This window comes from Ranitomeya variabilis, chromosome 2, assembly GCF_051348905.1.
Source record: "Ranitomeya variabilis isolate aRanVar5 chromosome 2, aRanVar5.hap1, whole genome shotgun sequence".
Lineage (NCBI taxonomy): Eukaryota > Metazoa > Chordata > Amphibia > Anura > Dendrobatidae > Ranitomeya > Ranitomeya variabilis.
This window is the reverse complement of record NC_135233.1, coordinates 709382134-709526312: the sequence shown is the minus strand read 5'-3', so window position 1 is coordinate 709526312 and position 144179 is coordinate 709382134. Positions and strand designations below refer to the sequence as shown.

The 144179-nt window shown below is 46.6% G+C and overlaps 1 protein-coding gene across 3 annotated transcripts; it reads right to left on the bottom strand.

The window, feature by feature from the left end:
• Nucleotides 1–69861: 69861 nt before the first annotated feature.
• On the bottom strand, nucleotides 69862–133741 carry LOC143807668 (dynein light chain 1, cytoplasmic-like). Of its 3 annotated transcripts, XM_077289481.1 has the most exons (6): nucleotides 133589–133741; nucleotides 102522–102659; nucleotides 96636–96775; nucleotides 89753–89822; nucleotides 79110–79233; nucleotides 70282–70402 (listed from the first exon to the last, which is right to left on the bottom strand). In XM_077289481.1, the coding sequence occupies exons 1-4, from the start codon at nucleotides 133639–133641 to the stop codon at nucleotides 89797–89799; spliced, it is 357 nt and encodes a 118-aa protein (XP_077145596.1). In that variant the 5' UTR covers nucleotides 133642–133741; the 3' UTR covers nucleotides 70282–70402; nucleotides 79110–79233; nucleotides 89753–89796. The 3 variants fall into 3 exon arrangements, with proteins under 3 accessions (XP_077145599.1, XP_077145596.1, XP_077145598.1); XM_077289483.1 differs by lacking the exon at nucleotides 89753–89822 and having other exon boundaries at nucleotides 133589–133734; XM_077289484.1 differs by lacking the exons at nucleotides 89753–89822; nucleotides 96636–96775; nucleotides 102522–102659; nucleotides 133589–133741 and having other exon boundaries at nucleotides 69862–70402.
• Nucleotides 133742–144179: the final 10438 nt, after the last annotated feature.

Below are 144179 nucleotides of genomic sequence, written 5' to 3'. Positions count from 1 at the left end.
TGTGTGGCAATCCCTCCTATCTCCTACACCTCCTCCTCCTGCTGTCCCTGGGCTCCAACACCGCTAGTTGTTGCCTGGTAGTGCTGTACGCACAGTCAACAGTCGCTCCTCTGTTATTGGGGTTCAGTAACGTCAGCTGTTCCCCAGCTGTGTGTGTGGCAATCCCTCCTATCTCCTCCACCTCCTCCTCCTGCTGTCCCTGGGCTACAACACCGCTAGTTGTTGCCTGGTAGTGCTGTATGCACAGTCAACAGTCGCTCCTCTGTTATTGGGGTTCAGTAACGTCAGCTGTTCTCCAGCTGTGTGTGTGGCAATCCCTCCTATCTCCTCCACCTCCTCCTCCTGCTGTCCCTGGGCTCCAACACCGTTAGTTGTTGCCTGGTAGTGCTGTACGCACAGTCAACAGTCGCTCCTCTGTTATTGGGGTTCAGAAACGTCAGCTGTTCTCCAGCTGTGTGTGTGGCAATCCCTCCTATCTCCTCCACCTCCTCCTCCTGCTGTCCCTGGGCTCCAACACCGCTAGTTGTTGCCTGGTAGTGCTGTACGCACAGTCAACAGTCGCTCCTCTGTTATTGGGGTTCAGTAACGTCAGCTGTTCCCCAGCTGTGTGTGTGGCAATCCCTCCTATCTCCTCCACCTCCTCCTCCTGCTGTCCCTGGGCTCCAACACTGCTAGTTGTTGCCTGGTAGTGCTGTACGCACAGTCAACAGTCGCTCCTATGTTATTGGGGTTCAGTAACGTCAGCTGTTCCCCAGCTGTGTGTGTGACAATCCCTCCTATCTCCTCCACCTCCTCCTCCTGCTGTCCCTGGGCTCCAACACCGCTAGTTGTTGCCTGGTAGTGCTGTACGCACAGTCAACAGTCGCTCCTCTGTTATTGGGGTTCAGTAACGTCAGCTGTTCCCCAGCTGTGTGTGTGGCAATCCCTCCTATCTCCTACACCTCCTCCTCCTGCTGTCCCTGGGCTCCAACACCGCTAGTTGTTGCCTGGTAGTGCTGTACGCACAGTCAACAGTCGCTCCTCTGTTATTGGGGTTCAGTAACGTCAGCTGTTCCCCAGCTGTGTGTGTGGCAATCCCTCCTATCTCCTCCACCTCCTCCTGCTGTCCCTGGGCTCCAACACCGCTAGTTGTTGCCTGGTAGTGCTGTATGCACAGTCAACAGTCGCTCCTCTGTTATTGGGGTTCAGTAATGTCAGCTGTTCCCCAGCTGTGTGTGTGGCAATCCCTCCTATCTCCTACACCTCCTCCTCCTGCTGTCCCTGGGCTCCAACACCGCTAGTTGTTGTCCAGAAGTGCTGTCCGCACAGAGCCAAACACCTCGCCAATGTGTTAGTGGGGTTCAGTAATGCCTGCTGCTCCCCTGCTGTGTATACGGCAACGTGTCATGCGACCGCCACGCAGGCACAACAACTTAAATTTAAGGGAACCTGTCCCCCCCCAAGGCGTTTGTTACTGAAAGAGCCACCTTGTGCAGCAGTAATAATGATGCAAAAGGAAAAAGTGGCTCTTTTTGTGGTGCTCCTTGCACACGCTGAACTTGAGACTTATGAAATGTGTCCCCTCACACCGTTAAACCGTCCGGTCGGAGGGACTTTTCTTTGTCATGTGACGCAGCACAGCTGTCATTCTTACCCCCTTGGCGCCGTGCGCCGCCTCCTCAGCGTGGTTTGAATCTGTCCCGGAGCCTGCACTGTTATGTTAGCCCTTGTCCATGCACACATTTTGCGCTGCCCATCTTCTGACGTCATTTGGTGTCAGGCTGGCTGCGCCTGTGCGGCCGCGCTGGACGAGATCCCGCCTCGTAGTGTCTTCTGATTTAATCCCACTGCGGGCCTGTGATCCATGGACATGCGCAGTGTATATCTTAACCTCCGCCTCTCTCTCATCTCCCTCAGCCTTCTTCAGACTGTGCGCCGTCAGCTGATCCCTAATAGCATGCCACGGCCATGACGCCGCACAGTCTGAAGAAGCTGGAAGGAGGGGAGTGAGAGGCAAGGATATGCACTGCGCATGCCCATGGATCACAGGTCCGCAGAGTGATTACATTAGATGACACAGCGAGGCGGGATCTTGGCCAGCGCAGCCGCACAGGCGCAGCCAGCCTGACACCAAATGATGTCAGAAGATGGGCAGCGCAAAATGTGTGCATGGACAAGGGCTAACATAACAGCGCAGGCTCCGGGACAGATTCAAACAACGCTGAGGAGGCGGCGCACGTCGCCAAGGGGGTAAGAATGACAGCTGTGCAGCGTCACATGACAAAGGAAAGTCCCTCCGACCGGACGGTTTAACGGTGTGAGGGGACACATTTCATAAGTGTCAAGTTCAGCGTTTGCAAGGACCATAATTAAAAGAGCAAAGTTTACCTTTTCCAGCATTAGTGCTGTACAATATGGCTCTTTCAGCTACAAACCCCTGGGGGGGGGTTAAAGGTTCCCTTTCAACTTGCTCCAGTGCAGGCTTCGGCCTACACTATGCTCCTCCTGCTGACCCTGGGCTCTAACACCGCCAGTTGGCGCCCAGATGTGCTAGCTGCACAGAGAAAAACACCAGCCAATATGTCAGTGGGGTTCAGCAACGCCAGCTGTACCCCTGCTGTGTAGCCGGCATCGTGTCCTGCAACAGCCACGCAGACACAAAGCTGCCACCAGTGCAGGCTTCGGCCGACACTCCGCTCCCTCTCCTCCTCCTGCTGACCCTGGGCTCTAACAACGCCAGTTGGGGCCCAGAAGTGCTGGCTGCACAGAGCCAAACACCTCGCCAATGTGTCAGTGGGGTTCAGCACCGCCAGCTGTTCCCCTGCTGTGTAGCCGGCATCGTGTCCTGCAACAGCCACGCAGACACAAGAACTGAAATTGAAGGGAACTTGTCCCCCCTCCCCCAGGCGTTTGTATGTTTCACAGCCACCTTGTACAGCAGTAATGCTGCATGTGTGCAAGGTGGCTCAGAAACTTATTCCCCTTGCACACGTGGAACTGAACACGTCTAAAATGTGTCCTCTGTGACCATTAAACCGTCCCTGAGGTGTGACTTTCCTTTGTAATTACACGCTGCAACCCCCTTGGTAGCGCTGCCCGTCTTCTGGCATCATTGTTTGGCTGGCTGCACCTCTGCGGCCGCCCTGGCCCACACAACGCCCCTCGGTGTCTTATTTATTTTGACTGCGAGGGTGTGATTGATGGGCATGAGCAGTGCATATGTTCGCCTGTCCCTCATCTCCTTCGGCCTTCTTCAGACTGTGCGGCTTCATGGCCGTGGCATGCAACAAGGGATCAGCTGACGCCGCACAGTCTGAAGCAGGTGTAAGGACCCGAGTGTGAGAGGCGAACATATATACTGCGCCAGGCCATGAATCCCAGCCCCGCAGTGTTTTAACAATGTAAAGACACTGCGGGGCTGGGATTCATGGTCATCGCGCACCGAACCGGCCAACATTAAATGATGTCAGAAGATGGGCAGCGCTAACAGCGCAAGGCCAAGGGATAACATGACAGCGCAGACTCCTGTGCAGCAAATAACGACACTCAGGAGGCCGCGCCCAGCACCAAGGTGGGATTTTTGACAGCTGTGCTGCGTCTCATTACAAAGGGAACTCACGCCTCCAAAACAGTTTGACTGCTTAAGGGCCTAAATGTTATACGTGTTTCTTTCTGCGTGTGCAAGGAGCAAAATTAAAAGAGCAACCTTTGACTTGTGCAGCATTACTGCTGCCCAAGCTGTGGCTCTTGTAGTTTGTAACCCCTGAGGGGGGGTTAAAGGTTACCTTTAAAATCGGTTCAATTAGGCTTCGGCCTACACTCTGCTCCACCTGCAGAGCCCGGGCTCCAACACCGCTAGTTGCTGTCCGGAAGTGCTGGCTGCACAGAGCAAAACACACGCCACTCTGTCAGTGGGGTTCAGCACCGCCAGCTGTTCCCCTGCTGTGTAGCCGGCAACGTGTCCTGCAACAGCCACGCAGACACAAAGCTGCCGCCAGTGCAGGCTTCGGCCTACACTCTGCTCCCTCTCCTCCTGCTGACCCTGGGCTCTAACACCGCCAGTTGGGGCCCGGTACTGCTAGCTGCACAGAGAAAAACACCAGCCAATGTGTCAGTGGGGTTCAGCACCGCCAGCTGTTCCCCTGCTGTGTAGCCGGCATCGTGTCCTGCAACAGCCACGCAGACACAAGAACTGAAATTGAAGGGAACTTGTCCCCCCTCCCCCAGGCGTTTGTATGTTTCACAGCCACCTTGTACAGCAGTAATGCTGCATGTGTGCAAGGTGGCTCAGAAACTTATTCCCCTTGCACACGTGGAACTGAACACGTCTAAAATGTGTCCTCTGTGACCATTAAACCGTCCCTGAGGTGTGACTTTCCTTTGTAATTACACGCTGCAACCCCCTTGGTAGCGCTGCCCGTCTTCTGGCATTATTGTTTGGCTGGCTGCGCCTCTGCGGCCGCCCTGGCCCACACAACGCCCCTCGGTGTCTTATTTATTTTGACTGCGAGGGTGTGATTGATGGGCATGAGCAGTGCATATGTTCGCCTGTCCCTCATCTCCTTCGGCCTTCTTCAGACTGTGCGGCTTCATGGCCGTGGCATGCGACAAGGGATCAGCTGACGCCGCACAGTCTGAAGCAGGTGTAAGGACCCGAGTGTGAGAGGCGAACATATGTACTGCGCCAGGCCATGAATCCCAGCCCCGCAGTGTTTTAACAATGTAAAGACACTGCGGGGCTGGGATTCATGGTCATCGCGAACCGCACCGGCCAACATTAAATGATGTCAGAAGATGGGCAGCGCTAACAGCGCAAGGCCAAGGGATAACACGACAGCGCAGACTCCTGTGCAGCAAATAACGACGCTCAAGAGGCCGCGCCCAGCACCAAGGTGGGATTTTTGACAGCTGTGCTGCGTCTCATTACAAAGGGAACTCACGCCTCTAAAACAGTTTGACTGCTTAAGGGCCTAAATGTTATACGTGTTTCTTTCTGCGTGTGCAAGGAGCAAAATTAAAAGAGCAACCTTTGACTTGTGCAGCATTACTGCTGCCCAAGCTGTGGCTCTTGTAGTTTGTAACCCCTGAGGGGGGGTGAAAGGTTACCTTTAAAATCGGTTCAATTAGGCTTCGGCCTACACTCTGCTCCACCTGCAGAGCCCGGGCTCCAACACCGCTAGTTGCTGTCCGGAAGTGCTGGCTGCACAGAGCAAAACACACGCCACTCTGTCAGTGGGGTTCAGCACCGCCAGCTGTTCCCCTGCTGTGTAGCCAGCAACGTGTCCTTCAACAGCCACGCAGACACAAAGCTGCCGCCAGTGCAGGCTTCGGCCTACACTCTGCTCCCTCTCCTCTTGCTGACCCTGAGCTCTAACACCGCCAGTTGGGGCCCGGTACTGCTAGCTGCACAGAGAAAAACAACAGCCAATGTGTCAGTGGGGTTCAGCACCGCCAGCTGTTCCCCTGCTGTGTAGCCGGCAACGTGTCCTGCAACAGCCACGCAGACACAAGAACTGAAATTGAAGGGAACCTGTCCCCCCTCCCCGAGGTGTTTGTATGTTTTACAGCCACCTTGTACAGCAGTAATGCTGCATGTGTGCAAGGTGGCTCATAAACTTATTCTCCTTGCACACGTGGAACAGAACACGTCTACAATGTGTCCCCTGAGACCATTAAAATGTCCCTGAGGTGTGACTTTACTTTGTAATGACACGCAACAACCCCCTTGGTAGCACAGCCCTTCTTCTGACATCATTGTTTGGCTGGCTGCGCCTCTGCGGCCGCCCTGCCCGACACAACGCCCCTCAGTGTCTTATTTATTTTGACTGCGAGGGTGTGATTGACGGGCATGAGCAGTGCATATCTTCGCCAGGCTGTCACTCAGCTCCTTCCGCCTTCTTCAGACTGTGCGGCTTCATGGCCGTGGCATGCGATAAGGGATCAGCTGACGCCGCACAGTCTGTAGCAGGTGTAAGGACACGAGCGAGAGGCGAACATATGTACTGCGCCAGGCCATGAATCCCAGCCCCGCAGTGTGAAACACTGTAAAGACACTGCGGGGCTGGGATTCATGGGCATCGCGAACCGCACCAGCCGACATGAAATGATGTCAGAAGACGGGCAGCGCATGGCCAAGGGATAACGCAACAACGCAGACTCCTGTACAGCAAAATGCGATGCTCAGGAGGCCACGCCAAGCACCAAGGTGGTATTTTTGCCAGCTGTGCTGCGTCTCATTACAAAGGGAACTCCCGCTTCCAAGACAGACTGACTGTATAAGGGCCAAAATGTTGTACGTGTTTCATTCAGCTTGTGCAAGGAACAAAATTAAAAGAGCAACCTTTGACTTGTGCAGCACTACTGCTGCATAAGGCGTGGCTCTTCTAGTTTGTAACACCTGAGGGGGGGTTAAAGGTTACCTTTAAAATTGGTTCAATTAGGCTTCGGCCTACACTCTACTCCCTCTCCTCCTGCTGACCCTGGGCTCTAACACCGCCAGTTGGGGCCCGGTACTGCTAGCTGCACAGAGAAAAACACCAGCCAATGTGTCAGTGGGGTTCAGCACCGCCAGCTGTTCCCCTGCTGTGTAGCCGGCAACGTGTCCTGCAACAGCCACGCAGACACAACAGACCTACAAATGCCTCCAGTGCAGGCATCGGCCTACACTCTGCTCCCCCTGCTGACCCTTTGCTCCAACACCGCTAGTTGGGGCTCTAGGAAGACAAGCTTGAATAGGTCCCCATCCTGGTTCCAGCAACCTTCAGCTGGTTCCGGGCAGAGCCTTTGGCTTAGGTGCCTCCCTCTGGGTATCTGAGTTCCACCAACGTCAGGTGGTCCTTGGTAGTGCTTTCAGCACGGGTACCTCCTGCTTAGTAACCGGGTTCCAGTAACGTCAGCTGGTCCTCGGTAGTTCCATTGGCTCTTGGACCTTCGGCTACCCATCCGGGTTCCAGTACCGTCAGCTGGTTCTTGGCAGTGTCTTTTGCTCTTGTACCTTCTGCTCCCCATCCTGGTTCCAGTACCGTCAGCTGGTCCCGGGTAGAGCCTTTGGCTTAGGTGCCTCCCTCTGGGTATCCGAGTTCCACCAACGTCAGGTGGTCCTTGGTAGTGCTTTCAGGCACGGGTACCTCCTGCTTAGTAACCGGGTTCCAGTAACGTCAGCTGGTCCTCGGTAGTTCCATTGGCTCTTGGACCTTTGGGTAGCCATCCGAGTTCCAGTTCCATCAGCTGTTTCTCGGCATTTTCTCAGCCTTCTTGTACCTTCTGCTACATTTCCAAGTTTAAGACCCTAAAGACGACGACCCGGAAGACCACCCCTAAGATGACGACGACACCAGAGACGACAACCACTGAGATGACGACGACCCTGGAGACGATGACCCTGAAGACCACCCCGATGACGACGACCCCGGAGACGACGACCCTGGAGACGACGACGACCTGGAAGACCGAGAAGCAGAAGAACAAGAGGCTGCAGAACAAAGAGCAGAAGAACATTAAGCATAAGACTAAATATCAGAGCAAAAGATATTATCTAAATTATAAGCAGAAGAAGACTAAGCAGTGTATGGGGGTGAGTCCGTTCCTCCTCGTGGTGCCCCTGGATAAAGCCTGATGCTGCAGGCCAAACTGAACGCGGACAAATGTAACTGTTTTGTGACAGGCAGAACGGTAGGTGTAATCTTCAAACTTTTATAGATAACAACTACAGGAATGCCTGTCACAAATAAGAATATGATGAAGAAGTTGAATATGAAGAAGATAATAGTAAAATAAAAAGAATATGAACAATGTAACAAAAAAAATAATAGGTAGAAGATGAAGAAGAAGATGAATAAGGTGAAGAAGTTGATGTCAAAGAAGCTGATGATGAGGATAAAGAAGAAGAAAGTGTGGGAGAAGTAAAAAAGAAGGTGAAGGGCGTGGAAGTAGTGAAACATCAATATCTGACAAAATAAAAAAAAAATTAACATAGTCAAAATCTTTCTAACGCCGAACGTCATAAAAAACAAAACAAAATCCTGCTATTCTATTAGATTGGGCTAAACCTCTGTGCCTTTAATGTCTCCGCCACCTCCCCCAATACATCCTACATTATTCTTAGTTGTTTTTCTTCATGTAGAATGAACCTACAAGTTAAGAAAGGGTTTATTTTAATTCCGATATTTTCGTCCCATTGACTTGCATTGGGATCGGGTATCGGTATCGGATTAGATCCGATACTTTGACGGTATCGGCCGATACTTTCCGATACCGATACTTTCCGATATCGGAAGGTATCGCTCAACACTACTGGGGACAGGTGGATACATCTGTATGTGATCACACCACCTGCCGTGTTAAACACACGCTCTCACTGTACACTTGACACAGTGCAGGCCAGCATCTATAATACAGACATGGCAAGCTCAGACCATGTGTCTAATTTGGAGACCCATAAGTTCAGTGGGCCAGACACATCACTCAGTATGCGGAGACATGCGGACACATACACTTCCACCATGTTGTTGAAACTGTCATACTCATGGATTTAATCCCATGAGCTTATCTTTTGTGGTTGGCTTGTCTTTCTGCTGAGCAACAGGAGACACACCTTTTCTATGGGTGTTTGTATTCTGTTTTCTATAAACAAAAGGGTGAATGACCTCGGGGAGATCAAACCATCCAACACCGCGGAGACACCATCACGTGTTTCTCAACGCAGTGATCCAGAACACTGCCCCCATCCCTTATGGGAAATATGCAAATGCATGTAGAAAAGCCGCGGAGACACCATCCATCACGTGTTTCTCAATGCAAGCAATGAATAGCCAGGTCTTTCACCGGGAAGGAACAACCACGGGAAGGGCAGCATCCAATAAAGGAAAACCACCTATGCTAAAACATGGTATCCATCCACAGACAGCTGTTTTGGGGTATTTGCTCCTCATCAGTGTGGAGTAGGAAACTGGCTATTAGGAGCAGTGCCTGGTGAAAAGACTATAAACAAAAGGGTGAATGATCTCGGGGATATCACAACATCCAACACCGCGGAGACACCATCACGTGTTTCTCAACGCAGTGATCCTAATAGCCAGTTTCCTACTCCACACTGATGAGGGGCAAATACCCCGAAACAGCTGTCTGTGGATGGATACCATGTTTTGGCATAGGTGGTTTTCCTTTATTGGATGCTGCCCTTCCCGTGGTTGTTCCTTCCCGGTGAAAGACCTGGCTATTCATTGCTTGCGTTGAGAAACACGTGATGGTGTCTCCGTGGCTTTTCTACATGCATTTGCATATTTCCCATAAGGGATGGGGGCAGTGTTCTGGATCACTGCGTTGAGAAACACGTGCATGAGCATGAGCCATGCATACAGGATGGGAGGGGGGGAGATGAGCCATGCATACAGGATGGGAGGGGGGAGAGATGAGCCATGCATGATGGGAGCTGGGAGCCGATGAGCCATGCATACGGGGGGAGATGAGCCATGCATACAGGATGGGAGGGGGAGTGGGCCATTATAGAGTATGCATGGAGCATCATATGTGGCCATTATACAGTATAGAGCATCATGTGTGGCCATTATACAGTATGGAGCATCATGTAGAGCCATTATACAGTATTGAGCATCATGTGTGGCTATTATACAGTATTGAGCATCATGTGTGGCCATTATACAGTACAGTATGGAGCATCATGTAGAGCCATTATACAGTATGGAGCATCATGTGTTGCCTTTATACAGTATGGAGCACTGTGTGGCCATTATACAGTATGGAGCACTGTGTGGCCATTATACAGTATGGAGCACTGTGTGGCCATTATACAGTAGGGAGCATCATGGATATGGGTGTGATTAGTTGTGAAATGGGTGTGGTCAGAGGCGTGGCCTAAAATTTGCCACGGCGTGCGCAGCGCGCCGCAAACTTTATCCCTCTTACAACTCATATGGTACCGCATTTGCCGGATCACAGCAAGTGCCGCAAATGTCCGCAAATCCCATAGGGAATGAATGAGGCCAAACGCAGTGTTGCCGTAAGTGATCCATTACGCGGCAGATGCGGAAAAACTGCCGGATCTGCTGCTAAAGGCTATTTTCACATCAGCGATTTTTGCCAAAAGTCACTGCTGATAGTGTCATACTCACCAATGGGGGAGGCAGCACTAAAAGTGCCTAGGGCAGCATAAACTCTAAATACGGCCCTGCTTCAAATGTATGTTTTTACTAGCATCATACTCCTGTTCTTGAACACTACATTTTTTAAGTTCTTTATTGTCATAATCCACAATGATTTAGCTAGCTGAGAAGAAAAGCACCATAAATAACATCACATGATATCCTGCAGCTCATGTGACAAAGGCTGTTATGTTCAGTTTCCAACACAATTATATTAATTTCCACCAGAGGGAACAGTCACACCATTGCACATTCATCAGCATCCATGATGAAGAAACATTGTTCTAGTCTGCATCTTATTAGATAAGATCGATATACATATCACTATAAAGTATGGTATTAATTATACATTAAAATATATTTTATATATACAAATCATATTATTATATTTCATTCATTATTGTTAATATATAAACTCTTTAACATTGAAATTGCAACACCAAGAAGGAAAAGTTGAGGAATTATGTAAATCACAGGATTGATAGACATTTTAATGCTATGCACATGGTGAAAAATGTAAACAAAATTTTCAAAATATCTTGATTTATTCAGTATCTAGTATAAGTGCCATGTACAGAAATACATACACTTACACATCTTGACATGCTATCATAATAGTTGTCTTTGGAATGTTCTGCCATGTTCAATGCACTTGGGCACGTAAATCTTCAAGATCCGCTAATGGCAGCTTCCTTTTCAGTTGTCGACCAATGACTTCCCAGATGAGCTAGACGTGAGACAAGTCTGGAGAGTCTGCATGCCATGGTAGTGCATTTAGGCTATGCAGGCCGCACACAGCAGCACAAGCAACATGTGGCCTGTCATGTTGTCCCAAGCGCATTAAGTGTGGCATCACATTCCTCTGACAACCACTGATAGCCTCTTTGATAGAATACCAAGTCATGTAAGTGGGAGTATCTCTCTGTGTGGTGCTCATAATTGATACTGGATAAATTGAGATGTTTTGAAAATGTTGTTTCCATTTTTCCATCATTTGCATATCAGTACTGTTACGAAACTGCAGCACAGAACTAGGAGAGATAGGGGAAAGCTGACCCTGCACTAAGACTAGGCTGAAACCCTACGATGGAGTGGGCGACCCATTCCTTGCGAATAGACCCACCGACGATCCTAATCTAAACTCAGCGAAAACCTATAGATAAGGGGAAGGAGGTCCCTAAAAGATCTAAGGACTGGGTACAAAAAACAGGTCACCTCCTAATAGGAAACACAGAGAAGGCTGCAGAAACCAACTGAAAACAGAAACAAAAGATAGCAGAACCAGAGATCCCAGAACTGCAAAATATCAAACACAGAAAGCTGTCTAAGCACCTAGCCAGAACTCTAGCAGATTTACGCTGTTTTCCAGCAAGGAATGGGAGGCAGGTGCTGGGTAATAAAGGGTGATACAATCACCTGACCAAGACAACCCAGCACCAGGGGAAAAAGACCAGCAGCCAGAAAACCACAACAAGATGGCAGATGGTCAAAACAAAACAGATTCTAACAGTACCTCCCCTTTTATGAGGATCCTCTTGGCCGAGCCTTATTCAGAAATCTCCTGTGAAAAGCCTTAATCAGCCTTGAGGCTGAGACATCTTCAGCTTTCACCCAGGAATTATCCTCGGGACCGAAACCCTTCCAGGACACGAGGTACTGCAAACTTCCTCTGTGCCACCTGGAATCTAAAATGCGTGAAATCTCATACTCGCCGTCCTCCTCAACTGGAGGAACAGTCGGCATAAGCTCCTTATCTGGTGGGTCAACTTTCTTTAGTAAAGATACATGAAAAACAGAATTAATTCTCCAGAACGAGGGGATGTCTAACCTCACCGCTGCCGAGTTGAACACCTGAACCACTTTGAAGGGTCCTACAAACTTAGGCCCCAGTTTTTTAAGAAGGGATCTTCAAACTCAGATTCCTGGAGGACAACCAGACCATGTCCCCAACTGTAAACAATGCCTCCCTTCTTTTTTTTGTCAAAATATTTCTTTGACCTATTAGCCTCTTTCAGATTATGGTGTACATTGGTCCAAACCCTGTCCAAATTTCCAGAAAAACTCTCCTCATCAGGCACCGCTGCCCCAATCTTAGAAAATGGACCGAACGATGGATGCCTCTCTGTACAGCAAAAAAAAAGAGAACACCCAGCCGAGGAAGACATATGATTATTAAGAGCAAACCCAGCTAGTGGTAGATATTCTGACCACATCTCCTGATTGTCTGCTACAAAACTTCTCAAAAACTGCTCGACGTCCTGGTTCTTCCTTTCGGTCTGTCCATTGGACTCCGGATGATAACCTGACAAAAATGATAAATGAACCTTTAATCTGTCACAAAAAGCACGCCAAAAAGCGAGCCACAAGCTGTGGTCCTCTATCGGAAACAATGTCCGTGGGAACCTCATGGAGCCTGACAATGTCTTTCACAAATGCCTTAGCTAGAGTCTTGGTGCAGGGCAATTTATTGAACGTGACCAGATGACATATCTTACTAAACCGGTCCACAACAACCCAGATGACAGAAAAACCCTCAGAGACCGGCAGATTGGTGATAAAATCCATAGCAAGATGTCACCATGGCGAACTACGAACCTCCAAAGGGCACAGCAACCCTGCAGCCTGGGCATGTGAGGCCTTCGACTTAGCGCACACAGTACACTGACGCACCCACTAGATGATTTCTCTTTGCCACCCTGGTCACCAGAAACTTTGACCAATCGACTTTCTAGTTTCCGAAATCCCTGTATGGCCCACCAACCGAGACTCATGACATTCAGCAAACAAAGCTCTCCGCAAGGCTCTAGGCACAAATAATTTACCATACGGAGTCTCAGTTGGTGCAGCATCCTGGCCCTCTAGAATGCTACTCTCCAACTCAGAACCCAATGCTGCCACCACCACCTCTCTCTGCAAAATACATTCCTCCTACTCAGTATTAACTGCTGGAGAGAAACTATGAGACAAAGCATCTGCTTTAACATTCTTTGTCCCAGGGATATATGTGACAGAGAAATGAAACCGGGCAAAAAACAGTGCCCACCTAGCTTGACGGGCATTCAAACGTTTAGCAGCATCCAGATATATCATATTCTTATGATCAGTAAAAACCTGTATCGGATGTCTGGCCCCCTCCAAAAAATGTCGCCAATGCTCAAACGTGAGTTTAATAGCCAGCAACTCTCTGTTTCCAACATCATAGTTGAGCTCAGTGTCCGAAAAAATTTTTAGAAAAGAAAGCACAGGGATGCACCCCATCCTCTCCCTCCTGGGACAGAACTGCCCCCACCCCTACTGAAGAGGCATCAACCTCTACCAGAAATAGCTTGGTCTCATTCTTCTGGATCAAACAGGAGCAGAGCTAAACCTCTCCTTGAGATGCTCAAAAGCCTTAACAGCCTCAGAGGACCATTGGACAGTATTAGAACCCTTCTTGGTGAGATCAGTTATAGGTTTAACAATCACAGAAAAATTCTTTATGAATTTTCTGTAATAAATGGCAAACCCCAAAAATCTCTGAACCGACTTCAAACATTCTGGCCTAGGCCACTCCAGCACTGCCTGAACCTTCACCGGGTCCATCTCAAACCCATCACTGGAGACAAGGTACCCCAAAAAACTCATTTTCTGTACCGCAAACTCACACTTCTCCAATTTAGCAAAGAGTGAGTTTTCACTCAAAATCTGTAGAACTTCGCATGCTCTCTGCCAATGCGACTCCAGATCAGGTGAATAGATCAAAATGTCATCCAAATAAACAATAACACTCCTACCGATCAATGATCTCAGAATGTCATTAATGAAATTTTGAAAAAATGCAGGCGCATTAGTAAGGCCAAAAGGCATCACCAGACACTCAAAATTACCTTCCGGGGTATTAAAGGCTGTCTTCCATTTATCGCCTCCTTCACCTGCAGCAAATTATATGCCCCACGAATGTCAATCTTAGACAACCACTTCACTCCAGTTAGTTGGTTAAACAAATCCGGAATCAGCTGCAACGGGTAAGGATTGCGCACAGTGATTAATCTCCTGAAAATCCAGACACGGCCTAAGGCCCCCATCCTTCTTTTTTGCAAAAAAGAATCCTATAGCCACAAGGGATTTTGAGGGTCTTATATGACCTGTAGCTAAACTAGTCTGTAGGTATTCCTTTAAGGCCTCCCTCTCGGGAATCGTCAGATTAAATAAACGACACTTAGGAAGTGTGGCAGCTGGAACGAACTCAATAGCGCAGTCGTAATCTCTATGGGGTGGTAGAGCTAGCAACTCGACCTCCGAAAATACCCTCCAGAAATCCTGAATGGCTTTAGGTATCTCCTTCTTAACAACGGCAGCAATGTGAACATTACAACAATTACCATAACACCCCTGACCCCTGGACCTTATAGTACTAGACAACCAGTCCAGCAAAGGACTGTGCATTTTTAACCAGGGTTAATTTAGCAAGAACAAACAAGTCTATACACTCCTGATGTTCCATATTCATAATAAGTGGGAACCCGGAAACCTGTCGAGAAATACACCCATGATCCAGAGGAGTGTTATCAATAGCCACAACAGGAATAGGAGATGACAATGGTTCAGAATCAAACTTATATTTGACTAGAAATTGTTGATCAATCAAATTAAGTGCAGAACCACAATCCACGATCACCTGAAAAATCAATGGAATGATCATGATATGTGGTATTACCAGAAAAAAAAACTCCTGCTGACCGTAAAAATGCAATACGAACTAGAGTGTTACTCCTACTGACCTTTTTTTTTCCTTTCCTTATGCGAACCTCACATTGCTTAATAAAATGGTCAGCCTTACCACAATACAAGCATAGCCCTTCAGGGAACCTCTTCTCCCTCTCCTGGGAACGAGAGGACATCGCCTCTAATTGCATCGGTTTCCCGCTGTCGACGGGGCTATCCTGAGAGACTGGGTCCAACATTATAAGAGTCTTCTCTTCACTCCGCCTTTCTCTTAATCTTCTATCCACATGGATAGCTAACTGCATAGCAGTTTCCAAAGTATCAGGTGCAGGATATGCAATGAGCAAATCTTTAACTCTTTCACTCAAACCTGCTAAAAGCTGACTCGAGCGCTGGGTCATTTCACCTGACCTCTGTGGACCATCGTCTGAACAGGGTGCAATACCTCTCAGCATCCACAGAGCCCTGTTTAAGCCGTCTGAGCTTTGCCTCAGCTGATGTGACCCGATCAGGATCATCATATAACAACCCCATAGCAGAAAAAAATGCTTCTACTGATGTCAAACAAGGATCTTCAGGATGTAATGAAAACGCCCTGATTTGGGGTTCACCTCGCAATAAAGACATAATAATCCCCACACGCTGTAATTCACTCCCTGAGGATCTGGGTCTAAGCCGAAAATATAGTAAACATGCATGTTTAAATGTAAAACATTCCTGCTGTTTACCAGAAAAAAATCAGGTAATCCTACTTTAGGTTCTTCAGGATGTGCTCCAGAGCAATTACTCACGTGCTGTTGAAGGTTGGTTACTTCCAAAGTTAACTCTTGCAAGCGTTGAGCAAGTTCCTGGACGCTGCACATATTGAAAGAATCCGGGATTTTTATTTATTTTTTTTTTATATGTGTGACTGGACAAACTGTTACGAAACTGCAGCACAGAACTAGGAGAGATAGGGGAAAGCTGACCCTGCACTAAGACTAGGCTGAAACCCTACGATGGAGTGGGCGACCCATTCCTTGCGAATAGACCCACCGACGATCCTAGTCTAAACTCAGCAAAGACCTATAGATAAGGGAAAGGAGGTCCCTAAAAGATCTAAGGACTGGGTACAAAAAACAGGTCACCTCCTAATAGGAAACACAGAGACGGCTGCAGAAACCAACTGAAAACAGAAACAAAAGATAGCAGAACCAGAGATCCCAGAACTGCAAAATATCAAACACAGAAAGCTGTCTAAGCACCTAGCCAGAACTCTAGCAGATTAACGCTGTTGTCCAGCAAGGACTGGGAGGCAGGTGCTGGGTAATAAAAGGTGATACAATCACCTGACCAAGACAACCCAGCACCAGGGGAAAAACACCAGCAGCCAGAAAACCACAAAAAGATGGTGGATGGTCAAAACAAAACAGATTCTAACAAGTTGTTGTGAATTTGCTTTTTGCTCCCTCTAGTGGTTACTAGTTTTTTGACTCTGGTTTTTCTGTCATTCCTTTTATCCGCACCTGGGTCGTTAGTTAGGGGTGTTGCTATATAAGCTCCCTGGACCTTCAGTTCTATGCCTGGCAACGTAGTTATCAGAGCTAGTCTGCTGTGCTCTTGTCTACTGATCCTGGTTCCAGTTATATCAGCTAAGTCTGCCTTTTGCTTTTTGCTATTTGTTTTGGTTTTGTATTTTTGTCCAGCTTGTTCCAAATCTATATCCTGACCTTTGCTGGAAGCTCTAGGGGGCTGGTGTTCTCCCCCCGGACCGTTAGACGGTTCGGGGGTTCTTGAATTTCCAGTGTGGATTTTGATAGGGTTTTTGTTGACCATATAAGTTACCTTTCTTTATTCTGCTATCAGTAAGCGGGCCTCTCTGTGCTGAACCTGGTTCATTTCTGTGTTTGTCATTTCCTCTTACCTCACCGTCATTATTTGTGGGGGGCTTCTATCCAGCTTTGGGGTCCCCTTCTCTGGAGGCAAGAAAGGTCTTTGTTTTCCTCTACTAGGGGTAGCTAGATTCTCCGGCTGGCGCGTGTCATCTAGAATCAACGTAGGAATGATCCCCGGCTACTTCTAGTGTTGGCGTTAGGAGTAGATATATGGTCAACCCAGTTACCACTGCCCTATGAGCTGGATTTTTGTATTCTGCAGACTTCCACGTTCCTCTGAGACCCTCGCCATTGGGGTCATAACAGTTTGCCAGGCCAGTATTAAATGTTTAATGCATTGCAGAAGAGGGATTATAAGAAAGAAGATTCTGAGTTTTTTTTTTTTTCTTTTTCCCCTTTACCTCAGAGTGGCTATGCTTGCTGCAGACATGAATGTCCAGACCTTGATTACAAGTGTGGACCAGCTGGCTACTCGTGTGCAGGGCATACAAGATTATGTTATCAGAAATCCTAGGTCAGAACCTAAAATACCGATTCCTGAACTGTTTTCCGGAGACAGGTTTAAGTTTAGGAATTTCGTGAATAATTGTAAATTGTTTTTGTCCCTGAGACCCTGTTCATCTGGAGATTCTGCTCAGCAAGTAAAAATTGTTATTTCGTTCTTACGGGGCGACCCTCAGGATTGGGCTTTTTCGCTGGCGCCAGGAGATCCGGCATTGGCTGATCTTGATGCGTTTTTTCTGGCGCTCGGTTTACTTTATGAGGAACCCAATCTTGAGATTCAGGCAGAAAAGGCCTTGCTGGCTATGTCTCAGGGGCAGGACGAGGCTGAAGTGTATTGCCAAAAATTTCGGAAATGGTCCGTGCTGACACATTGGAACGAGTGTGCACTGGCCGCTAATTTTAGTAATGGCCTTTCTGAAGCCATTAAGAATGTTATGGTGGGTTTTCCCATTCCCACAGGTCTGAATGATACTATGGCACTGGCTATTCAAATTGACCGGCGGTTGCGGGAGCGCAAAACCGCAAATTCCCTCATGGTGTTGTCTGAACAGACACCTAATTCGGTGCAATGTGATAGAAAAACCGCAAATTCCCTCATGGTGTTGTCTGAACAGACACCTGATTTAATGCAATGTGATAGAATCCTGACTAGAAATGAGCGGAAAATTCATAGACGCAGGAATGGCTTGTGCTACTACTGTGGTGATTCTACACATGTTATCTCAGCATGCTCTAAACGTATAGCTAAGGTTGTTAGTCCTGTCACCGTTGGTAATTTGCAACCTAAATTTATTCTGTCTGTAACTTTGATTTGCTCACTGTCATCTTATCCTGTCATGGCGTTTGTAGATTCAGGTGCTGCCCTGAGTCTCATGGATCTCTCATTTGCTAAGCGCTGTGGTTTTACTCTTGAACCATTAGAAAATCCTATTCCTCTTAGGGGTATTGATGCTACACCATTGGCAGCAAATAAACCGCAGTATTGGACACAGGTTACCATGTGCATGACTCCTGAACACCGCGAGGTGATACGTTTCCTGGTTTTACATAAAATGCATGATTTGGTTGTTTTAGGGCTGCCATGGTTACAGACCCATAATCCAGTCCTGGACTGGAAGGTTATGTCAGTCTCAAGTTGGGGCTGTCGTGGTATTCATGGGGATTCCCTGCCTGTGTCTATTGCTTCTTCTACGCCTTCGGAAGTTCCGGAGTATTTGTCTGATTATCAGGATGTCTTCAGTGAGTCTGAGTCCAGTGCACTGCCTCCTCATAGGGACTGTGACTGTGCTATAGATTTGATCCCGGGCAGTAAATTTCCTAAGGGAAGACTGTTTAATCTGTCGGTACCTGAACATACCGCGATGCGTTCATATATCAAGGAGTCTCTGGAGAAAGGACATATTCGTCCGTCTTCTTCCCCTCTTGGTGCGGGATTCTTTTTTGTGGCAAAAAAGGACGGATCTTTGAGACCTTGTATTGATTATCGGCTTTTAAATAAGATCACTGTCAAGTTTCAGTATCCTTTACCGCTGTTGTCTGACTTGTTTGCCCGGATTAAGGGTGCCAAGTGGTTCACCAAGATAGACCTTCGTGGTGCGTACAACCTTGTGCGCATTAAGCAAGGTGATGAATGGAAAACCGCATTCAATACGCCCGAAGGTCATTTTGAGTACTTGGTGATGCCTTTTGGGCTCTCCAATGCGCCTTCAGTTTTTCAGTCCTTTATGCATGACATTTTCCGGAAGTATCTGGATAAATTTTTGATTGTTTATCTGGATGATATTTTGGTTTTTTCTGATAATTGGGATTCGCATGTGGAGCAGGTCAGGTTGGTCTTTAAAATTTTGCGTGAAAATTCTTTGTTTGTCAAGGGCTCAAAGTGTCTCTTTGGTGTACAGAAGGTTCCCTTTTTGGGGTTCATTTTTTCCCCTTCTGCTGTGGAGATGGACCCAGTCAAGGTCCGAGCTATTCTTGATTGGACTCAGCCCTCGTCAGTTAAGAGTCTTCAGAAGTTCTTGGGCTTCGCTAACTTCTACCGTCGTTTTATCGCTAATTTTTCTAGCATTGTGAAACCTTTGACGGATATGACCAAGAAGGGCTCCGATGTAGCTAACTGGGCTCCTGCTGCCGTGGAGGCTTTCCAGGAGTTGAAACGCCGGTTTACTTCGGCGCCTGTTTTGTGCCAGCCTGACGTCTCACTTCCCTTTCAGGTTGAGGTGGATGCTTCGGAGATTGGGGCAGGGGCCGTTTTGTCGCAGAGAGGCCCTGGTTGCTCTGTTATGAAACCTTGTGCCTTTTTCTCTAGGAAGTTTTCGCCTGCCGAGCGAAATTATGATGTGGGCAATCGGGAGTTGTTGGCCATGAAATGGGCATTTGAGGAGTGGCGTCATTGGCTCGAGGGTGCTAAGCATCGTGTGGTGGTCTTGACTGATCACAAAAATCTGATGTATCTCGAGTCTGCTAAACGCCTTAATCCGAGACAGGCCCGCTGGTCATTGTTTTTCTCCCGCTTTGATTTTGTTGTCTCGTATTTACCAGGTTCAAAGAATGTGAAGGCCGATGCTCTTTCTAGGAGCTTTGTGCCTGATGCTCCTGGTGTCGCTGATCCTGTTGGTATTCTTAAAGATGGAGTTATCTTGTCAGCTATTTCTCCGGATCTGCGACGTGTGTTGCAGAGATTTCAGGCTGATAGGCCTGAGTCTTGTCCACCTGACAGACTGTTTGTCCCGGATAAGTGGACCAGCAGAGTCATTTCCGAGGTTCATTCCTCGGTGTTGGTAGGTCACCCGGGAATTTTTGGCACCAGAGATCTGGTGGCCAGGTCCTTTTGGTGGCCTTCCTTGTCAAGGGATGTGCGGTCATTTGTGCAGTCCTGTGGGACTTGTGCTCGAGCTAAGCCTTGCTGTTCTCGTGCCAGCGGTTTGCTCTTGCCCTTGCCTGTCCCGAAGAGACCTTGGACACATATCTCCATGGATTTCATTTCTGATCTTCCGCTATCTCAGGGTATGTCCGTTATCTGGGTGATATGTGATCGCTTTTCCAAGATGGTCCATTTGGTTCCTTTGCCTAAGCTGCCTTCCTCTTCCGATCTGGTTCCTGTGTTTTTCCAGAACGTGGTTCGTTTGCACGGCATCCCTGAGAATATTGTGTCAGACAGAGGATCCCAGTTCGTTTCCAGGTTCTGGCGATCCTTTTGTAGTAGGATGGGCATTGATTTGTCATTTTCGTCTGCTTTCCATCCTCAGACTAATGGACAGACGGAGCGAACTAATCAGACTTTGGAGGCTTATTTGAGGTGTTTTGTCTCTGCTGATCAGGACGATTGGGTGACATTCTTGCCGTTGGCTGAGTTTGCCCTTAATAATCGGGCTAGTTCCGCCACCTTGGTTTCGCCTTTTTTCTGCAACTCTGGTTTCCATCCTCGTTTTTCTTCGGGTCATGTGGAGCCTTCTGACTGTCCTGGGGTGGATTCTGTGGTGGATAGGTTGCAGCAGATCTGGAATCATGTGGTGGACAACTTGAAGTTGTCACAGGAGAAGGCTCAGCGCTTTGCCAACCGCCGCCGCGGTGTGGGTCCCCGACTACGCGTTGGGGATTTGGTATGGCTTTCTTCCCGCTTTGTTCCTATGAAGGTCTCCTCTCCCAAATTTAAACCTCGTTTTATTGGGCCTTACAAGATATTGGAAATCCTTAATCCTGTATCTTTTCGTCTGGATCTTCCTGTGTCGTTTGCTATTCACAATGTATTTCATAGGTCCTTGTTGCGGCGGTACATTGTGCCTGTAGTTCCTTCTGCTGAGCCTCCTGCTCCGGTGTTGGTTGAGGGCGAGTTGGAGTATGTGGTGGAGAAGATCTTGGATTCTCGCCTCTCCAGGCGGAGGCTTCAGTACCTGGTCAAGTGGAAGGGCTATGGTCAGGAGGATAATTCCTGGGTGGTCGCCTCTGATGTTCATGCGGCCGATTTAGTTCGTGCCTTTCATGCCGCTCATCCTGATCGCCCTGGTGGTCGTGGTGAGGGTTCGGTGACCCCTCACTAAGGGGGGGGTACTGTTGTGAATTTGCTTTTTGCTCCCTCTAGTGGTTACTAGTTTTTTGACTCTGGTTTTTCTGTCATTCCTTTTATCCGCACCTGGGTCGTTAGTTAGGGGTGTTGCTATATAAGCTCCCTGGACCTTCAGTTCTATGCTTGGCAACGTAGTTATCAGAGCTAGTCTGCTGTGCTCTTGTCTACTGATCCTGGTTCCAGTTATATCAGCTAAGTCTGCCTTTTGCTTTTTGCTATTTGTTTTGGTTTTGTATTTTTGTCCAGCTTGTTCCAAATCTATATCCTGACCTTTGCTGGAAGCTCTAGGGGGCTGGTGTTCTCCCCCCGGACCGTTAGACGGTTCGGGGGTTCTTGAATTTCCAGTGTGGATTTTGATAGGGTTTTTGTTGACCATATAAGTTACCTTTCTTTATTCTGCTATCAGTAAGCGGGCCTCTCTGTGCTGAACCTGGTTCATTTCTGTGTTTGTCATTTCCTCTTACCTCACCGTCATTATTTGTGGGGGGCTTCTATCCAGCTTTGGGGTCCCCTTCTCTGGAGGCAAGAAAGGTCTTTGTTTTCCTCTACTAGGGGTAGCTAGATTCTCCGGCTGGCGCGTGTCATCTAGAATCAACGTAGGAATGATCCCCGGCTACTTCTAGTGTTGGCGTTAGGAGTAGATATATGGTCAACCCAGTTACCACTGCCCTATGAGCTGGATTTTTGTATTCTGCAGACTTCCACGTTCCTCTGAGACCCTCGCCATTGGGGTCATAACACAAGTACAATGTCTATCCATCCTGTGATTTCCATGTTTCCATGACCTTTCCTTCTTACTGTTGCAGTTTCAATGTTGAGGAGTTTAGTTAATAAATAACATTTACCAAAGGTCTACTTTACGTCAGTGTCATTTTCACTTTTTAATAACAAAAATGTATAGCATGGGGCATGGAAATGAAAGATATTTTTTCTATGAAAATGTTGCTTTATCCCCAAACTTTCATTTTCACAATGGTAACAGAAGAAAATGAACCCCATTATCTGTTGTGCCATTTACTCTGGATATGCCAATACAGAATATGTGATTGGTAACTACAGTTTCATCACACAGCAGGGCTCAGAAGGGAAGGAGTGCTTTTTAAGTTTTGCAGCACAATCCAGCCCAAAAAAGATTGTGGATGTCCATTTCACATTTGCAGACCACTTGTCCTGATAATAAATGAAATACAATTATATGTATATATATATATATATATATATATATATATATATATATATATATATATATATACATACTGTATATATATATATATATATATATATATATATAACATTTAAGCAAATATTGTATAATTCCCAATAATTCCCATGTTTTTAAGGAATGAGGGAGATTGAACTACGAAAGGTGGGAATTATTTAAATTCCGATGAACATTTTTTTCATGCCCCGAATCTGCACTTGAATAAGATCGCATTATGCACTAGTTCTACTGTACAGTGGGTATGGAAAGTATTCATTTTTAAACAAGAAACGAAAAAAGTAATCATACCCCTTTAAATTTTTCACTCTTTGTTTCATTGCAGCCATTTGGTAAATTCAAAAAAGTTCTTTTTTTTCACAATAATGTACACTCTGCACCCCATCTTGACTGAAAAAAAAAACAAATGTAGACTTTTTTGCTAATTTATTAAAAAAGAAAAAGAAAAAATCACATGGTCATAAGTATTCAGACCCTTTGCTCAGTATTGAGTATAAGCACTCTTTTGAGCTACTACAGCCATGAGTCTTCTTGGGAATGATGCAACAAGTTTTTCACACCTGGATTTGGGGATCCTCTGCCATTCTTCCTTGCAGAACCTCTCCAGTTCCATCAGGTTGGATGGTGACAGTTGATGGACAGCCATTTTCAGGTCTCTCCAGAGATGCTCAATTGGTTTAGGTCAGGGCTCTGGCTGGGCCAGTCAAGAATTGTCACATAGTTGTTCTGAAGCCACTCCTTTGTTATTTTAGCTGTGTGCTTAGGGTCATTGTCTTGTTGGAAGGTGAACCTTCGGCCAAGTCTGAGATCCAGAGCACTCTGGAAAAGGTTTTCATCCAGGATATCTCTGTACTTGGCAGCATTCATGCTACCTTTAATGACAACCAGTCATCCTGTCCCTGCAGCTGAAAAACACCCCCATAGCATGATGCTATGCACCTCTCCAGTCCACCCTTAACTCTGCTGCCCAACTAATTCATCTCTCTCCTCACTACTCCTCTGCTTCCCCTCTCTGCAAATCTCTTCACTGGCTCCCATTCCCTCATCGTATCCAGTTCAAATTACTAATACTGACCCACATAGCCATCCATAACCTGTCTCCTCCATATATCTCTGAACTAATTTCCCGATATCTTCCCTCACGTAATCTCCTGTCCTCCCAAGACCTCCTTCTCTCCTCCACACTTATTCGCTCCTCACCCAACCGCCTCCAAGACTTCTCCAGAATATCCCCGATCCTCTGGAATTCTTTGCCCCAACACATCCGAATATCAACCACATTCGGATCCTTCAGACGGAACCTGAAAACCCACCTCTTCAGGAAAGCCTACAGCCTGCACAGACCCTGCTGCCTCCTCACCACTACCGAAGCTACCGCCTCACCAACACCGGAGCTCCTGCAACCCTCAACCTATTGTATCCTTCCCCATAATCCTGTAGAATGTAAGCCCACCCCTCTGTATCAGTCTGTAATTGTTAGTTTGTTTACTGTAAGTGATATCTGTAACTTGCATGTAACCCATTCTCATGTACAGCACCATGGAATCAATGGTGCTATATAAATAATAATAATAATAATAATAATAATAATACTGCCACCACCATGTTTCACTGTTGGGATTGTATTGCGCAAGTGATGAGCAGTGCCTGGTTTTCTCCACACATACCACTTACAATTATCACCAAAATGTCTATCTTCATCTCATCAGACCAGAGAATCTTATTCCTCATAGTCTGGGAGTCCTTCATGTGTCTTTTAGCAAACTCTATGCGGGCTTTCATATGTCTTGCACTGACTAGAGGCTTCAGTCGGGCCACTCTGCCATAAAGGCCCAACTGGTGGAAGGCTGCAGTGATAGTTGACTTTGTGGACCTTTCTCCCATCTCCCTACTGCATCTCTGGAGCTCCTCCACAGTGATCTTGGGGTTCTTCTTGACCACTCTCACTAAGGCTCTTCTCCAAGGATTACTCAGTTTGGCTGGATGGCCAGGTCTAGGAAGACTTCTGGTGATCCCAAACTTCTTCCATTTAAGGAAGTGTGCACTTAGGAACCTTGAGTACTGCATAAATTCTGTTTAAACCTTGGCCAGATCTGTGCCTTGCCACAATTCTGTCTTTGAGCTCCTTGGCCAGTTCCTTTGACCTCATGATTCTCATTTAACCTGACATGCACTGTGAGCTGTGAGGTCTTATATAGACAGGTGTGTGCCTTTCCAAATCAAGTCCTATCAGTTTAATTAAACACAGCTGGACTCCAATGAAAGAGTAGAACCATCTCAAGGAGGATCACAAGGAAATGGACAGTGTTGTGAACTCTGTTTTCAGGCTCCCTCTTGTGGTCACTGGTGGTATGGTGTGACTTTTGCTTTGGGCTCCCCCTGGTGGCTTTGTTTGTTATCCTGCTGGTCTCTGGCTATCAGCTGGTTCGTTATCCTCTGGGAGGTTCCTATATAGCTCTGTTTTGCTTTCACTTGTTGCCGGCTGTCGATGTAATCAGTGCTACTCAGATTCCTTCTGACTACCTTGCTCCCAGTCCATCCAGGACAAGCTAAGTTTTGTTTGCTCATTTTTTGATCAGCAGTGTTTATCATGTTTTCTTGTCCAACTTGCTAAAATGTGATTCCCTCGCTTGCTGGATTGTTGTGAATCTGCTTTTGGGCTCCTTCTGGTGGTGGCTAGTGGTACTGATGACTTTCTTTCTCAGTTCACCTGTTTTCATCAGTAGTGGGGAGTTCCTATTTATTCCTGCTCTTAAGTCATTGCCTTGCCGGCCAACAATGTAACCAGAGCCTTTCTGTTGCATGTTCCTGCTCCTAGACTACTGATCAGCTAAGTTGGACTCTTAGTCCTAAGTTTGTTTGCATTTTTTGTTCCAGTTTACAGTTATATCATTCTCTGTAGCTGGAAGCTCTTGTGGGCTGAAATTACCACTCCGGTGTCATGAGTTGACACATGAGTCTTAAAGTAATTTCAGGATGGTATTTTAAAAGGGTTTTCAGCTGACCGTGCAGTTCCCTTTTGTATCTTTCTACTATCTAGTAAGTGGACCTCGCTTTGCTGAACCTACCTTCATACTGCGTATGTCTTTTCCTCTGAACTCACCGTCAATATATGTGGGGGGCTTCTGTCTCCTTTTCGGGGGAATTTGCCTAGAGGTAAGCCAGGTCTGTTTTTTCCTCTACTAGGGTTAGTTAGTCCTCCGGCTGGCGAGAGACGTCTAGGGATAAAACTTAGGCACGCCCCCCGGCCACTATTAATTGTGTGGTAGGTTTAGCTCACGGTCAGCTCGAGATTCCATCACCCAAGAGCTCGTCCGTTATTTATGTGTCCTGACGTTCCCCTGCCATTGGGAACCATGACACTGGATGCTCTAGTGGACTGAGTTTCTCCCCACACACCATTAGTTGGTGCGTGGGTTCTTGAAATCTCAGGATGGATATTTTGTAAGGGTTTTTTATTGATCGCATAGACCCCTGCTCTATTTTCTGCTTTCTAGTACTAGTGGGCCTCTTTTGCTGAATCTGATTTCATCCCTACGTATGTGCCTTCTTCTTACTTCACCGTTAATATTTGTTGGGGGCTTCTATATCTTTGGGGATTATTTCTCTGGAGGCAAGCGAGGTCTTTCTTTCTCTTTAGGGGTAGCTAGTTCCTCAGGCTGGCTCGAGACGTCTAGGAATTTTTTAGGCACGTTCACCGGCTACCTCTATTTGTGTTGGATAGGTTCAGATTTGCGATCAGTCCAGTTACCATCTCCCTAGAGCTTGTCCTTAGTTTATTCACTTGCTGGTCTATTCGTGATCCTCAGCCACTAAGGATCATAACAGGACAGCATGTGACTTAAATATGAGTGTCTGACCAAAGGGTCTGAATACTTATGACCATATGATATTTCAGTTTTTCTTTTTTATTAAATTTGCAAAAAATTTCTACATTTCTGTTTTTTTCAGTCAAGATGGGGTGCAAAGTGTACCTTATTGTGAAAAAAATTTACTTTTTTGAATTTACCAAATGGCTGCAATGATACAAAGAGTGAAAAAGGGGTCTGAATACTTTCCGTACCCAACTGAAACACAAAAAAAGGCACAGTAAAACCAAAAAATACTCTGTTGCAAAAAATATCAGTAAACAGCAAGTGCTAATAAAAGGATGGAAAAGCACAGGGTATTTAGTTAATACATTTTTTGCAGAAAATATATATTAAAGGGACTCTGTCACCTGAATTTGGAGGGAACAATTTTCAGCCATAGGGGCGGGGTTTTCGAGTGTTTGAAAATTGTTCCCTCCAAATTCAGGTGACAGAGTCCCTTTAAGCCGCTCTACCAAACGTCAAGGTATACCCGTATTAGAGCAGTCCTAACTAATGTACTGTATGTAATCCCTATCTGATGTATTTTTACAGGTACTTTGACATCCTCAACAGAGGAAACTGTACTTGGTCTTGTAAATGTTAATAACTGTTGAGATAAAAAAAAGCTAATGACATACAGATTGCGTACTGATTGCATTCTCACCATCATTCAGATGAAAATCTTCCTTTTTATTCTAAATGAAAATTGTACAATTTTTTCTATGCTTGTATGGGTACGACCTAAGGTGGAGCCTTGAGGTGATAAAACATAAAGGGTTACAGTATTATTTTCAGACATACTACAACATAATTGTAACCAGGGCTGGACTGGCCATCAGGCAATTCTGGCAAATGCCAGAAGGGCCAGTCCCTGTAGTGGGCCCTCTTCAGCAGCTTGCAGGTCAGGCAGCATTAGCTTGACTTGCGCACTCAATCAAGCTGCACAGCTGAAATCAGCATGACCAGGGGCAGTGCGCTCTGCTGTTCTATGCAGCCCCTTGGCCCTGCTGATTTCTGTTGTGCAGCGCGATTGTGTTGCCGAGCAGCAGTTTAGGCCTCCCGGCCGGCACTGTACTTTGGAGTTGTACAAGTGCCGGCCAGGCCATCCCAGTATTGCAGATACGGTCACACTGCCTGATGTGAGGGTGGAAGTGTCTGCTGATCTCACATCACCTGCGAGCCGGCTGGGCTGATTCAATGGAGAGGAGCTTCTGCGATGAGGTCAGCAGAGCAGGGGCCGGGGCAGGAGTTCTCTGGCAGGGTCGGATCTTGCCTTGTCATGGTGTCTGCAGTCGCTCTGAGGCACGGTGAGCTGATTATTTCCGCAGCTTGAAGCTTAACACAGATCGAGTCACACAGTCAGTGGGGTCATGGGCTCCAGTGTCCCCTGATCTGTTTGTAAGTTTAAGCTGCAGCCATAACTCACAGTTTCAGAGTGACTGCAGACAGGTGTATACAGGATCATATGCTGACTGCTCCTGAGCCAGGCTGCAGGACATCATACACTGCATGTATATGTGGCGCCCCAGGGTCCTGGTCATCAAAGTAATGTCGCTTTCCTCACGGGGAGAGTGATGCTACGTTTGGAGGCAAGAAAGGATAACTGTAACCAGGTACTACAAACATGCAACACATTCACACTCCAGGCCACCAGTGGGAGCTTTTGATCCTATTTACTAGGTGACTCCCCATATATATATAACTGGCAGTCTGTAGGGAAAGTTAGAAAGTTCCAGACATCTGTCTGAGGAGGTCAGAGGGTTTACGGAGCTGTGCATGCCCTCAGAGCTGCAGCTCCCGGAAAGAGACATTTAGAAAGCAGAATTGATTGCAGCGAGCATGCAGGAAAGCAGAGCACAGGAGAGGATACCAGAAGGGGACCAGCCCTGAGTAGGCTGCCTCCTTCTGAGGCGCAGAACACCGGTAGCCGGAATACTGAGGTTGTAAGGACCTCCACGGCTTACATCAGAGACCAGCAGGACAGCTAATTGCACGTTACCTGTCCGCACCCATACCCAGGAGGCACAGTGACACCCCACAGAGCCGGGTCATCTAAGAGACCCTATAAACAGGCTCAAGTCACCAGTCATACGGGTTTTGTCCTATCCTAACCGAGGACAGAGAGAGAGAGATAACATCTGTGAGGACCTTATGTGAAGCTTCTAGCAGTAAGGGACGACACCACTACAGCTCAGAGGAAGGCTTCTACTTTCCACCTGGATAAGAGGACTCTGGACTTGCCTCCAAACTGGCTGGACCCTACCTGCCCTGTGATCCAGTGCCCTGGACTGTGGCTGCTGAAGTCTTCAGTAAACAAGGTAAAGAGACTGCAAACCTGTGTCTTCATTCCTTACTGCACCTCTCACCATTCTACCATCTACACACTGGGAAGCCCTGGGGATATACTTCACCTGTAGGAAGGTATACCATGTAGCTGCCATAACATCACCCCAGCGGACCCCTTAAAGCAGCGTCGGTCACCCTGACCGAATACCACAGGTGGCATCACAAACATAAACTTTATCCCTTTAAAGATCTTTCCCTTTTACATGGGTGCCCAGGGCCATGGACCGGGTCGCAGCAACCGTGACATCCCCCTGTGAACACCACCAGACCAGGTACCGAGTAACCCCGCGGGGCGACTCATATATAAATACATATATAGTGCCATACATTATATTATGTATGTCCTGTAGCCTGGTTCAAGAGTGAGCAGTCAGTGCATATACAGTGGGGCAAAAAAGTATTTAGTCAGTCAGCAATAGTGCAAGTTCCACCACTTAAAAAGATGAGAGGCGTCTGCAATTTACATCATAGGTAGACCTCAACTATGGGAGGCAAACTGAGAAAAAAAAATCCAGAAAATCACATTGTCTGTTTTTTTAGCATTTTATTTGCATATTATGGTGGAAAATAAGTATTTGGTCAGAAACAAAATTTCATCTCAATACTTTGTAATATATCCTTTGTTGGCAATGACAGAGGTCAAACGTTTTCTGTAAGTCTTCACAAGGTTGCCACACACTGTTGTTGGTATGTTGGCCCATTCCTCCATGCAGATCTCCTCTAGAGCAGTGATGTTTTTGGCTTTTCGCTTAGCAACACGGACTTTCAACTCCCTCCAAAGGTTTTCTATAGGGTTGAGATCTGGAGACTGGCTAGGCCACTCCAGGACCTTGAAATGCTTCTTACGAAGCCACTCCTTCGTTGCCCTGGCGGTGTGCTTTGGATCATTGTCATGTTGAAAGACCCAGCCACGTTTCATCTTCAATGCCCTTGCTGATGGAAGGAGGTTTGCACTCAAAATCTCACGATACATGGCCCCATTCATTCTTTCATGTACCCGGATCAGTCGTTCTGGCCCCTTTGCAGAGAAACAGCCCCAAAGCATGATGTTTCCACCACCATGCTTTACAGTAGGTATGCTGTTTGATGGATGCAACTCAGTATTCTTTTTCCTCCAAACACGACAAGTTGTGTTTCTACCAAACAGTTCCAGTTTGGTTTCATCAAACCATAGGACATTCTCCCAAAACTCCTCTGGATCATCCAAATGCTCTCTAGCAAACTTCAGACGGGCCCGGACATGTACTGGTTTAAGCAGTGGGACACGTCTGGCACTGCAGGATCTGAGTCCATGGTGGCGTAGTGTGTTACTTATGGTAGGCCTTGTTACATTGGTCCCAGCTCTCTGCAGTTCATTCACTAGGTCCCCCCGCGTGGTTCTGGGATTTTTGCTCACCGTTCTTGTGATCATTCTGACCCCACGGGGTGGGATTTTGCGTGGAGCCCCAGATCGAGGGAGATTATCAGTCGTCTTGAATGTCTTCCATTTTCTAATTATTGCTCCCACTGTTGATTTCTTCACTCCAAGCTGGTTGGCTATTGCAGATTCAGTCTTCCCAGCCTGGTGCAGGGCTACAATTTTGTTTCTGGTGTCCTTTGACAGCTCTTTGGTCTTCACCATAGTGGAGTTTGGAGTCAGACTGTTTGAGGGTGTGCACAAGTGTCTTTTTATACTGATAACAAGTTTAAACAGGTGCCATTACTACAGGTAATGAGTGGAGGAAAGAGGAGACTCTTAAAGAAGAAGTTACAGGTCTGTGAGAGCCAGAAATCTTGATTGTTTGTTTCTGACCAAATACTTACTGTATTTTCCACCATAATGTGCAAATAAAATGATAAAAAAACAGACAATGTGATTTTCTGGATTTTTTTTTCTCAGTTTGTCTCCCATAGTTGAGGTCTACCTATGATGTAAATTACAGACGCCTCTCAACTTTTTAAGTGGTGGAACTTGCACTATTGCTGACTGACTAAATACTTTTTTGCCCCACTGTATCATAGTATACACAGTGCACATAGTACACACAGTGTACAGGAGAATATGTCACTGACATATCCTATACTATGTGCACAGCCATCGGATGTTATAAACAGGGTAATATGTGATGCTATAAAATCTGATGTCTGTAGTCATAGTGTAATATATAGCATAACACATTAACCTGTATATAACATCCGATGCCTGAACACATAGTATAGGATATAGCAGGGATATGATATGCTGTTTGAGCAGACATCTGATATTATATACAGGGTAATATGTGACTGCTGTAATATCTGATTTCTGTAGTCACAGTATACAGTAGCGTAGCTACTGAAAGACAGAGTGGACGGTCGCCCCAAACCCCGCACTCAGAGTGGCCCACCCAGAGCTACACTGCCCTAATTAATTAGCATGTATCATGCGCATATACAGTTAAGCCCTGCGGTAGAGCATGGAGACACGCTCTTCCTGTACTATCGCTCTCTGTTCTGTTGTCCGCAGATCGCTTTATGCCTGCGGTCTACAGAACAACTGAGGTGTCTATGCACGCACAGGATGTCAGAGTCCTGGCACGGTGACGTCATTGCACTGCTCCGGGACTCTTGACGTTTGGTGAGTGTCGGCGCTATGCAGCACGTTGCGTGGCCACATGACTTGTCAGGATCCTGGGTTAGGTAAGTACCGGTATATGATTTTTTTTAAATTAAACCTTGTGGTATGATGTCGGGGCATCATGAACAATCAGAGACCCTTATACATATTGTGAGGGACCCTGAAAGAGTGTGAAGGGCCCGCAGACATTTTAGGGACCAATTCATCAGCCATTATACAGCTGGTGGACTAATACAGGGGCCATTATACAGCTGGTGGACTAATGCAGGGGCCATTATACAGCTGGTGGACTAATACAGGGGCCATTATACAGTTTGGGGACTAGTATGGGGGCCATTATACAGCTTGTGGATTAATTCAGAGGAATTGTAGAGCTTGTGGACTAATGCTGGGGCCATTATACAGTTTGGGTACTAATGTCGATGACATTTTGCAGTCTGAGGGCTAATGTGTATATAATGAATCCATTATACTGTAATTTGGCATAGCAGTAAAGAAATCATGATATGTGCAGTGAAGCTGTGGGCCCACCATATTGTGTATAGCGGAGCTGTGAGACCACCATGCTGTGTATGACGGAGCTGTAGGACAACCATACTGAGTATAGCAGAGCTATGGGACCATCATATTGTGTATAGCAGGGTTGTGGGACCACCATACTGTGTATAGAGGAGCTGTGGTTTCATCATAATGCTTATAGTGGAGCTGTGGGCCCATTATGCAGTTGTAGGAGCATCATAATATGTATAGAGGAACTGTGGGTGCATTATACTGTATATAGGGGAGCTATTTGCCCATTATAATGTATAGAGGAGTTGTACATTGGGGGATTCTGGGGACATTATTAGATGTTAAGTGGGCACTTAAAAAGCATAATTGTTATAGGGGCACTCAGAGTAATGTGGCCTTCAAATGTGCACACTGTGGGTGTTATTACTTTGCTGGGGCAAAATGTGGACACTGTTTTCTAGGACAACATCTGCAAGGAGTTTGTATCTTCGCCCTGTATTTGCGTGGGTTTCATCAGGGTTCTCCAGTTTTCTTCAAAGACATACTGGTAGGGATTGTAGATTGTGAGCCCCAATGGGGACAGTGATGATAATGTTTGTAAATTGCTGAGGAATAAATGGCGCTATATAAGTGAAATTAATAAATATTAGCTCAGTGGGTATCTGACTTTTTGCATCCCTGCCCATCAGCTATTTGAAAAGGCTGCAGTGGCAAAATGCAAAGCCCGCATGTGACCCAGCTCTGTATGTAAAATAGCATCTTTGCCCGGTCCTGAAACTATGAGCAATAAATAGGACTGAGCTGTAATACTGGGCACAGCTCTGACTTTATGTTATATAGTCGTGTTACGCTGCCCTCACTTCTTGTAACCTACAGCTGCACAAATAAATTACACATTCACAACGCGAAACGTGGGCCTGTATACCTTCACATGCCAGAGCTGACTTTTAGTCCCAGTCCGGCCCCGATTGTAACAAATCAGTAAACTTGGTCCAGCTTCTTAGGGTGGAGATTACTGAACAACAGATATGTTACACTGTAAGACGTTTGTAAGTCGACTCCACCCTGTGTTCATTGTTTTCCACCAGTTCAGCCAATTGTTAATATTCTGAAACATTACTGACTTCTCGTCTGAAGGAGGACGGTACAAATAATAAGCAAATTAATAATGTTCCATTGGGTTTATTAGTGCCTAATTTCACAAATTATCACTGAATTCACAGTCTGGATTAATGCTATTATATTATATGACCCATTAATTTTGTAATTATCTATATAACCCTTGTACTATTGTAAGTGAGAGCATATTGGGCTGTTATGAAGGACATATATATGCTGTATATATATATATATATATATATATATATATATATATATATATATATATATATATATGTATATATATGTGTGTATACATTTAAAAAAATCAGTCTACTATATTTGTGTATTGATGAATAGTCAACACTTTTTGCCATATACACACAAAGTGGGGAAAATATTTATCTAATACTCTGCCGATTTTGCAGGTTTCCCTACCTACAACCAATGGTGAGGTCTGTAAATTTTATCATAGGTACACTTCAACAGTGAGAGACATAATCTAAAAATAAGAAATAGGGAATCAGATTGTATAATTTTCTAATAATAAATTGCATTTTTTGCATGAAATGAGTATTTGATCACCTACCAACCAGCAAGGATTCTGGCTCTCACAGACCTGTTAGTTTTTCTTTAACCACTTTCTGACATTTGCAGTAATAATATGTCCTTGTGCTCTGGGCCTTATTGACCAGGGACGTACTGTATTATTGATCGCAGCATTTAGGGAGCCGACAGAGGGATGACAGCCCCCAGCCCTTAGATCGGAGACCCTGTGGCGTGACATGGGGTCTCAATCATTGTCATGGTGACCCGATGTCATCATGATGACATCTGAGTCGACAGAGCTATGAAAGTTGCTTGATCATGCTCAGAGCATGATCAGAAACTCTCTCTGTCACTGCAGAGCTGACAGTTTGTACAGCATGGGGATGCTGCTGCATCCCCATGCTCTAAAAACGATCAGACTGCAAAAAATTATAGTCCCATAGTGGGACAAAGTAAAAAAAGTAAAAAAAAAATAAAAAAAAAATTAAATGCCATAAAAACGATCAGTGTTGTGAATTCTGTTCTCGAACTCCCTCCGGTGGTTATGAATGGTACTTCGGCGAGTTCTGTCCATGGACTCCCTCTGGTGGCTGTGAGTGGAGCTGCTGATTCTGAGATTCCTTCCTCAGCTGACCTTGTTTAGTCCTAGTCTGGCTGCTCTATTTAACTCCACTTAGATCGTTACTTGATGCCAGCTGTCAATGTCCTAGTACTGGTTCAGTTCTCTCTTGGATCTTTCAGATGACCTGTCTACTCCAGCAAAAGCTAAGTCCCTGCTAGCTTATTTGTTTACCACTGTTTTCTTGTCCAGCTTGCTATCATGATTCTGCCTTGCTAGCTGGAAGCTCTGGGATGCAGAGTGGCAGCTCCACGCCGTGAGTCGGTGCGGGGTCTCTTTTGCACACTCTGCGTGGTTTTTTGGTAGTTTTTTATGCTGACCGCAAAGATACCTTTTCTATCCTCAAGTCTGTTTAGTTAAGTCTGGCCTCCTTTGCTGAAACCTATTTCATTCCTGTGTTTGTGACTTCCATCTTAACTCACAGTCAATATGTGTGGGGGGCTGCCTATTTCTTTGGGGGATTTCTCTGAGGCAAGTTAGGCTTTATTTTCTATCTTTAGGGGTAGTTAGCTCTTAGGCTGTGAAGAGGCATCTAGGCAGAGTCAGGTACGCTCCACGGCTATTTCTAGTTGTTGTGATAGGATTAGGGGTTGCGGTCAACAGAGCTCCCACTTCCCAGAGCTTGTCCTGTATTACTAGTTTGCTCATCTGGTCATTCCTAGTGCTCCTAACCACCAGGTCATCATAACAGTACAGCTGGTCCGTAAAGTGTTAATGCATCTCAATAGAGGGATAAAGGAAGTTCTGAGACCATTTTTTTTTTCCCTCTGCAGCGTGTTTTGTTTTTCTTTTCCCCTAAATCTCTGGGTGGTTCAGGACACAGGTGTAGATATGGACATTCAAGGTCTGTCCTCTTGTGTGGATCAACTCACTGCAAGGGTACAAGGCATTCAAGATTATATAGTTCAGAACCCGATGTTTGAACACAGAATTCCAATTCCTGATTAATTTTCTGGGGATAGATCTAAGTTCCTGAATTTCAAAAATAATTGTAGACTGTTTTTTGCTTTGAAACCCCGCTCCTCTGGTGACCCCATTCAGCAAGTAAAAATCATTATTTCTTTGCTACGTGGCGACCCTCAAGACTGGGCATTTTCCCTTGCGCCAGGAGATCCTGCATTGCGTAATGTAGATGCGTTTTTTCTGGCGCTTGGGTTGCTTTATGATGAACCAGATTCAGTGGATCAGGCAGAGAAAATCTTGCTGGCTTTGTGTCAGGGTCAGGATGAAGCGGAGGTATATTGTCAGAAGTTTAGAAAGTGGTCTGTGCTTACTCAGTGGAATGAGTGTGCCCTGGCGGCAATTTTCAGAAAGGGTCTTTCTGAAGCCCTTAAGGATGTTATGGTGGGATTCCCCACACCTGCTGGTCTGAATGAGTCTATGTCCTTGGCCATTCAGATCGATCGACGTTTACGTGAGCGCAAAACTGTGCACCATTTGGCGGTATCTTCTGAGCAGAGGCCTGAGCCTATGCAATGTGATAGGACCTTGACCAGAGCTGAACGGCAAGAATACAGACGTCAGAATGGGCTGTGTTTTTACTGTGGTGACTCCACTCATGCTATCTCTGATTGTCCTAAACGCACTAAGCGGTTCGCTAGGTCTGCCACCATTGGTACGGTACAGCCAAAATTTATTTTGTCCGTTACTCTGATTTGCTCTTTGTCGTCCTATTCTGTTATGGCATTTGTGGATTCAGGCGCTGCCCTGAATTTGATGGACTTGGAGTTTGCCAGGCGCTGTGGTTTTTTCTTGGAGCCCTTACAGTATCCTATTCCATTGGGAGGAATTGATGCTACGCCTTTGGCCAAGAATAAGCCTCAGTACTGGACTCAATTGACCATATGCATGGCTCCGGCACATCAGGAGGATATTCGCTTTTTGGTGTTGCATAATCTGCATGATGTGGTCGTTTTGGGTTTGCCATGGCTACAGGTCCATAATCCAGTATTGGATTGGAAATCAATGTCTGTATCTAGTTGGGGTTGTCAAGGGGTACATGGGGATGTCCCATTGTTGTCAATTTCGTCTTCCCATCCTTCTGAAGTCCCTGAGTTCTTGTCAGATTACCGGGATGTATTTGATGAGCCCAAATCCAGTGCCCTACCTCCTCATAGGGATTGTGATTGTGCTATTAATTTGATTCCTAGTAGTAAGTTTCCGAAGGGCCGACTGTTCAATTTCTCTGTGCCAGAACACGCCGCTATGCGGAGTTATATAAAGGAGTCCTTGGAGAAAGGGCATATTCGCCCGTCGTGATCACCGTTGGGAGCAGGGTTCTTTTTTGTGGCCAAGAAGGATGGTTCTCTGAGACCTTGTATAGATTACCGCCTTCTCAATAAAATCACCGTCAAATTTCAGTACCCTTTGCCGCTACTGTCTGATTTGTTTGCTCGGATTAAGGGGGCTAGCTGGTTCACCAAGATAGATCTTCGAGGGGCGTATAATCTTGTGCGTATTAAACAGGGCGACGAATGGAAAACAGCAATTAATACGCCCGAGGGCCATTTTGAGTACCTGGTGTTGCCATTCGGGCTTTCTAATGCTCCATCTCTGTTTCAGTCCTTTATGCATGACATCTTCCGAAAGTACCTGGATAGATTCATGATTGTATATTTGGATGATATTTTGGTCTTTTCGGACGATTGGGAGTCTCATGTGAAGCAGGTCAGAATGGTGTTCCAGGTCCTTCGTGCTAATTCCTTGTTTGTGAAGGGGTCTAAATGTCTCTTTGGAGTTCAGAAGGTTTCATTTTTGGGCTTCATTTTTTCCCCTTCTACTATCGAGATGGACCCTGTTAAAGTTCAGGCCATTTATGATTGGACTCAGCCTACTTCTGTGAAGAGCCCTCAGAAATTCCTGGGCTTTGCTAATTTTTACCGTCGCTTCATCGCTAATTTTTCTAGTGTTGTTAAACCATTGACTGATTTGACCAAGAGAGGTGCGGATGTGGTCAATTGGTCCTCTGCGGCCGTTGAGGCTTTTCAGAAGTTGAAGCGTCGTTTTTCTTCTGCCCCTGTGTTGTGTCAGCCAGATGTTTCGCTCCCATTTCAGGTCGAGGTGGATGCTTCTGAGATTGGAGCAGGGGCTGTTCTATCTCAAAGAAGTTCTGATGGCTCGGTGATGAAACCATGTGCTTTCTTTTCTAGAAAGTTTTCGCCTGCTGAGCGCAATTATGATGTGGGCAATCGAGAGTTGTTGGCTATGAAGTGGGCGTTTGAGGAGTGGCGACATTGGCTTGAAGGAGCCAAGCATCGCATGGTGGTCTTGACGGATCACAAGAATCTGACTTATCTCGAGTCTGCCAAGCGGTTGAATCCTAGACAGGCTCGATGGTCGCTGTTTTTCTCCCGCTTCAATTTTGTGGTTTCGTACCTTCCGGGTTCTAAGAATGTGAAGGCTGATGCCCTTTCAAGGAGTTTTGTGCCTGATTCTCCGGAAGTTTCTGAGCCAGCTGGTATTCTCAAAGAGGGGGTAATTTTGTCTGCCATCTCCCCTGATTTGCGGCGGGTGCTGCAGGAGTTTCAGGCTGATAGACCTGACCGTTGTCCAGTGGAGAAGCTGTTTGTCCCTGATAGATGGACTAGTAGAGTTATCTCTGAGGTTCATTTTTCGGTGTTGGCTGGTCATCCTGGAATCTTTGGTACCAGAGATTTGGTGGCTAGATCCTTTTGGTGGCCTTCCTTGTCACGAGATGTGCGTTCTTTTGTGCAGTCCTGTGGGACTTGTGCTCGGGCTAAGCCCTGCTGTTCTCGTGCCAGTGGGTTGCTTTTGCCCTTGCCGGTCCCGAAAAGGCCCTGGACGCATATTTCCATGGATTTTATTTTGGATCTCCCTGTCTCTCAGAGGATGTCAGTTATCTGGGTGGTTTGTGATCGCTTCTCTAAGATGGTCCATTTGGTACCTTTGCCTAAATTGCCTTCCTCCTCTGATTTGGTTCCATTGTTTTTCCAGCATGTGGTTCGTTTACATGGCATTCCGGAGAACATCGTGTCGGACAGAGGTTCCCAGTTTGTTTCAAGATTTTGGCGGTCCTTTGTGCTAAGATGGGCACTGATTTGTCTTTTTCTTCAGCTTTCCATCCTCAGACAAATGGCCAAACCGAACGAACCAATCAGACTTTGGAAACATATCTGAGATGCTTTGTTTCTGCTGATCAGGATGATTGGGTGTCCTTCTTGCCTTTGGCTGAGTTCGCCCTTAATAATCGGGCCAGCTCGGCCACTTTGGTTTCGCATTTTTTCTGTAATTCTGGTTTCCACCCTCGTTTTTCTTTGGGGCAGGTTGAGCCTTCGGACTGTCCTGGTGTGGATTCTGTGGTGGACAGGTTGCAGCGAATTTGGACTCACGTAGTGGACAATTTGACATTGTCCCAGGAGAAGGCTCAACGTTTCGCTAACCGCCGTCGCTGTGTTGGTCCCCGACTTCGTGTTGGGGATTTGGTTTGGTTGTCGTCTCGTTTTGTTCCTATGAAGGTTTCGTCTCCTAAGTTTAAGCCTCGTTTCATTGGTCCTTATAAGATTTCTGAAATTCTTAATCCTGTGTCATTTCGTTTGGACCTTCCAGCTTCTTTCACCATCCATAATGTGTTCCATAGGTCGTTATTGCGGAGATATGTGGCTCCTATGGTTCCCTCCGTTGATCCTCCTGCCCCGGTGTTGGTTGAGGGGGAGTTGGAGTATGTGGTGGAGAAGATTTTGGATTCACGTATTTCGAGACGGAAACTTCAGTACCTAGTCAAGTGGAAAGGTTATGGTCAGGAGGATAATTCCTGGCTGGTTGCCTCTGATGTTCATGCTGCTGATCTTGTTCGTGCCTTTCATTTGGCTCGTCCTGATCGGCCTGGGGGCTCTGGTGAGGGTTCGGTGACCCCTCCTCAAGGGGGGGTACTGTTGTGAATTGTGTTCTCGAACTCCCTCCGGTGGTTATGAATGGTACTTCGGCGAGTTCTGTCCATGGACTCCCTCTGGTGGCTGTGAGTGGAGCTGCTGGTTCTGAGATTCCTTCCTCAGCTGACCTCGTTTAGTCCTAGGCTGGCTGCTCTATTTAACTCCACTTAGATCGTTACTTGATGCCAGCTGTCAATGTCCTAGTACTGGTTCAGTTCTCTCTTGGATCTTTCAGATGACCTGTCTACTCCAGCAAAAGCTAAGTCCCTGCTAGCATATTTGTTTACCACTGTTTTCTTGTCCAGCTTGCTATCATGATTCTGCCTTGCTAGCTGGAAGCTCTGGGATGCAGAGTGGCACCTCCACGCCGTGAGTCGGTGCGGGGTCTCTTTTGCACACTCTGCGTGGTTTTTTGGTAGTTTTTTATGCTGACCGCAAAGATACCTTTTCTATCCTCAAGTCTGTTTAGTTAAGTCTGGCCTCCTTTGCTGAAACCTATTTCATTCCTGTGTTTGTGACTTCCATCTTAACTCACAGTCAATATGTGTGGGGGGTGTTGTGATTCGGTTCGTGGGCTCCCCCGGTGGTCTCTTGTGGTACTGGTGTCCTGCAAGCTTTGCCTTCTCAGTTCACCTGTTCCTATCAGGATGTGGGAGTATCCTATTTAACCTTGCTCCTCAGTCATTCTAATGCTGGCCATCAATGTATCCAGAGTGATTCTGTTGCATGTTCCTGCTCCCAGTTTTCTGCTCAGCTAAGTTGGACACTTTAGTCCTTAAGTCTATTTTTGTATGTTTTGTCCAGTTTGCACTTATGTGAATCTCTGCAGCTGGAAGCTCTTGTTGGGCTGAAATTACCACTCCAGTGGCATGAGTTGTCACATGAGTTAAGGTAATTTCAGGATGGTGTTTTGAAGGGTTTTGCAGCTGACCGCAAAGTCCTCTGTTGTATCTTTCTGCTATTTAGTTAGCGGGCCTCTCTGTGCTAAATCTGCTTTCATACTACGTGTGTCTTTTCATCTGCTCTCACCGTTATTATATGTGGGGGGCTGCTATCTCCTGTGGGGACATTCTCTGGAGGCAAGCCAGGACTGTGTTTTCTTCTACCAGGGGTAGTTAGTTCTCCGGCTGGCGCGCGGCATCTAGAGACAACGCAGGAATGCCCCCTGGCTACTTCTAGTGTGGTGTGTAGGTTTAGCATCGCGGTCAGCTCTAGTTTCCATCACCCGAGAGCTTGTCCGTTTATTCTATGCTTCTGATGTTTCCTTGCCATTGGAAACCATAACAGTATGGCCAGCCGAAATGTTTAATCTATAGGCTGAAGCAGGAGAGAAAAGGAACTGTGTGGCCATGTGCACACGTTCAGTATTTTTCGCGTTTTTTTCGCGTTTTTTCGCTATAAAAACGTGATAAAAACGCGAAAAAATGCTAACATATGCCTCCCATTATTTTCAGTGTGTTCCGCATTTTTTGTGCAAATGTAGCCTTTTTTTCCGCGAAAAAATCGCATCGCGGAAAAAAAAGCAACATGTTCATTAAAATGCGGAATTGCAGGGGATTCCGCACACCTAGGGGTCCATTGATCTGCTTACTTCCCGCACGGGGCTGTGCCCACGATGCGGGAAGTAAGCAGATTATGTGCGGTTGGTACCCAGGGTGGAGGAGAGGAGACTCTCCTCCACGCACTGGGCACCATATAATTGGTAAAAAAATAAGAATTAAAATAAAAAATAGTCCTATACTCACCCTCTGATGGCCCCCGAAGTGTTCCCGCCTCTGTGCTGCACGCTGGCTTCGGTTCCTGTAGCTGGTGTGCGGTGAAGGACCTTGCCGAATGACGTCACTGTCCTGTGATTGGCCGAGACCGCTCACGTGACCGTGACGTCATGGAAGGCCCTGCGCGCACACACCATCTATACGGAACGGACGCCGGTGAGGAGATCTGATGTCTGCGGGTGAGTATAAGCATTTTTTTTATTTTTTTTATTATTTTTAAACGTTCTATCTTTTACTATAGATGCTGCAAAAGCAGCATCTATAGTAACAAGTTGGTCACACTTGTCAAACGCTATGTTTGACAAGTGTGACCAACTTGTCAGTCAGTTTTCCAAGCGATGCTACAGATCGCTTGGAAAACTTTAGCATTCTGCAAGCTAATTATGCTTGCAGAATGCTAAAAAAACGCAAAAAAAACGGAAAAAAACGCAAAAAAAAAAATGCGGATTTCTTGCAGAAAATTTCCGGTTTTCTTCAGGAAATTTCTGCAAGAAATCTGCAACGTGTGCACATACCCTCAGAAACCTTTTTTTTTTTTTTTTTTTTTCCTTCCTCTGAAGTTGCACTCCAGCTCTAATTGCAGTCTCCTGTTTTCCTCTCCTCTTAACCCCTGAATGGCTCAGACTTTATCTGTTGAAATATGGATCCCCAGAGTCTGGCTACCAATTTGAATAATCTTGCCTCTAAAGTTCAGAATATACAAGATTTTTTGTTACATGCTCCTCGGTCTGAACCTAAAATTCCTATACCGGAGTTTTTTTCTGGAGATCGATCTTGTTTTCTAAATTTTAAATACAATTGTAAATTGTTTCTTTCGCTGAGATCTCATTCTGCTGGAGATCCTGCCCAGCAAGTAAAAATTGTTATTTCTTTACTGCGGGGTGACCCCCAAAATTGGGCATTTTCATTGGCACCAGGGGATCCTGCGTTGCTCAATGTGGATGCGTTTTTTCTGGCTTTGGGGTTGCTTTATGAGGAACCAAATTTGGAGATTCAGGCTGAGAAAGCCCTAATAGCCCTCTCTCAGGGGCAAGATGAAGCCGAAATATATTGCCAAAAATTTCGAAAATGGTCTGTGCTTACTCAGTGGAATGAGTGCGCTCTGGCGGCAATTTTCAGAGAAGGTCTCTCTGATGCTGTAAAAGACGTCATGGTGGGGTTTCCTGCGCCTACTGGTCTGAATGAGTCCATGACAATGGCTATTCAGATTGATCGGCGTTTACGGGAACGCAAACCTGTGCACCAGTTGGCGGTGTCTTCTGAAGAGGCACCACAGAGTATGCAATGTGATAGCTTTCTGTCCAGAAGCGAACGACAGATTTATAGGCGCAAAAATCATTTGTGCTTCTATTGTGGAAATTCTACTCATGTTATATAAGCATGCTCTAAACGAACAAAGAAAGTTGATAAATCCTCTGCTATTGGCACTTTGCAGTCCAAGTTTATTTTGTCTGTAACTCTAATTTGTTCGTTATCTTCTATTGTTGCGGATGCGTATGTGGATTCTGGCGCCGCTTTGAGTCTTATGGATTGGTCCTTTGCCAGGCGCTGTGGGTTTGATCTAGAGCCTCTGGAAGTTCCTATACCTTTAAAGGGTATTGATTCTACACCATTGGCTAGTAATAAACCACAATACTGGACACAAGTGACTATGCGTATGACTCCAGACCATCAAGAGGTGATTCGCTTCCTTGTACTGTATAATCTACATGATGTGTTGGTGCTGGGATTGCCATGGTTGCAAACTCATAACCCAGTCCTTGACTGGAAAACAATGTCTGTACTAAGCTGGGGATGTCAGGGAAATCATGGGGACACATCTTTGGTCTCCATTGCTTCATCTATTCCCTCTGAAATTCCTGAGTTTTTGTCTGATTATCGTGAGGTTTTTGAGGAATCTACTCTTAATTCTCTTCCTCCTCACAGAGATTGCGATTGCGCCATAGATTTGATCCCTGGCAGTAAATTTCCTAAGGGTCGTCTATTCAATCTGTCTGTACCTGAACATGCTGCCATGCGAGAGTATATTAGGGAGTCCTTGGAAAAGGGACATATTCGTCCTTCTTCGTCTCCTCTTGGAGCGGGGTTCTTTTTCGTAGCTAAAAGCGATGGTTCTTTGAGACCTTGTATTGATTATAGACTCTTGAATAAGATCACAGTCAAGTATCAGTATCCTTTGCCATTGCTGACAGATTTATTTGCTCGCATTGAGGGGGCGAAGTGGTTCTCTAAGATTGATCTTCGCGGTGCGTATAATTTGGTGCGAATTAAGCAGGGGGATGAGTGGAAAACCGCATTTAATACGCCCGAGGGCCATTTTGAGTATTTGGTGATGCCTTTTGGTCTGTCAAATGCCCCTTCAGTCTTTCAGTCTTTTATGCACAATATTTTCCGTGAATATCTGGATAAATTTATGATTGTGTATTTGGACGATATCTTGATTTTTTCGGATGACTGGGAATCTCATGTTCAACAGGTTAGGAGGGTTTTTCAGGTTTTGCGGACCAATTCTCTGTTTGTTAAAGGTTCAAAGTGTGTTTTTGGGGTTCAGAAGATTTCTTTTTTGGGGTACATTTTTTCCCCCTCTTCTATTGAGATGGATCCTGTGAAGGTTCAGGCTATTTGTGACTGGACGCAACCGACTTCTCTTAAGGGCCTTCAGAAATTTTTGGGCTTTGCTAACTTTTATCGTCGATTCATAACTGGTTTTTCTAGCGTTGTCAGGCCTTTGACTGATTTGACTAAAAAGGGTGCTGATGTTGCAGATTGGTCTCCTGCTGCTGTGGAGGCCTTTCGGGAGCTTAAGCGCCGTTTTTCTTCTGCTCCGGTGTTGTGCCAGCCTGATGTTTCTCTTCCTTTTCAGGTGGAAGTTGATGCTTCCGAGATCGGAGCGGGGGCGGTTTTGTCGCAGAAAAGTTCAGATTGTTCAGTGATGAGACCTTGTGCGTTCTTTTCTCGAAAATTTTCGCCCGCCGAGCGAAATTATGACGTCGGTAATCGGGAGCTTTTGGCGATGAAGTGGGCATTCGAGGAGTGGCGTCATTGGCTTGAGGGTGCTAAACATCAGGTGGTGGTCTTGACTGATCACAAAAATTTGATTTATCTTGAGTCGGCCAGACGTCTGAATCCTAGACAGGCGCGCTGGTCGTTGTTTTTCTCCCGGTTTAATTTTGTGGTTTCGTATCTGCCAGGTACTAAGAATGTGAAGGCGGATGCCCTTTCTAGGAGTTTTGAACCTGATTCCCCTGGTGATTCTAAACCTACGGGTATACTTAAGGATGGGGTGATATTGTCTGCTGTCTTCCCAGACCTGCGACGTGCTTTACAAGAGTTTCAGGCGGATCGGCCTGATCGTTGTCCGCCTGGTAGATTGTTTGTGCCGGATGAGTGGACCAATAGAGTCATCTCGGAGGTTCATTCTTCTGCGTTGGCAGGTCATCCGGGAATTTTTGGTACCAGAGATTTGGTGGCTAGGTCCTTCTGGTGGCCTTCCCTGTCTCGGGACGTGCGTACTTTTGTGCAGTCTTGCGATGTTTGTGCTCGGGCCAAGCCTTGTTGTTCTCGGGCTAGTGGGTTGTTGTTGCCCTTGCCTGTTCCTAAGAGGCCTTGGACACACATCTCTATGGATTTTATTTCTGATCTCCCTGTTTCTCAGAAGATGTCCGTCATTTGGGTGGTGTGTGACCGCTTTTCTAAGATGGTTCATTTGGTGCCCTTGCCCAAGCTGCCTTCCTCATCTGAGTTGGTGCCCCTGTTTTTTCAGAATGTGGTTCGGCTGCATGGTATTCCGGAGAATATCGTTTCCGACAGGGGATCCCAGTTTGTGTCCAGATTTTGGCGGGCGTTTTGTGCCAGGATGGGCATTGATTTGTCTTTTTCGTCTGCATTTCATCCCCAGACAAATGGCCAGACGGAACGTACTAATCAGACCTTGGAGACTTATTTGAGGTGTTTCGTGTCTGCTGATCAGGATGACTGGGTCTCCTTTTTGCCGTTGGCTGAGTTTGCCCTTAATAATCGGGCCAGTTCTGCCACTTTGGTCTCCCCTTTCTTTTGCAATTCAGGGTTCCATCCTCGTTTTTCATCTGGTCAGGTGGAGTCTTCGGATTGTCCTGGAGTGGATACCATGGTGGATAGGTTGCATCGTATTTGGGGGCAGGTGGTGGACAATTTGGAGTTGTCCCAGGAGAGGACTCAACGTTTTGCTAATCGCCATCGTCGTGTTGGTCCTCGTCTTCGTGTTGGGGACTTGGTGTGGTTGTCCTCCCGTTTTGTCCCTATGAGGGTCTCTTCTCCTAAGTTTAAGCCTCGGTTCATCGGTCCTTATAAGATTTTGGAAATTCTTAACCCTGTGTCTTTTCGTTTGGACCTCCCAGCATCCTTTGCTATCCATAATGTCTTCCATCGGTCATTATTGCGGAGGTATGAGGTACCACTTGTGCCTTCTGTTGAGCCTCCTGCTCCTGTGCTGGTTGAGGGTGAATTGGAGTACGTGGTGGAGAAAATCTTGGACTCCCGTGTTTCCAGACGGAGACTTCAATATCTGGTGAAATGGAAGGGCTACGGTCAAGAGGATAATTCTTGGGTTACAGCTTCTGATGTTCATGCTTCTGATTTGGTCCGTGCCTTTCATAGGGCTCATCCAGATCGCCCTGGTGGTTCTTGTGAGGGTTCGGTGCCCCCTCCTTAAGGGGGGTACTGTTGTGATTCGGTTCGTGGGCTCCCCCAGTGGTCTCTTGTGGTACTGGTGTCCTGCAAGCTTTGCCTTCTCAGTTCACCTGTTCCTATCAGGATGTGGGAGTATCCTATTTAACCTTGCTCCTCAGTCATTCTAATGCTGGCCATCAATGTATCCAGAGTGATTCTGTTGCATGTTCCTGCTCCCAGTTTTCTGCTCAGCTAAGTTGGACACTTTAGTCCTTAAGTCTATTTTTGTATGTTTTGTCCAGTTTGCACTTATGTGAATCTCTGCAGCTGGAAGCTCTTGTTGGGCTGAAATTACCACTCCAGTGGCATGAGTTGTCACATGAGTTAAGGTAATTTCAGGATGGTGTTTTGAAGGGTTTTGCAGCTGACCGCGAAGTCCTCTGTTGTATCTTTCTGCTATTTAGTTAGCGGGCCTCTCTGTGCTAAATCTGCTTTCATACTACGTGTGTCTTTTCATCTGCTCTCACCGTTATTATATGTGGGGGGCTGCTATCTCCTGTGGGGACATTCTCTGGAGGGAAGCCAGGACTGTGTTTTCTTCTACCAGGGGTAGTTAGTTCTCCGGCTGGCGCGCGGCATCTAGAGACAACGCAGGAATGCCCCCTGGCTACTTCTAGTGTGGTGTGTAGGTTTAGCATCGCGGTCAGCTCTAGTTTCCATCACCCGAGAGCTTGTCCGTTTATTCTATGCTTCTGATGTTTCCTTGCCATTGGAAACCATAACAGGGGGGCTGCCTATTTCTTTGGGGGATTTCTCTGAGGCAAGTTAGGCTTTATTTTCTATCTTTAGGGGTAGTTAGCTCTTAGGCTGTGAAGAGGCGTCTAGGCAGAGTCAGGTACGCTCCACGGCTATTTCTAGTTGTTGTGATAGGATTAGGGATTGCGGTCAGCAGAGCTCCCACTTCCCAGAGCTTGTCCTGTATTACTAGTTTGCTCATCTGGTCATTCCTAGTGCTCCTAACCACCAGGTCATCATAACAGATCAGACTGCAAAAATGATAGTCCCATAGTGGGACAAGGTAAAAAAAGTTAAAAAAATAATAATTTTTTAAATGTAAAAATATCTTATGATCCCCACAGTGTATCTAAACCACATATAGCATCCACATGTTTGGCATTTCTGAAGCGATGAGAGCCCGCCTACCTTACGGGTGCATGTCTCTAGAAGCACAGGCTGGGCATAATGTACTGGTCAATACAATATCCTGGTCACTACAGCGCACTGGTCACTACAACAGCAGTTTGCAATTTTTACTCGGCAACATTCATTGCTGCTGGTTTCTGTAAAAATACCCATGCAGTCAAAATCATCACTACACCTGTAGATAAATTCCCAAAGGGGTATAATTTCCAAAATAGGGTCACTTGAGGGGGGATTCTGCTCTTCTAGCAATTAGAGGCTCTGTATATGAAGTCTGCAAACTCTTCTAGGAAAATCTGCTCTCCAGGAGGGTAATAGTGCTCCGTTCCTCCCGAGTCTCTGTATGGCTATGTAGTACTGTACAGCCACATATGGGTTATTGCCACATTCAGTAGAAATTGTGGGACAAATTATGGCACCATTTTTACCCTCTTCTTGCTTATAAATGTAAAATCTCAGACTAAAACAAAATTTTGGTGGTAAAAATGCAGTTATTTTTTCTTCACTACACAATGGTATAAAATTCTGTGACACACCTGTGGTGTCAATATGATCACTGCACCCGTAGATGGATTAACTGAGAGCTGAAGTTTGTAAAATGGGGTCACTTATCGGGGGTTCTGCTGTTCTGACACCACATGGGCCAAAATCTCTGCTGCAGTGTGTGCAAACTTAGTCAAGAACTACAAGAAACGTCTGACCTCTGTGAGTGCAAACAAAGATTTCTGTACCAATAGTAAGTTCTGTTTTTCTATTGTATCAAATTCTTATGCAATAAAATGCAAATAATTATGTAAAAACCATACAATATGATTTTTGGAATTTTTTTTAGATTCTGTCTTTCATAGTTGATGTCTAGCTACTATAAAAATTACAGATCTCTCCATTCTTTGTAGGTGGGAAAACTTGCAAAATCGTCCGTGTATCTGACGTCACTGTTAAGTCGGAGGGATCACATGGTAAGGTCTCCTCACGTGCACCAGCGTGACATTCCACAGCCCCTTTGGACACGTAAGCTCAGCTTGACACAGTTTTACACAGACACCCCTGTCCACACAGGCCCAAGGAGGCACAGGGAGAGAGAGAAGGTGGCCCACGCATACGCTGACATGGCACCACACTCGCACACAACCCTGAAAGGCTGAGAGGCTCCTTTCACTAGCACTAGTGAAACAGAGCCCTGGCAGCCCGGTAGGACTGACACCAGTTCCTCATTAGATACAAGCCCGGTCTGTTACCGGAATTATATTGAGCCAGAAACAAGCCTCAGTGGCATGTGAAGTCAAACCGAGAACACAGACGTGTGGATTCGTGGATCGAGATAAAAAAAGCAGCCCAATGTTATATTATATATTTAATCGTCTTAAGGGAACACTAGACAAAACACTATATACACAATAGTTATACATAAACAGTTGTCAGATATTCAAAATAGGTGAAGTACAGAAGATACGATATAAGCAAATGAATCATGTTAGTTACCGGTTTGATGTTTGACCATGTGTACTGGGCTGCATGCTAGGCTGCCAGCTAGTTCCAGTTCCTTCCAGCATGCTATGCAACGTAGCCCCCCCTTAAGAAGTGAACAGCAAGCATGACAAAGAGAGGGAACATGGCCTTACAAAAGCCTTTATCCCTTTGATTGGTCACACCTTTTTCTGCCCTGGGATGATCCTTATCCCCCTCCCCTGGGGGTTTGTACCTAAATCTACCAAAACCTATGAAAGATCATAACTTCTCAACAGAAGGTCATAGAGTGGCGGTTCTGGTGCCATCGGATCCGGCCAGGCCCCTGTTACATATTAACATAGTTATTAAGGATGAAGGAAGATTTAAGTCCATCTAGTTCAACCCATAGCCTAGCCACACATGCCCTAACATGCTGATCCAGAGGAAGGCAAAAAAAAACATGTGGCAAAGAGTAAGTTCCACATTGGGGAAAAAAATTATTTCCTGACTCCATATACGGCGATCAGACTAGTTCCCTGGACAAACGCCCTATCTAGGAATCTAGTATATATAACCTGTAACATTATACTTTTCAACAAAGGTATCCAGTCCCCTCTTAAATTTTATTAATGAATCACTCATTACAACATCATACGGCAGAGAGTTCCATAGTCTCACTGCTCTTACAGTAAAGAATCCGCATCTGTTATTATGCTTAAACCTTCTTTCCTCCAGATGTAGAGGATGCCCCCTTGTCCCTGTCTCAGGTCTATGATTAAAAAGATCATCAGAAAGGTATTTGTACTGTCCCCTCATATATTTATACATTAACATAAGATCACCCCTTAGCCTTCATTTTTCCAAACTAAATAGCCCCAAGTGTAATAACCTATCTTGGTATTGCAGACCCCCCAGTCCTCTAATAACCTTGGTCGCTCTTCTCTGCACCCGCTCTAGTTCAGCTATGTCTTTCTTATACACCGGAGACCAGAACTGTACACAGTATTGTAAGTGTGGTCGAACTAGTGACTTGTATAGAGGTAAAATTATGTTTTCCTCATGAGCATCTATGCCTCTTTTAATGCATCCCATTATTTTATTTGCCTTTGTAGCAGCTGCCTGACACTGGCCACTGAATATGAGTTTGTCATCCACCCATACACCCAGGTCTTTTTCATTGATGGTTTTGCCCAGAGTTTTAGAATTAAGCACATAGTTATACATCTTAATACTTCTACCCAAGTGCATGACCTTACATTTATCCCCATTAAAGCTCATTTGCCATTTATCAGCCCAAGCTTCTAGTTTACATAAATCATCCTGTAATATAAAATTGTCCTCCTCTAAACCCTGCAGAGTTTAGTGTCATCTGCCAATATTGAAATTCTGCTCTGTATGCCCCCTACAAGGTCATTAATAAATATGTTAAAAAAAGAGGGCCCAGTACTGACCCTTGTGGTACCCCACTGCTAAACACGACCCAGTCCGAGTGGGCTCTATTGATAACCACCCTTTGTTTCCTATCCCTGAGCCAGCTCTTAACCCACTTACACATATTTTCCTCTGTCCCCATTATTCTCATTTTATGTATCAACATTTTTTTGTGTGGCACCATATCAAAAGCTTTTGAGACCATACACAACTTTGCTACCTGGCTTCTGACATCCATTTTTCATATCTCTCCACCTTGGGGAGCTAGAACAGATCAAGACCCTGGAAGGCGCTCAGTCCATTCTAGAGATCTCAAATACGTAACCGTTGTGTGGCTAGGACGTATGATAGCTCCATATTCTCCTTTAATCCCCTTATGAAATCTAATATGACTGAAGGAAGTTTGAACAAAGCAGTCACACAGCGTCGGCTCCACAGCTGGCCATCCTGTATGAGCCTGGATACTAGCTGGTGGGGCTGAAACACCTGGTGAACTAGGTGTCTTATTACAGCTACACATGCTAAAGGAGGACTGTAAGCTGCCATTAAATCCTCTCATATTCTTCACACCTCTCCCTTTAAAGGGCTCTAGGGGGCAGCACTTTCTGGTGTTCCCCTGCACGCCCGTCTGCATCCTCCTCTCGTCGGGATAACCAGTCAGTGTTATTGTGGTAAAGGCACTTGTCGTGGCGAATGGTAAAGTGATATTGCTTGATCGCAAGGCTCCAGCGTGGAAACCTCTCATTTGTTCCAGATACGGTGTGTAACCGGCTGAGGGTGCTGTGGTCCATTTCCATGGTGAATTGACACCCGTACAAATAGGGCTGCAGACGTCACAGGCCCCACACAATTACAGGCACTCCTTTACCATCATAGAGTTGGACATCCCTCCCTCATCAGGAGCTTCCGGCTGAGGTACAAGATGGAGTGTTCCTGGCCCGTAGAGTCAACCTGGCTGAGCACAGCACCAAGGTCAATGTCACTGGCATCGGTCTGTACTACAAATGGCTATGTGAAGTTGGCTGCTTGTAGTACCAGGAAGCTGGAAAGGGCAGTCTCACAGTCTTTTGTCCAATTGACAGCGGTGGGCAGCTTCTATTTGGTGAGACCATCAGGAGCTTTGTCAGGCTACTATAGTGGGGGACAAACCTCCAATAGTACCCTTCAGTGCCCAGGAAGGACATCACCTGTTTCTTGGTCCAGGGGGTGGGATAGAATGCGATGGCATCCTCTTTCTCATGCTCTGGCTTCAGAGCCCCCCACCTACCCGGTGTCCCAGGTAGGTGAAATCACTCATGCCCAGTTGTCACTTTTTTAGGCTTAATGGTCAAGCCTGCCCAGCAGATCCACCTGAATACCTGCGCCAGATGCTCTAGGTGAAACTTAAAATGGCAATGTTGTCGAGGCACACGGCCATGTACCCTTCAAGTCCATTGAGCAGTGTGTGTTGACCATCCACTGAAAAGTGGCGAGGTCATTCTTCGTGCCAAATGGCATCACTGTGGACTCATACAGTCTGAATGGGGTGATGAGGGCAGATCATTCCTGCGCTTTGCAGGTTAGTGGACCAATATCCCTGGTGTTGTGAATTTGGATTCTGGGCTCCCCCGGTGGCTACTGGTGGAATTGAACTTGTGACATCATCTTCCCTGTTCACCTGTTCTGATTAGATCTGGGTGTCGCTATATAACCTGGCTTCTCTGTTAGATGCTTGCCGGTCAACAATGTTATCAGAAGCCTCTCTGTGCTTGTTCCTGCTCCCAGACATCTACTAGATAAGTTGGACATTCGTCCATGTTTTGTTTTTGTATTTTGGTTCCAGTTCACAGCTGCAGTTTCGTTACTGTGTCTGGAAAGCTCTTGTTGATCAGGAATTGCCACTCTGGTATTATGAGTTAATGCCAGAGTCCTAAAGTAATTTCTGGATGTGTTTTGTTAGGGTTTTCTACTGACCATGAAAGTATGCTTTCTGTCTTCTGCTATCTAGAAAGCGGACCTCAAATTTGCTAAAACTATTTTCCTGCTGCGTTTGTTATTTCTTCTAAAATCACCGCCAATATATGTGGGGGGCCTCTGTCTCCTTTTTTTGGGCATTTCTCTAGAGGTGAGTCAGGTCTTATATTTCCCTCTGCTAGCATTATTTAGTTCTCCGGCCGGCGCTGGGCATATAGGGATAAAAAGTAGGACATGCTACCTGGCTACTTCTAGATGATGCGGTAGGTTTAGTTCATGGTCAGTATAGTTACATCTTCCAAGAGCTTGTTCCTATAGAGGCTTATGCTAGTTCTCTGGCCATGGAGATCATGACAGTTTGACCGGCCCACTAAAGGGTTAAAATCCTTGGCTGAGAAAGGAGAGAAATAAGAAGTCTGCTGAGAGTTTTTTTTTTTTTTTTTTTCTCTGTGCTCTTAATTGGATCACTTGCCAGTCTGTCTATGCTGCAGTCTTTCTTTTTTTTCTCTCTCCTTATAATCTTTGAATGGCTTTGTGTTCACCTGTTAATAATGGATCTTCAGAGTGTAACTGCAGGTTTGAATAATCTCACCACGAAAGTACAAAATTTGCAAGATTTTATTATTCATGCTCCGGTATCTGAGCCGAGAATTCCTTTGCCGGAATTCTTCTCAGGGAATAGATCTAGCTTTCAGAATTTTAGAAATAATTGTAAGCTATTTTTGTCCCTGAAATCTCGTTCTGCTGGAGACCCTGCACAGCAGGTTGGGATTGTGATTTCCTTGCTCCGGGGCGACCCTCAAGACTGGGCTTTTGCATTGGCACCAGGGGATCCTGCGTTGCGCAATGTGGATGCGTTTTTTTTGGCCTTGGGCTTGCTGTATGAGGAACCTCATTTGGAACTTCAGGCAGAAAAAACTTTGATGTCCCTATCGCAGGGGCAAGATGAAGCTGAAATTTACTGCCAAAGATTCCGTAAATGGTCTGTGCTTACTCAGTGGAATGAGTGTGCCTTGGCGGCTACTTTCAGAGAGGGTCTCTCTGATGCCATTAAGGATGTTATGGTGGGGTTCCCTGTGCCTGCGGGTCTGAATGAGTCCATGACAATGGCCATTCAGATCGATAGGCGTCTGCGGGAGCGCAAACCAGTGCACCATCTGGCGGTGTCCACTGAGAAGACGCCAGAAAGCATGCAGTGTGATAGAATTCTGTCCAGAAGCGAGCGGCAGAATTTTAGACGGAAAAATGGGTTGTGTTTCTATTGTGGGGATTCTACTCATGTTATATCAGCATGCTCTAAGCGTACTAAAAAGCTTGATAAATCCGTTTCCATTGGCACTTTACAGTCTAAATTTATTTTGTCTGTGACCCTGATTTGCTCTTTGTCATCTATTACTACTGACGCCTATATCGACTCTGGCGCCGCTTTGAGTCTTATGGATTGGTCCTTTGCCAATCGTTGTGGGTATGATTTAGAGCCTTTGGAAACTCTTATTCCTCTGAAGGGGATTGACTCCACCCCATTGGCTAATAATAAACCACAATACTGGACACAAGTGACTATGTGTATTAATCCGGATCACCAGGAGACTATTCGTTTTCTGGTGCTGTATAATCTACATGATGATTTGGTGCTGGGATTGCCATGGCTGCAGTCTCACAACCCAGTCCTTGACTGGAGAGCTATGTCTGTGTTGAGCTGGGGATGTAAGGGGACTCATGGGGACGTACCTTTGGTGTCCATTTCATCATCTATTCCCTCTGAAATCCCTGAGTTCCTGTCTGATTATCGTGACGTCTTTGAAGAACCCAAGCTGGGTTCACTACCTCCGCACCGTGAGTGCGATTGTGCTATAGATTTAATTCCGGGTAGTAAATACCCAAAGGGTCGTTTATTTAATCTGTCTGTGCCTGAACATACTGCTATGCGAGAATATATAAAGGAGTCCTTGGAAAAGGGACATATTCGTCCATCGTCATCTCCCTTAGGAGCCGGTTTTTTCTTTGTGTCAAAAAAAGACGGCTCTTTGAGACCATGTATTGATTATCGGCTTTTGAATAAAATCACGGTTAAATATCAATACCCATTGCCGTTGCTGACTGATTTGTTTGCTCGCATAAAGGGGGCCAAGTGGTTCTCTAAGATTGATCTCCGTGGGGCGTATAATTTGGTGCGGATCAGGCAGGGGGATGAGTGGAAAACCGCATTTAATACGCCCGAGGGCCACTTTGAGTATTTGGTGATGCCTTTTGGTCTTTCTAATGCCCCTTCAGTCTTCCAGTCCTTTATGCATGATATTTTCCGCGATTTTTTGGATAAATTTATGATAGTGTATCTGGATGATATTCTGATTTTTTCGGATGACTGGGACTCTCATGTCCGGCAAGTTAAGAGGGTTTTTCAGGTTTTGCGGTCTAATTCTCTGTGTGTCAAGGGTTCTAAGTGCGTTTTTGGGGTTCAGAGAATTTCCTTTTTGGGATATATTTTTTCTCCCTCTTCCATTGAGATGGATCCTGTCAAGGTTCAAGCTATTTGTGATTGGACGCAGCCCTCTTCTCTTAAAAGTCTTCAGAAATTTTTGGGCTTTGCCAACTTTTATCGTCGATTTATTTCTGGTTTTTCGGATGTCGTTAAGCCATTGACCGATTTGACTAGACAGGGTGCTGATGTTGCTAATTGGTCCCCTGATGCTGTGGAGGCCTTTCAGGAGCTTAAGCGCTGTTTTTCTTCTGCCCCTGTGTTGCGTCAGCCTGATGTGACTCTTCCTTTTCAGGTTGAGGTCGACGCTTCTGAGATCGGAGCTGGGGCAGTGTTGTCGCAGAAAAGTTCTGACTGCGCCGTGATGAGGCCTTGTGCCTTCTTTTCCCGTAAATTTTCGCCCGCTGAGCGGAATTATGATGTTGGGAATCGGGAGCTTTTGGCCATGAAGTGGGCGTTTGAGGAGTGGCGCCATTGGCTCGAGGGGGCCAGACATCAGGTGGTGGTATTGACTGACCACAAAAATTTGATTTATCTTGAGACCGCCAGGCGCCTGAATCCTAGACAGGCGCGCTGGTCATTATTTTTTTCTCGGTTTAATTTTGTGGTATCGTACCTACCAGGTTCTAAGAATGTTAAGGCGGATGCCCTTTCTAGGAGTTTTGAGCCTGATTCACCTGGCAACTCTGACCCCACAGGTATTCTTAAGGAGGGAGTTATCTTGTCAGCCGTTTCTCCAGACCTGCGGCGGGCCTTGCAGGAGTTTCAGGCGGATAGACCGGATCGTTGTCCGCCTGATAGGCTGTTTGTTCCTGATGATTGGACCAGTAAAGTCATCTCTGAGGTGCATTCTTCTGCGTTGGCAGGTCATCCTGGAATTTTTGGTACCAGGGATTTGGTGGCAAGATCCTTCTGGTGGCCTTCCCTGTCACGAGATGTGCGAGGCTTTGTGCAGTCTTGTGACGTTTGTGCTCGGGCCAAGCCTTGTTGTTCTCGGGCTAGTGGATTATTGTTGCCCTTGCCTATTCCTAAGAGGCCTTGGACACACATCTCGATGGATTTTATTTCAGATCTGCCTGTTTCTCAGAAGATGTCTGTCATCTGGGTGGTGTGTGACCGTTTTTCTAAGATGGTTCATTTGGTTCCCCTGCCCAAATTGCCTTCTTCTTCCGAGTTGGTGCCCCTGTTTTTTCAAAATGTTGTTCGTTTGCATGGTATTCCTGAGAATATCGTTTCTGACAGAGGAACCCAATTTGTGTCTAGATTTTGGCGGGCATTTTGTGCTAGGATGGGCATAGATTTGTCTTTTTCGTCTGCTTTTCACCCTCAGACTAATGGCCAGACCGAGCGGACTAATCAGACCCTGGAGACATATCTGAGGTGTTTTGTGTCTGCTGACCAGGATGATTGGGTTGCTTTTTTGCCATTGGCGGAGTTCGCCCTCAATAATCGGGCCAGCTCTGCCACCTTGGTTTCCCCGTTTTTCTGTAATTCGGGGTTCCATCCTCGATTTTCCTCCGGTCAGATGGAATCCTCGGATTGTCCTGGAGTGGATGCGGTGGTGGAGAGATTGCATCATATCTGGGGGCAGGTGATGGACAATTTAAAGTTGTCCCAGGAGAAGACTCAGCTTTTTGCCAACCGTCACCGTCGTGTTGGTCCTCGGCTTTGTGTTGGAGATTTGGTGTGGTTGTCTTCTCGTTTTGTCCCTATGAGGGTCTCATCTCCTAAGTTTAAGCCTCGGTTCATCGGTCCGTATAAAATATTGGAGATTCTTAACCCTGTTTCCTTCCGTTTGGACCTCCCTGCATCCTTTTCTATTCATAACGTTTTTCATCGGTCGTTATTGCGCAGGTATGAGGCACCGGTTGTGCCTTCCGTTGAGCCTCCTGCTCCGGTGTTGGTTGAGGGTGAGTTGGAGTACGTTGTGGAAAAAATCCTAGACTCCCGTGTTTCCAGACGGAGACTCCAGTATCTGGTCAAGTGGAAGGGATATGGCCAGGAGGATAATTCTTGGGTCACTGCATCTGATGTTCATGCCTCTGATCTGGTTCGTGCCTTTCATAGGGCTCATCCTGATCGCCCTGGTGGTTCTGGTGAGGGTTCGGTGCCCCCTCCTTGAGGGGGGGGTACTGTTGTGAATTTGGATTCTGGGCTCCCCCGGTGGCTACTGGTGGAATTGAACTTGTGACATCATCTTCCCTGTTCACCTGTTCTGATTAGATCTGGGTGTCGCTATATAACCTGGCTTCTCTGTTAGATGCTTGCCGGTCAACAATGTTATCAGAAGCCTCTCTGTGCTTGTTCCTGCTCCCAGACATCTACTAGATAAGTTGGACATTCGTCCATGTTTTGTTTTTGTATTTTGGTTCCAGTTCACAGCTGCAGTTTCGTTACTGTGTCTGGAAAGCTCTTGTTGATCAGGAATTGCCACTCTGGTATTATGAGTTAATGCCAGAGTCCTAAAGTAATTTCTGGATGTGTTTTGTTAGGGTTTTCTACTGACCATGAAAGTATGCTTTCTGTCTTCTGCTATCTAGAAAGCGGACCTCAAATTTGCTAAAACTATTTTCCTGCTGCGTTTGTTATTTCTTCTAAAATCACCGCCAATATATGTGGGGGGCCTCTGTCTCCTTTTTTTGGGCATTTCTCTAGAGGTGAGTCAGGTCTTATATTTCCCTCTGCTAGCATTATTTAGTTCTCCGGCCGGCGCTGGGCATATAGGGATAAAAAGTAGGACATGCTACCTGGCTACTTCTAGATGATGCGGTAGGTTTAGTTCATGGTCAGTATAGTTACATCTTCCAAGAGCTTGTTCCTATAGAGGCTTATGCTAGTTCTCTGGCCATGGAGATCATGACACCCTGGCTCAGATACTTGATGGTCAGGTACTTGGCCAACGGCCAACTGAACAAGTATGTCATCGATGCGCAGCATGGGTTATGCATCAGTGACCGTAACAACGTTGAGCCCTCAGTAGTCCACGCAGACCTGGGTTGTCTGGTTCTTATTTGAGACGAGGACTATGGGCGAGGCCCATGCGCTGCTGGATATTTGGATTAGTCCCAGCTTCAGCATCTCATCAATCTCCTGGTAAATGTGCTGCTGCACCTCCATGGAGACCTGATATGCTGAATGCTGGACTGGGGGGTGATTCCCGATGTCCACATGGTGGACGGCCGGCTCTGTCCTTCTGAGCTTGTTACTAAACAAATCACGGATGAGGTTTAGAGTTGCCTTCTGCTGGGACCATTGATCCGACAAGAGCTGGTTGCACACCTCCACATCCTTGATGGCCCCCCTGCCCTAGCTTTGGCAAACATATCGAGGAGGGTCTATGCCTCTCCCACTTTTAGCAGGTTGCATACAAAGAGGATGCATGCTCCCACCCATGATGTGCCTTCATCATGTTCACTTTGAAGGCTTTCCGCCTTCCTCGGGAGTAGTCCAGCATGACCAGATATGTTACGGCTTTGAGCTGCCGGTGTACGAGGTACGGGTCTTCCCAAGCCACTTGAAAATTGTCCTGGGGTATGGTGACCAGTACCCACATCTTTTGACCCACCTGGTAGGTCCTCTCGCAAGTATTCTGGTCGCAGCAACGCTTCTGGTTAACCTGGGCTCACATCATATTATTGTGTACCAGCTGCACCAAGGCATGCATCTCAATGACATACTCAATGACCGACACTAGAAAGGTGGTTAAGTCTTCTTTCCAGACCTCTTTCACCAGAGCCAGGGGCCCCCACACATGTCGCCCGCACAAGTAGGCAGATAGCAGGTTTGGAAGGTGCCACTCCCAATCGACCAACATGTTAAGCATCTACTTCAGGATGCGTTTGATCTGTTTGCACAGACCATTAATCTGTAGATGGTACTAGCTATCCACCAGATGTTGCACCTGTATTTACTTACAGAGGGACTCCATCAGTTGCGACATAAACTGGGTCCCCTGGTTGGTGAGCATTTCCAGGGGAAAACCTACTCAGGAGAAAATCTCCAGTAAGATGGTGGCCACCATCCTGAATGGACGACAAGGCTCCCATTTCCGGGTACTGGGTGGCATCAGTCCAATCAGATCCACAGCCACCCTACTGAAAGGATCTTCCATAATGACAGAGTTACCAGTGGGGCCTTCTCCACCCCCTGACAGGTGTCGCACGAACAGCAGTAGGCAACCACATCGGCCCCCATCCTTGGCCAGTAAAAATACTGGGGTAGCCTGTTTTTTGTCTTAGCAATCCCTAGATCTAATTTATCATATTAATGTATTAATTTTTTTTTATATATTTCAGCTGCTGTCATGACTTTCCATGACTTTTTGCGCGTCTCTTTCTTCACGTATTCAACACTTTTTCACTGTGTCATTTCATTATGGAACAAAACTTCATTTATGGACATCTATGGTTTGATTTTTTTTGCCTGTGTAGATTGGAAGGGTTGTCACCAACACCTGGTGAGAATGTCAAGTCAATAGCACATTTAGAAATATATTTATGGGTGATGTGTTTCACCTGCTGAATATCCTCCCTGAGCCACTGGCTTCCAGTAATATGGACATGCAGGGAGGTGTAACATTCACTGCTTAATATACTATGAGCATGACTTTAATCGCTCCCTGGCACATTGATTGACAGCCAGCTCTGCACAGATTCTGCACACATTTGCTGCAGAACAGGCTGTGTAGAGTTTGTAACTCCCTTTATCTGTCTTTTTCTGATCCGTTCTCCTCTGATTTATGACCATTAACAAAGCTGTCCAAATTTTGCTTAAGAAACCCGATTGCAAATATTTTTTAGCCCCAAATATATTTTTAAGGGAAAAAATGTCCTCTTAGGTGGAGAGCCCCTTTAAGTCCAGCCTTTATTTTTTTTAATTCTGCCTCAAATCTTCTCCTGGCTTTATCTGAATAGTGTAGTATTGGACTAATGCGACCTTTCATGCATGTTTTCTGTTTTACATGAACTAGTTTGTGATGGTATTGCGTATATTTAATAGTAATAGTTCAGTTTGCAAGATTCAGGGGACCCCCTGGGAGGAATATATGAGAAGCTTTGACAAAGGCTGTATGTAGTCTGCATAAATGCTGTTTACGCTGCTGGATTTGGTCACTCATGAGAAAACAAGTTTTAGTAATGACATCAGCTTTTCAGTCCGTAAAGTTGTGTAGCCATGGAGAGTTCTGAACTCATGTGCCGGGCAATGGTTCAAGAACATTATGCAATGTAAATAAAGAGAGATATGTCCCTTATTATAAAGAGCCTGAGCGGAGTCTGTGCTGCAGATGAAGAGTGATGTCATCGGGGGCAGCTCTGAATTATTCCCCTTTGTTCCAAGGAGCATTTAACCATGAGGGGTTATGTGTTCTGCTCGAAAGAATTCCTCTTATTAATAAAGGAAAAGTCAAAGCACTCATTCAAAAGAAATTTCATCCACTTCTAAAAATGTCTCAGTACAGTCAGAGCTGCAGATTACATTATTTCCTCCATGACGCAAATATTTGTGGACATTAATAATTCATTTTATGTTGATGAATAATCATGTCCAGTTTACAATTTTTAATGAAAGGATTCCAAATAACTGATTACTAATCACATGCTAGGCTTGTTTGCTATTCAATTTTCATAACAGGAACTCATCCTAAACACAAATTGTCAGGCAGACAAACATGTAAAGGAGGCATCTGGCTTTTAATGAAAATCTACCAAATAGTAGAGCACTGTTCTTACAAAACTTGCAGTAGGACTCTTCTGTCTGATTCACCAACACAACCATAGCTATTAATTCACAGGACTTCTGTTAGCTTCTCTTTTTATATCAAGGTTTTTTTTTTTCACAGAAGTAAAGGCGACCATAGACATTAAAATCAGCCCTGTCCGCCAGCGAGACCATCAAACACTCTAATGTGTATGGGGTCTGTGGCACCCCAGGAGTTCAGGTACCACAGTAGTGCTGCCTTCCTCTCGGGGAGGGTAGTGCTATGCCTGGAGACAAGAGGGATCCTTCTGGCAGGTAATCTCAACAACACCTTCTGAATCCAGGCCAGGAGGGGGAGCTCAAAACCCGGTTTTAGGACAGCTTCCCTGAATAAGGATCCTGGTCTGGAGGAGGAGCTAAGTCAGTCGAGTTCAGTTCATTTTGGAGCAGAGGAGAGATTGAGGGCTCAAGGAGGCGACGATTAGGCCCCTAAGAGCCAGAGCGCAAAAACCGGGCACCGGGAGCCCAAGGTTGTGGATAGCTGTAATGTCCACAGCAGAGCCGGAGGGCATAGGATTATAAGTATACTGCCCATACCATACCTGAGCCAAAGCAGCAGATAGATGGAGTCACCGTGTCCGAGATCCCCAAGAGTACAGCTCAAGCTGCTTGCCGTGCAGGTTCTGTCCCAGAGAGAAAGGAGTACTTTGCCAGCAAACCACAGATAGCAAGGTACCAGAAACCCAGCGCATAGAGGAAGGCTCCCAACCTGACCTGCCAAGGGGACTTCTTCTTGTTTCTGGGCTGCCTGGACTCCTTCTGTATCTGTTGCCGGTGCCCTGGACTGTGGCCTGCTACCAACAGTAAACCAGGTAAAGACTGCAACCCTGAGTCCTCTGTTATTTACCGGCAACACATCATCCCTGTCATATACCATGGGAGCCCTGGGGACCCCGCTTCACCTGTGGGAAGCGTCACCATCCAGCCGCCATACCATCACCCCAGAGGACCCCTTTAAGAGGCCTCGGTCCCTACTGACTGAGAACCGCAGGTGGCATCATGAAAATAGACTTTCACAATGTCTTAAAAGACCGTTTCCCTTTAATTGAGTCCCAGGGCCATGGACCGGGTCACAGCCACCGTAACATCCCCTTTAAGAGTGACTGGACCCGTTACCAAGTATCCCCATTGCCCTGGTGGGCAATTGAAGTCTTACCCACTCTTTCTCTACAGATGATGCAGATGGACATAAGGAACTTAAAGAGAACTGCAGCCAGGTATGTTTTACTCTAAAACGCTGCAGCATTTCAACAGCCCCCAGAGGGAGTCGATGCGAAACACGGCTTCAGGCACACACTGTGGACATGAATAATATGGGTAAGCACTAATGCCAGTTTGTGTACTAACACGCTTCAGGGTAAATGTCTGTAGAAACCAAGGGCTGTAGATTACTTTATGGCACTATATCACTACTTTGGCTCACTCTTGGAATTGATCATTATTCACATCTCATGTGTATGCACTATTTTGCTACTATTGATTCCTGCATCCATTATCTGTATCTTAAATATTAGGTCTCACTCACATCAGGGTATACATCAAACAAGTGCCATATTTTATTGGATAGAACTCAAACTAATGTTACAGAGTGGGATAGGGCTGATCTGCGTTTTTTTTTCATCGTGCCAATTCGACATGAGTAAAAAAATCGCTACGCAAATCTGATCGCACTCAGCCATCAAGTCTCTGGGTGTATGGAGAACATCGGACTGCACTCCGATGACAGAATGGAGAAGTTGGAGAAATCTTGTTCTCCATCTTCTCCTCATCCGAGAGAATGGGATCACACTATGCTCACACTTGGATCAATCACTGATCAGAGTTTGATCCAAGTGTCATTCACATAATCGATGCGATTTTCTCGCATGAGAAAATCTAGGCTTGTTAGACCCCAGCCTTAATTTCAGTTTACCTCTCTGTGCAACCGTTATATATAAGCCTTTTTTTATGTGATTTTTTTATATTTTTTGTATCTTCACCACTGACCCATTTTAATGTTTTATTTACTTATGTTAGAACTGTTTTCGATGTTTAATAAAATTTGCTATATTACTTTATACCATTTTGGAGTAAGCATACTCAGGAACCGGGACTATTTAATCTCGGCTGACTAGTCCTAGCCAGCTCCTTATTGGCTTCTCCCTACACTGCTACAGTTAACTGAGGCTGCGTGTCCACGATCAGGATGGCCGGCGATATCGCCGGAGCGGCGAAGCCGCTCGGCGCTAAGCCCCGCCCCCTTCTGGGACGCGATGATGCCGGATGTGTTAACTATACACATCCGGGATCATCACCCCCCTCCCATAGGGCCCTGTGTTATGCCTTGCGGGGACGCTGCGTCCCCGCAAGGTGTACGGACATGCTGCGATCTGAAAAGACGCGCAGCATGTCCGGAGTCGCAGGCCCGCTGCGTGCGGGTTTCCACGCATAGTGGACATGGGATTTCAAAAAATCCCCTCCACTATGCTGGAACATCTGGACGCTGCGTGTTTGACGCTGCAGCTCTGCGCAGCGTCAAACAAGCAGCGTTTACTGACCGTGGACACACACCCTAACACGTCTCTCCCTATGTACTCATAGACCTGTCAGTGATGGGAAGCGGGGCGGGGAGAAGCCAACCAAGAACCTGACTTGTCAACCGAGATAGGGATAGCGTCATAAAGACTGGCGTTATATACTTATTTTGGGGTAAAAGTCATCAAATTCATTGAATTCAGTGCATGTTCTCGAAGGTGTGCGCCTCCGTACTCCAGTCAGGGAATGGAGTAAGGATTCTGCGGTCAGTGCCGCAACACCCCTTCCCAACCACTTTGGAGGAGCTGGCTAAGACTGGTTTGAAAATGCCAAAATTTGCAAACATTTGTGTGCAACTTTACATTGCACAAAAATGTTGCTACTTTACATTGCACAAAAATGTTGCTGCTTTTCAAAGTGTTTTGCGCCAGAAAACTAAAATACACACTTTGATGAATCGGCCCTATAGTTCCAGCTTTTCAAAATATGCTTTCTTTGAAACGTCACAACATGGACAGCAGTAACATTAATGCAGCTGGACTCAGATCTGTGCTGCCCATGGTTCAGGCAGCGTGAGTCAGCAGACAGGTTTTCTTCAAGTACCCAGTGCCTTGTTCTCCCTGGAGATAAGCCACCACCAGAGGTGACGGTCAGCAGCTAAAGACTCATTTACACAAGGTGATGATTGAACGAACAACCATGAGAACATGTATTCCTCTATGTATACAAGTCCAGATGTGAAAAGACAAATGAGCAAATCATCGTTGTTCGCAGCACATCCCCTCATGTAAACAAGAGAAACGCTGCAGACAATAATTGAACTGAGTTGGGACATAGTCTGTTCCATGTGCAAATTAGCAAATAAGCAGACTATTACTTTCTGCTATGATCACTTACAATACTGATGATTGCTTCTTGCAAATAGGACTAGCGCAGTGCAGATGGTGGCTACTTGTAAATGGAGATAAATAAAGACTGATCAGCGTGCTGCAGTATACCGTTGTTTGGTGCTCATTTGGGCAAAAAATGTAAAAAGACCTTAACTCTCATGACCACATACAGAACACATATACGGCCGAGTCAAGTCTATTAGACCTCATTCAGATGTTCGTTAGTCACTTTGATTTTCAAGGATCAAACAAGCACACATTATAATCTATGGGGAATCTATGATTCAAGTCTATTTATTCCTGAAAATCATGTACTCCGGGGAGATGGCATAAGTACAGTATACAATCTGTGAACTGTCCGTGTTTACCATTGTAATGTGCAGGAGAAGCTCTGCAGTGTATTGTTCTTTCATAAGTGAAAATCATTGATGAAACATGAATGGTAAAAACCATACCTCCCAAATGTCCTAATTTTAGGAAGCTGTCCCGGGAGGTCGGGAGTATGTTCGAACAACAGCAGTGTCTGTGTGCCAAGGTCACAGCTGAATGTAATGGTGGAGGAAAGTGCCAAAACACACTTCCTACACTCAGTGCCGACATCACTACTCGGTGCACTCAGCCACGTGCCATTGCCCTGAGGGGGACCCTGACATGCCATGGGGCCCATGAATTGGGGGTGCCTGGTGCCAGCTCGGGTGCTGGCACCAGGGCCTCCCCTTTTGTACTTTAAAGTGTTTAAAATACTTAACTCTCCCTGCACCTCCGCTGCTCCGGTCGCTTCTGCATCGTATGACTCTCTGACGTCTCAGGGCAGAGGACGCGATGACATCACTACAGCTCACCCTCCGTTGAGCTATAGAGAGAGCCATAAGATGCTGAGGAGATCGGAGCAGCGGCGCTCGAGGAGAGGTTAATATTTTATTTTTAATTTTTTTATTATTATTTTTATGTATGGAGCAATATATGGGGCCCATTCTGTATGGAGCATTATATGGGGCCCATTCTGTATGGAGCATTATATGGTGCCCATTCTGTATGGAGAATTATATGGGGCCCATTCTGTATGGACTAGTATAAGGGCCTATTCTGTATGGAGCATTATATGGGGCCCATTCTGTATGGAGCATTATATGGAGAACTGACATGAATGAGTTAGAGGCTGCAGACTGTTGCACTTAATCTGCCTGCAGAGGGTCTCAGCAGTTTGCTTTGCAGACTTCTGCCTGGTCCTTCTGATGCTAAGACCTAGTGTCAACCTCCCCGGCTCTAATGGTCACACCTGGATCTGGGTTTTTATAACTCTCAACTTCCTGTTTGGAGTTGTGGGTGATACTTCCTATTTGCGCTTCCCTGTTGAGACTTGGAGCTGCACAGTCTGCTAACGTCCTCTTTGGAGTTTGAAGAACAACGGTGTTTTTCTACAACGCAATTGAAACACAATTGTGAAGTTGAATGAAATTTATTGGTTATTTTAAATTTTTGTGGAAATTCAAAAACTGAAAAGTGGGCGTGCAATATTATTAGGCCCCTTTACTTTCAGTGCAGCAAACTCACTCCAGAAATTCATTGTGGATCTCTGAATGATCCAATGTTGTCCTAAGTGCCTAACGATGATAAATATAATCCACCTGTGTGTAATCAAGTCTCCGTATAAATGCACCTGCTCTGTGATAGTCCCAGGGTTCTGTTTGAAGCACAGAGAGCATCATGAAGACCAAGGAATACAATAGGCAGGTCTGTGATACTGTTGTGGAGAAGTTTAAAGCTGGATTTGGATACAATGATTTCCAAAACTTTAAACATCCCAAGGAGCACTGTGCAAGCGATCATATTGAAATGGAAGGAGTATAATACCACTGCAAATCTACCAAGACCCGACCGTCCCTCTAAACTTTCATCTCAAACAAGGAGAAGACTGATCAGATATGCAGCCAAGAGGCCCATGATCACTCTGGATGAACTGCAGAGATCTACAGCTGAGGTGGGACAGTCTGTCCATGGGACAACAATCAGTTGTACACTACACAAATCTGGCCATTATGGAAGAGTGGCAAGAAGAAAGCCATTTCTCAAAGATATCCATAAAAAGTGCCGTTTAAAGTTTGCAACAAGCCACCTGGGAGACACGCCAAATATGTGGAAGAAGGTGCTCTGGTCAGATGAACCCAAAATCAAACTTTTCAACAACAATGCCAAACGATATGTTTGGCGTAAAGGCAACACAGCTCATCACCCTGAACACACCATCCCACTGTCAAACATGGTGGTGGCAGCATCATGGTTTGGGCCTGATTTTCTTCAGCAGGGACAGGGAGGATGGTTAAAATTGATGGGAAGATGGATGGAGCCAAATACAGGACCATTCTTGAAGAAAACCTGTTGGAGTCTGCAAAAGACCTGAGACTGGGACGGAGATTTGTCTTCCAACAAGACAATGATCCCAAACATAAAGTAAAATCTACAATGGGATGGTTTACAAATAAACGTATCCAGGTGTTAGAATGGCCAAGTCAAAGTCCAGACCTCAATCCAATCGAGATTCTGCAAAAAGCTGAAAACTGCTGTTCACAAACGATCTCCATCAAGCCTCACTGAGCTCAAGCTGTTTGCCAAGGAAGAATGGGCAAGAATTCAGTCTCTCGATGTACAAAACTGATAGAGACATACCACAAGCGACTTGCAGCTGTAATCGCAGCAAAAGGTAGCACAACAAAGTATTAAGTTAAAGGGGCCGAATAATATTGCACGCCCCACTTTTCAGTTTTTTAATTTCCACAAAAATTTAAAATAACCAATAAATTTCTTTCTACTGCACAACTGTGTTCCACTTGTTGTTGATTCTTCACCCAAAATTTACATTTGGTATCTTTGAAGCATGATATGTGGGAAAAGGTTTAAAATTTCCATGGGGCCGAATACTTTCGCAAGGCACTGTATATGTGTATTGATGTAGATAAGCTTTGTACGTGTTTGTATTGATGTTGCAAAGCTGTGTGTGTCTGAGTTTGTATAAATACAGCAATGCTGTATGTGTTTTTAAGTAGCAGAGCTGTATGTCTTTATTGATATAGCAGAGCTATGTGTCTATGTGTACATTGATATTTCAAAGTGGTTCAAAGTTGTATGTATTTATGTAGTAGAGCTGCGTGTGGGTGAAGCAGAACTGTGTATTGATGTAAAAGTTATGTGTTTGTATTGATGTTGCAGAGTTGTGTGTGTACATGTGCAATGATGTAGCAGAGTTGTGTGTATATTAATGTAGCAGACCTGTATGTGTATGGTTGTTTATTGATGTAGCAGAGCTGTTAATGTATGTGTCTATTTATGTAGTAGAGCTATGCTGACCTGTTCATGTGTATGTATTGATTTGGTAGAGGTGTGTCTGTATATACAGAGTGTAAGATAAGTATTGAACAGGAGTGCCCGCTAGGACTGTGGGGTACTCGGTACCGGGCCGGTTCTGTTCTTATGGTCCATGGCCCTGGGCGTCCAGTAAAAAGGTATTTAATGGAAATGGGATTAAAGTCTAATGTAGTACTGTTCGTGACGCCACCTGTGGTATTCGGCCAGGGGTGGCCAACGCTACTCAAATGGGTCCACTGGAGATGATGGTATTGCAGCTTAGATGGTACAGCTCATCACAGGTAGAGCTTAGTCCCCAGGGCTCCCGGTGTAGTTAGAAAGGATGATAGTTGGTGAAGTGCAGGAAAGAATTGGAGGACACAAGGTTGCAGTCTCTTTACCTTTTGCTGATGCTGTTCAGGTATAGGTTACAGGTGGTCTTTGGAATCCAGGCAGCTTGGAAGCGATTCGGAATCCCCCTAGCCAGGTGGGGTTGAAAGCCTCCCTTACTGCTCTGTGTTCTCAGTCCCTTGCTGCCTCAGGTCCTCTCTTTCTCTCTCTGTCCTTTAAGGTGGACACTACCCGCATGGCAGGCAACTCGAGCATTTTTACAGGTGCCTCTCACGTGGTGACTCTGGGCTCCAATCTGCTGCTGTGCCTTCAGTTGTAATGGTGGCCAGGAGACTTGGAATCTCCTGCCCGCCGGTTTTGGCTGTGGAGCATACAGTTACCCCCACAACCTCTGAATTCCGGCCTCCGGTTTCTGCGCTTGATCCTAGAGTGAGCCCAATCGCAGCTCCACTCCAGTTTCTATCTCTCCTCTTTTACTTCTTCTCCCCTCACTGTCTCCTACAGACTGTCTGACTCTCCTGTCAGGAGCTGCAGAATTGCATGTCTGCACGGCTCCAGTTCTCCTTACAGACTGACCACTAATGCCTCCTCCAGCCAGAATAAATAGGGAAGCTATCCTCAAATCGGTTCCTTCTGGCCTGGAGTCAGAACAGTGTTGTATGTACATGTTACCTGTTAAAGGGATCCTCGTCGCTTCCAGGCATGGATCACTGTAACAACTGAATTACTGGGGTGTTACAGAACAAGTCACCAATTTCTATGCAAACATATTTCTACAGGTGCAATTGACATGATATTCTCACCACCAGATGTCGGTAACAACCCATCCAATCCACACAGGCAAAGAAATCAAACTATGGATGCCCATAAATTAAGTTATGTGTAATAAAGAGAAATGACAAAGGGAAAAAGTGTTGACCACATGAAGAAATAGAGGTGCAAAAAAACATGAAAAGTCATGACACCAGCTGAATTCTATCAGTAATGAGAAAACAATAGTGATGAGCAAGCACTAAAATGCTCGGGTGCCCGTTGCTCGGGTCGAGCAGATTGGAATACTCGGGTACTCGACCAGAATAACAAGCCCAATGTAAGTCTATGGGAGACCTGAGTATTTTTACAGTGATTCCCCACCCCCCTGCCCGGGGGTCCATTTAAGGTCTACAAACGTTTGAAAATGATGGAAACGCTGCTCAAATCACACAGGAACATCATGGGGATCGCCCCTGGAAGGATTCCTGAATCCTAGTCCACAGCTTTTATCAATTTTATCCAAGATTCATGCCCTTTTTCCTGGTGCTACAAAAAACACATTAAAACAAATCCAAAACGAGTTTTGCTGGGAAATATGTCAAGGTACATCCTTTACAGGTCAATGACTTGCCTGTAAGGCCAAATATTTAACCCCAGACCGAAATTGTCCTCCCCCATTTAGGCTTAGTTCAGACGCAGTGTTTTTGAAGCGCTTTTCAACTGTAACATTGCTTTCAACCACTACAAATGCATTCACTGGGAAATATCATTGTAACATTTAACAACCCTAGCTGGCCATGTGGTATGTGACACATACGCAGACCCATCTTGCTTCATTTATGAATGAGGTACTCTTAAAGCCCCAGAGCCTATTTTTCTGGTGCATCAGGCGGCATTAATCTTCTTAAAGCGCATTCTGAAACAGTGAGTCCCCCAAGGCTACTTTCACACATCAGGTTTTCAGTGTCAGGCTAAATCCGGCGAATGTTGGAAAAACTGGATCTGGCGCAGATTTTGAAAAACTGATGCGACGGATTCGGCTAGCCTATCTAGAGTATTGGATAAAAAAAAGTTTGGAGCTTGCTCAGTTTAAAAAACCGGATCAGGCCCCGGATCCACCTGTTTCCGGATCAGGCACCTTTCGGCTCCCATAGGCTTTCATTGTAGCAAACAGCCGGAAGCGCCGAATCTGGCGCTTCAGGCTTTTTCGCCGGAGACAAAAAACGTTGCAATGGATGTTTTTTCAAGAAACTGGAAGCGGCAGATTTGCCGGATCCGGCGAAAACCGGACGAAACGCAATGTCATCCGGTGCAATTCGGCACTAATACAAGTCTATGGGAAAAAAAACCTGATCAAGCGGCAACATTCGCCTGATCCGGTTTTTTGAAAATTAGCCGGATTTAGCCTGACACTGAAAACCTGATGTGTTAAAGTAGCCTAAGCTGTTGTAGCCTAGTGTATGGGCTGCCAAGAATTACGACGCAGCACAATACCCCTTCATTAGATGTTCAGGGGGGACTCCTGAAAAAGTGTTGCATTGAATTCAAGGCCTGCCCTGCACCCCAATAAGCCTTTGAACCCACATACTGGAAGGGCCCATGAAAATGCACATCACAGTATGCATTTTGTAGTCCCGTACTCCTTTGTTTTACACATTGGCAGCAAGGCTAGCCCTGCTGCATAGTCAGTCATATGCACCCCATTAGGCCTTGGAACCCACACACATGATGGATGGGCCCCTGAAAATCCCCTTCATAATATGCATTTTGTACTCCCGTACTCCTTTGTTTTACACATTGGCAGCAAGGCCAGCCCTGCTGCATAGTCAGTCATATTCACCCCATTAGGCCTTGGAACCCACACACATGATGGATGGGCCCCTGAAAATCCCCTTCATAATATGCATTTTGTACTCCCGTACTCCTTTGTTTTACACATTGGCAGCAAGGCCAGCCCTGCTGCATAGTCAGTCATATTCACCCCATTAGGCCTTGGAACCCACACACATGATGGATGGGCCCCTGAAAATCCCCTTCATAATATGCATTTTGTACTCCCGTACTCCTTGGTTTTACACATTGGCGGCAAGGCCAGCCCTGATGCATAGTCAGTCATATGCACCCCATTAGGCCTTGGAACCCACATACTGGATGGGTCCATGAAAATTCACTCATATTTTTTAATGGTATGATGGTTCCCTCTTTGTACAATTATTTACAGGAGAATTTGGCAATTTTATTTGACATGTTTTAACACTAAGGTTCAGACACAGCTTTAAAAAGGCAAATACTTGCAATACAAAGCAATTTTATTGCAAACTACAAAATTCAAGGAATAGTATGATTGAATAGTGTGAGTGCGTACACTTTTGTATATGTTAACATACACAGGTTAATAACTACATATAAAGATTAAATAAATATAGTGATTACGTATATATTAACTACATACAGTATACATAGCTCATCACCAAGAGGCTTTTAAACATCATCCATTGTTTGATCCAGGTTCATCTATCCCGATTTAAATAGAAGAATTGCAACTTGGCCCAAATAGAAGTAAATGAAGTGTTTGGTCTCATGCGTGACGTAGCTGCCGAAACTCCTGCCCACGATGCAGTGCCATCTAGGGTTGTACTTCTTGTCAAACTCCTTCTTGATACAGGCGGCTATATCCTTCTCGATGTTGAATTTCTCCAGGGCTTGGGTGGCAATTTCCACTTCGTCCTGCTGCATCTCCTCGGACATGTCGGCATTCTTGATGACGGCTTTTCTCTCAGACATGATTGCTGTGTGCGGTGGTTTCCTCAGCGTCTAATAACTCGGCGAGACCTTGGCACTTTCCTGGATTATTCTCCCACGGCGTGCCTTCCGAGTGGAAGTGCCCAAAATTCACCAGCCTATAACAGTACAAAGCACGTTCACCCTAGTGATCTAGTGGCAGTTAAACAAGAGACATTGCAGGAGACAGAGTTAAGAAGTAAGCCCAATGTAGTGGTGCGTGTCTCTGAGACTTGTAATGCAGTGCATGAACTGCCAAACAATTCCCCAATGGGGGTACCTGTTTTAAAAATAGACTAGTGCCATCACAGCCCCCTTGCCCAAAATGCACCATACAGAGCACGTTCACCCTGTTGATCTAGTGGCAGGTGAAGAACACACTGCAGGAAACAGAGTTAAGAAGTAGGCCCAATGTAATGTCATGCCCAATTCCCCAATATGGGGTTCTTTTTTAAAAAAATGAAAGAGTGCCATCACAGCGCCCTTGCCCAAAATGCACCGTACAGAGCATGTTCACCCTGGTGATCTAGTGGCAGTTAAAGGACACATTGCTGGAGACAGAATGAAGAAGTAGGCCCAATGTATTGTCATGCCCAATTCCCCAATGTGGGGTCCTTTTTTTAAAAAATGAATGAGTGCTATCACAGTCACCTTGCCCAAAATGCACCGCACAGAGCACGTTCACCTTGGTGATCTAGTGGCAGTTAAAGGATACATTGCAGGAGACAGAATGAAGAAGTAGGTCCAATGTAATGTCATGCCCAATTCCCCAATGTGGGGTCCTTTTTTTTAAAATTGAAAGAGTGCCATCACAGCTCCTGTGCCCAAAAATTCACCGGCCTATAGCAGTACAGAGCACGTTCACCCCGGTCATCTAGTGGTTGTGGATGATGAGGATGAGGATATGGAGGAGGATAACAACAAACAGACCAAATGTGGAAGCGTATACCCATGTGTGGTTGTGAAGAGGTGCATGAGAATACACCTCCCCAAAATAATGTATTTGAGGTTATGTTTCGCTGGTTACACTTGGTGGTGTACAGAAGTCTTTCCCAATCCAGCCATTGTTCATTTTTATAAGAGTCAGCATGTCAGCATTTTCAGTTGACCACCGGATGCGCTTATCTGTGATAATTCCACCAGCGGCACTAAAAATCCGCTCTGACAGAATGCTAGCAGCAGGGCAGGACAGGATCTCCAAGGCATAGAGAGCCAGTTCATGCCGCATGTCCAGCTTGGATACCCAATAATTAAAAGGCACAGAGGAATCACGGAGGATGTTTGTACGATCTGCAAGGTACTCCCTCACCATCTTCACAACCATTGCACTTCTTGTGACAGCACCCCTTGCCTCTGTGCCGGCATGATGGGAGGGTCTGAAAAAACTGTCCCAGAACTTTGCCATTGTTCACCTGCCTGAGCTGGATTGTACTTCTGTCTCTCTTGCTTGGACTCCTTGGTTGTACAACAAACTCTGACATCTGCTTCCAGCGTTCTCACATGAGAATTTTCTAAGTAATTCCGCTACAAGGGCCCTCTGGTACTGCAACATTTCAGTACACCTGTCTGCCTCTGGTAGAAGAGATTGAAAGTTCTCCTTGCAGTGTGGGTCTAGAAGTGTCATCAACCAGTAATGAGTGTCACCCAAAATTTTCTTAATGCGAGGGTCACGTGAAATGCAGCGCAACATAAAGTCAGCCATGCATGCCAGACTGCTAACAGGCAAGACTCCGTGTTCTCACCAACAGAACGACTGACCATGCAGTCCTCCTCATCTTTCTCCTCCCTGTCCTCAGGCCATCCCCGCTGAACAGACGGTATGACAGCTGTGTTTGTTGTACCGTCTATAGCACATGAAAGTAGCTCCTGTTCTTCCTCCTCCTCCTCCTCATTGACTACCACCCATGATGAAAAGACATGAGGCTGGGCTGAGTGTAATCCCCCTGTATGGTTCCTTGCTCAATGTCCTCATGCTCTGCCTGCAATGCATTCATTGTGAGCAGAGAGGTTTTCACAATGCTGAGAAGTGGGATGGTGATGCTAATTACGGTGTCATTGCCGCTCACCATCTTGGTGCAGTCCTCAAAGCTTTGGAGGATGGTACATATGTCGGACATCCATGTCTACTCCTGAGGTCTTATGTGTGGAGTCTGAACTGAATATCAACGGCCTTGTTGATGTTGGTAGTCAGCAACTGCCCTCTTCTGCTCATAAAGCTTTTCCAACATAAGCAGCGAAGAGTTCCAGCACGTGGGGACATCACACACCAGCCGGTGAGCTGGAAGCTGCAAACGCTGCTGAAGCACGGCAAGGGCGGCTGAAGCTGTAGCTGACTTTTGAAAATGGGCAGACAGCTGGCATACTTTCACTAGCAGATCCAGCAGCTCCGGGTAGCTTTTCTGAAAAAGTGGAACCGCGAGGTTAAGCACATGGGCCAAGCAAGGTGCGTGTGTTAGCTACCTTGCCTCAGAGCCGCCACCAGGTTACGGCCATTGTCATACACAACCATGCCTGGCTATAGGTTCAGCTGTCCACAACTCTTCTGCATTGTGCGGTTTCTCACCTATGCAGATTAGCTTCAGCACAGCCTGTTGCTGCTTGACTGAGGCAGTGCTGCAGTGCTTCCAGCTTCTGACTGATGTGTTGATTTCAGAGATGGAGGATGAAGAGGAGGAGGTGCAGGAGCTGTAGACTGTGGGGGCAACCCTGATTGACGTAGGACCAGCAATCCTCGACATGGGGAGGATGTGTTCCATCCCAAGGTCCGACTGGGTCCCAACTTCCACTATGTTACCCAGTGTGCCACCAGTGAGATGTACCGTCCCTGCCCACAAGCATTTGTTCACATGTCCGTGGTTAGGTGGACTTTCCCTCTAACAGCAGACAGGCTCGGACTGGCCCTCCGCAGAACCGGAGGATTCTCCGGTGGGCCCAGGCAACGACACCTGCTGGCATACTGGCCAGCAGCTGCCTAGGGCCCCCACTGCTCCAGGGGCCCCTTGCCAGTGGCTATAGGGCCCCTGAGTCAAGGGGGCCTGCCCTGTGCCAGTAGCCGCAGCTGGAGACAGGATCCTGTCCCCGCTGCTAAAGCCAAATGAATATTCACACTTCCCCACACCCCTATGGGCATGGAGAGGCGTGAATACCATTTCTCTTTAATAGCGGGCAGCGTTAGCCGCAGGGTGCAGCTAACACTGCCCGCATGTAAAGCTGCACCACACACACACACACTCTCACAAAGTACCGCACACCCACACACACACACAACACAGCACCACACCACACACATACACATGCAGGCACACAGGCTCACAGAACAGCTCACCTCCCGGCGTCCTGCTTCCTGTCTGAGACAGCCCAGCTGGATGACGTCATCATCCAGCATGCTGCTGTCTCAGTAAGAAAGCTTTCAGGAATCCAGCGAGGAAGAGGCTGCTGGAATTAGCTGCTGCTGCGGGGAGGTGAGCTGTGCTGCGTGCCTGTGTGTGTGTGTGTGAGAGTGTGTGAGTGTGTGTGTGAGTGTGTGTGTGAGAGAGAGTGTGTGTGTGATGAGCTGCTGCGGGGAGGTGAGCTGTGCTGTGTGCCTGCGTGTGTGTGTGAGAAGTGTGTCTGTGTGTGTGTGAGTGTGTGTGAGAGTGTGTGTGTGATGAGCTGCTGCTGTGGGGAGGTAAGCTGTGCTGTGTGCCTGTGTGTGTGTGAGAGAGTGTGTGTGTGTGAGAGAGTGTGTGTGTGATGAGCTGCTGCTGCAGTGAGCTGTGTGTGTGTGGTGAAGGACAATGATATTGGTGGGGGGAGACAATGATGGAGGTGATGGGCAATGATGGTGGGAGGGAAGACAATGATGGAGGTGATGGCAGTGATGGTGGTGGTGGGGAGGCAATGATGGAGGTGAGGGAAGGCAATGATGGAAGTGATGGGCAATGATGGTGGGGGAGACAATGATGGAGGCGATGGGCAATCATGATGAGGGAGGGAATGATGGAGGTGATGGGCAATGAGGGTGAGGAGAGGCAATGATGGAGGTAATAGGTAATGATGGTATAGGAGGCAATGATTGTGGGGAGGCAATGATGGAGGTGATGGGCAATGATGGTGGTGGGGGAGACAATGATGGAGGTGATGGGCAATGAGGGTGAGGGGAGGCAATGATGGTGGGGAGACAATGATGGAGGTGATAGGTAATGATGGTATGGGAGGCAATGATGGAGGTGATAGGCAATGATGGTGGGGAGGCAATGATGGAGGTGATGGGCAATGATGGTGGTGGGGGAGACAATGATGGAGGTGATGGGCAATGAGGGTGAGGGGAGGCAATGATGGTGGGGGAGACAATGATGGAGGCGATGGGAAATCATGATGAGGGAGGGAATGATGGAGGTGATGGGCAATGAGGGTGAGGGGAGGCAATGATGGTGGGGGAGGCAATGATGGAGGTGATAGGTAATGATGGTATGGGAGGCAATGATGGAAGTGATAGGCAATGATGGAGGTGATGGGCAATGATGGTGGTGGGGGAGGCAATGATGGAGGCGATGGGCAATGGTGGTGGTGGGAGGCAATGATGGAGGTGATGAAATGGGCAATGGTGGTGAGGGGAGGCAATGATGGAGGTGATGGGCAATGATGGTGGTGGAGGAGAGGCAATGATGGAGGTGATGGGCAATGGTGGTGGTGGGAGGCAGTGATGGAGGTGATGGGCAATGATGGTGGTGGGGGAGGCAATGATGGAGGTGATGGGCAATGATGGTGGTGGGGGGAGGCAATGATGGAGGTGATGATGGAGGTGATGAATTGCACAATGATGGTGGGGGAGGAGGCAATGATGCAGGTGGTGGAATGGGCAGTGATGGAGGTGGTGGAGAATGATAGGGGTGATGGGGAGAAGGCAATGATGGAGGTGGTGATGAGGACAATGATGGGGGTGGAGAGGGGCTGCATTATACTTTATGAGGGGGCTACAGTATACTCTATGGGGGGCTGCATTCTCTCAGTTGACTACATTATATTCTGTGGTGGATGCATTATACTATATGAGGGGGCTGCATTATACCCTATGAGGGTGCTACATTATATTCTATGGTGGGGACTGCGTTATACCTGAGGGGGTTGCATTATATTTTGTGGGGTGCTGCATTATATTCTATGAGAGGGGACTGCGTTATATTTTATGAGGGGGTTAAATTATATTCTGTGAGGGGGCTAAATTATATTCTGTGAGGAGGCTACCCCAACCCTGGATACATAATTAAGACGTGAATTACCTTATATTATACCCTGATATTAGCACTTTTTACCGCACAATTGGTGGTCTTGTATCTATTTCTATGTAGCTACATAGTGGGCCCCAAGAATGATTTTCTCTGGTGGGCCCAAGGTGCTCCAGTCCGACGCTGGACGCAGATATATGAGGGCTGTCACAGAAATACCACACACTTGCAAATATGTGGCCTTTTTTTATATGCTAAATAGCGCTGTATAGTATTACAGTATCAGACTGCAAGATTTACAGTATCAGACAGCAAAAAAAGAGGTACACCGGCCTACAATGCCCAACTTTGGAGCACACAGATATATGAGGGCTGTCACAGAAATACCACACTGGCAAATATGTGGCCTTTTTTTAATATGCTAAATACTGCTGTATATAATTTCAGTAACAGACAGCAAAAAAAGTGGTCCTCTGGCATACAATGACCAAACTTGGAGCACAGAGCTATATGAGGGCTCTCACGGAAATACCACACTGGCAAATATGTGCCCTTTTAATATTTTTTTTATGCTAAATAGTGCTGTATAGAATTTCAGTACCAGACAGCAAAAAAAAGGGGTCCACCGGCCTACAATACCCAAAGTTGGAGCACGCAGATATATGAGGCCTTTTTCGGTGAATTTAAAACTCAAAAAAATAATGTGGCACAAGGCTAGCACACACAACTATGCTATGTATGCCTGACAAACTATGATTTTTCAACGGGACTCAGTCTGACAGAACAGACTGTATATCTTTTTTTTTGGGGGGGGGGGTGAATTTTTGGAAAGAAAAAAAAATCCAACTAGGTACTGTATATAGTAAAGAAGCTGCAGCAGCAGCAGACAGTTATGCAGCTTTGGGAGGGATGCAGTAGGAGAAATGTACGCACATACAGTGCCTGCAGGCCTTGCACTGATGTGGATATGCTGTGCCATGCCTACCTAGCGCTGCAATATCGGGACCCACGAATTAGCCCTAAAAAGGACTGTTGGTTTCTCAGGAGTTGTGGATGTAAAAGTTGCAGACCTACACTACCTCTAAAAACCACGATTCTGACCTTATTTCGGCACCAGCTCTCCCTACTCTTGCTGAAACAGGAACAGGATGTGGCAAGAAGGGCGGTGCCAGGACTCTTATACTCGGGATGATGCTGTACAGCCAAGCCAATCACTGCACGACCACAACAAAGATGGCTGCGGCGTTTTATAGCCTGGCAGACAATCCCTGCACCGTGATTGGGTCTCTAAAGTCCACCAAAAACACTGGGTGGAGACACCAGCTACTGCTGAATAATCCCGGAAATCGCCGGGTACACCGAGCATAGTGATACTCGGGCGAGTAACGAGCAGCGGTGCGCATGTTCGCTCATCACTAGAAAGCAATTCTGTCACTTAGTGAAAAATAATACTTGCTGGTTGAACTGATGGCCTACAAAAAGGTGTCTCATTACCAAGGTGTCACACAAAAAACATCTCATGATGGGTAAAACCCATGAGCTGTCTCAAGACCATTGCAACCTTATTGTTGCAAAACATACTGATGGCATTGGTTGCAGAAGAATTTCTAAACTACTGAATATGATATACTTACCTTCTGATGAGCCCCGGAGTCCTCTCGCCTCTCAGCGGTGCACGCAGTGGCTTCCGTTCCCAGGGATGCATTGCGCGAATCACCTGAGATGATGTCGCTGTCACGCGACCGTGACGTCACAAAGGTCCTTCGCGCAAAGCATCCCAGGGAACGGAACGTACCGGGAGCACCACTGAGGAGATCGGGCCCCGTCGGAAGGTGAGAATAACCATTTTTTTTATTTTTATTTTTTTTAACATTTGATCTTTTACTATTGATGCTGCATAGGCAGCACTATGCTTGACAAGTATGACCAACCTGTCAATCACTTTTCCAAGCAATGCTTCAAATTGCTTGGAAAACGCAAGAATTCTGCAAGCTAAAAACGCTTACAAAATGCTTGTGTTTTGCGGGAAAATGCATGCGAATTCCATAAGCATTTTACCCGCAGCACGGAGTTGCGGAAATGCTGCGGACATTTCCCCAGCATTTCTGCAACGTGGGCACATAGCCTAAGAGTGGTTTTCCCCAAGACAGCAATGAGGAACACAGTATGCATCAAAGTTCTAGAAGTCCAACCCCAGGAACTTCAAGGTGTCATCACAAAAACTTTAGCAGCAGCAGTGTAAGTGGCATAAGCAATGTCTGTGAGTCGTTTCACATATTTTTTTAGACCAGCCCGTGCACCAGCAGAACATAGTACAAGTCTGACATGTTGTGAATAGCTGGAGAGCTTGGTGCAGGAGTATCTATAGCTCAATATCAATGCCATCAGAGGGGGGCTTGGACCCTTTTGCATTTTGGCCTTCAAAAATAGAAGAGTGGCCTGAGCTCGTCAGTCACGCCTTGGAAGTTTTGTCATGCCCGGCAGGCAGCGTTCTTTCAGAACGTATCTTCAGGGCTGCTGGTGGTGTCCTGATGGATAAGCACTCCTGGCTGTCCCCTGAAAGTGTAGATTGCCTAACTTTCATCAAAATGAACAAGTTATGGATCTTCAATGATCTCCAATCACAGATTTGACAGATTAGGCAATGGTGCAGTTATTTGTGTCATGCATTGATCTCGTGCTATTGCAGTCTGGGCCACCTTTGTCGTGGCTTCTGTGACTGCTGTTGCTACTGCTGCTGATGTTACAAACAATTTTTTGAAATGTGGAGACTCCAAGTCAGGTCTTCATGGTGAGTTGCCTGTCGTGGAATGTGTGAGAGGGCCATTATACACTTTCTACTCTGTGGAAATTGATGCCACTTCAGGGGTGTGTGACAATATTTTGTTTAAATGTGAAGACCTGGGGGGACCCAGTTCGTGGCCCCGGGCACTCAATAAAAGGGGAAAAGTCTTTAAAAGGAATTTGGTAATAAAGTTTATTTGTGATGCAACCTGTGGCTCTCGGTCAGAGGGACCAATGCTTCTTAAAAGGGTCCTCTGGGGCCCCCAAGGTGTATGGCAAGGATGGTGGGTTGCCAGTAAAATAACGGATGATACAGAGTTGCAGTCTTTACCTGGTATACTGATGGTAACAGGCCTCAGTCCAGGGTACCGGCAACAGGTGCAGAAGGAGTCCAGGCAGCCTGAAAACAAGTAGTAATCTCCCTTGGCAGGTCAGGTTAGGTTCCTCTGTGTGCTGGTGTTCTGGACCCTTGCTACCTGTTGTTTGCTGGCAAGGTACCCCTTTTTCTCTCCTGTCCTGGGACAGTACCTGCACGGCAGGCAGCTTGAGCTGTTCTCTTGGGGGTCTCTGACAGGGTGACTCCAGGCTCTATCTGCTGCTGTACCTCAGGTATGGTATGGGCAATTAACATACAGTCCTATGCCCTCTGGTTCTACTGTGGACCTTGCAGTTATCCACAATCCTGAGCTCCTAATCACGACTCTCCCTTCACTGTCTGCTCCAGACTGAACTCACTCCTCCTCCAGACCAGGATGGATATCAGGGAAGTTACTCTAAAGCAGGGTTTTAAGCTCCCTCTTCTGGCCTGGAGTAGAATATGTTGTGTAACATTTACCTGGCAAAGGGATCTCACTTGTCTCCAGACATGGCACTACCCTCCCCGAGAGGAACGCAGCATCACTGTGGTACCCGAACTCCTGGGGTGCCACATTCCCCCCGTTAAATCCACTACACCTGGCCTGGGGAAAAGAAACATAAAAAACAGGTCAAAAAAGGTGCAAACATTTTCACATTCAATCAGGTAAATAAACTTTATCTTCCTTTACGGGATTCACTTTTGGCTTTAAAAGTTGCAAACATATTTACAATTGCACAACTGGTTCTATACCGGGGTGTCCATGTCCATAATTAACAGTACTGAGCGAGGGACCCATCATAAACCCTCAATGTAGGATTGGGCGGGCTACAAAGCATATCCAGACCCGGTGTTCGCCATTCCAGACGGTTTTAGCTTCAGGTCTGTGAAGAAACAAGCAAGGCCCTACCCACACTGGCAATGTGGGCAGAACCAGGTTGCACCTTGAGGGTGCCAACTATGTACAATTACAGTTTTTGGGTAATTCACTGTCCATTACCCTATTGTCCATTTTTAAACCTGCAATAAACATAGTCAAACATTTTTACACAGGTATCAGCAATTATTTACATTTTTCCTAGTCACTAAAATGGGCTGGGATTTGACCTATGGTGCTACGAGTAGACCTACTTCCTAGTAGTCCTGCTTCCTTGTTTTTTGGTTATTTGCATTACTCTTATTTTCTGTCCAGCTTGTACTAAATGTGATTCCTGATTTAGCTGGAAGCTCTAGGGGGCTGATATTCTCCCCCCGGGCCGTTAGACGGTTCGGGGGCTCTTGAATATCCAGCGTGGAAATTTTGATAGGGTTTTTGCTGACCGTATAAGTCATCTTACTATATTCTGCTATTAGTCAGTGGGCCTCTCTTTGCTAAATACCTAGCTCATTCTTACGTTTGTCTTTTCTTCTTACCTCACCGTTATTATTTGTTGGGGGCTTGTATCCAACTTTTGGGGTCTTTTCTCAGGAGGCAAGAAAGGTCTATCTTTTCCCTTCTAGGGTTAGTTAGTTCTCCGGCTGGCGCGAGACGTCTAGAACCAACGTAGGCACGTTCCCCGGCTGCTGCTATTTGTGGTGCTAGGATTAGATAATACGGTTAGCCCAGTTACCACTGCCCTATGAGCTGTTTTTTTGTGTTTGCAGACTTGGTAATTATTTCTGAGACCCTCTGCCATTGGGGTCATAACAGTATGCCAGGCCTATATTGAATGTTTAATGCATTGCAGAAGTGGGATAATAAGAAAGGAAATTCTGAGTTTTTTTTTTTTTTTTCCTCTCTTTGTTCCTCCCCTTTACCTCTGAGTGGCGTGTGCTTGCTGCAGACATGAATGTCCAGACCTTGATTACAAGTGTGGACCAGCTTGCTGCTCGTGTGCAGGGCATACAAGATTTTGTTACCAGTAGTCCTATGTCTGAACCTAAAATACCTATTCCTGAACTGTTCTCTGGAGATCGATTTAAGTTTAGGAATTTCAGGAATAATTGTAAATTGTTTCTATCTCTGAGACCCCGTTCATCTGGAGACTCAGCTCAGCAAGTTAAAATTGTGATCTCTTTTTTACGGGGCGACCCTCAGGATTGGGCTTTCTCGCTAGCGCCAGGAGATCCGGCATTGGCAAATATTGATGCGTTTTTTCTGGCGCTCGGATTGCTTTACGAGGAACCCAATCTTGAAGTTCAGGCAGAAAAAGCCTTGCTGGCTATTTCTCAGGGCCAGGATGAAGCTGAAGTGTATTGCCAAAAATTTCGGAAATGGTCCGTGCTTACTCGGTGGAATGAGTGTGCTCTGGCCGCAAATTTCAGAAATGGCCTTTCTGAAGCCATTAAGAATGTGATGGTGGGTTTCTCCATTCCTTCAAGTCTGAATGATTCCATGGCGCTGGCTATTCAAATTGACCGGCGTTTGCGGGAGCGCAAAGCCGCTAATCCTCTGGTGGTATTGTCTGAACAAACACCTGATTTAATGCAATGTGATAGAATTCAGACTAGAAATGAACGGAAAAATCATAGACGTCAGAATGGGTTGTGTTTTTACTGTGGTGATTCTACACATGTTATATCAGCATGCTCTAAACGCCTAACAAGGGTTGTTAGTCCTGTCGCCATTGGTAATTTGCAACCTAAATTTATTTTGTCTGTGACTTTAATTTGCTCATTGTCTTCCTACCCTGTTATGGCGTTTGTGGATTCAGGTGCTGCCCTGAGTCTTATGGATCTGTCATTTGCCAGGCGCTGTGGTTTTGTTCTTGAACCGTTGGTAAATCCTATTCCTCTTAGAGGTATTGATGCTACGCCATTGGCGGAAAATAAACCGCAGTTTTGGACGCAGGTAACCATGTGCATGACTCCTAAACATCGGGAGGTGATTCGTTTTCTTGTTCTGCATAAAATGCATGATTTGGTCATTTTGGGTCTGCCATGGTTACAGACCCATAATCCAGTCTTGGATTGGAAGGCAATGTCTGTGTCAAGTTGGGGCTGTCAGGGAATTCATGGTGATTCCCCGCCGGTGTCTATTGCTTCCTCTACTCCTTTGGAAGTTCCTGAGTATTTGTCTGATTATCAGGACGTATTCAGCGAGTCCAGGTCCAGTGCTCTGCCTCCTCATAGGGACTGTGACTGCGCCATAGATTTGATTCCAGGTAGTAAATTTCCTAAGGGAAGACTATTTAATCTGTCTGTACCTGAGCATGCCGCAATGCGTTCGTATATCAAGGAGTCTCTGGAGAAGGGGCATATCCGTCCATCCTCTTCCCCTCTTGGTGCGGGATTCTTTTTTGTGGCCAAGAAGGATGGATCTTTGAGACCTTGTATTGACTATCGGCTTCTGAATAAAATCACTGTTAAATTTCAGTATCCTTTGCCTCTGTTGTCAGACTTGTTTGCCCGGATTAAAGGTGCCAAGTGTTTCACCAAGATAGATCTTCGTGGTGCGTACAACCTTGTGCGCCTTAAGCTAGGAGATGAATGGAAGACTGCATTTAATACGCCCGAAGGTCATTTTGAGTGCTTGGTGATGCCTTTTGGGCTCTCTAATGCTCCCTCAGTGTTTCAGTCCTTTATGCACGATATTTTCCGGAAGCATCTGGATAAATTTATGATTGTTTATCTGGATGATATTCTGGTTTTCTCTGAAGATTGGGACTCACATGTGGAGCAGGTCAGGATGGTGTTTCAGGTTTTGCGTGAGAATGCTTTGTTTATTAAGGGCTCAAAGTGTCTCTTTGGAGTACAGAAGGTTCCCTTTTTGGGTTTTATTTTTTCCCCTTCTGCTGTGGAGATGGACCCAGTCAAGGTCCGAGCTATTCATGATTGGACTCAACCCACGTCAGTTAAGAGTCTTCAGAAGTTCTTGGGTTTTGCTAACTTCTACCGTCGTTTTATCGCTAATTTCTCCAGCGTTGTTAAACCTTTGACGGATATGACCAAGAAAGGTTCTGATGTTGCTAACTGGGCTCCTGCAGCCGTGGAAGCTTTCCAAGAGTTGAAGCGCCGGTTTACTTCGGCGCCTGTTTTGTGCCAGCCTGATGTCTCTCTTCCCTTTCAGGTGGAAGTGGATGCTTCTGAGATTGGGGCAGGGGCCGTTTTGTCGCAGAGAGGACCTGGTTGCTCGGTAATGAGACCATGTGCTTTCTTCTCTAGGAAGTTTTCGCCTGCTGAGCGGAATTATGATGTTGGCAATCGGGAGTTGCTGGCCATGAAGTGGGCATTTGAGGAGTGGCGTCATTGGCTCGAGGGTGCTAAGCATCGTGTGGTGGTCTTGACTGATCACAAGAATCTGATGTATCTCGAGTCTGCTAAACGCCTTAATCCTAGACAGGCCCGTTGGTCATTGTTTTTCTCCCATTTTGACTTTGTGGTCTCGTATTTACCAGGTTCAAAGAATGTGAAGGCTGATGCTCTTTCAAGGAGCTTTGTGCCTGACTCTCCTGGAGTCGCAGAACCAGTTGGTATTCTTAAAGAGGGAGTAATCTTGTCAGCCATTTCTCCGGATTTGCGACGTGTGTTGCAGAGATTTCAGGCTGGTAGACCTGACTCTTGTCCACCTGACAGACTGTTTGTTCCTGATAAGTGGACCAGCAGAGTCATTTCCGAGGTTCATTCCTCGGTGTTGGCAGGGCATCCGGGAATTTTTGGCACCAGGGATCTGGTGGCTAGGTCCTTTTGGTGGCCTTCCTTGTCACGGGATGTGCGGTCATTTGTGCAGTCCTGTGGGACTTGTGCTCGGGCTAAGCCTTGCTGTTCTCATGCCAGCGGCTTGCTCTTGCCCTTGCCTGTCCCGAAGAGGCCTTGGACACACATTTCCATGGATTTCATTTCAGATCTTCCGGTGTCTCAAGGAATGTCTGTCATCTGGGTGGTATGTGATCGCTTTTCCAAGATGGTCCATTTGGTATCTTTGCCTAAACTGCCTTCCTCTTCCGATCTGGTTCCCTTGTTCTTTCAGAATGTGGTTCGTTTGCACGGCATTCCTGAGAATATCGTGTCTGACAGAGGATCCCAGTTTGTTTCCAGGTTCTGGCGATCCTTTTGTGCTAAGATGGGCATTGATTTGTCGTTTTCGTCTGCCTTTCATCCTCAAACTAATGGACAAACGGAGCGAACTAATCAGACTCTGGAGGCTTATTTGAGGTGTTTTGTTTCTGCAGATCAGGATGATTGGGTGACCTTCTTGCCGTTGGCTGAGTTTGCCCTTAATAATCGGGCTAGTTCCGCCACCTTGGTTTCGCCATTTTTTTTGCAACTCTGGTTTCCATCCTCGTTTTTCCTCGGGACATGTGGAGTCTTCTGACTGTCCTGGGGTAGATTCCGTGGTGGATAGGTTGCAGCAGATCTGGAATCATGTGGTGGACAACTTAAAGTTGTCACAGGAGAAGGCTCAGCGTTTTGCCAACCGCCGCCGCGGTGTGGGTCCCCGACTTCGTGTTGGTGATTTGGTATGGCTGTCTTCTCGATTTGTTCCTATGAAGGTCTCCTCTCCTAAATTTAAGCCTCGCTTCATCGGTCCTTACAAGATATTGGAGATCCTTAATCCTGTGTCCTTTCGCTTGGATCTTCCTGTGTCGTTTGCCATTCACAACGTGTTCCATAGGTCTTTGTTGCGGCGGTACGTTGTACCTGTGGTTCCTTCTGTTGAGCCTCCTGCTCCGGTGTTGGTTGAGGGCGAGTTGGAGTACGTGGTGGAGAAGATCTTGGATTCTCGTCTCTCCAGGCGGAGGCTTCAGTATCTGGTCAAGTGGAAGGGCTATGGTCAGGAGGATAATTCCTGGGTGGTTGCCTCTGATGTGCATGCGGCCGATTTAGTTCATGCCTTTCACGCTGCTCATCCTGATCGCCCTGGTGGTCTTGGTGAGGGTTCGGTGACCCCTCCTTAAAGGGGGGGTACTGTTGTGAATTAGACTTTTTTGGCTCCCTCTTGTGGTCACTAGGGATATGACTCATGGTTTGTCTTTTCTCAGTTTGGCACCCACCTGGGTCGTTAGTCCAGGGGTGTTGCTATATAAACTTCCTGGATTCTCAGTCCAGTGCCTGGCATCGTTGTAATCAGTCCTTTCTGTTTGCTCCTGTCTGCTGGTCCTGGTTCTTGCAAAATTAAGCTAAGTCCTGCTTCCTTGTTTTTTGGTTATTTGCATTACTCTTATTTTCTGTCCAGCTTGTACTAAATGTGATTCCTGATTTAGCTGGAAGCTCTAGGGGGCTGGTATTCTCCCCCCGGGCCGTTAGACGGTTCGGGGGTTCTTGAATATCCAGCGTGGAAATTTTGATAGGGTTTTTGCTGACTGTATAAGTCATCTTACTATATTCTGCTATTAGTCAGTGGGCCTCTCTTTGCTAAATACCTAGCTCATTCTTACGTTTGTCTTTTCTTCTTACCTCACCGTTATTATTTGTTGGGGGCTTGTATCCAACTTTTGGGGTCTTTTCTCTGGAGGCAAGAAAGGTCTATCTTTTCCCTTCTAGGGTTAGTTAGTTCTCCGGCTGGCGCGAGACGTCTAGAACCAACGTAGGCACGTTCCCCGGCTGCTGCTATTTGTGGTGCTAGGATTAGATATACGGTTAGCCCAGTTACCACTGCCCTATGAGCTGTTTTTTTGTGTTTGCAGACTTGGTAATTATTTCTGAGACCCTCTGCCATTGGGGTCATAACAGCAAGCGTCTGCGACTTCTTAGATTCAGTATGGATCTGACAGATTCACCGATAGCAGAGAGTGGATTCTCTAGTTGCACTGCTGGTGTGACGTCTGTTGCTTGAGCCTGCTGGTTTAGAGTCTCATTTTGTATTGGTATTTCCAACTGGGGGAAAGTCAAGACAGGCACCACTATGGCTTGATGTACTTGAGTCCAAGACTGGGGAAAATCTTCAAGAACAGTATGGATTTTCTTTTCTTCTTCTGTAGGTTGAGAAGCACTGAGGTCTTTTTCCTTGTCTCTCAGTTTATCAAGGCATATTTTAAGATGATCCCTTGATACCGCAGTCAAGGTTTCTCCTCCATCTTTGCTTATAAGACACACATTAGTATTGTCAAAGCTTGATGGTAATATGGTATATGGTTCTGCTTCCCACTGGTCATCAAATTTGTGCATTCTCCTTTTACGCTCTAGCACTTGTTCACCTGGTGACAAGGAAATTGCAGGGGCACGTTGATTGTAGTTTCTCTCTTGTTTTTGTCTCGCCTGGGACAAGCTTCTTTCTAAATACTCTTGTACTTCGCAGTATTTCTGTTGTCACTCAGTATCCCATTCTGCATCTGGCAATGCTGCTTCTCATGTGAGGATTCCCATATCAAGATCAACAGGTAATTTGCTAATTCTTCCTCTCATCAGGTATGCTGGAGTGCAGTTGGTGGAATTCACTGGGATGTGATTGTACAAATCTACCAAGTCTGGTAACTTCTCTGGCCATAAGTTTCTTACTTCCAATGGCAAGGTTTTCAGTAAGTCGATTACCACTTGATTTATCGTTTCACACATGCCATTTGTTTATGGGTGGTATGGTGTTGTTCTTATCTTCTTGCATCCGTACAGGTTGCAGAACTCCTGGAACACTTCCGCTTCAAAGGCTGGGCCTTGGTTGGTAAATACCTTATCATGGTATCCGTGTGGTCGACAAAAATGTTGTTGGAAGGCTTTGGCTGCCATCTTCGCTGTCTAGTCCTTGACAGGCACGACTACCAGGAATCTGGAGTAATGGTCCACAATGGTTAGAGCATAGACATAGCCTGACCGACTTGGAGTTAGCTTCACGTGGTCTAAGGCAACCAGTTCAAGTGGCTGTTTGGTAATTATGGGCTGTAGGGGAACCCTCTGGCTGTTAACAGTCCTTTCTGCGCAGGTTGCATGGGCCACACTCTCGGCACCACTTTTCAATGGCTTTTCTCATGCCAATCCAGTAGAACCTTCCACGGAGTAGGATCTCTAACTTATTCCATCCAAAGTGTCCTGCTCCATCGTGGTACTCTTCCAGAACCATTAGCGCAACTAGTCTCGGGACTACTATCTGCCAGACCAACTCGTGAGTGCGTGGGTCGACATTCCTCTGGCACATCTTACCATCGTAGATAAACAAATTGCCCTTCTCCTCCCACAGCTGTTGAGTCTCTTGTGGAGCATCTGGACCAGGGTGTGAATCTGCTTGTGTTAGCAGCTCTTTTACCAGATGGACTGCTGGGTCACTATCCTGCATCTCTGCCCATCCATGGTGGGGCAATGGGTTCAGCGTGGCTTCTTGCCTGTTATTGCACTTGTTCCTCACATAATGGGAATACTGAGTCACCCCGGGGCGATGGAAAGCTGGTAACTCAATCTCTTCAAGTGCTTCCGAATCTTCTCCCACTTCTGGTGTGAGACAGCACTCACTAATGGGTTGGGGAATACTCGCTTGGCAGAGAAACAACACACAGCAAGACCGTATTTCTTCAAAAGTTCAGCCGGGTTTTATTACTCCATAAACCCCAGTGGCACAAAACACAAAGTAACAGCCTTCATAGCATGGCAAAACAAAGTAACAGTGTTCATAGCATGACTCTGCTCCATAAGGACTGTAACCATACACTCTTGGTAGAGTCCAATATTCAGGCTCACTCTGGAGTCTGGTCTGGTTTTTCTGCTTGTCAGCATTGCAGGTTTTCACGGGCTGGCATCACAAGGGTTCTGTCCTCCAGAGAAGCTGCCTACAGGGATCACCAACTTGCCTGGCAGGCACACATTAGTCAGTTCCAGACCCACCTAAGGATGGTAGCTTCCCCTACACAGACCGTCCAGGTCCACGGTCTCTCAGATGCTTCCAGGAAGACTCAACTCACAGGAGCTTCCAACACAGACTGTCCAGGTCCACGGTCTCTCAGGTGCTTCCAGGAAGTTTCCACTCACAGGAGCTTCCAACACAGAATTCCAGGACCACGGTCTCTCCAGTACAGACCATTCAGGTTCAAACACTCTCAACCATGTGACCCACACCCTGGTCACATTATGAAGCTCTAACCACCCCCACAGGTGGGAGGTGTGTGTGTGTGGCTATTTCGACCCGCCGAGCTCTCAGAACTAGCCCTGCCAGCCTCCCTCTTTAAACAACACAGTTTACTTGTAGGACTACAGGTCCCAGAACATCCTTACTTCAGGCTGACAGTGCAGAGTCTCTTCCTCTGCGACACACATACTGGCCATTAACAATAATGCCGGACTTTGACTCATCAACACAGTTATGCCTGTGATTGCCATACATTCCTGTGGCCTCAGTATGCCTCCATGCGTATTCTGGGAAGATCATGCAGTGCCTCCTACCTGTAACAGGGGTCACTGCATCACACTGGTAAATGGGGCATCCTGGACAGCGCATTGGCATTTGCATTCTTGTGCCCTGCATGGTACTTGATAATGAATTCATAGTTGGACAACCGAGCCATCAATCACTGCTCCAAGGCACCTAGTTTTGCCATCTCCAAGAGTGTCAGCGGATTGTTGTCCGTGAAAACTGTGAATCTTGCTGAGGCCAGGTAGTGTTTGAAGTGCTCTGTTACTGCCCAGACTATGGTGAGGAACTCCAGCTTGAAGGAACTGTAGTTTCCGTGGTTCATTTCAGTGGGATGAAGCTTCCTTTTGGCGTAGGCAATTACTCTTTCTTTGCCTTTCTGCACCTGGGACAGCACTGCTCCCAATCCCACGTTGCTGGCGTCAGTGTACAGCACAAACAGTCAGGGTAGGCCTGTACCTCATCTCCCGTGAGAGCCAACTTCAACCGAGTGAAGGATCCTTCCAGCCTGTCATTCCACTCAAATGGAGGACCCTTGCTCCTGGTCTTCTTGGATTGGCCCACTAACAGGTCTTGCAGGGGTGCGGCTATCTTAGTGAAGTCCTTAATGAACTTTCGGTAGTAGCCTACCAACCCGAGGAACTGCCGGACTTCGTGGATGTTGCTGGGTTTTGGCCAGTCCCTGATCACGGTCACCTTGTCAGGGTCTGGTGCCACTCCTTCAGAGCTTACCACATCGCCCAGGTACGGCACTTTGGGCTTTAACAGGTGACACTTAGATGGCTTTACCTTCAGGCCAAAGTTAGACAGAGCTTCAAACACCTCAGCCAGGTGTTTCAGGTGGTCTTCATATGTCTTGGAGAAGACGATGACAACATCCAGGTACAACAGGATGGTTTCAAATTCTTGTGCCCGAGACAGCACTCCATTATCCTCTGGAATGTTCCTGGTGCGTAGCACAGTCCAAACGACATGTAGTTGAATTCAGAGAGACCCATCGGTGTCGTGAAGGCAGTCTTTTCCTTATCCGCCTCTGCTATGGGAACCTGCCAATACCCACTAGTGAGATCTAAGGTGGAGAAATAGTTAGCAGATTTTAAAGCAGCTAATGACTCTTTGATTCTGGGCAACGGGTATGCATCCTTGTGTGTAATGCGGTTTATCTGCCTGTAATCAACACACATCCTCATTGTACCATCCTTTTTCCTGACGAGAACTAATGGAGCTGCCCAGGGGCTACAACTATCTCTGATTACCCCAGCCTCCATCTCTCGTAGCATACTCTTGGCACATTGGTAGTGAGCAGGAGGTACAGGCTGGTACCTCTCTTTAATGGGTGGATGACTTCCAGTGGGGATATGATGTTCAACCCCTTTTACCTGCCCAAAATCTAGTGGGTGTTTGCTGAATACCCGCTCATACTCATGGACCACCCGGTAAGCCCTTTGTTTTTGGTGTGATGGGGAAGAATCAGTGCCCACGTGTAATTTCTGACACCAGTCCTCCATTTGTCCTGCAGAGCCATTGTCCTCTGCCCGGTTGGATGGGACCAAGGGTTCTGTTGCCTGTATTGCACTATTATTAACAGTAAACAGTTTAGCAAGTGTGGCATATCTGGGTAAGTGTACCTCTTTCTCTCCACAGTTAAGGACAGGTACTGGTACTCTCCCCTTGCAGACATCAACCACCCCTCTGGCTGTCAGGACTGTGGGCCTACTGTCTGAATGCACAGGTTCTACCAGTGTATGGTAATCTTTACGTCTGAGGCCTATTGCTACCCAACACCATATTAACATTTCACTCCTGGGGGTATTGCAATGGGGATTGGATCGCTCGCTGTAACACGTCCAACTTCTCCACCAGACAATTCTACCTGTTGTCTCTGCACCAGGGCTCTGATTTCTTTTTGCATGCTGCTCACTGGAACCAGCAGTTTCGGCCACCTGTTGTAACAAGACAATAACCTCGGCAAGACAACTTTCAATGACATTAATACCTAAGGTCATCATGGGGTTACATTCATGTCCGTCAATATCAACAATTACCAGTCCTTGGGCCTTCAATTCTACCCGCCCCACCTTAATGGTTATCTCCTTGTACCCCACCTGTGGCAAAGGCTGACCATTACTGGCTACTATTGTCAAATCACTATCTGGGCCACGGGTAATGTCTGAGTCAGCCCAATAACATTTATTGAGAATGTAAGGCATAGTCGTCACCTGAGTGCCGGTGTCCAATAAAGCGTTCATTGGGATGCCGTCGATCACAATGGGGAGAACCGGTCGTCCTCCAACGTATTTGGCTCACCAGTTTTGTAGGACTGGTCGTCCTATTCCTGGGGGTTGGTCCTCTGCCCCAGGGGTCACTCATTTAAATGGCAGAACCTTGCTATGTGTCCTGCCTGGTTGCAGCGGAGGCAGATGGGTCATCCGTCCTGATGATAGCAGTTGTCGTTTCTTCCTCTGGTTGGCGGAATCCTCTTCTGTCATCGCCAGGGGACATCCTCCGGTCTGGAAGCCAGCTTGATCTTCTCCTTAGGGGGTTCTTGTAGGGACTGCATGGTCCTGGCTAGTGCAGCTATGCGTTTAGTCAGTTCCTGCACCTGGAGGCGTAGTCCTGTGAAGGGGTCATGATCCAGGATCTGTGCGTCGGCCTCAACAGGGACCTGATGGCGTGGTTCCAACTCCTGGTGGTACCTGAGTGCTGGATGCCTAGAGGGCACTGTGCAGCTGGGCTGAGGTTCATGCAGCACCCAGATGGCACTGTCTTTAAATTGTGCAAAGTCCAGGTCAGGGTTTTGAAAGGCCAGGATGCGTAGCTGAGTCCTGTGGGTGTTGGACAGGAGCCCTTCAATGAACTGTTCCTTTAAGAGCCTGTCCCTATCCTGCACGCTGTTAGGGTCAACCTGTTTGATGGCCCATAGTGCCTCTTGCAGATTAAGGGCATAGTCCCGTATGTTATCCTGTGTCCGTTGTTTGCACCTGAAAAACCCCATTTTAATTTCTGCAGCAGTGTGGGTGTCAAAAATGGTTTTAAGTTTGGTAAATATCTGTTGCACAGTTCCTTTTTCCATATCTGGCCAGGATTTTACTTCTCTTAAGACTACGCCAATCAGTTGGCCAGTTAGAATGCTGACCTTTTGATGTTCTGTCAGGGGATAGACCTCAAATAGGCTGCTGAGCCTTTCCTTAAAGTCGCTGAGTGTATGGAACTCCCCAGAATATTGTGGAAGTCAGGCCGCTCCTGGTATATAGGGTATGGATAGCGGCATTATGGGAGCAGTTACCGCGAGGGGGTCCGGCTGACTTGTAGGAGCTGCGGGCACTGCGGGGCCTGTTGGCATTACTGGACCTGCGGCTGCGACTACCGCAGGATCTGGGGGCATCATGGGGCCTGTGGCTGCGACCACCGCCAATTCTCCTCGAGGGTCAGACATGTCCTCTTGCTAACCTTGTAGAGGCCCGGCATCTCTCCTGCTCGTGGTCTGCAGCGGTTTCTCCTCTGCGCGATCTGTAGAGGTCCCTCCATCCAGGGCTTTGTGGCGTCCTCACTTGCGCTGTTGCTGCATGGCCTCTTCACTTCTGGCTTTTCCTCGCAAACGGCACCAGCTTCCACTTCGCCCTCTTTTGGATTGCTCCGCCCATGAAGGTACGCCTCCTTCTACCCCTCGCGCTCCACGCGGGGCGGCAATGGCGGTTTTGCAAGCAAACTGTTACAGTTTCTGGCACACAGTACCTGGCGATGCCAGGGCACGAAATCCTGTTCATGACGCCAAAAGTATGAGTCGCCCACCAGGGCAATGGGGATACTCAGTACTGTTTCCAATCGCTCTTAAAGGGGATGTCACGGTGGCTGCGACCCGGCCCGTGGCCCTGGGCACTTAATAAAAGGAGAAAAGTCTTTCAAGGGAATTTGGTAATAAAGTTTATTTGTGATGCCACCTATGGCTCTCGTCAGAGGGACCGATGCTGCTTAAAGGGGTCCTCTGGGGTGACGTTGTTGCAGCAAGATGGTGACGCTTCCCACAGGGGAGACGGGGTCCCCAGGGCTCCCAAGGTGTATGGCAAGGATGGTGGGTTGCCGGTAAAATAACGGATGATACAGAGTTGCAGTCTTTACCTGGTTTACTGATGGTAACAGGCCTCAGTCCAGGGTACCGGCAACAGGTACAGAAGGAGTCCAGGCAGCCTGAAAACAAGTAGTGATCTCCCTTGGCAGGTCAGGTTGGGAGCCTTCCACTGTGCGCTGGTTTTCTAGCCCCTTGCTACCTGTAGTTCGCTGGCAAGGTACCCCTTTCTCTCTTCTGTCCTGGGACAGTACATGCACGGCAGGCAGCTTGAGCTGTTCTCTTGGGGCTCTCTGACAGGGTGCTCCAGGCTCTATCTGCTGCTGTACCTCAGTTATGGTATGGGCAATTTAAATTACATCCTATGCCCTCGGGTTCTACTGTGGACCTTGCAGTTATCCACCATCTCGGGCTCCCGGTGCCTGGTTTCTGTGCCCTGGCTCACAGGAGGCCCAATCACTGCCTCCCTGAGCTCCTAATCACTCCTCTCCCTTCACTGTCTGCTCCAGACTGAATTCACTCCTCCTCCAGACCAGGATGGATATCAGGGAAGTTACTCTAAAACAGGGTTTTGAGCACCCTCTTCTGGCCTGGAGTAGCATATGTTGTGTAAGATTTACCTGCCAAAGGGATCCCACTTGTCTCCAGGCATGGCACTACCCTCCCCGAGAGGAAGGAAGCATCACTGTGGTACCGGAACTCCTGGTGTGCCACACTGCCTGTAGTGGAAGGTGGGGCAGATGTCTATTATACTGTTTCTATTCTGTGAAAATTGATGCCACTTTTGTGGTGTATGACAACATTTTTTTTAAATGTTGATAATCCAAGTTGTGTTTCCATCTGGTGGGTTGCCTGTAGTGGAAGGGGTGTCAGAGGGCCATTATAATATTGCTACTCTGTAGAAATTGATACTACTTTAATGGTGTGGGACAATAATTTTTACATTTGTGGAGAATTCAAGTTGGCTCCCAGACAGGTACAGTAGGCCTGCACTTACTTTCACTCAACTACCTGTGTTACTTTCCTTACATTTTTCTACTAATAGTACTGTATAAAACTGATGCTTGTGCCATCTGAGTGTGGCTGGAGAAAAAAAAATATAGGAGTTGCATGAGGTATCAGAGCTCCCAGCTAAGAAGGCTTACACTGCTCCCTTGCTGTAATTGCTGGCCCAGACCATGATACCTCATGCATAGACCATGACTGACTGCTGCTGTGCCATTATAAAAGGTTCTACTGTGGGTCAAATGATCAGTCAACTACCTGTGTTACATATTTGGAAAAAAGACCTAGGTCCATTAAAATCAACTTTCCTCCACCAATTGTGCATTTTGTCACTAAATTAGCTATAACCAGCAATGTTAAAAGGAATCTGTCACCCCAAAAATGGCCTATAAACTAAGACCACCGGCATCTGGGGCTTATCTACAGCATTCTGTAATGCTGTAGATAAGCCCCTGATGTTTCCTGAAAGATAAGAAAAACAGGTTATATTATACTCACCCAGGGGAGGTCACGCTGCGGTCCGGTCCGATGGGCGTCGCTGTCTGGGTCCGGTGTCTCCCATCTTCATACGATCACATCCTCTTCTTGTCTTCTTGCCGTGGCTCCTGTGCAGGCGTACTTTGTCTGTCCTGTTGAGCAGCGGGACCGCTCCTGGATGAGTATAATATAACCTGTTTTTTTTATCTTTCAGGATACATCGGGGGCTTATCTACAGCATTACATAATGCTGTAGATAAGCCCCTGATGCCGGTGGCCTTAGTTTATAGGCCATTTTTAGGGTGACAGATTCCCTTTAAGTGTATTGGGGAAATCATCCAGCCCTTTTTTAAAAGCTGTTATTGTGTCTGCCATTACTACTCCTTGTGGTGGAGCATTCCACTGTCTGACTGTTCTAAATGTAAAGAACCTTTTTACTATTTAGCGTCGGAATGTCCTTTCTTCCACCCGTATTGAGTGCCCCCCTGGTCCTAAGTATGGTCCTTAGAAGGAATAAGTCATGCTCCAGTCCTTTGTACTAGTCACACATATATTTATACATGTAAATGAGATCTCTTCTGAGACGTCTTTTTCGTAAGCTAAACAAGCCCAACTTTTTCAACTCATCATATGAGAGTCCTTCCATCCCTTGTAATAATCTAGTTGCCACCCTTTGAACTGATTCTAGTTTCTGAATATCCTTTTTTAAATGTGGAGCACAAACTGGATCCCATATTCTAGATGTGACCTCACGAGTAGTGTTGAGCATTCCGATACCGCAAGTATCGGGTATCGGCCGATATTTGCTGTATCGGAATTCCGATACCGAGATCCGATACTTTTGTGGTATCGGGTATCGGTATCGAAACAACATTAATGTAAAAATGTGTAAAAGAGAGAATTAAAATAAAAAATATTGCTATACTCACCTCTCCGACGCAGCCTGCACCTTACCGAGGGAAGCGGCAGCGTTCTTTGTTTAAAATTCGTGCTTTTCTTTCCTTACGTGAAGTCCCGGCTTTGTGATTGGTTGCGTCGCAGTCACATGGGCGACGCAACCAATCACAGCAAGCCGTGACGTAATTTCAGGTCCTTAAGGATTTTAAAATTACGTCCCGGCTTTGTGATTGGTTGCGTCGCAGTCACATGGGCGACGCAACCAATCACAAGCCGTGACGTCACGGGAGGCTGGACACGCGCGCATTTTAAAATGCGCGCTTGTCCAGCCTCCCGTGACGTCCCGGCTTGTGATTGGTTGCGTCGCGATCAACCAATCACAAGCCGGGAGGCTGGACACACGCGCATTTTAAAATGCGCGCTTGTCCAACCTCCCGTGACGTCCCGGGCTTGTGATTGGTTGCGTCGCGATCAACCAATCACAAGCCGGGAGGCTGGACAAGCGCGCATTTTAAAATGCGTGCGTGTCCAGCCTCCCGGCTTGTGATTGGTTGACCGCGAAGCAACCAATCACAAGCCGGGACGTCACGGGAGGTTGGACAAGCGCGCATTTTAAAATGCGCGCGTGTCCAGCCTCCCGGCTTGTGATTGGTTGATCGCGACACAACCAATCACAAGCCAGGACGTAATTTTAAAATCCTGAAGGACCTGAAATTACGTCGCGGCTTGCTGTGATTGGTTGCGTCGCCCATGTGACTGCGACGCAACCAATCACAACGCCGGAACGTAATTTTAAAATCCTGAAGGACCTGAAATTACGTCACAGCTTGCTGTGATTGGTTGCGTCCCGGCCACATGGGCGGCACGCGACCAATCACAAGCCGGGACTTCACGTAAAGGAAAGAAAAGCGCGAATTTTAAACAAAGAACGCTGCCGCTTCCCTCGGTAAGGTGCAGGCTGCGTCGGAGAGGTGAGTATAGCAATATTTTTTATTTTAATTCTTTCTTTTACACATTAATATGGTTCCCAGGGCCTGAAGGAGAGTTTCCTCTCCTTCAGACCCTGGGAACCATCAGGGATACCGTCCGATACATGAGTCCCATTGACTTGTATTGGTATCGGGTATCGGTATCGGATTGGATCCGATACTTTGCCGGTATCGGCCGATACTTTCCGATACCGATACTTTCAAGTATCGGACGGTATCGCTCAACACTACTCACGAGTGATTTATAAAGGGGTAAGAATACGTTGGGATCACTTTTTATACACCCTAAAATCTTGTTTGCTTTGGTGGCTGCTGCTTGACATTGACTTCTGCTGCTCAGCTTCAGGGCCGCCATCAGGGCATTACTGCCCTTACTGCTGTATGGGGCCCGGTGAACAGCAGTACACAGAGGGGCCCATAGGTCCAGGGTCCTGCTTATGTGCTACTGTTCATCGGGCCCCATCCTGCAGCAATGTGGTGCACGCTGCGGCACATACGTCTGCGCTGGGGCCTGGGAGCTTTCCTGGAGCTGTGCACCTTGATGGCAACACAGCTCCTGCTCCTTTCGTCTTCTATGTACTTCCTGTCAGGTGACGGCGCGTATGCGATGACGTCATTGCGCACGCACCGCCCGACTTGTACTGGATGCTGGAGGCAGAGCAGCGCTGCAGGAGAGCGACTGTGAGATAAGTATACAAAACTTTTTTGTTTTCTGTACAAAATGAATTAAATGGGTGAGGGGAGGAGGAGGAATTGCATATGATGACGGGGTAAGGAGTAAGGGGGACTGCACATGATGATGTGGTGAGGGGGGTTAAAGAGGGACTGCACATGATGGGGGAGGGGAGTTAAAGGGGGACTGCACATGATGTGGGGAGGGGGTTAAATAGGGACTGCACATGATGTGAGAAGGGGGGTTAAAGGCGGACTGCACATGATGTGGAAAGGGGGTTAAAGGGGGAATACACATGATGTGGGGAGGGGGTTAAAGGGGGACCTCACATGATGATGTTGGAAGGAGGTTAAATGGGGACTGCACATAATGTGGGGAGGAGGTTAAATGGGAACTGCACATAATGTGGGGTTTAGTTTAAAGGGGACTGCACATGAAGTGGGGGATTAAAAGAAACTGCAAAGGATGATATGGGGTAAAGGGGACTGCACATGATGATGGGGGTTAAAGAAGGACAGTATAATGGGCTGAACTAGAAACTAGAGTGGACCCTCTGGACCGGTGGGAGACCTACCCCTGGGCAAGCAGACCTAGTGAGGAACCGACCCCTATACAGGGACTGTACGGAGCAGGCCCAGAAGTCACTTACCCACGGTGACAGTACCAAGAGGGACGGCTCCAAGAAGGAAGAGAAGAGAGCTGGTGCTGGGGCTGGAGAATAGATACTGGCGGGAGACCCGGGTAGTCAGAGGACTGTCAGGAAAACAGGAAAGCCGGAACTGAGGAATGCTGGGGGGAAAAACAAAAGATAAAAGTTAGAAACTGGAACAGGGAATAACCAGGAACAGAAAAGGAAACTGAAGAGACAAACACAGACGGAGAACACGTAAGCAAAGACACTATCAGAGAGAGTACAAGGTACTAGGACGGGAAGGGCCAGATGCAATAGCAAGGCTATAACAATCAGGCTCCAGGAAGCAGGAGAGCCTGCCTCTTATAGTAGAGGCAGGAACGGGATTGGTTACCGGGAAAGCAGACCATGGTGATCCCCGGAATAGGAAACAGGAAAGATGCGCCTGCGCCCTCTGGAGAACCCAGAGTGCCTGCACAGACTCAGCATACCTCCAGAAGGGCAAGACACCGGAAGTGCCGGAGAAGCATTGACATGCCCGGACCCGGAAGTAGATCGCTGGGAACGCGCTGCAGCAGAAGGACCGGCGCTCTCAGGCCCAGAGACAGAGGGGCTAGAGCGCGCAATGCCGGAAGCAGACTCCAGGACAGAGGGGAGAGAGCGGAGATGCCTGGGTACAGCAGCGGTGGAGCGGTGATGCGGAGCAGTGGTGGCGATAACAGTACCCCCCTCCTTACAACTCCCCCTACGTAAAGCGGCAAAAATTTATTAAGAATACGAGAAGCATCAATGTTCTCCAAAGGTTCCCAAGATCTCTCCTCAGGACCAAAACCCTTCCAATCGACCAAGAAAAAATCTTTTCCATGAACTTTCTTAACAGCCAGAATATCCCTCACCTCAAAGACGTTGTCAGCGCTGACTGGTTGAGAAGGGGTACAAGATGAGGGATGAAAGTGGTTAAAGACAGCAAGTTTGAGAAGAGAGACATGAAAGGTATTGGGTATATGGAGCGAGGCAGGCAATCTCAGCTTGTAAGCGACATCGTTAACTCGATGCAGAATCTCGAAAGGACCTATGAAACGTGGACCAAGTTTGTAGGATGGAATCTTGAGTCTGATGAATCTCGAAGAAAGCCAGACCTTATCACCAGGTGAGAAAGGAGGAGGATCTAAACGCTTTTTGTCAGCTTGCCTTTTCATTCTTAAAGACGCTTTGTCAAGCGTCTCTTTGACTTCGCCCCAGATTGTGGAAAACTTAGAAGCTAAAGAGTCGGCTGCTGGAACTCCAGAGGCAGGAGAGACTGGTAGGGGCAAACCAGGATGCTGTCCAAATACAATGAAGAAAGGAGTTCTCACAGAGGCTTAACTGGAGTGGTTATTGTAGGCAAACTCCACCCAAGGGAGCAAATTGACCCAGTCATTATGATGAGCATTAGTGAAGTGTCGCAGATAGGCAGCTAAAGTCTGGTTAGTTCGTTCCACTTGACCATTGGTTTGAGGGTGATATGCGGAAGAAAAGTCCAGAGACACCCTTAGGAGTTTGCACAGAGGTCTCCAAAATTGGGAAGTAAATTGTACTCCTCTGTCTGACACGATGTGCAGAGGAAAGCCATGGAGTCTGAAGATGTTCTGGATGAAAATGTTGGCCAACTCAGGAGCTGAGGGTAAACTGGGCAGCGAAATAAAGTGAGCCATCTTTGAGAACCTGTCCACCACAACTAGGATGACTGTACATCCGGAAGAGCTGGGTAAGTCGGTAATGAAATCCATGGCGATATGTTGCCAAGGCGCACACGGAATTGGAAGAGGGAGCAGATTTCCAAATGGTAGTTGTCTAGGTACTTTGTATCGGGCACAAGAGGGGCAAGATGCGACAAATTCTTTAACATCTTGACGTAATGTAGGCCACCAGTAGTACCGAGAGATGAGAAGGAAAGTCTTCTTGGACCCTGCATGACCAGCCAATTTGGAAGAATGACCCCAAGACAACACCCTCCTATTGTCTCAGTCCAAGACAAGGGTCTTACCCGGTGGAGGACGGATCATTTGTAAGGGAGCGACGGTTATGATTTTAGAAGGATCAATCATGTATGCAGGCTCCTCCACAGTATCCAACGACTGAAAAGACCTAGACAGAGCGTCAGCTTTAATGTTCTTATTGCCTGGCCGAAAGCGTAGCTCAAATTCAAAACGGGCAAAAAATAGAGACCATCTGGCTTGTCGTGGGTTTAATCTTTGCGCAGTTTGCAGGTACGCAAGATTCTTATGATCAGAGAAGATTACAAAAGGATGAACAGATCCCTCTAGCAGATACCTCCACTCCTCCAAAGCCAATTTGATGGCCAACAACTCTCGATCACCAATGGTATAGTTCCGTTCTGAAGTCGAAAAGGCTTTAGAGAAGAAGCCGCAGGGAGCCATTCGACCTTCAGGAGTCTTTTGCGAGAGCACAGCTCCAGCACCCGTAGAAGAGGCGTCTACCTCCAGAATGAAGGGCTTGTTCACCTCAGGGTGATGCAGGACAGGAGCGGTGGAAAAAGACTTTTTAAGCAAGACAAAGGACTCCTCAGCCTCCGGAGTCCATACCTTGAAGCAGGAACTTTTACGGGTGAGAGGAGAAAGAGGATGGATTACGGAAGAGAAATGCGGAATGAATTGCCTGTAGTAGTTGGCAAATCCGATAAACCATTGGATGGCTTTCACTCCGCTGGGTCGCGGCCAGTTAACAATGGCATTCACCTTCTCGGGATCCATCTTAAGACCAGAATCCAAGATGATGTATCCAAGGAATGGCAAGGAGGTTTGTTCGAACACACACTTCTCATACTTGGCATACAGGTGGTTATCCCTCAGGCGTTGCAAGACTTTGCGAACACTCCTTCGATGCGATGGGAGATCTGGAGAAAAAACAAGGATGTCATCCAAATAAACCAAAACACACGAGTAGAGAAGATATCGGAAAACGTCGTTGACGAGCTCTTGGAAAACCGCGGGAGCATTGCAGAGGCCGAAGGGCATAACTAGATACTCGTAATGTCCATCCCGGGTGTTATAGGCGGTCTTCCACTCGTCGCCGGAGCGAATCCGGACTAAATTGTAAGCGCCTCGCAAGTCAAGCTTAGTGAAAATGCGAGCACCATGAAGACGATCTAAGAGCTCCAGAATAAGAGGCAGAGGATACCTATTCTTGACTGTGATGTTGTTCAATCCACGATAATCAATACAGGGTCTTAAAGATCCGTCCTTCTTTTTCACAAAGAAAAACCCTGCTCCAGCAGGAGAGGAAGACTTTCGGATGAATCCTTTAGCCAGATTCTCTTGTATATACTCGGACATAGCCTTGGTCTCTACTGCCGAGAGCGGATAGTGTCATGATTCCCCAATGGCATGGGAACATCAGAAACACAAAATAACAGACTAGCCCTCGGGTGATGGAAACTCAAGCTGACCGTGACCTAAATCTACCACACAACTAACAGTAGCCAGGAAGCATGCCTACGGCTGCCTAGATGCCATGCGCCAGCCGGAGAACTAACTACGCCTGGAAGAGGAAGGAACAGACCTGGCTTACCTCTAGTGAAATTCCCCAAAGATGATAGTAGCCCCCACATATATTAACGGTGAGTTCAGAGGAAAAGACATACACAGTATGAAGGTAGATTTAGCAAAGCGAGGTCCACTTACTAGATAGAGGAAGGATACAAAAGAGGACTTCACGGTCAGCTGAAAAACCCTTTCAAAAACCCATCCTGAAATTACTTTAAGACTCCTGTGTCAACTCATGACACAGGAGTGGCAATTTCAGTCCACAAGAGCTTCCAGTAACAGGAAATGACAAACTGTAAACTGGACAAAAAATACAAAACAAAAAGGACAAGAGTCCACTTAGCTGATCAGCAGACTGGTAGCAGGAACATGCAACTGAAAGACTCAGGTTACAATGATGACCGGCAAGGAAGTGACTGGAGAGCAAGGCTAAATAGGGAACTCCCAAAACTGATGGAAGCAGGTGAGCTGAGGCACAAAAGAACACACAAGTCTCCAGTACCACCAGCCACCACTAGGGGAGCCCAAAAAGCGGATCACAACAGTATAGATTCTTCCTCTAGGTGGAGAACAACAGGGGAGGAGATCAACCGGACAATCGTAGGAACGATGTGGAGGAAGATTTTCAGCCTCTTTCTTGTCGAAGACGTCTGCATACGACCAGTAAGGAGAAGGCAAACCAACAGGAACATAAGTGGACTGAGGAGAAAACACTGGACATACAGACCGTAGACAACGATCATGACAAGAAGGGCCCCACCGAAGCACATCTCCTGAACGCCAATTTAGAGTAGGCTCATGAACTCGAAGCCAAGGAAGACCGAGCAAAAAGGCGTGAGAGAGATTAGGCAAAACATAAAAAGCGATTTTCTCATGATGAAGAGCCCCGATTTGTAATTCCACCTCTTCAGTAACAAAAGAAATTGCTTCTTGTAAAGGTCTTCCATCCATCGATGCAATAAGGCGAGGAGAGTCCAAAGAGAAAACTGGAATGCGAAGCCTCCGAGCCGCCTCAATACTGATAAAATTACCTGCTGCGCCCGAATCCACATACGCGACTTCGGAAGAACGACCCTGGTTGGAAACAAGAAGGACAGAAAGAGTCAAAGATTGAAAGGAAACACAGTCACATAGGGAGGCCTCTCTTACCTGTCCTAGGTGGAGAAGTTTTCCGGTCTGTCTGGGCAACTGCGAAGCAAGTGGGCGGCACTACCACAATAAAAGCAGAGACCCTGAGTACGCCTCTCTTTACGGCGCTGCTCTGCCATTTTTACTCGATCCACTTGCATGGGTTCAGGTGTAGGAGAGGTAGAAGAAGCGGTAACGGCGACATGAGGACCGCTGGACTGATGGAAAGTAGATGTAGAAGGATTAGGTCTCCTCTCCCGAGCGGACTCATGGGAGCGCTTTTGAAAGCGGAGATCTATCCGAGTAGCGAGGGAAATAAGATCCTCCAGAGTAGTTGGAGTGTCACGTCCAGCAAGCTCGTCCTTAATCCGGCTAGACAAACCCCACCAGAAAGCGCCCACAAGGGCCTCATTGTTCCACCCAAGCTCTGAAGCCAAAGTACAGAAACGGATGGCATATTGTCCGACAGAAGAGGATCCCTGACGTAAATTAAAGGGAGACTCAGTTGTAGAAGCTAAACGACCAGGCTCATCAAAAACCTTACGAAAGGTTTCAAGAAAATCCTCTAAGTAGCAGACTATGGGATCATCATGCTCCCACAAGGGATTAACCCAAGCTAAAGCCTCCCCCTCCAAATGAGACACAATAAACGCCACTCTAGCATGATCCGAGGGGTACTGCTGGGGCAGAAGCTTGAAATGGAGACAGCATTGGTTTAGAACCCCTCTGCAGAGCTTGGGATCGCCGGCGTACCTGGGAGGTTTACCCAAATGAGGAGGAGGATGAGAGGTGGGCAAAGGACTGGAGTCAAGAGAGGATGCTTGCGCAGAAGCAGCAGGAGCGGACTGTAAATTAAATAGGCAATCATCAATAGATGCCATATAACTCAGCATGCGAGTCTGAGTATCTCGCTGCTGGGTAAGCTCCTGTTGGAGACTAGCCAGTTGGGCGGCATTCACAGGGTCAGCAGTTTGTAGAGAGGTTAAGCGTGACTCCATAGTCTTTATATAGGCCATTATGCGCTGCTGGTTATCACGCAAATGGGCCAACTCCTTCTGGGACGAAAAAGGGGTACCTGCGGGGTCTATGGCCTGATTGTACTATAACGGGCTGAACTAGAAACTAGAGTGGACCCTCTGGACCATGGGGAGACCTACCCCTGGGCGAGCAGACCTAGTGAGGAACCGATCCCTATACAGGACCGTAAGGAGCAGGCCCAGAGGTCACTTACCCATGGTGACAGTACCAAGAGGGACGGCTCCAAGAAGGAAGAGAAGAGAGAGTGCTGGTGCTGGAGAATAGATACTGGCGGGAGACCCGGGTAGTCAGAGGACTGTCAGGAAAACAGGAAATCCGAAACGGAGGAATGCTGGGGAAAAAAACAAAAGGTAAAAGTTAGAAACTGGAACAGGGAATAACCAGGAACAGAAAAGGAAACTGAAGAGACAAACACGGACGGAGAAAACGTAAGCGAAGACACTATCAGAGAGAGTACAAGGTACTAGGATGGGAAGGGCCAGACGCAATAGCAAGGCTATAACAATCAGGCACCAGGAAGCAGGAGAGCCTGCCTCTTATAGTAGAGGCAGGAACGGGATTGCTTACCGGGAAAGCAGACCTTGGTAATCCCCGGAATAGGAAACAGGGAAGATGCGCCTGCGCCCTCTGGAGAACCCAGAGCGCCTGCACAGACTCAGCATACCTCCAGAAGGGCAAGACACCGGAAGTGCCGGAGAAGCATTGACGTGCCCGGACCTGGAAGTAGATCACCGGGAACGCGCTGCAGCAGAAGGACCGGCGCTCTTAGGCCCAGAGACAGAGCGGCTAGAGCGCGCAACGCCGGAAGCAGACTCCAGGACAGAGGGGAGAGAGCGGAGATGCCCGGGTACAGCAGCAGTGAAGCGGTGATGCAGAGCAGTGGTGGCGGAAACAGACAGCACATGATTATGTGGGGAGGGGGGTTAAAGGGGGACTGCACATGATGTGGGGGGTTAAAGGGGGACTGCACATGATAATGTGGGGAGGGGGTTAAAGGGGACTGCATATAAAGTGGGGGGTTAAAAGGAGCTGAAAAAGATGACATGGGGTAAAGGGGACTGCACATGATGAAGTGGGGGTAACGGGGACTGTGGCTATGTATAGTGGGGGCTCAGTGGTGGACTATAATTTATATTTGGAATGGTGGGTTGCATAATAACCAATTATGTATTAATGGTGGGTGCATATCTTTTTTCAGATGTGTAGTGTAGAAGAAAGAGAAAAAGAGGGGAATGTGCTGGAAGCCGTGTTCTAGGTAACTGTGTTATTTTATGCAGACATGAGTCCTGGCTGGAAGAAGTGATGGCGGTCTGCGCAGCATGAAAAAGAAAAGCAAAGATGAAGGACTTCAGCTAGAGACGTCACTGGTGAGTCAGTGTGTTACCTGTATACTGACACTATACACTGTATACTCTGTACAGTGCTCCTGTGTATAATGTCACCAGTGATCACTATATTACTGGACACTGACACTGTATACAGAGGTCCTGTGTCTAATGTTACTGGTGATCACTGTATTACCTGTACACTGACAGTAAATACAGAGTTCCTGTGTCCTGTGCATAATGTTACTTAGTTTTGTGTTTTGAGGGAGGGGTTTCATTAATGATCAGTATTGTAGTATTCAGTCACTATGTGGTGGTAATATGTGGTCTGGTCATGGTGTGGTGGTATTTGTTCCTTGTATGTGGTATTATAGGTTACTATGTGGTGGTAATATGTAGTCTTTTACTAAAAGATAACAGAAGTAATATAAGAACCTACGCGCGTTTTGGATACCGCCTTTGCTTTACATTCACATGAGTTATATATAAGATATTAAATGTGCCAATTTCTATGGGCTTCATGTAGTTTTTTAACTTGATTCCTACTATGCTACCCCCTCTGTACATTTGGTAATATCTTTCTGGGTGTGCGCCCCTTGTTTTTACTTTTCTTTTATCCTTTATGGTTTTATGACATTGGTTTGTTATCCTATTTGATGTCACTTGATCGTAATAAAATATAATTTTGTTTCAACAATCTTGATGTATTGGGACTTTTAGGCTTTGTGCACACGTTCCGGATTTTTCGCTATAAAAACGCAATAAAACCGCAAAACAAACTCATCCATTATGCACCCTAAAGTTAGAATGCAATCTGCAATTTTTGTGCACATGTTGCATTTTTTTCCGCAAAAAAAGTATATTGCGGAAAAAAACGCAGCATGTTCATTAATTTTGCAGATTTTTCGCGTTTTTCCCTCTATATTATTCAATTGGGGAAGCTCCAGAAAAAAACACGAAAAATCCTCAAAAAAAGCGCAAAAAAACATGAGAAAAACGCGTGCGGATTTCCTGCGGAAAAAGTCCGTTTTTTGTCAGGAAATTTCTGCAAAGATTCCTAACGTGTGCACATACCTTTATGGTCAGATTCATTCTCTTCTTTTCTCTTGATTTTTTTCTAAGGGTATGTGTCCACGTTCAGGATTGCATCAGGATTTGGTCAGGATTTTCCATCAGTATTTGTAAGCCAAAACCAGGAGTGGGTGATAAATACAGAAGTGGAGCATATGTTTCTTTTATACTTTTCCTCTAATTGTTCCACTCCTGGTTTTGGCTTACAAATACTGATGGAAAATCCTGACCAAATCCTGAACGTGGACACATACCCTTACTGTCCTATTTCTGATACATGCATTTTTTACTTGTTTTTTTTTATTACACTGATGTTTTTGTCACTTTTTGGTGTCATGTTTTAACCCCTTTCTGCCAGCTGATGGAATAGTACGTCAGCTGGCAGATCCCCTGCTTTGAGGTGGGCTCTGGCGGTGAGCCCACTTTAAAGCCGCGACATGTCAGCTGTTTTGTACAGCTGACATGTGCACGCAATGAGCGCGAGCGGAATGGCGATCCGCTCGCGCCCATTAACTAGTTAAATGCCGCCGTCAAACGCTGACAGAGGCATTTAACTAGCGCTCCTGGCCGCGCGGCTGGAAGTGCTCGCACCGCTGACAACCCGTCACATGATCGGGGGTCATCGGTGCATTGCCATAACAACCAGAGGTCTCCTTGAGACCTCTATGGTTGTTGATGGCCAATTGCTTTGAGCGCCACCCTGTGGTCGGCGTTCAAAGCAACCCTGCATTTCTGCTACATAGAGGTGATCTGTGCTTCACCTCTATGTAGCAGAGGCGATCGTGTAGTGCATGCTTCTAGCCTTCTATGGAGGCTATTGAAGCATGCCAAAATTAAAAAAAAAAAGTGTTTAAAAATATTTTAAAAAAATATATATAAAAGTTCAAATCACCCCCCCTTTCGCCCCAATCAAAATAAAACAATAAAAAAAAATCAAACCTACACATATTTGGTATCGCTGCGTTCAGAATCGCCCGATCTATCAATAAAAACAAAGGATTAACCTGTTCACTAAATGGCGTAGCGAGAAAAAAAATCAAAACGCCAAAATTATGTTTTTTTTGCGATTAAAATGCAATAACGGGCGATCAAAAGAACGTATCTGCACCAAAATTATATTATTAAAAACGCCAGCTCGGCACGCAAAAAATAAGCTCTCATCTGACTCCAGATCACGAAAATTGGAGACGTTACGGGTATCGGAAAATGGCGCAATTTTTATTTTTTTTTAGCAAACTTTGGAATTTTTTTAACCACTTAGATAAAAGAGAACCTAGACATTTTTGGTGTCTACGAACTCGTAATGACCTGGAGAATCATAGTGGCAGGTCAGTTTTAGCTTTTAGTGAACCTAGCAAAAAAGCCAAACAAAAAACAAGCGTGAGATTGCACTTATTTTGCAATTTCATCGCTCTTGGAATTTTTTTCCTGTTTTCTGTTACACGGCATGGTAAAACCAATGGTATCATTCAAAAGTACATCTCGTCCCACAAAAAATAAGCCCTCACATGGCCATATTGACGGAAAAATAAAAAACTTTATGGCTCTGGGAAGGAGGGGAGCGAAAAAACGAACACGAAAAAACGGAAAAGCTCCGGGGGTGAAGGGGTTAAACAAAGCTGCTTTGTTTTGAAACTTCATGGTATTTTGTTTTGACAAAATCTTATTAACATAGTCATGTGCGAATTACATGCTTTTTTAATGCATTTTTGCAGAGGAAACGCACTAAAAATGCAAGTTAATTTTTTACCTGTGGATTTTCTGCATCAAATGCAAGTCTAGGAAAATCTGCACTTGAAACTCAGCGAACTGACAAAAGAAGTTGCAGATTTGAAACACGCACTGCAGGTTAGTTTACACTTAATTAAAAAAGCACAGTGAGCATGAGATGTCAATAGATCCCATCCACTTTGCTTGAACTGTAAGATGGTGCGTTTTAGATCCAGCAAAACTGTGCAACATCAAAGATTCATCAAAATATCATTGTGGACTCAGAGGCTTACGGTATTGTTTCCACAGTCCGGAAGCTCTGCGTTTGGGATGCAGCGAATGCCCCACTCCGCGCAAAGCGCAGCCCCCTTTTGTTCATTGAACACATGCGGAAGAACCGCATCCTATCCGTAGACTGGGTTATTTATCTTGCGGAGATGGAGCATCACTGCGAGATAAATAGACATCCTGAGGTCTAGAAAGACGCGCCACATTTCCAGATACGCAGGACTGCCGGATACGGCCGTGCGCACATAGTGGAGATGGGATTTCATAAAATCCCCTCCACTATGCTTTAACATCTGGACGCTGCGGATGTACGTAGAGTAAAATCCGCAGCAAATCCAGATGTAATACGCCCAGTGGAAACATACACTTATAATTCCAGCAAAGTGGATGGAATTCATAGAAATCTCATTCCCACTGTGCTTTTCTGTTTACTAAGTGTACACTAACCTGCGGTAAGTGTTTTCGACATGTCAGTGTACACTTAGTAAACAGAAAAGCACAGTGGGAATGAGAGTTCTATGAATTCCAACCACTTTACAATAGATGCGGAAAATCAACAGGTAAAAAACGCACATGCATTTTTAGTGCTTTTATGCCACGGAAAAACATAAAAATTCATGTAATCAGCACTTGACTGTATCACTTAAATTTTTTCAAAGCCAAATGACAGAAAGTATGTATGTAAAAACCTGCACTCAAAAACACAATGAAAAAACACAAGTAACCTAATTTACTTAATAAGTACAGAAAATCTGTAACATCAAAAACTCACCTAATACTCTTCAGGTTCCACTATGAGATTTTGTTGAGTCTTTGATTTTGCTGAATTTCTGAACCTGTTATTTAAATTAGGTTACTTGCATTTTTTCTTGAATTTTTGTGTGCTTTTTTTTAACATGCTTTTTTTTCGCTGTGGTTTTTGTCTCTTGTTAAACAGGTTTTCAGGTCCAAATCGATGACTGCAGACTTAAGGCCCCGTCTCACATAGCGATTTACCAACGATCACGACCAGCGATACGACCTGGCCGTGATCGTTGGTAAGTCGTTGTGTGGTCGCTGGGGAGCTGTCACACAGACAGCTCTCTCCAGCGACCAACGATCAGGGGAACTACTTCGGCATCGTTAAAACTGTCTTCAACGATGCCGAAGTCCCCCTGCAGCACCCGGGTAACCAGGGTAAACATCGGGTTACTAAGCGCAGGGCCGCGCTTAGTAACCCGATGTTTACCCTGGTTACCAGCGTAAATGTAAAAAAAAAAAAACAGTACATACTCACCATCTGATGTCCGTCAGGTCCCTTGCCGTCTGCTTCCCACACTGACTGAGCGCCACAAAGTGAAAGTACAGCACAGCGGTGACGTCACTGCTGTGCTGTGCTCTCACTGTACGGCGGCACTCAGTCAGAGCAGGAAGCAGACGGCAAGGGACCTGACGGACATCAGATGGTGAGTATGTACTGTTTGTTTTTTTTTACATTTATGCTGGTAACCAGGGTAAACATCGGGTTACTAAGCGCGGCCCTGCGCTTAGTAACCCGATGTTTACCCTGGTTACCAGTGAAGACATCGCTGGATCGGTGTCACACACACCGATTCAGCGATGTCAGCGGGACCTCAACGACCAAAAAACGGCCCAGGCCATTCCGACACGACCAGCGATCTCGCAGCAGGGGCCGGGTCGCTGGTACGTGTCACACATAGCGAGATCGCTACTGAGGTCGCTGTTGCGTCACAAAACTTGTGACTCAGCAGCGATCTCGCTAGCGATCTCGCTATGTGTGACGGGGGCTTTATGAATCCCTTTGGCGCAGGCACTGGGCGCTGCGGGGATTTGCCAGTTTCTGAGCCAGGACCGGAGGGTATGTATGCATTGTACATACTCCCGGCCAGAGCCCGTCTAGTGGGTGCAGCCTCGCTCTATACACTTGTAGGCCGGTTTCACAAGTCAGTGGCTCCGGTACGTGAGGTGTCAGTTTTCTCACGTACCGGAGACACTGACACACGTAGACACATTAAAATCAATGTGTCTCTGCACGTCATTGATTTTTTACGGACCGTGTGTCGTGTGCAAAACACGGAGACATGTCAGTGTTCGTGGGAGCGCACGGATCACACGGACCCATTAAAGTCAATGGGTCCGTGTAAAACACGTACCGCACACTGATGCTGTCCGTGTGCAGTCCGTGTGCCGTGCAGGAGACAGCGCTACAGTAAGCGCTGTCCCCCCAGCTTGTGGTGCTGAAGCCGCCATTCATTTCTTCTCTCCAGCAGCGTTCGCTGGAGAGAAGATATGAAAAATCTTTTTTTTTTTTTTTGTGTTTAAAATAAAGATCCCTGTCACCACCCCCTCCCACCCCCTAGCAAATATAGAAAAACTGACTGAACAGCCATCTAGTCTGAACTGGTGCATAACCAAAAAGTCTTACATAGCAAATAGATAATGGCTGCACTCAAGTTTATTGTGCTAAAGCAAGGAAATGTGCAATACATGAAATGTGAACAGCATAATGGCTTGTGAAATTTATGAAAAAACACATGAGATTTTTAGCACAAAATTTGGCCAAATGTTGTGAGCCCATTCACCAAACGTCAAGGTAATCTCAGATCGAATGGGTAACTAACCTGTCTGCCTAGTGTGAACACTTACCTATGGCTAATAAAATGGTAAAGCCTGTATTTATAGAGGAGGTTAGAACCAACTGTGTTTGGATGTAATTAAAATCACAGCATGGTGAAGGGCGGGGCGTTCAAGTCAGAAAAAGCAATACATAGCAAATATAGAAAAACTGACTGAACAGCCATCTAGTCTGAACTGGTGCATAACCAAAAAGTCTTACATAGCAAATAGATAATGGCTGCACTCAAGTTTATTGTGCTAAAGCAAGGAAATGTGCAATACATGAAATGTGAACAGCATAATGGCTTGTGAAATTTATGAAAAAACACATGAGATTTTTAGCACAAAATTTGGCCAAATGTTGTGAGCCCATTCACCAAACGTCACCAAACCTCCCACCCCCTGTGCGCCCGCCCGCTGGAAATAAAATACTCACCCAGCTCCCTCGCTGCTTGCTCTCAGCGCCGCAGCTTCTTCCTGTATGAGCGGTCACGTGGTGCCGCTTATTACAGTGATGAATATGCGGCTCCACCTCCCATAAGCGACACACGGTCCGCAAAAAATCAATGACGTGCAGAGACCCATTGATTTTAATGTGTCTACGTGTGTCAATGTCTCCGGTATGTGAGAAAACTGACACCTCATGTACCGGAGCCACTGACGTGTGAAACCGGCCTACGAGTGTATGAAGCAAGGCTGTGCCGACTGAACAGACTCTGCCTGGGAATATGTATAAGGGCTCATACTCATCTACATTTAAAACAGACGAGTACAATCTGATAAAAAGTCGGATGGTACTCTGACTAATGTTAGTCAATGATTATGTGTTCATCTGTGATTTTTTTTTCTCAGCTCGGATCGGACTGAGAAAAAATTTTGAACATGCTGCAAGTGGCCACTTATATTAGAAGAGCCAAAACTTGCCAATGCAAGTCAATGGGTAGGAGAAAAAACTTTGCATGGCACACAGACCATGCTTGTGCTGTCCGATTTTTACGTACCTGTCACATAGGAAACCTGACATTTCATAGTTACATAGTTACATAGTTATTAAGGTTGAAGGAAGACTGTAAGTCCATCTAGTTCAACCCATAGCCTAACCTAACATGCCCTAACATGTTGATCCAGAGGAAGGCAAAAAAAAAACATGTGGCAAAGAGTAACTCCACCATGGGGAAAAAAATTCCTTCCCGACTCCACATACGGCAATCAGACTAGTTCCCTGGATCAACGCCTTATCAAGGAATCTAGTGTATATACCCTGTAACATTATACTTTTCCAGAAAGGTATCCAGTCCCCTCTTAAATTTAATTAATGAATCACTCATTACAACATCATACGGCAGAGAGTTCCATAGTCTCACTGCTCTTACAGTAAAGAATCCGCGTCTGTTATTATGCTTAAACCTTCTTTCCTCCAGACGTAGAGGATGCCCCCTTGTCCCTGTCTCAGGTCTATGATTAAAAAGATCATCAGAAAGGTCTTTGTACTGTCCCCTCATATATTTATACAAACCTATCTTGGTATTGCAGACCCCCCAGTCCTCTAATAACCTTGGTCGCTCTTCTCTGCACCCGCTCCAGTTCAGCTATGTCTTTCTTATACACCGGAGACCAGAACTGTGCACAGTATTCTAAGTGTGGTCGAACTAGTGACTTGTATAGAGGTAAAATTATGTTCTCCTCATGAGCATCTATGCCTCTTTTAATACATCCCATTATTTTATTTGCCTTTGTAGCAGCTGCCTGACACTGGCCACTGAATATGAGTTTGTCATCCACCCATATACCCAGGTCTTTTTCATTGACGGTTTTGCCCAGAGTTTTAGAATTAAGCACATAGTTATACATCTTATTACTTCTACCCAAGTGCATGACCTTACATTTATCCCCATTAAAGCTCATTTGCCATTTATCAGCCCAAGCTTCTAGTTTACATAAATCATCCTGTAATATAAAATTGTCCTCCCCTGTATTGATTACCCTGCAGAGTTTAGTGTCATCTGCAAATATTGAAATTCTACTCTGAATGCCCCCTACAAGGTCATTAATAAATATGTTAAAAAGAAGAGGGCCCAATACTGACCCCTGTGGTACCCCACTGCTAACCGCAACCCAGTCCGAGTGTGCTCCATTAATAACCACCCTTTGTTTCCTATCCCTGAGCCAGCTCTCAACCCACTTACACATATTTTCCCCTATCCCCATTACTCTCATTTTATGTAACAACCTTTTGTGTGGCACCGTATCAAAAGCTTTGGAAAAGTCCATATACACTACGTCCACTGGGTTCCCTTGGTCCAGTCCGGAACTTACCTCTTCATAGAAGCTGATCAAATTAGTCTGACATGAACGGTCCCTAGTAAACCCGTGCTGATACTGGGTCATAAGGTTATTCCTCTTCAGATACTCCAGTATAGTATCCCTTAGAATGCCCTCCAGGATTTTACACACAGTAGAGGTTAAGCTTACTGGCCTATAATTACCGAGTTCAGTTTTTGCCCCTTTTTTGAATATTGGCACCACATTTGCTATACGCCAGTCCTGTGGTACAGACCCTGTTATTATGGAGTCTTTAAAGATTAGAAATAATGGTCTATCAATGACTGTACTTAGTTCCTGCAGTAGTCGGGGGTGTATCCCATCCGGGCCCGGAGATTTGTCAATTTTAGTTATTTTTAGACGCCGATGTACTTTTCATCAGTGGAGTACAGTAAAATCACAGCGTGAACCGTCACAATAGAATAGAAGAGATATATACTGTATAGGAGGGGTGGGCAGTTAATTTTCCCGAGGGGCCACATGAGAGACCGTGATTGTTGTGGAGAGCTGAGCCAATAGCTTGAAATTAATTCTACCCAATATTAATTTATTAATATTAATTGTATCACTTAATATTGAGCATAATTAAGTATGCTGACACCCCCAGATATATATTTGAACCCCCCACAGCCCCTTATATACAGCATGAGCCTCACACAGCCTACTACATATGCGGCATGAGCCCCACACAACCTCCCTATATACGGCATGAGCCTGACACAGCCTCCCTATATATGGCATGAGCCCCACACAGCCTCCATATATACGGCATGAGCCCCACACAGCCTCCTTATATACAGCATGAGCCCCACACAGCCTCCTTATATATGGCATGAGCCCAACACAACCTCCCTATATACCACATGAGCCCCACACAGCCACCCTATATATACTGCATGAGCCCCACACAGCCTCCCTATGTACAGCATGAGCCCCACACAGCCTCCCCATGTACAGCATGAGCCCCACACAGCCTCCTTATGTACAGCATGAGCCCCACACAGCCTCCCCATGTACAGCATGAGTCCCACACAGCCTCCCCATGTTCAGCATGAGCCCCACACAGCCTCCCTATGTACAGCATGAGCCCCACACAGCCTCCCCATGTACAGCATGAGCCCCACACAGCCTCCCCATGTACAGCATGAGCCCCACACAGCCTCCCCATGTACAGCATGAGTCCCACACAGCCTCCCCATGTTCAGCATGAGCCTCACAACGCCTCCCCATGTACAGCATGAGCCCCATACAGCCTTTCCATGTAATGCATGAGCCCCAATTTCCCCATATACTGCATGAGGCCCCACACAGCCTCCCCATAAACTGCATGAGCCCCACACAGCCTTTTTTATATACAGCATGAGCCCCATAGTCTCTCCACATACTGAATAAGGCTCCACACAGCCTCCCATATACTGCATGAGGCCCCCACAGCCTCCCCATATACCGATTGAGCCCCACACAGCCTCCCCATATATTGCATGACAGTATACAGCCTTCCCATAGCTCCCCATGTACAGCATGATACCCCCATAGCCTCCCCACGTTCAGCATGACACCTCATAGCCTCCCCGTTTGCAACATGACACCCCATAGCCTCCCCGTGTGCAGCATGACACGCCCATAGCCTCCCCGTGTGCAGCATGATGCCCCCATAGCCTCCCCATGTGCAGCATGTCACCCCCTTAGCCTCCCCATGTGCTGCATGTCACCCCCATAGAATCCCCATTTTCACCCCATAGAATCCCTAAGTTCACCCCATAGAATCCCCATGTTCACCCCATAGAATCTCCATGTTCACCTCCGTAGAATCCCCATGTTCACCACATAGAATCCCCATGTTCGCCCCATAGAATCCCCATGTTGACCCCCATAGAATCCCCATGTTGACCCCCATAGAATCCCATGTTCACCCCATAGAATCCCCATGTTCACATCATAGAATCCCCATGTTCACCCCATAGAATCCTCATGATCACCCCCATAGGATCCCCATGTTCAGTTCACCCCATAGAATCCCCATGTTCATACACATGAAAAAAAACCCACCACATGCTCACCTCGGTCCCGTTCCCAGGTGCCCTGCTTCTGCTTCTGTTGCTGTCTCCGATGCGCTGACTCTCTGGCGGTACACAGCTGACGCGATGACATGACGTCATCGCGTCAGCTGTTTCACACGCTGATTGGTGGAGGAAGTGGCTGGGGGCCCCTCCTCCACCAATGCTGACTTCGGGAGACAGAGAGTGAGCAGGTGGGCACAGTGCAGCCCACGGACCTCAGGTTTTCCGCCCCATGGGCGCACTATGCCCAGGTCTGCTGTATAGAATAAACCAAAATGGCGTGGGGATCCACATATTATTCTTCACCAGCTGAGGGATATTCGGCAGCTGTGGGCTGATGTTCATAGTCTGGGGAGGAGTAATAAACATGGAGCTTACCAGACTATTAATGTGTCCCCTATAATTAATAACCATCAAAGGCTTTACAGACAGCTACAGGCTGGTATTAATAGCCTAGGAAGGGTCCATGGATATTGGTCCTGTTGTGAATTCTGCTCTTGGGCTCCCTCCAGCGGTTATAAGTGGTAGCGCTGCTGTCTCTGGATCGCAGCATTCATCAGGTGTGTTCACTTTGTGCAATTCTGACTGGGCTATTTAGTCTTGCTTGACCCTTTAGTCAGTGCCAGTTGTCCATTGTTCCTGGAGGATTCACATCCCTGCCTGGTCTCTCCTGCTTTGCTGTTCATTTCAACAAAGATAAGTTCTGGCCTTGATTTTTGCTGTCCACATGCTGTGGGCCTTATTGTTCAGTTCTTTTCCATGTTTTTGTCTTGTCCAGCTTGGTCTTTATAAGGATTTGTTTAGCCAAGCTGATATCTCTGGAGATGCAGATATACCCTCCATATCTTTAGTTAGATGTGGAGATTTTGTATTTTCTGTGGTGGATATTTTCTAGTGTTTTAATACTGACCGCATAGTACTCTGTCCTATCCTTTCTATTTAGCTAGAAGTGGCCTCCTTTGCTAAATTCTGATTTCAGTCTGTGTATGTTTTTTCCCTCTCCTCTCACAGTCAATATTTGTGGGGGGCTGTCTATCCTTTGGGAATTTTCTCTGAGGCAAGATAGTTTTCCCTTTTCTATTTCTAGGGGTAATTAGTCCTTCGGCTGTGTCGAGATGTCTAGGGAGTGAAAGGTACATTCCACGGCTACTTCTAGTTGCGGTGTTAAGTTCAGGGTCTGCGGTCAGTACAGGTACCACCTTCTCCAGAGTACATCTCATGCTGCTCTTAGGCCAGCAGATGATAACATGGTCCCCTCTGTAGTGCAGCGGTGTCCACGAAATGCAGTGATGAGGCAGTGACCCTGTAAAGTTCAAAGTAATTGTTGATTTAATGTCCAAAAAACTTACAAACAAAAGAAACAGTATCCTCTGGATCGCAGCCGGGAAACAAAACAGTCAATAAATGCGTCCGGTTGCCAAGGGAGACCGCACCACCGTATTATGCTGCAGGGTGCCAGGAGTTCGCTCCACTGGGCTCTGTGTTCCCTCACACAGGTAGTGCTCTTGCAGAGCTGTCTGCCCTACACCATGCAACTCCTCACTGACATACCCAACACTCTGCTGCAAAGGTTTTTTTCCTTTAAACTGGAATCTGCGGCTGTGGGCCACTTGCAAGATCCAGGCTAGAGGAAAACGGACCATCCCCACTACCTTCCTGAAGTGCATTTAAAAAATAAAAGCCCATACAAGGTTTTCCTGAACAATTCCTTGGCCAAATACTGTAACTTAACCAGGTTCATGCTTACTTTTATTCTGCCTTGTGACACTCAGGCGAATCTAATACGCTTCTAAGCACATCCTGGGGGACACATAGTGACCCTCGCAAATAACACCAGTCGCTGCCTCACATACCCCCCTCTGTTCAAACTTGTGGAGTTGAACATTTGTCACCATACAGGTGGCCTGTGACAGGGCATCCACATTTCCCTGTGATTTCCCCACCCGATATTCCACTGAGAAACTGAAGTTTTGTAGGAACAGGAACCATCTGGTGAGTCGAGCATTCCTCTCTTTTGCGTTTCTCCTCCAGACAAGGGGTGAATAATTCGCTACCAAATGAAACTGATGCCCGAGCAAATAGTAACATAGGGACTCCAAGGCCAACTTAATCACCAAGCACTCCTCCTCCACTACGCTATAATTTTTCTCTGCCGGGGTCAGCTTCCTGCTCAAGTAGGTGATTGGATGCTCATCCATTAGGCCTACTTCTGAGGCATCGGTTTGCATGATAAAGGTTTTCTAGAAGTCAGGGCTGATGAGGACTGGCTGTCCACACAATGCCGACTTCGGGGACTGGAATGCTTCCTCTGCTTGAGGATTCCACTGGACCATCACCATCTACTTACCTTTTAACAGGTCAGTTAGGGGTGCTGATTTCCCAGCAAAATTGGGTATAAACTGGCAATAGTACCCAATAATGCCAAGGAATGCCCTCACCTGTTTGGTACTTAGGGGCTTGGGCCAGTTTTGAATGGCCTCAATCTTGTTTACCGATCATGTAACCTAAGTGTTAAATATTAATTATTAATTGAATTATTCTTACTCTCAATTCTGTGCTGAGCACATTGCTTCTTGCTGACACTACAAAAAGCTATTTCTGTGAGTATACGTCAACACCATATAAAGGGAACACGTGGTCTGTGGGACATATAAATAACGTCTCTTTGGAGGGTGTGGGGGCTTTTCACGTGGGGGCTGTCACCTCCTGCCTTCACCATCATTCTCCATGGACATCAGACAAGTCACACAAGAAAGGAACAGCTGGTACCCATGATGACTTCAGACTTCACACAGACAGACGGCTTTTACCATTCAGAACTTTGGGAAAGATGAGTAACAAGCACTGATATTTAAACATGGACAATCTATTCGTAACTATTTCATCTATTTTTATGTTTTGCTGCAATTTGGTTTTTCTGTGGACAATTCAATAAACCACTACATTTTTTATGAGAATATCATGACATTTTTCTTTAAGAGTAATGCACCTGGTGAATAGTCTTGATTAAATACATGTGCAAAATAAGCATATTTAACACTAAGTACCGGGACTCCGTGAGTCCTTTTGCTCATTTCTTTGGGTTTGCTGTTAACTCTGTGATTCTGAGAGACTCCTGCACTGCTTGTACCTGGGACAGGTGGGTATCCCAGTTGGTACTAAAGATGACTATGTCATCCAAATAGGCAGATGTGTAATCCTGATGAAGTGCTAACAGAATGTCCATCAGCCTCTGGAATTTGGCCAGAGCAACATGTAACCCAAAATGCCTCCAGCTCATGGATCAATGGGGTCTCCCCAACCTCTCTTGCCTATACCTCTAGGGAAGCCTATCGGGGTTACACTCTATGTTGGCGACCCCTACGGCAGGTATCCCTGACTCGGGATTTTCGGATTCCACTCCAAGAATAACATTTACCTTCGGAGGGTTACCCCTGGTTTCCCATAGGGACCAGAACAGGGGCAAGTCTCTTCCCAACACAGTCCCAAATGGAAGAGTCTTTACCACTCACACCACTTGTCATATTTCCCCACATGGGGGGGAAAAACGTAGCGTTTCCGGTCAGGTACTCCCGGAGTTCCTCATGGATTCACACCACCCCCACTTTATGTACCTTGGGGTTGTTCTGGCAAAAAGGGACCCATGAACCAAAGTCACTAAGCTCCCTGAGTCCGAGAGCCTCCGTCTGGTACCTGCTGAGTACCTGGCACAGTTGGGGTTCGCTGCCGGCTGTGCCTGTAGTGGCGGTGTAGACTGGATGGGTGTACATACACACACAACGAGTATATCCGCAGTCCATGGGTTCACCTGCCAGGGGGCAGTTGGCATCCACATGTCCGGGTCCTTGGCACCGCCAACACCTAATAGCTGCAACACGGGGTAACCTTATGACCGATTTAGGGGACACGGCTCTGTTGTCACTCTCCTTTCAGGATACCCCCTCAGTACGGGCATGGTCCGGATTGACCCCAGTGGAGGGCCATGGACTTTTCCTAGGCTCCTCAGCTGGCGAGACCTTACATAACAGCCAAAGTGGAGCAGTGTCTTGTATAAAGTCCTGAGTTGCTGTATACCGCTCTACAAGACCAACCACCTGGTCCAGAGTACCCGAGTCCCCTTGGCCCACCCAACGGTGTATGGATGCCAGCAGAGCCCTCACCAGCTGGTTGACCCCCACCCTCTCTACCATCTGGAGCGGGGTTAAGGTCTCAGGCTGGAGACTTTTTTTACCAGCTGCAGCTAGTCATATGCCTGAGTCCTGGCGGGACGAGACTCCACAAAGGACCACTGGTACACCCTCTGAGCCCGCAAATAGGTATTACCCCCCCAGAAGGTCAAGGATCCCACCTCTCAGATTCTCATAGTCCAGAGCATCCTCCTGACTGAGGTCCAGGTAGGTCTTCTGGGCACCTCCTGTCAGGAATGTAGCCACCACTTCAGCCCACTGTGACGTCAGTAAGCTCTCCCGCTCTGCCATGATAGTGAGGAAAGCCTGCATGTCGTCCTCAGGACTCATCTTCCTCAATGCTGTCCGGACCTTGTACCGGGCCTCAGAATGGATCAGGGTCACTGTGGAGGGTGCCTCTCGTATAGCCGCCACTTGCTGCAGGATCAGCTCATTAGTCTTTTGCTGCTGCTGATACATCAACTGCAATTGTAGCTGCTCCTGCTGCCAATGCTTTTCTTGTTGCCGCTGAAACTGCAGCGTCTCTTGCTGCTGCTGCAACTGCAGTGCTTCTTGCTGCTGCCGCTGCTAAGAGAAGACCAGCTGCTTCAAAAGCTCCTCCGTTTTGTCAGCCGGCTTGAGCTGTAGCGTTGCAGGCTTAAGCAGTGACATGCAGCACGCTTTGGGGTATGCCTCAGTTCACACTGCTCGCACTCTCTACCATATGTAGTGCAGCGGTGTCCACGCTATGCAGTAATGAGGTAGTGACCCCAGAAAGTTCAAAGTAAACGTAGGTTTAATGTTCAAAAAACTTACAAGCAAAAGAAACATTATCCTCTGGATCGCAGCCGGGAAACAAAAGTCCATAAATGCATCCGGTTGCCGACGGTTATGCTGCAGGGTGCCTGTCAAATAACACCAGTCGCTGTCTCACACCTCCCTGACTAAGAATATCAGCCCTCAGCTGCCCCAGAAATGGCGCATACATTCTGGAGCTTACCGCTCTTCCCACTTACCCAGGTATAATGCTAAGTGGGCTAATATTGGGGCTGATGTCAGTTTTGTAATGTCAGCTGACATCAAGCCCAGGGTTAGTAATGGTGAGACGTCTATTAGACACCCCCATTACTAACTCCATAGTCAATTGTAATAAAGACACATACCGAGTAGCAGTGTAGTGCAGTGCAGTGAGTGGCAATATCATCTATGAACTCCAGTCACATTTACTGACATCAGCGCTCTAATGAATATGCCATTTCTAGGGTGCCTGAGGGATGATGTTCTTAGTCTGGGAGGGGGCCAATATCCATGTCCCATTCCAAGGCTGTTAATATCAGGCCACAGCTGTGTGCCTAGTCTTTGCTGGTTATTAATTATAGGGGGGACCCCATGTCATTTTTTGGCTGGTCACTCCTTGTTAATAACCAATAAAGGCTATCTAGACAGCGGTGAACTGATATTATTAGCCTGGAAAGCTCCATGTTTATTACCCCTTTCCAGACTATACACATCATCCCCCAGCTGTCGGCTTTCCCTTAGCTGGCAAAGAAAAATAAGTGGGACACTGCACCATTTTTTTAAATTTCATTCTGAGCTAAATACAGACTGTTTTTTTTTTTTAACAATGATGAGTGTGAGACGTAACGCATATATACCCTCTTGTCCTGACTCAGAAACTGGCAAATTCCCGCAGTGCACAGTGTGCGTTTGCTGGGGGATTAAGTTTGCAGTCACACAGATTTGTACTGAACAACCCCTTTAATATGTCATGCTTTAAATAAAGCTGTTTTGTTAAAATTACTGGTATTTTGCTTTGACAAAACTGTATTGATATACTTACAAGTAGGTGCGGATTACAAGTGTTTTTGATGCGTTTCCACAGCAGAAACACATGTGCAGTTTTTACCTGCTGCATTATCACACCTAAATCTTCGATGAAATTCCACACAAAAAACTCAATGTAACAGGAAGAGAAATTGACATGCTGCGGATTTGAAATGCACACCGCAGGTCAATTTACATTGTGTAAAAAGAAGCACAGTGTGCATGAGATTTCTATAAAGATCCCATCCATTTTGCTGGAATTGTAAGGCTAGGGTCACATTGCGTTTATGGCTGAGCGCTAACGGACAGCGTTGCACGGGGAAATTAATGCTGTGCAACGCGTCCGTTAGCGCTCCCATTGCCCTCAATGTTAAAGCGCATTGCTAGCGCGTGTCATTTTCGGCACGCGCTAGCGATGTGCCGGTCTTTTGTAGCGCGCCTCGGACGATCTGCGCTAGCGGGGACGTTTAACGCGACCCCGAAAAAGACATTGCGTTAGCGCAATCCGCTAGCTCTTAGCGCTAAACGGATTGCCCTAACGCAATGTGACCCTAGCCTAAGACACCGCGTTTTTGATACATAAAAAATACTCAGTGTCAAAAACGCACCAAAATCTCATCCTGGGACCGTAACCTTATAGCTTTTTTTGTATAGTTTGTCATAGACAACATATACCTTTGAGATTAGAAGTCTAGCAAAACACCAATTTATTTTGCTATGATCAGGAATAGGGTTGAGCGACTTTTACTTTTTTGGGGTCGAGTCGGGTTTTGGGAAACCCGACTTTGTCAAAAGTCGAGTCGAGTGAAATCGGCCGATCTTCTTGAAAAGTCGAGGTCGTTGTTCGGCCGAAACACGAAACCCAATGCAAGTCAATGGGGAAGCATAGTCGGCAGTGAGTGGAGGCCAGGAAAACACCTACAGTGCCCATTTTAATGCCAAAAACATCAATTCTTGTTACTTAAGCTTGTCAATCTTAATTTACCTTACAATAATAGGTAGCCATTGAAAATTGGGGGGTCATTTGGCTAAAGTTGTGGGGGGTAGGGCTGGTTCAAGTTTTTAGTGGGCCCAGGAAACGTGGACTACGTCACGGCGGTGGAGCAGTTAGAGGTAAGTATTGCAACGTTGCAAGTGCTGTGATCCTGAGCAAGCAGGGGGTCCCACTCGTTCGCATTGGCACTGGCACAGGGCCCCTCACAGTACGGCGGTGTGTTTGCACGGCGGGGGCGCCTCCCACCGGCAGCGACACTTTTGCGTACTATGAGGGGCCCTGTGCCAGTGACGTCGCCAACGAGTGGGCCCCCCCACCTGATGAAGGAACCTGCACTTTCACCTGCACCTTCCTCTTTGTCCCCGTGTTAGGTGGTATAGTATGCGGGAAGAGGAACCAGACTTTCAGCAGGGTCAGATTCAGGCTGTGTAGAGTGCAAGGGGAATGTAGTGGTCTGGGTCAATGTACCAGCGGGCTAATCTAGCAGTGGCTGGGCAATGGACAGGATGAGGAGGAAACACAGATCTAGGCCCAAATAATAAAGTGGCCTAAATGCAGTTCAAAATTGGTAACAGGACTAACCAGGCGGCATTGCTTTGTTCAGTGGGGGACAACTGTAATGAGAGGCTGACACAGTGAGTAGGGCCAAATAAGTAACTAGGCTAAATGCAGTTCTAAATTGCTAACAGTAGGAAACAGGCGGCACTGCTTTGTTCAGTGGAGGAGAACACCAAGCAGTGGCATACACCGTTACTAGGCCCCAACCCAAGTAGTAGGGCAACAGCAGTGTTACATTTAAAAATACTTAATGAGAGCCTGAAGGTTGAAGCTCACACAAGGAAACCTGGAGGAGAACACCAAGGAGGAGGAGAACACCAAGGAGCGGCAGACACCGTTACTAGGCCCCAACCCAAGTAGTAGGGCAACAAAAGTGTTACAGTTAAAAATACTTAATGAGAGCCTGAAGGTTGAAGCTCAGACAAGGAAACCTGGAGGAGAACACCAAGGAGGAGGAGAACACCAAGGAGCGGCAGACACCGTTACTAGGCCACAAACCAAGTAGTAGGGCAACTGCAGTGTTACATTTAAAAATACTTAATGAGAGCATGAAGGTTGAAGCTCAGACAAAGAAACCTGGAGGAGAACACCAAGGAGGAGGAGAACACCAAGGAGCGGCAGACACCGTTACTAGGCCCCAACCCAAGTAGTAGGGCAATAAAAGTGTTACATTTTAAAATACTTAATGAGAGCCTGAAGGTTGAAGCTCAGACAAGGAAACCTGGAGGAGAACACCAAGGAGGAGGAGAACACCAAGGAGCGGCAGACACCGTTACTAGGCCCCAACCCAAGTAGTAGGGCAACAAAAGTGTTACAGTTAAAAATACTTAATGAGAGCCTGAAGGTTGAAGCTCAGACAAGGAAACCTGGAGGAGAGCACCAAGGAGGAGGAGAACACCAAGGAGCGGCAGACACCGTTACTAGGCCCCAACCAAAGTAGTAGGGCAACAAAAGTGTTACATTTAAAAATACTTAATGAGAGCCTGAAGGTTGAAGCTCAGACAAGGAAACCTGGAGGAGAACACCAAGGAGGAGGAGAACACCAAGGAGCGGCAGACACCGTTACTAGGCCCCAACTCAAGTAGTAGGGCAATTGCAGTGTTACATTTAAAAATACTTAATGAGAGCCTAAAGGTTGAAGCTCAGCTTTTTCAGTGGAGGACAGCGTGATTTAGTGGCGCAGACAGACAAAGGTAGTATGTGTTAACTAAAAAAGTTGGCTCTATGCAGTTTTAAATTGGTTACAAGGGTACACAGGCAGCATTGGTGTGGTCAGTGGAGGACAATTGGAAGGAGGGACCGCAGACAGACTTCCTAGGCCTAAAATAATAAAATAGGCTCTATGCAGTTTTAAATTGGTAACAGGGGTACACAGGCAGCATTGGTGTGGTCAGTGGAGGACAATTGGAAGGAGGGACCGCAGACAGACTTCCTAGGCCTAAAATAATAAAATAGGCTCTATGCAGCTTAAATTTGGCAACAGGGGTACACAGGCAGCATTGGTGTGGTCAGTGGGGGACAATTGGAATGAGGGACCGCAGACAGACTTCCTAGGCCTAAAATAATAAAATAGGCTCTATGCAGTTTTAAATTGGTAACAGGGGTACACAGGCAGCATTGGTGTGGTCAGTGGAGGACAATTGGAAGGAGGGACCGCAGACAGACTTCCTAGGCCTAAAATAATAAAATAGGCTCTATGCAGCTTAAATTTGGCACCAGGGGTACACAGGCAGCATTGGTGTGGTCAGTGGAGGATAATTGGAAGGAGGGACCGCAGACAGACTTCCTAGGCCTAAAACAATAAAATAGGCTCTATGCAGCTTAAATTTGGCAACAGGGGTACACAGGCAGCATTGGTGTGGTCAGTGGAGGACAATTGGAAGGAGGGACCGCAGACAGAATTCCTAGGCCCAAAATAGTGAAATAGGCTCTATGCAGCTTCCATTAGGTGGCAGGGGTACACAGGCAGCATTGGTGTGGTCAGTGGAGGACAATTGGAAGGAGGGACCGCACACAGACTTCCTAGGCCTAAAATAATAAAATAGGCACTATGCAGCTTAAATTTGGCAACAGGGGTACACAGGCAGCATTGGTGTGGTCAGTGGAGGACAATTGGAAGGAGGGACCGCAGAAAGACTTCCTAGGCCTAAAAAAATAAAATAGGCTCTATGCAGCTTCCATTAGGTGGCAGGGGTACACAGGCAGCATTGGTGTGGTCAGTGGAGGACAATTGGAAGGAGGGACCGCACACAGACTTCCTAGGCCTAAAATAATAAAATAGGCTCTATGCAGCTTAAATTTGGCAACTGGGGTACACAGGCAGCATTGGTGTGGTCAGTGGAGGACAATTGGAAGGAGGGACCGCAGACAGAATTCCTAGGCCCAAAATAGTAAAACAGGCTCTATGCAGCTTCCATTAGGTGGCAGGGGTACACAGGCAGCATTGGTGTGGTCAGTGGAGGACAATTGGAAGGAGGGACCGCAGACAGACTTCCTAGGCCTAAAATAATAAAATAGGCTCTATGCAGTTTTAAATTGGTTACAGGGGTACACAAGCAGCATTGGTGTGGTCAGTGGAGGACAATTGGAAGGAGTGTCTGACACAGTAAGTACTCCCAAAAACAAACTAGATGTTAATGTCTCCCAAACCCCCCCCCCCCCAAAAAAAAAAAAAGGGTGGCATACTTAGGTACAGGGGTGTGCTCCTATGCTGACTTTCAGACATTGTAATTTTGCGCAAAGTATTTACTGGTGTAAATGTAGGACAGGGCCCCTGACTATTTTAACTAGCATCATACATGTTAACAAATTGTTATTGTCTGTGCCACGCATGGAGGGATTTCAGTGCATAGACTAAACAGTGGTGGAGCAGCGACAGATAATTTTGCAAGTGGTAGAGCACGTTTTACCTTGGGGGGGGGGGGGGACACTCTCTCCTGGCCGGCGGTACAAGCCCAGGGCCCCTCATGTTACAACGGTGTGTCTGACGTTGGGTGCGCGCCACCACCGCCAGAGACACTTCATTGTACTATGAGGGACCCAGTGCCAGTGCCGTCGACCAAAAGTGGGCACACCCACCTCTTCAGACAAACGGCACTCTGACGGGTGCTTGCCACAAGTGGCGAGACCACGGCCAGTTAGGGCATTTAGGGAGGTGTAAAGATGTCGTATGCTGGACAAACAGCAGCTGCAAATTACGAGATTGGAACAGTCAGTAACACCAGTCCCAAAGCAAGACCTTTTTACAGGAAAGCTAGGTGTCAGCCGGGAAAGGTGGGGCAAAATAATTTTAAATCCATGAGTGGTTCATTTTAATGAAGGTTAGATCATCAACATTTTGGGTAGCCAGACGAGTCCTTTTTTCGGTCAGTATTGAACCAGCAGCACTGAATACTCTTTCTGACAGCACACTAGCTGCTGGGCAAGCAAGCTCCTGCAATGCATATTCAGCCAATTCAGGCCAGGTGTCTATTTTGGATGCCCAGTAATCAAAGGGGAATGACGGTTGAGGGAGAACATCGGTAATGGAGGAAAAATAGTTAGTAACCATACTGGACAAATGTTGTCTCCTGTCACTTTGAATGGATGCTGCTGTACCTGTCGTGTCTGCGGTCATTGCGAAATCACTCCACAACCTGGTCAGAAAACCCCTCTGTCCTACGCCACTTCTGATCTGTGCATCTCTAACACCTCTGCCCTGTTGCCCCCTGCAGCTCGTGTGAGAACCATCACCGGCGCTGTGTGCTGGGAATGCCTGAATCAAACGGTCTACAAGAGTAGCTTGTTTGGTTGCCAATATCTGTTCGAGGTTCTCATGTGGCATGATATTTTGCAATTTGCCTTTATAGCGAGGATGAAGGAGGCATGCCAACCAGTAATCGTCATCTGTCATCATTTTTATAATGCGTGGGTCCCTTTTGAGGATACGCAAGGCATAATCCGCCATGTGGACCAATGTTCCAGTTGTCAAGTCAGTGCATATGCTGGGTTGAGGAGCACTTTCTGGCAAATCAATGTCACTTGTCTCCCTCAAAAACCCTGAACCCGGCCTTGCACCGCCAGCAGTTTCTATTGCCCCCTGAGAAGCTTCCTCATCCAAAAAATAGTCATCCCCATCATCCTCCTCGTCCTCCTCCTCTTCGCCCGCCACCTCGTCCTGTATACTTCCCTGAGCAGACAATGGCTGACCGTCATCAAGGCTTCCCTCCTCCTCGGCTGCAGACGCCTGTTCCTTTATGTGCGTCAAACTTTGCATCAGCAGACGCATTAGGGGGATGCTCATGCTTATTACGGCGTTGTCTGCACTAACCAGCCATGTGCATTCCTCAAAACACTGAAGGACTTGACACAGGTCTTGGAGCTTCGACCACTGCACAGCTGACAACTCCATGTCTGCCATCCAACTGCCTGCCCGTGTATGTGTATCCTCCCACAAATACATAACAGCACGCCTCTGTTCGCACAGTCTATGAAGCATGTGCAGTGTGGAGTTCCACCTTGTTGCAACGTCAATGATTAGGCGATGCTGGGGAAGGTTCAAAGACCGCTGATGGTTCTGCATATGGCTGGAGTGTACGGGCGAACGGCGGATGTGAGAGCAAAGTCTGCGCACTTTCAGCAGCAGGTCGGGTAACCCCGGATAACTTTTCAGGAAGCACTGCACCACCAGGTTTAAGGTGTGAGCCAGGCAAGGAATGTGTTTCAGTTGTGAAAGGGCTATGGCAGCCATAAAATTCCTTCCGTTATCACTCACTACCTTGCCTGCCTCAAGATGTACAGTGCCCAGCCATGACCGAGTTTCTTGCTGCAAGAACTCGGACAGAACTTCCGCGGTGTGTCTGTTGTCGCCCAAACACTTCATTGCCAATACAGCCTGCTGACGCTTGCCACTAGCTGTTCCATAATTGGACACCTCGTGTGCAACAGTGGCAGCTGCGGATGGAGTGGTCGTGCGACCGCGGTCTGTGGATGAGCTCTCGCTTCTGCTGGAGGACGAGGAGGAGGAGGGGGGACGAATGCCTACAGCCAACTGTTTCCTAGACCGTGGGCTAGGCAGAACTGTCCCAATATTACTGTCCCCTGTGGACCCTGCATCCACCACATTAACCCAGTGTGCTGTGATGGAGACGTAACGCCCCTGGCCATGCCTACTGGTCCATGCATCTGTTGTCAGGTGCACCTTTCTACTCACAGATTGCCTGAGCGCATGGACAATGCGGTCTTTTACATGCTGGTGGAGGGCTGGGATGGCTTTTCTCGAAAAGAAGTGTCGACTGGGTAGCTCGTAGCGTGGTACAGCGTAGTCCATCAGGGCTTTGAAAGCTTCGGTTTCAACTAACCGGTAGGGCATCATCTCTAACGAGATTAGTCTAGCAATGTGGGCGTTCAAACCCTGTGTACGCGGATGCGAGGATGAGTACTTCTGCAGCGCCCCAGAGTCCTGGTCGTTGCAGTACTGTGGCTCCGCCGCTAAGGGGGCTATGGTACGTCTGATGGCACTGAAGGAGTTCATCTGACCAGGTATCACATACACCCATACATTTCACAGTCGGGCCTCCAGGGGGAGCTAAGGGTGCTATTTATTAGGCCACTCCTCACCGTGTGGGTAAACTGGGGGTCAGGCAGGAAGTTAGACAGAAAGCTGACTGGGTTGGAACCAGACAACACCTGGTGGCAGAGGGTGTTGTGGGGGAAGATTCGGTAGGGCCCCTGTCAGGTTTGGGACCCTGACAGAGGCCTGGCAACAAGAAAGAACGTCATGGGACCGTGCCTGCTCAGCATAGCGGCGGTGCCCTAAGAAAGGATCAGAAGCGAGATATATTGTGCTGAGTGAGAAACGAGATCATAGAAAGAAGGAGAATACCAGTAGGAGTTGTGCTGTAAGACCGAGGCAACATCCTACTGAGGCGCACAACCGGCGGCCGGAACGCCGAGGAAGTATTCATATATCTAGCTCCAAGCAATACTTCAAACCAATGGCAGGACAGTCAGTCACAGGCGGGCTGTCTCACCTAAATCACCTATGCAGACTTGGGGGGCAACCTGTGGAGAGGGGCGACTCTAGGGTCCCGGAAGAGCTCCGAGCCTACCCGTCATACGGGTGCGTCCCAACCATAACACCGGGAGGGACGGAGGATTAGCAGAACATCATCTAATCGAGTTGTTGTGAGGGAACATCAGAAACAGACACAACAGTTGTGGGGACTTTCCGTAAGCACAGCAGGGGAGGACCACAACACATAGCACTAGCAGGAAGGCACAGATTTCCACCTGCAAAGAGAACTCTGGAGGTGCCATTGGACCGGCCGGACTTGCGCAGCCTGGTGAATCGTATTCCGGACTGAGGACTCAGAGATCTTCAGTAAAGAGGTAAAGAGACTGCAACCTGGTGTCCTCGTTATTTACTGCACCGCACCACCACCACTATCTACATCTATCACTGTACGCCCCTCAGCAGGGTCACGGACCGGGTCTAGCCACCATGACAACACCAGAGCAGAGACTCAGAGGCCTGGTACCGGTTACCCCTCGGCCCTGCGGCAGTGGGGGCGCTACACTTCCTTTTCCTAACGAGAGTCTCATGTAGGGTGAGCTGGACTGGAGAGCTGCATACGGTGGAACTAGCGGGGGTGCCGGTGGACATGGGTGACTGAGAGAGGGTTGGTGGTGGTATTCTTGATGGTGCCCTACATACAGTTTTTCCGACAATGAACCTGGTGATTCCCTGACTGCTTTGGCCTTGCGACGAAACCGCAACATTACCTGCAGGTGGTGTGGTAAACGGTGGGCTTACAGTGAGGGAAGGGATGTCGCCTTGCTGATTAGCTTCATTGTGAGAGGGTGCTACAACGTTAAGGGACGTTTGGTAGTTTGTCCAGGCTTGCAAGTGCATGGTGGTTAAATGTCTATGCATGCAACTTGTATTTAAATTTTTAACATTCTGACCTCTGCTGAAGGTCCTTGAGCATTTCTTACAGATGACTTTGCGCTGATCATTGGGAGCTTGGTTAAAAAATTTCCAGGCTACACTCTTCCTATCGGATACCTTTTCAGGCATTGCACACTGAGCTACTTTAACCTGATGGCCAAGCTGTCCTACAACTGGTTTTGGTTTTGCCACACGTTTTTGGCCAGATACGGGCCTGCCAGATGGAACCTGTTGCGATGTTGATGCCTGCTGCGGCTCCTCCTCCTCCGCTTCAGAGCTACTGCCGCCTGCACCCTGTTCCCCCAATGGCTGCCAATCGGGGTCAACAACTGGGTCATCTATGACCTCCTCTTCTATGTTCTGGGCACCTTCCTCTGGGTCACCGTGTAAGCCGGTGCTATAGCGTTCGTGACGGGGCTCCATAGTCTCATCGGGGTCAGATTCTGGATCAGTACACTGCGAGGGCAATGTTCTGATCTGAGTCAAAGGAACAGCATAATAATCTGGCTGTGGCTGTGCATCTGTGCACTCCATGTCCGATTCATCTTGTAATGGGCATGGCCTGTTAACAATTTCCCTTTCTAACCCAGGCACGGTATGTGTAAAGAGCTCCATGGAGTAACCAGTTGTGTCGCCTGACGCAGCCTTCACTGTTGTTCTGGGTGAAGGACACAAGGAAGCGACTTGTTCCTGACCGGGAGCATCCACTGACGACGCACTGCTCTGACATTTGGCACTTTCCGAGGAGGAGGCGAAAGAGCTAGAGGCAGAGTCAGCAATGAAAGCCAATACTTGTTCCTGCTGCTCCGGCTTCAAAAGCGGTTTTCCTACTCCCAGAAAAGGGAGCCTTCGAGGCCTTGTGCAGCCAGACGATGACGCTGGCTCAACAACTCGAGACTTAGGGGCTATACTGCTTTTCCCACGACCACCTGATGCTCCACAACCACCACCTCTACCATATCATTACCAGCTGCCAATGACCGCCCACGACCACGACCTCTTCCACCAGACTTCCTCATTCTTGGAAAAATGTTACCAAACTAACAACCGTTATGTGGTCCTGTAAAACCAGGTACAAGGTGTGCGTGAACTTGTTGGGAATATAAATCTCCCTTTTTTATGTGTGGGAGAATGCAGTGAAAAATGAGGCCCACTGTATTACACAACAACACAGTTTGATTAGCAGAAAGAGGCTGGCAGATATGGCACTAACAGGAGTGACGCAGATCAAAACTCTGCCAATAGAAATGTCCCTCTTTATGTGTAGGAGAATGCAGGGAAAAATCAGGCCCACTGTATTACACAACACAGTTTGATTAGCAGAAAGAGGCTGGCAGATATGGCACTAACAGGAGTGACGCAGATAAAAACACTGGCAATAGAAATGTCCCTCTTTATGTGCGGGAGAATGCAGGGAAAAATCAGGCCCACTGTATTACACAACAACACAGTTTGATTAGCAGAAAGAGGCTGGCAGATATGGCACTAACAGGAGTGATGCAGATAAAAACACTGGCAATAGACATGTCCCTCTTTATGTGTGGGAGAATGCAGGGAAAAATCAGGCCCACTGTATTACACAATACACAGTTGGATTAGCAGAAAGAGGCTGGCAGATATGGCACTAGCCGGACTGACGCAGATGCACACACTGGCAATAGAAATGTCCCTCTTTTTTTTGATATGGGAGACAAGGGATTGAATCAGGCCCACTATATCACGGTATAGTTCCTGTGGCACAAAATGACTGACAGATACCACAGACAGCACTCGCACACATGCACAGGTTTGGCAAGATTATTCTCCCTTTATTTTAATTTTTTTGGGGGGATATGTGAGACAAGTGATTTAATCTGGCCCACTGTTACACAGTAGGTTTCCTGTGGCAGAAAAAAAATAAATAAATGCCACACACAGGACTGGCACTAATGCAGATTTGCCAGTTTTAATCTCCCAATTTTTTTTTTGTTTTATGGGAGAATTAGGAAGAAATCTGGCCCACTGCTACACTACACAGTAGGTTTTCTGTGGCAGAAAAAAAAAGACAGATGCTACACACAGGACTGGCACTAATGCAGATTTGCCAGTCTTAATCTCCCACTTTTTTTTTTGTTTTATTGGAGAATTGTGAAGAAATCAGGCCCACTGCTACACAGTAGGTTTTCTGTGGCAGAAAAAAAAAGACAGATGCCACACACAGGACTGGCACTAATGCAGATTTGCCAGTCTTAATCTCCCAATTTTTTTTTTGTTTTATAGGAGAATTAGGAAGAAATCAGGCACACTGTTATACAGTAGGTTTTCTGTGGCAGAGAAAAAAAGACAGATGCCACACACAGGACTGGCACTAATGCAGATTTGCCAGTCTTAATCTCCCACTTTTTTTTTTTTTATGGGAGAATTAGGAATAAATCAGGCACACTGTTATACAGTAGGTTTTCTGTGGCAGAAAGTGGCTTGAAGAGATATAACAAAAAAAAAAAAAAAGTACTACAATTACTATCTCCCTACAGTAATCTCAGAAAAGTGTGGCAGGCAGCAATAAAAAGGAGTGCTGCACACAAAAGTCAAAAGTGTGGACAAACAAACAAGATAGCTGTGCAGAAAGGAAGGAGCAACAGGATTTGTGCTTTGAAAAAAGCAGTTGCTTTGCATAGCGGCGTACACACAGCAACGCAGCTATCAGGGAGCCTTATAACCTACAGAGATGATGAAGAGAAATCTAGCCTCCACTGTCCCTGCAAAGAAAAGGTGGTGTTGGACAGTGGAAATCGCTACAGCACAAGCGGTTTTGGGGTCAATTTACCCTGCCTAACGCTATCCCTGCTTCTGACGAAGCGACAGCAACCTCTCCCTATGCTCAGATCAGCAGCAGTAAGATGGCGGTCTGCGGGAATGCCCCTTTATAGCCCCTGTGACGCCGCAGAAAGCAAGCCAATCACTGCCATGCCCTTCTCTAAGATGGTGGGGACCAGGACCTATGTCATCACGCTGCCCACACTCTGCGTGCACCTTCATTGGCTGAGAAATGGTGCTTTAAGCGTCATATGAAACGCGACTTTGGCGCGAAGATCGTGTACCGCATGGCCGATCCCACGCTGGGATCGGGTCGGGATTCATGAAACCCGACTTTGCCAAAAGTCGGCGACTTATGAAAATGACCGATCCGTTTCGCTCAACCCTAATCAGGAATACTGTATAATTATTTTTACTTTTTACTAACTTATTTACAACTACATATAACACACGGTATCTACATGGATAATGCATGATGGACATAAGAAGAACACAGTTAAGTGTTTTTAATTCTTTACATAATTAAAAAGTATTAAAAAGACATTCTCTCCATGATGATTGTGTCAGGAAAGGCAGATGTTCTTCTTTCCTTCTCCGATTTGCTGCAGGTGTTTCCCATACCAAGTCAATGTAGTCCATTATATCTCCCATGACAGACTTTTATCCAAAGGGCATTAGCATTGGTATATTACCAAAGCAACAGAGCATGAAATCATACTTTATATTTTCCACAAGACACAAAATAGGATCTTGATGAAGCAAAGACAAAGCAAATACAGTACTGTAATCAGAGTAAAGGTCTAAAAAGTATACAGCTAACACAAGGGTGCATACAATAATGAATTTATATTCAAAAGAGACAGACAAGGAAATTAGGGCAGGAAATCAGGGAAGAGTAATCGAAAGGATGAAGGAGGAAACCTTGCTGAAACTGCAAAAACTAAGGGCCCATTTTATAACAGCAACTATGCCATCATAAAAAGCTTTTTAACCTGCAGATATGGGCCTGATACCTCAAGATTGACATTGTTTACGCCTGTCATGATGAGGAGATGTGCTGGAGTCAGACACTTCTGACTCATTTGGAGGCGTATGATCAGTGGTGTAACTTGAATGTCATCGGCCTAATGCAAAAAAATCCAACAGAGCCCTCAATTATTGCAAATCTTTAATTCTTTAATAGGATTGGTATTGTTATTTAGACCAAAGGGACTTTTGGGGCCCTTTAGGCTCCATGGCCCAGATGTGATTACAGCCCCTGCATCTATTGCAGTTACACCCCTTCATATGACTCTTATTGACTGAGGAGCCTTGAATGAGGGGCGTACTCCTCTGACTGCACTTTGCCACAACTCGTAATTCCATCCCAGCTGTCCCCATAGTGACTGCCACAGCTCACCATGAATTTGATGATCCTGTCCCTCCCCACTTTGTTGGAGCTGAACAAAAATGCTATGAGAAAGCCCAAAAAGTCCCATAATTTTAGCATAGCTGCCGTTGTACCAAAATTATGTTACTTTTCAATGCTTTTTACTCCAGAATACTTGTGTAAAGGCTTTGATGAATCAGGCCCATAGAGTTAATCTAATAACATTACAATGCTGCATGGCCCTATTACTGAAAGTGTGGCCAATGGAAGAAAATGAACTTATTTTGTCCTGGGAACCATCGGCTCTCAGTCATAGGGGCGTACCGTGCTGGTGTTAGGGCGTGTGAGTAACAGATATAATGTTGCTAGGCTGGAGTCACACTTGCGAGTGCAATGCGAGAAACTCGTGCGAGTCTGTCGCATAAATATCGAGCATATATTTCTATGCAGCTAAACGCTTCGGTCTCGTGTGCCGGTGGCAGTGCCGGGGATTGATGCAAGAGACTCGCGAGAGTTTCTCGCATTGCACTCGCTAGTGTGACCCTGGCCTTATTTGGGTTAAGGTACAATGCTGCCCCAACAACTTAGATGCCACTAGATTTTTTTTTCAATAAATTGGTGAACGAGGGATAATGTGGAGGAGTCTTTATTAGAATAAAGACTCCTCTCCTTTAGTTACCCCAGGACTTGATGGCAGACGAGATTTTTTACAAATCACACCTGTCATCAACCCAAACTACCATTACTCCGATTGCCACCGCACCAGAGCAATCCGGCACAGCCGGGCAAAGCGCCTGAATTGGTACATCTAATTTTATGCACCAATTCTGTGATGATTTTTTTTAGTTTGGAAGGGTCCAATAACCATGATAATATGAGCCTGATAATATAAGCCCACAGCTGTATTTATCTTGGCTGGTTATCAAAAATAGGGGAGAAGTAATGTCGCTTTTTTTCACTTAAATATTTATTTATTAGGTTGATATACGTCAAGAAAAGTACACGCACATGGCAAATATTATATATCTCACAGATATCCATAGCTATATATCTACCCCATATTTATCTATTTATCTATTTACTCCATATCTATCTACCTATATCTTTGCACCTCTAATGGTATACCAAACAGAGACAAAAATGCATGTGAGATGAGGTGTGGGATTCATTTAGATGCGTGAAAGCCTGAACAAATACTGATTGTGGGAACGCACTGTAAAAGTGGAATAATACCTGACCACATTGCTCCCGGCAGCAACCTCATTCCATTTGACCGCTCTTACCATCCATTTCAGCGATTTTCCTGCCCCCCAAACCACCTGCTAGGGCAAGCCTGGGCAGACAGCGGCCCGCCAGCCACATCCGGCCCCCTGAGTGTTTCTGTGCGGCCTGCTGACACTCACAGCCAGCGGGCCGGAGAGGGACTGATCTATGAGTCTGATCTTTCTCAGAAGCGATTGTTGCCCCGCCCCCATCTTCTCATTGGTGGATGCGGGGCTGCTCAGTTCCTGGCTTGCAGAGCTGCGGAAACCTATGCAGGTCAGGAGGCAGAGCGGTCAGGACCGGAGGAGGGAAGCATGGACTACAACACCAATCTGCTGCAGATAATGGGCAGGGAGCTTCTAGGAGCCCAGATACCCCAGTTGTGGGGCTGTAGTTTAGGTTCAGGGAGAGCAGCTTATTAGTAGCCACTGCATCTCCCAGGATCTTCCTGGTAGCTGAAGGGAGATAAAACACTTGGGCTGAGTATTCCCACTGAATATGGGGTCCAGCAGTGAAGTGCCCCCTCACCTCCACTACATACATATTCTATGTGCTCCCCAAACTGCTCTTCTGCCCCCACCATGTATGCCTCCTCACCTCTGTATGTGAAGGTTAACCCTTACCTCCCTCTTTGCTCCCAGCTTGTACTGTGGTATGTCCTGTGCAGGAGAGGTAAGGGTTAAGTCCCCCATAGTGCTCCCCCCTGTGATCTGTGGCTTATCACATCCACTCATCGACTGTTCAGCCTGTTGAAGTCTATGGGTGTGCAAAAATAAAAAAATTGGATCCCATATGAATCATCCATATAGCATCCGATTTTTACGAATACATTTCCATTACTAACACAGGACACTGTATTTCTTCTTTTAAATTTTATTCACTTCTGCTCTATAAAAATGGATGCCATATAGATGACAATACAGATGGAAAATAGTATTTTTCTGGACGAAAATCATGATTTTTTTATATGCTCATGTAAACTTCATCACATAAGCAACTGCTTTTTAAAAAGTGATAAAATTAATATTATGCAGAATTAAAGGGTGATCCGAAACCAGAGGTGACTTTCATACTAAATTTAATTCAATAATCTACTCACTTTTCTAATATATTTCAGTTAAAAATTTCTACCTTTCCCTCTCTAATGTAACTGTCACGGGGAGACTAGGTAAGCTAAGGCTGGTTACCCGGGCCCCTGCAATATCCCTCAGACTAGGGAAAACCCTGTCTATCCCTCTCTCAGAATTTACACTAATGGTGTGCTTGTCTGGGCCACCAGGCCTGGCCCTGACTCCTGTTTCAGCCCTATGCTGAAACCACCACCCACCACCCAGCGAATAGACCACACACCAACCCCCACAGAAAGCACAGACAGGGAAAACTAAAAAACGCACCACACCGCAGACACACAGGAAAACACAATAATGTGCCCAGGGCAAAACAAATACAAATATAGGAAGGAGAAATATAACAAAGGATAATACACCACCAGATACGATATTTCTTCTCCAAGACCACCACTCCAGACCGGAATCACTAGGCACAAGCTATAATCGGCGACGCCCAAAGTCCAGCAATACTATTTAAAGGCCGTGGGCGTGACCCAGCCTCCAACCCGAGTACCAGCTAGATTAACCCTGGGCAACCTGGATAAAAATATAGCCGGCGCCACTGAGTGTATAGTGGACGAATGTGGAATTACCGCTGTCTGTCGGACGCCCTAGTGTGAATAGCGTCCGACATGACAGTACCCCGCCTTCTACGAGGGACCCCAGGGCCCTCACGACTTATAGGACCCGGCTTGTCCGGATGGCGGCGGTGAAACATACTGACCAGCCGGTCCGCATGTATGTCCGAGGCTGGTACCCAAGACCTTCCCTCTGGCCCATAACCCCGCCAGTGTACCAGGTACTGTAAAGTGCGGCGCACTACTCGAGAGTCAACCACCTTGGAGACTTCAAATTCCAAATTGCCATCCACCAAGACCGGAGGTGGCATCGGCGCCGCGTCCACAAAACCCACCACCTTTTTTAATAAAGTTCTGTGGAACACATTGTGTATCTTATATACCATAGGGAGCTCCAATCGGTAGGCTACCGGGTTAATGATGGCGGCGACCCTAAATGGACCAATAAACCTTGGACCTAATTTCAGGGATGGTATTTTGAGTCTTATGTTTTTTGTGGACAACCACACCCAGTCACCCACACTCAGGTCCGGACCTGGCACACGTCTACTGTCAGCCACTCCTCCAGACAGATGACAGTTGTGCTCCTAGCTGGTCCTCCTCCGGGATGCCAGCAGAGCCCCCCCTGACGCAGAGTACAAAATTGAGGATGGTGCCCATAAACACAAAAGAACGGGAACTCCCCAGACGATTCCTGACGGTGATTATTTATGGCAAACTCCGCCAAAGGAAGGAACGTCGACCACTCCTCCTGATTGTCAGAAACAAAGCAACGTAATTACTGCTCCAAATTCTGGTTCATACGCTCGGTCTGACCATTTGACTGAGGATGAAACGCCGAAGAATGCGACAACTTGATCCCCAGCCGTGAGCAAAATGCTTTCCAAAATTTTGCCACAAACTGAGTACCCCTATCAGACATGATGTCAGATGGGACCCCGTGAAGTCTGACCACCTCCTGAACAAATACCTGAGCCAGAGTCTTCACGTTAGGCAACGAAGTCAAGGACACAAAGTGCGACATCTTTGAGAACCGATCAACAACCACCAGGATGACCGTGTTCCCAGCTGAGGAGGGCAAGTCTGTAATAAAATCCATGGAGATCTCCGTCCATGGCCTACTGGGTACCCCGAGAGGATGTAGTGTGCTAGCAGGACGGGAGCGGGGCGTCTTAGCCCTAGCGCACGTGGTGCATGCTGACACGTACGAAACCAAGTCCTGTCGGATTTTGGGCCACCAAAACCGACGCGACACCAACTCCAAGGTACCTTTAGCGCCTGGGTGGCCAGCCAGGACAGCATCATGATATCACCCAAAACCTTTAGGCGAAGATGGAGCGGTACAAACGATTTGTTAATGGGAAGCTCTGGTGGTACCTCCTCCTGAGCCTCGGCAATCTCAGCCTCAACCTCGGTCGTGAGAGCCGAGACCACTACACCCTTTTGGAGGATGGGTATCGGATCTTCCCGAGGTTCTCCCCCCGGAAAACACCTGGACAAAGCATCCGCCTTAGTATTCTTAGACCCCGGTCGATAAGTAACATAAAAGTTGAATCGCGTGAAAAACAATGCCCAGCGAGCCTGCCTGGGGGACAGACACTTGGTTGACTCTAAATAAAGCAGATTTTTTTGATCGGTGATAACTGTAACCTGGTGGACTGACCCCTCCAAGAAGTGTCGCCATTCCTCAAAAGCCAACTTGATAGCCAACAACTCCCTGTTGCCGATATCGTAGTTACGCTCGGCGGGCGACAGCTTCTTGGAGAAGTAGGTGCATGGACGCAACTCGCCCAAGGATGAGCCTTGTGACAGCACCGCCCCCACTCCAACCTCAGACGCATCGACTTCCACGGTAAATGGTTTCGATACGTTCGGTTGCACCAGAATGGGGGCCAAAGCAAAACTGTTCTTCAGGAATTCGAGTGCGCGCACAGCAGCCTCAGGCCAGGCGGAGAAATTGGTACCATTTTTCGTCATGTCAGTGAGCGGTTTAGCAATGATAGAAACATTTTTGATAAACTTTCTATAATAGTTAGAAAACCCAAGGAACCGCTGGAGCGCTTTTAGGTTATCAGGCCGTTCCCAACGCAGGACCGCTTGCACCTTAGCGGCGTCCATTTTAAACCCTGAAGCAGACACAATACAACCCAAGAAAGGCAACTCCTGAACCGAAAATACACATTTCTCAAGTTTTGCATAGAGCTTATTCTCTCTGAGTAGCTGTAACACCTGCCTAACATGCTCTAAATGAGTATCACAGTCGCATGAATAAATGAGAATGTCATCTAGGTACACAATAACAAATTTCCCCAGGACATGCGAGAACACATCATTTATGAAATGTTGAAATACAGCAGGCGCATTTGTCAACCCAAATGGCATCACCAAATTTTCAAAATGACCCTCAGGAGTATTAAAAGCCGTCTTCCACTCATCCCCTTGACGGACTCTTATGAGGCTGTATGCCCCCCTGAGGTCAAGCTTGGAGAACCACTTAGCACCAGCCACCTGGTTGAACAAATCAGGTGTCAGCGGCATAGGGTATGGATCACGAACCGTAATCTGGTTTAACTCCCTGAAATCCAGACACGGGTCGTAACCCGCCATCTTTCTTCTTAATGAAGAAGAACCCCGCTGCCACAGGCGGGGACGAAGGCCTGATGCGCCCTTTGCTCAGACTCTCAGCAATGTAGTCTTTTAAAGCTTGCCTCTCAGGACCAGAAATGTTAAACATCCTTGCTTTCGGCAATTTGGCCCCTGGTTTTAACCTAATAGTACAGTCATAGGGTCGATGTGGTGGCAATTCTGAGCAACCCTTCTCAGGGAACACATCCACGAAATCCAGCAGTGACTCAGGAATGCTAGGAGTCACAGCGGACACACATGTGGCCAGGCAATTCTCCTGGCAGAATCCGCTCCACTGGATTATGTCCTGGGTTTTCCAGTCAATCACCGGGCTGTGCATAGATAACCATGGAAAACCAAGAACCATTTGTGCAGGAAGATTACTGAGCACTCTACATGTAACCTGCTCAAAATGTAGGACACCAATGTGGAGTTTCACCTCAGCCACAAACTCAGTAATCTTCCCCTGTGGGAGACGAGCGGCATTGATGGTGACCACCCGGATAGGATGAGGCAGTTTTTCGATCCTGAACTCGGCTCTGCGCGCAAACTCCTCATCAATGAGATTAGTGGCAGAACCACTATCCACAAAAACAGTGATTGGCAGCTCTCTGCCAGCGACCATAACTCTGGCAGGGAGCATACATTGAGAGACCACCATGGAAGATATGCATAAGCTCAGATTGGCCTCTTCCACACCCTCTGAGCTTAGTAGTTTTCCGCCGTTGCACTTTTCTTAGATAACAGAGGACAAGCATTTACATAATGCCCATTTTTACCACAGCAAAAACAGACTCCCTGCTTCCTGAGAGAGAGGGCTCGATGATGTGACACCCCTGCGATTTGCATAGGCTCCGTGGGCTCACCTGCAGCAACCTCATGTGCACCTACGCCCTCCCCCACAGGTGGCGTCTCTTGTGCCCCCTGACACAAACGGCAATCAATGCGGATAACAAGACTCATAGCAGACTCTAGAGAAGCAAGAGTCTCATACATCAGGAGGGCTTGTTTAACCCTTCTCGAAACCCCATGAACAAACTGACTCCGCAGCGCGGGGTCATTCCATTGTGTGTCCACCACCCAGCGGCGAAATTCAGAAGAATAATCCTCCGCCATTCGCTCCCCCTGGCGGAGAGTGCGTATTTTAGATTCTGCTAGAGCCATTCTGTCAGGATCATCATAAATGAGCCCAAGAGCAGAAAAAAAACTCTCCACTGAGTTAAAAGCAGCTGAATCAGATGGTAAAGAAAATGCCCATGCTTGGGGGTCCCCGTTCAGTAATGACAACACCAGGCCCACACGCTGAGCCTCATTACCTGAGGAGATTGGGTGCATACGAAAATATAATTTGCAAGCTTCACGAAAAATAACAAATTTACTGCATTCCCCAGCAAACCTCTCAGGTAAAGGGATCTTTGGCTCTGCAACTCTACCTGCAGTTTCAGCTTGCACATTAGATACTACTAGACCCTGTTGCTGAACCGCCCCCTTCAACTCAGTGACCTGTAAGGACAGCGCCTCCAACTGGTGGGTTATGGAAGTCATGGGATCCATGGAATACAAAATTTTGGGGCCGATTATAATATCACGGGGAGACTAGGTAAGCTAAGGCTGGTTACCCGGGCCCCTGCAATATCCCTCAGACTAGGGAAAACCCTATCTGTCCCTTTCCCAGAAGTTACACTAATTGTTGTGGATTCTGTTTGCGGGCTCCCTCTGGTGGTTACTGCTGGTACTGGGTGACTTTGGTGGGTTGCGGCCTTTGGTTTCCATCTGTCCATCAGAGGCTGGGTGTTTCCTATTTTACCTGGCCTCTCTGTCATTTCCCTTGCCGGCTATCAATGTGTTCAGATGTGCTCTGTTTGGTTCCTGCCTACCTGCTCCCAGATCTTTCAGGATAAGCTAAGTGCTGATTTTCAGTTGTTTGGTTTTTTGTCCAGCTTGCTTAGAATGTCTCTTTGTTAGCTGGTTGCTCTAGTGGACTGAGGTTCTCCCCATGTGCCATGAGTTGGCACATGGGTTCTTGTAATCTCAGGATGGTTTTTTTGATTAGGGTTTTTTGCTGACCGCTCAGTCCCCTTTTGTGTCATTCTGCTTTCTAGTTTTCAGCGGGCCTCTATTTGCTAAAGCTATATACATCATCTCTATGTGTGTGCCTTCCTCTCATTTCACCGTCAATACATGTGGGGGGCAACTATATCTTTGGGGTTAATTCCTCTGGAGGCAAGTGAGGTCTTTGTTTTCTCTGCAGTACTAGTTAGCTCTTAGGCTGGTGCGTGGCGTCTAGAACCAACGTAGGCACGCTCCCTGGCTATCTCTAGTTGCGTTTGTCAGGCGTAGGGCAGCGGTCAGCCCAGGTTCCATCACCCTAGAGCTCGTCCGATATTTATTATACTTTGCTCATCCTGTGCTATCCCTAGCCATTGGGGATTCATGACAACTAATGGTGTGCTTGTCTGGGCCACCAGGCCTGGCCCTGACTCCTGTTTCAGCCCTATGCTGAAACCACCACCCACCACCCAGTGAATAGACCACACACCAACCCCCACAGAAAGCACAGACAGGGAAAACTAAAAACGCACCACGCCGCAGACACACAGGAAAACACAATAATGTGCCCAGGGCAAAACAAATACAAATATAGGAAGGAGAAATATTTCAAAGGATAATACACCACCAGATACGATATTTCTTCTCCAAGACCACCACTCCAGACCGGCACGAGGCACAAGCTATAATCGGCGACGCCCAAAGTCCAGCATGACTATTTAAAGGCCGTGGGTGTGACCCAGCCTCCAACCCGAGTACCAGCTAGATTAACCCTGGGCAACCTGGATAAAAATCTAGCCGGCACCACTGAGCGTATAGTGGACGTATGTGGAATTACCACTGTCTGTCGGACGCCCTAGTGTGAATAACGGCCGACATGACAGTAACTTCCTGTCTGCTTGTGTTTTTGTTTTTTTTTTACTTCCAATGACTTTTTTTTTTAGAATCCCAGTGCACTTTGGGATACTCACATGGGACATCATTAGGGGGCAGAGGCTGCAGTCACTGCCACAGCTGCTTTCCCCACCATGAAAATAGCGTCATCTGTTTCAGGGACTGGACTGGCCTCTGCCGGGTCATCTCTTCTCCTTAGAGGCAGCAAAGGAGCGCACGGACACTGTGCATTCAAAGGAATATAGCACAGAAAACTCATACCGAGTATGCATCAGAATTTACAACCGAAGCATTATCAGGTGAGGACTAGCCGAGCCTCCAAAACAGACATCACTGATGGCGCCTAAATTCAGAGAGGGTGCAGAGTTTGCGGCAGTGACCGCAGCTTCTGCCCCCCGATGACAGCTAATTTGAGTATCCCAGAATGCACTGGTGAATCTCAAACAAAATGTCATGGGACATTAAAAAAGACAAGAAGTCAGAATGTAAAGGGTACGTCAGGGAATTATTCATTGAAGTATATTAGAAAACAAGATTAGATTATTACACTGAATAGATATACATTTAATATGAAATTCACGTTTGGTTTCGGACCAGGCCCTTTAAGTTCAGCCGATTGGTTCGGCCCTCCAAAGCAGTGCCAGTTTCTGATGTGGCCCCTTGGGAAAATTAATTGCCCACCCCTGTGCTAGGGTCTTCTGGAAAAATGCTCGAGTTTTCCATTGACTTTCATTATACTCGTTACTCAAGTAGAGCCTGCCCGAGCGTCCGACCTGTGTGATTCGAGTACCTAGCCCTCAAACATTTTAGTGCTCACTTATCGCTATTGCAGACCTGTCTCTCATTTGTTTTTATATATAGTTGTTGACTATGTATTTGCTATAAAAGCTAAAGCTTCTTTTTCTGCTTAACCAAGAGATGGATGGAAATAATTTGGAGTTCCAACCTGATTCACAAAGTAGGACTTCCATCTTTACAATTTGCCCATACAAAAGAATATAAAAAAAACACAATAAGATAAACAATCAAACACAACTTTCTCATTGGATATAATATAACATGAAATATCTTCTGAATGTCAGCCATGTGCATTGGCATAGATTTTCCAACCAAATGATCTTTCTACATAGATGAACAAATATAGTTATAGTCATCTGATCTGCCTAAAGCTCCTCAGTGGGTTATTTACACTTTAACAAGACTACTTTGTACTGGTAAAATTGGTCTATTATCAAAAAGATTCTAAAAATATTTTTCTTTCTGCATTTAACTTCTGGCTGGTTTAAACAGAGAATTATTTTTGGAAACAAATGCCACACTTTCTTTAAACTTTTTCATCTATTTTGTTTTGTTTCCCTGGAATTTTGTTTGTCAGAAATTAAAAATCAAAAATCGTAATATCATTTCATCCAAAATTATTGGTCCATGAAAATTGGCAGAAACATCAGCAATATTTCTGCATTCCCAAGTTTAAAGACCCTTTTTCATAAATAGGAACCGAGAAGTCATAACATTTTGCCTATATAAGGGTATGTGCACACGTAGAATGGTCCACTGCGGATTTTTTCCCTATGGGAGGTGGAGCCACATATTCATCACTGTAATGAGCGGCACCACGTGACCGCTCACACAGGACAAGCTGCGGCGCTGAGAGGAAGCATCGTGAGAGCTGGGTGAGTATTTTAATGCCAGCGGGCGGGCGCACAGGGGGTGGGAAGCGGCAGGTGACAAGGATCTTTATTTTAAACACAAAAATAATTTTAAAAAAATTGATTTTTCATTCCTTCTCTCCAGCGAACGCTGCTGGGGAGAAGAAATGAATGACGGCTTCAGCACCACATGCTGGGGGGACAGCACTTACTGTAGCGCTGTCTCCTGCCTGGTCTGTGTGGTACTCAGTCGGCACACAGGGTGCACACGGACAGCATCCATGTTCGGTACGTGTTTACACGGACCTATTGACTTTAATGGGTCCATGTGATCCGTGCGCTCCCACGAACACTGACATGTCTCCGTGTTTTTCAAACGGACACACGGTCCGTGAAAACACGCTGACATGTGCAGAGACACATTTATTTTAATGTGTCTACGTGAGTCAGTGTCTCCGGTACGTGAGAAAACTGTCACCACATGTACCAGAGCCACTGACATGTGAAACCGGCCTTAGTGACAGAGCTCATTTTGACCTTGAAGACCAAGCCCAATTTATGAAAGCTTCCAAGTCACTTTATGTTGTATTAATTCAGGAATGCTTTAACATATGTCAATGATTTTATATGTTTTGAGTTTTCTTATGAAAATATCTGAAATATGAACATTTCTAATTTACAAACTGTGAATGTTTCACCCTTAAACCACATAATCATACCACACAAACTAGTTAATAAACAACATTTCTCATGTTTACTTTATATCATGATTACTTCTCAAAATTGTATTTACTTTTTATGGTAGAAAGGATTCAAATTTTGCAGCAATTCTCTTTTTTCTTTCAAGGAAATTCACAAATTTTATTTTAATGGACCCATTCAGTTTCAAAGTGATTTTGAGTGCCTTGTATATTGGTAAACCACAAAAAATGATAACGTTTTAAAAACTATACCTCTAAAATGACCAAGAACTGCTTTCACGAAATGTTTTAACCTTCAGATATTCACAGAAATGAATGAAAATGGAATGAAAAAATGATTTTTTTTTTCACTAAAATATTGATTTAGCCCCAAATGTGGTGGTCATTTTAACAAGGGTTAATATGAGAAAATAGACCATACAAATTGTTAACCAAGTTTTCATAATTGTAGCAATAGCCCATATGTGGTCAAAAACTACCAAAATTGCCAAAACAACAGGTACTTCCAGATGTGACCCACTTTTGGAAAATATACCCTTCAATTAATTCATCAAGGAGTGTGGTAAACAATTTGAACTCAGAGGTGCTTCCCAGAACTTTATAACAATAGTATGGGAAAATGAAAAAATTATTTTTTTCCCAGTTAAATGTTGATTTAGCTCTAAATCTGTCATTTTCACAGGGGTAACACAAGAAACTGAACCCCACAATTTTTTACACAACTTCTCCCAAATGGACCCCACAATTTTTTACACAACTTCTCCCAAATGCGTACCCCACATGTAGTTAGAAACTGGCTCTAGGTGCCAAAAAAACAGACCCCCGCCACAAGTGACCCCATTTAAAAACTTCAACCCTTAAGGCATTCATCTATGGGTGCAAGTGAGCATTTGTACCAATTAGGTCTTCACAGAATTTTATAAGATTGGGCAATGAAAATGAAAAATTACATATTT

Excerpts from the sequence above, each read along its gene's own strand:
- LOC143807668 (XM_077289481.1), bottom strand. The coding sequence starts at position 133,641 with ATGGTAAGAGCGGTCAAATGGAATGAGGTTGCTGCCGGGAGCAATGTG. Across the intron at positions 102,660-133,588 it reads GCCGGGAGCAATGTGGTCAG|CATTCCTCCGTTTCGGATTT; the intron begins GTATTATTCCAC and ends TTTTTTCCCCAG. Across the intron at positions 96,776-102,521 it reads TCTTGGTACTGTCACCATGG|CATTCCTCAGTTCCGGCTTT; the intron begins GTAAGTGACCTC and ends TTTTCCCCCCAG.